The 102,453-nt window shown below is 59.6% G+C and overlaps 7 protein-coding genes and 2 non-coding genes across 23 annotated transcripts; 3 read left to right on the top strand and 6 right to left on the bottom strand.

Annotated features, from left to right (window-relative positions):
* Positions 1-7,792: 7,792 nt before the first annotated feature.
* Positions 7,793-10,422, top strand: C12H19orf25 (chromosome 12 C19orf25 homolog). 3 transcript variants are annotated; one of them, XM_036889871.2, is made up of 4 exons: positions 7,793-7,930; positions 8,087-8,218; positions 9,304-9,453; positions 10,166-10,422. In XM_036889871.2, exons 2-4 carry the CDS (start codon positions 8,089-8,091, stop codon positions 10,273-10,275), a joined length of 390 nt encoding a protein of 129 aa, XP_036745766.2. In that variant the 5' UTR covers positions 7,793-7,930; positions 8,087-8,088; the 3' UTR covers positions 10,276-10,422. The 3 variants fall into 3 exon arrangements, with proteins under 3 accessions (XP_036745766.2, XP_036745767.2, XP_036745768.2); XM_036889872.2 differs by having other exon boundaries at positions 7,849-8,218; positions 10,188-10,422; XM_036889873.2 differs by having other exon boundaries at positions 7,859-8,218; positions 9,304-10,422.
* A 101-nt stretch (positions 10,423-10,523) lies between these two features.
* Positions 10,524-30,935, bottom strand: APC2 (APC regulator of WNT signaling pathway 2). Of its 3 annotated transcripts, none has more exons than XM_036889865.2 (15): positions 30,798-30,935; positions 25,165-25,323; positions 24,913-25,003; positions 24,610-24,790; positions 23,691-23,799; positions 23,466-23,582; positions 22,796-22,873; positions 22,498-22,596; positions 21,610-21,991; positions 20,924-21,019; positions 19,858-19,997; positions 19,335-19,412; positions 19,065-19,181; positions 18,522-18,736; positions 10,524-17,697 (listed from the first exon to the last, which is right to left on the bottom strand). In XM_036889865.2, the coding sequence occupies exons 1-15, from the start codon at positions 30,849-30,851 to the stop codon at positions 12,744-12,746; spliced, it is 6,870 nt and encodes a 2,289-aa protein (XP_036745760.2). In that variant the 5' UTR covers positions 30,852-30,935; the 3' UTR covers positions 10,524-12,743. The 3 variants fall into 3 exon arrangements, with proteins under 3 accessions (XP_036745760.2, XP_036745761.2, XP_036745762.2); XM_036889866.2 differs by having other exon boundaries at positions 23,466-23,579; XM_036889867.2 differs by lacking the exon at positions 30,798-30,935 and adding an exon at positions 25,863-25,951.
* A 3,647-nt stretch (positions 30,936-34,582) lies between these two features.
* Positions 34,583-36,252, bottom strand: RPS15 (ribosomal protein S15). The gene is made up of 4 exons (XM_036889922.2): positions 36,196-36,252; positions 35,753-35,838; positions 34,813-35,047; positions 34,583-34,729 (listed from the first exon to the last, which is right to left on the bottom strand). The coding sequence occupies exons 1-4, from the start codon at positions 36,196-36,198 to the stop codon at positions 34,616-34,618; spliced, it is 438 nt and encodes a 145-aa protein (XP_036745817.1). The 5' UTR covers positions 36,199-36,252; the 3' UTR covers positions 34,583-34,615.
* A 3,558-nt stretch (positions 36,253-39,810) lies between these two features.
* DAZAP1 (DAZ associated protein 1) lies at positions 39,811-60,183 on the bottom strand. 6 transcript variants are annotated; one of them, XM_036890012.2, is made up of 13 exons: positions 59,948-60,183; positions 53,034-53,074; positions 52,421-52,587; positions 52,141-52,206; positions 50,926-51,036; positions 49,878-49,926; positions 46,957-47,039; positions 44,391-44,544; positions 43,241-43,270; positions 43,030-43,170; positions 42,231-42,407; positions 41,557-41,629; positions 40,612-40,736 (listed from the first exon to the last, which is right to left on the bottom strand). In XM_036890012.2, the coding sequence occupies exons 1-12, from the start codon at positions 59,974-59,976 to the stop codon at positions 41,571-41,573; spliced, it is 1,107 nt and encodes a 368-aa protein (XP_036745907.2). In that variant the 5' UTR covers positions 59,977-60,183; the 3' UTR covers positions 40,612-40,736; positions 41,557-41,570. The 6 variants fall into 6 exon arrangements, with proteins under 6 accessions (XP_036745906.2, XP_036745905.2, XP_036745908.2 ...); XM_036890011.2 differs by lacking the exon at positions 41,557-41,629 and having other exon boundaries at positions 39,811-40,736; positions 50,926-51,033; positions 59,948-60,179; XM_036890010.2 differs by lacking the exon at positions 41,557-41,629 and having other exon boundaries at positions 39,811-40,736; positions 59,948-60,178.
* Positions 60,184-68,627: 8,444 nt separating this feature from the next.
* Positions 68,628-71,269, top strand: GAMT (guanidinoacetate N-methyltransferase). Its single transcript, XM_036889920.2, has 6 exons — positions 68,628-68,882; positions 69,640-69,785; positions 69,990-70,053; positions 70,306-70,373; positions 70,477-70,587; positions 71,112-71,269. The coding sequence occupies exons 1-6, from the start codon at positions 68,702-68,704 to the stop codon at positions 71,250-71,252; spliced, it is 711 nt and encodes a 236-aa protein (XP_036745815.1). The 5' UTR covers positions 68,628-68,701; the 3' UTR covers positions 71,253-71,269.
* A 464-nt stretch (positions 71,270-71,733) lies between these two features.
* Positions 71,734-77,054, bottom strand: NDUFS7 (NADH:ubiquinone oxidoreductase core subunit S7). Of its 4 annotated transcripts, XM_057489610.1 has the most exons (9): positions 76,834-77,054; positions 76,084-76,104; positions 75,916-75,949; positions 75,029-75,097; positions 74,483-74,600; positions 73,161-73,340; positions 73,033-73,079; positions 72,275-72,363; positions 71,734-71,887 (listed from the first exon to the last, which is right to left on the bottom strand). In XM_057489610.1, exons 1-9 carry the CDS (start codon positions 76,847-76,849, stop codon positions 71,790-71,792), a joined length of 672 nt encoding a protein of 223 aa, XP_057345593.1. In that variant the 5' UTR covers positions 76,850-77,054; the 3' UTR covers positions 71,734-71,789. The 4 variants fall into 4 exon arrangements, with proteins under 4 accessions (XP_057345593.1, XP_036745813.1, XP_036745814.1 ...); XM_036889918.2 differs by lacking the exon at positions 76,084-76,104 and having other exon boundaries at positions 76,762-77,054; XM_036889919.2 differs by lacking the exon at positions 76,084-76,104.
* Positions 77,055-77,116: 62 nt separating this feature from the next.
* TRNAN-GUU (transfer RNA asparagine (anticodon GUU)) lies at positions 77,117-77,190 on the bottom strand. Its single transcript has one exon. It is a non-coding gene; the product is annotated as a tRNA-Asn (tRNA).
* A 129-nt stretch (positions 77,191-77,319) lies between these two features.
* TRNAF-GAA (transfer RNA phenylalanine (anticodon GAA)) lies at positions 77,320-77,392 on the top strand. The gene has a single exon. It is a non-coding gene; the product is annotated as a tRNA-Phe (tRNA).
* A 2,529-nt stretch (positions 77,393-79,921) lies between these two features.
* On the bottom strand, positions 79,922-95,422 carry PWWP3A (PWWP domain containing 3A, DNA repair factor). 3 transcript variants are annotated; one of them, XM_036889904.2, is made up of 14 exons: positions 95,388-95,422; positions 94,104-94,225; positions 93,460-93,545; positions 92,249-92,337; positions 89,961-90,791; positions 88,812-88,913; positions 86,940-87,010; positions 85,803-85,879; positions 85,435-85,495; positions 83,816-83,891; positions 83,563-83,613; positions 82,616-83,052; positions 81,971-82,034; positions 79,922-80,243 (listed from the first exon to the last, which is right to left on the bottom strand). In XM_036889904.2, exons 2-14 carry the CDS (start codon positions 94,158-94,160, stop codon positions 80,152-80,154), a joined length of 2,094 nt encoding a protein of 697 aa, XP_036745799.2. In that variant the 5' UTR covers positions 94,161-94,225; positions 95,388-95,422; the 3' UTR covers positions 79,922-80,151. The 3 variants fall into 3 exon arrangements, with proteins under 3 accessions (XP_036745799.2, XP_057345590.1, XP_057345591.1); XM_057489607.1 differs by having other exon boundaries at positions 88,812-88,916; positions 92,249-92,319; positions 95,388-95,421; XM_057489608.1 differs by having other exon boundaries at positions 81,971-82,059; positions 88,812-88,916; positions 92,249-92,319; positions 95,388-95,419.
* Between the last annotated feature and the right edge of the window lie 7,031 nt (positions 95,423-102,453).

Genomic DNA, 102,453 nt, shown 5'->3' with positions numbered 1-102,453 from the left:
CTCCCCTGCGACCCCCGCCACGTACAAGTATGAAACGTCAAAAGAACCTCGTTCAAAGCAAACTCTCAACACCAGACAAAGGATCGAGTGAGACTGAATTAATAAATCTTCCTGAAAGAGATTTCAAAATAAAAATCATAAACATGTTCATGGAGGTACAGAAGAATGTTCAAGAACTCAGCAACGAATTTAGGACACAGACCCAATCGTTGAAGAGCACAATAGAGGGTATTAAAAGCCTGTTAGATACGGTGGAGAAGATGATAAAGAGAAATCAGGGAAGAGGAATACAAAGAAGCTGAGGAACAGAGAGAAAAAAGGATCTCTAGGAATGAAAGAATACTGCGAGAAATGTGTGACCCATCCAAACGGAGCAATATTCGTATTATAGGGGTAGCAGAAGAAGAAGAAGAGAGAAAAATGGGAGGAAAGTGTCTTTCAGGAGGTAATTGCTGAAAACTTCCCCAATCTCGGGAAGGACATAGTCTCTGAGGCCATGGTAGTGCTCAGATCGCCCAACACAAGGGACCCAAGGAGGATAACACCAAGACATATAATAATTAAAATGGCAAACATCAAGGATAACAACAGACTATTAAAAGCAGCCAGAGAGAGAAATTAGATCACATACAAAGGAAGACCCATCAGGCTATCATCAGACTTCTCAGCAGAAACCTCACAGGCCAGAAGGGTGTGGCATGGTATATTTAACGCAATGAAGCAGAAGGGCCTCGAACCAAGAATACTTTATCCGGCAAGATTATCATGTAAACTTGAAGGAGGGATTAAACAATTTTCGGATAAGCAAAAGCTGAGAGAATTTAGCTCCCACAAACCATCCCTACAGTGTATTTTCGAGGGACTGCTGTAGGTGGAAGTGTTCCCAGGGTTAAATAACTGTCACCAGAGGTAATAAAAATGGATAGACAGAGAGTCCAGAATATGATCCCTAACATATAAAGAATGGAGAAGGAAAGAGGGGGAGGGGGAAAAAAGCCTTTAGATTGTGTTTGTGATAGCATACTAAGTGAGTTAAGTTAGGCTCTTAGGAAGGAAGTTACCCTTGAACCTTTGGTAACCACAAACCTAAAGCCTGCAATGGTAATAAGGACATACCTACGGATAACCACCCTAAATGTAAATGGTCTGAATGCACCAATCAAAAGACACAGAGTCACTGAATGGATAAAAAAACAAGACCCAACTATATGCTGCCTACAAGAGACTCACTTCAAACCCAAAGACATACAAAGACTAAAAGTGAAGGGATGGAAAAAGATATTTCAAGCAACTAACAGGGAGAAAAAAGCAGGGGTTGCAGTACTTTTATCAGACAAAACAGACTTCAAAACAAAGTCACAAGAGACAAAGAAGGACATTACATGATGATAAAGGGGTCAATCCAACAAGAGGATATAACCATTATAAATATCTATGCACCCAACACAGTATCACTTACATATGTGAAACAAATACTAACAGAATTCAAAGGGGAACTAGAATGCAATGCATTCATTATAGGACACTTCAACACTCCACTCACTCCAAAGGACAGATCAACCAGACAGAACATAAGGAGACAGAGCCATTGAACAACACATCAGAACAGATGGACCTACTGGACGTCTACAGAAGTCTCCACCCAGAAGCAACAGGATACACATTCTTCTCAAGTGCACATGGAACATTCTCAAGAAGAGATCATATACTAGGCCACAAAAAGAGCCCCAGTAAATTCAAAAAGATTGAAATTGTCCGAACCAGCTTCTCACACAACAAGGGTATGAAACTAGAAATAAATTACGCAAAGAAAATGAAAAAGCCTACAAACACATGGAGACTTAACAACATGCTTCTAAACAACCAACGGATCAATGACCAAATAAAAACAGAGATCAAGCAATATATGGAGACAAACGACAACAATAATTCAACAACACAAAACCTGTGGGACACAGACAAGGCGGTGTAAGAGGGAAGTACATGGCAATACAGGCCTACCTCGGGAAAAAAGAACAATCCAATATGAACAGTCGAAACTCACAATTAACCAAACTAGAAAAAGAACAACAAATGAGGCCCAAAGTCAGTAGAAGGAGGGACATAATAAAGATTAGAGCAGAAATAAATAAAATCGAGAAGAATAAAACAATAGGAAGAATCAATGAAAGCAGGAGCTGGTTCTTGGAGAACAGAAACAAAATAGATAAACCCCTAGCCAGACTTATCAAGAAAAAAAGAGTCGACATGATGCATAAACAGAATCAAAAATGAGAAAGGAAGAATTACTACGGACACCATAGAGATACAGAGAAGTATTAGAGAATACTATGAAAAATTATATGCTAACAAACTGGATAACCTAGGAGAAATGGACAACTTTCTACAAAAATACAACCTTCCAAGGCTGACCCAGAAAGAAACAGAAGATCTGAACAGACCAATTACTAGCAACAAAATTGAATTTGTAATAATAAAAGTACCTAAGAACAAAACCCCTGGAATAGAGGGCTTCACCACTGAATTTTATCAAACATTTAGTGAAGACCTAATGACTATCCTCCTTAAAGTTTTCCAAAATGTAGAAAAGGAAGGAATACTTCCAAACTCATTCTATGAGGCCAGCATCATCCTCATACCAAAGACCAGGCAAGCACACCACAAATATAGAAAATTACAGACCAACATCCCTGATGAACATAGATGCAAAAATACTCAACGAAATATTAGCAAACCGAATTCAAAAATACATCAAAAAGATCATCCATCATGATCAAGTAGGATTTATTGCGGAGAAGCAAGGATTGGTACAATATTAGAAAATCCATCATCATCATCCAGATCAACAGAAAGAAGGACAAAAACCAGATGAGCATCTCCATGGATGCCAAAAAAGCATTCGACAAAATTCAACATCTATTCATGATAAAAACTCTCAACAAAATGGGCACAGAGGGCAAGCGCCTCAACATAATAAAGGCCATAGATGACAGGCCCACAGCCAACATCATAGTGACAGCGAGAAGCTGAAAGCCTTTCCTCTGAGATCCGAAACAAGACAAGGATGCCCACGCTCCCCACTTTTCATCAACATAGTACTGCAGGTCCTTGCCGCAGCAATCCGAAAGCGCAAAGAAATAAAAGGCATCCAGATCGGTAAGGGAGTCAAACTGTCCCTGTCTGCAGATTACATGATATTGTACATAAAAAACCCTAAAGAATGCACTCCAACACTACGAGAACTAATACCTGAATTCAGCAAAGTTGCAGGATACAAAACTTGGCAGCACGGGCGGAGGGCTGCTCTGGGCCCAGGCACGGGGCTCTGGGGACTGCCCGTCATCGGACCCCACAGAGAAGCCATGTGGCCGAGGCTGCCAGCAGCATCGATGCCCGCAGCTGCGGCTCCAGGGGCCGGGACGTCAGGAGCCTGTCCCATCCTCCGCTGCAGCGGGCAGATCCTCTGGGTGCCAAGTGTACGGACACAGCCCCGGCCCCTCCCTTCAGGGGAGGCCTGCTGGCCAGAGGGGCAGCTGGCCACCGGAGGAGGGGAGGCCCTGGCCCTTGCTGCCCCCCACTGTTTTTTCAGAAAATATGTTTTACCTTAATAATAAAAAAAAAAAGAAATAGCCTCCCTGAGGGCAGTGTGATGTGGATGTTGTCCCTGGGGGTCACCCCTGTGCAGGTGGGATGCACTCAGGGAGAGGACTGCCCCCACACTGCTCTTTCTTCTCAAAGCTCTGCCCCACAGGCAGACATCGTGTGCCCCCCGACCCACCCCGGCCCTCAAACTCTCTGACCCAGGGTGGTCCCGACCTGTGTATGCCAGGTTGCCCTCCATCCTCCGTCCTCGCCCATAAGGTGCTCAGGAAGAGCGGGGTGCTCTAAGCCCCAGGCGGGCACACCTTGGCAGCACTGGGGAGGGCTGCTCAAAAAGAACCTGGGCCTTTCTGCCTGTCACCTATAGATTATGATCAGACATGAAAATCTACTGATTAGAAGCCCCGGGGTGTCTCCTCACGGCTGGGACACCAATGCACATGTACTCCAAGTAGATCCCAGGGCTGCACGCCACCAGTCTAGCACTGTCCCATTTGATGAGACACAGCTGTCCCACACATTTCAGAAATTCCGTTGCAAAAAATGTGGAACTTGGTCTCTCAAAGCACCTCCAAGAGGTGCATGCCTTCCATTGGGGGGCTTTCTCTGAGCCCAATTTCTCCACACTTCACACCTCACAGCACCCCTCAAAGCTCCCAGGACCCCAGTCCTTCCCCATGGTGCCCCTCAGCCGCCCACCCCCAGGCCAGGCTGGTGTGAGGCCCCTGGTGTCCCGCTCCTGGGTCCTGGCTGAGTGGCCTGAAATCTGTGACAAAAGGCTGGGGAGGCTGAGCGGAGGCACTTGGCTCTGATTCTCCCCACACTGCTCCCCCAGGGCTCTCAGGACGTGTTCACCCTCCCAGGAGGGGAGGCCTGGCCTGGAGGGGAGTTCCAGGATCAGCACAAACACCCCCTTTGGGGGCTCCAGGCTGGAGACAGTCTCCAGGCCTTACGCTGCAGGTGGAGCCCCAGACTGGGGACTGGGGAAGCGGACGTGGGCCCACCTGACAGCCTCAGGTGACCACGTGACAGGAGGTAAAATCGGGACACCCAGGCCACCCTCCTTTCCTTTCCCTGGCCCTGCCCACAGCACCCTCAGAGCCATCTGCCTGCACGGTGGTCCCAGGGATGACCTCAGGCTCCCCGGCCACATAGGGAGGTAGGTTTGGGCAGGAGGAGGGCACACGGGCCCCTGGCAGGGCAGGGGCCCAGGTCAGACCTGTCATCCTGCACGGCCCACCAGCCTCAACCTGACACAGGAGAGCTCTGGGCCCAGAAACAAAGCAGCAGCCCTGGGCCTGCTGGGTGGTCACTGGGCCAGCGGTCCGTCCTGCCCCGGGTCTGTGCAGGGGCCCCAAGCGCGCTACGGCCTAGACCGCTGGTGCTGGGACACCAGGCTCACACGGCGGCGTGGCCACCCTGACTGTGGGCTGCAGCGCACCCTCTCCACCCGGCGTGTGCTGGGGAGGTGGCAGGGCCCTCCGGCCGCTGGTGCGCTCCTCTGCACCCAGGCACCGGCTCTGGGGGCTCCCCGTCTTCGGGCTCTTCAGAGAAGCTGATGCTGGTGTTCTTGTTCGCAGGCTCAGAGAATGAACTTTGCAAACACTCAAGGTAGGAGAGCATGTGCGAGGCTTTTATTTAGACATAAAGCAGAGGACAGAGCTCCTGGCTTGCCCCTGCCCGGAGGGGACAAGACAGCCCCGGGGTGATGCACTGTCTAGGGGATTTAGAGGCAGGTGAGGGACAAAGGGCCAGGGATGCACACCTGCTAAACGGTCCCCAAATGCTTACCTTCGAAGAGACACTAAGTTTCTTACCAGTCTTCCAGATTATTTTGCTTACTTGCCAGTATTACTTGCCTACGTTGCACATCATTTGATTAGGGCTAGAGGAAGAAAAGCAGCATCTGGGTAGTTGAAGAAAATAAGCCGGGCCTTTGAGCAGGCGACGGTACATTTTACAATAGCCTCATTTAATGGACACAGTGAAGACATGGGCTATGCTGCGGTCTTTTCTTATGTGGGGGATATTCAAACATTTCAGGACAAGTCACTCCTGGCTTTTTAGTTATAATTAATCTCACACAAGAACGCTTATATTACTTTAGAGAATGAATGTGACTGACTTTGCTTAATTGTTTAATATGGAGTTTCAGTAGGGGTTTTATTCCGGAGGCCCTCACCCTGCTCTGCCTGCACCCACGGTCCCTGCCTCACCAGCACTGAGGCTCCGTGGCTTCCCTCCCCAGCTGCCATTCCCTCCTAGTTCCCCCTCCAGGCTTCCCTTCCACACTCCCCAAGCTCTCTGTTCCCATGCTCGCACCCCTCTCCCCTCCACCGCCCTCCCAGCCTTCTCCTTCCCCCACCCCTCCCCTGGGCTGGGACTCCTGTTAGGAGGGCGTTGTGTATATAAATAACCACTCTTACTTTACAAATGGGGAAATTAAGGAACGGACAGATTGAGTTCATGCCCAATGGTACACAACACAGTTTCTCTACTCCAGGAGCTATGGTCCTAAGCCATTATGCAGCATGAGATTTTATGGTGACTTTTTGCTACAACAGACCTTCAAGATTGGAATTATTGCCTTGCCAGTGGGCACGGCTGGCACTCACTTCCAGGTTGCCTGACTCCTAATTCCACGCTATTTACATCTGTACATTAAAATGTATGGACAATACAAGGAGCAAACAATCAATTAGATGACACTCTTTGTGGATGTGAGAACCCGCTAAAATTATTCATAAGCCAACTTTTGTTTTGATATGTAGGAGCTTTATTATTAATGATTTCTCTTAATATTCAGTTACATTCTTATTTAGAATATTTGTAAGGTGAACACTGGAAGTGAAAATCTTTAGTGTAGAGAAATATCAGATATAAAAAGGACATTTAGAGATGGGGCAATTTATTAGTAGATACCTTATTGGGGATTTTGTGCATAGTGGAATAATGCAGCAAAAACACCTCTCAACTGCTTTAGTCTTAGGAAAAGCAACAAGGTGAAGAATACGAAAGAACAGTAAGTCACGTTTGGAGGTGTCCACACAACGTCACTGTCAGCTCCCCGCTGTTCCCTAGAACTCATCTTGGTGGGCTATGTGATCACGGGTGATTATACACAGCATTGAAGCCCCAGTCGGCTTCTGCCTTAAAAAGACCTTCAGGAATAAGACATCCTAAGCGATGCAACAACCACAGCGAAACCATAAGTTACTGGTTTGAGCACTGAAAAAATTTAGGGATATTGTTGCAGTGTCCTGGGTACTGGAGCAGCTCCTACCTGCCCTCCCCTCACCCAGCGCTCCCAGCAACCCTGCCTCGCTTCAGTCTTTCTCGGAAGCATTTACTGCATCACTCAGAGGGTCTGTTGGTGGTCCATGTCCTCCTACCAGAATGCAAGGTCCTTCAAGGAAGCTGCCCGGCTTAGAAGAGCGCCCTGCAGGGAGTGGGTAAGCGGGGAAGTGAAGGCACGGGCGAGGGCATGTCAATCAGCGGCCCCGGAGTGCGGATGCGGAGGAAACAGCTTCTCTCGTCGGAGGCGCCTTCGCCCCGGCTCCGCGTGCGGCAGGCCTGCAGCCGATCTCGGAGCTCTTGCTCAGGACCTTGACCTCCTCCGCCGCTCTCCCCTCCTGCCAGCACCCCGAACCCCACCACGGCTCAGCCCCGGCCCCGTACTTGGGGCAGAGAGGAGCCGGGCCCCGGCAGGGCCACACTGTCCCGAGCCCCTGGCCTCCGTCCTGGAGCCGCGGCGGCCTCCCCCGCACAGCAGGGCCTAATCCAGCCCCTGCTCCCCGAACACGCTGCCCGGGCCGGAAGGGGGGAGCGCTCCCGCCGGGCACACAGCACCCCAGCGTGCCAGCGCGGGCGGCCGCTTTGGGAACAGGCCGGTTCCCACACGACGGACCCCAGGCTCCGCTCCCAAGGCGACTGAAAACGCGGCCACACGGAACCCACCTTGCGGAGAGTAACTGCGCTCCCACAGCAGCCACGTGGGCTGGAGGCCGCGTCCCGGTTTGGTGGAGTCGGGGCCTCGGACGCTTTGTCACGCGGAGAAGGCGCCGGCACCGGACCCCGTGCCCACACCTGCGCTCCCAGGCCCAGCCCTCGGGCGTCTCTAGCCCGAACCCTCGCGGGCGCGGTTCCTTTAATAGGGGGCGTAGCTTCGCCGGCGGCGGAGGCCGGAAGTGAGCTTCTGGGGCCTGGAGGGCGGGGCCGCTCCGCGACCAGAAGCGGAAGTGGCTGCTCGGAGCCCCTGGCACGGTCGGGGCACGCGGCCCGGTGAGGTGGCGGCAGCGCTCAAGGCTTCAACGGGGAAGCGGAGGCCGAGGTGGTGCCCGGCGCTGGGAGGGCCCGAGGCGGGTTGAGAGCGGAGGGCAGGGCGGGCTGCCCCGGGAGTGGGGCTGCGGCGGGTGCGCGGGAGGAACGGCCCAGGCAAAGGCCGAGAGGTGGACGCCCTGGTCAGCTCCCCCGTCGGCACCTTCAGGGATGGGCTCCAAGGCCAAGAAGCGCGTGGTGCTGCCCACCCGCCCGGCGCCCCCCACGGTGGAGCAGTTCCTGGCGGACGTGCGAGGGGCGCCCGCCGACGACCCGGTCTTCACCTCCCTGGCGCCGGCAGGTAGGCGGAGCCAAGGCCGACCCGAGAGCCCAGCACCGAGGGCGTGGGGGAAGCACGCCGCCGCTGCCCGGGGAAACCCTGGCATCGAGAGCGCAGACTGGCACCTTCCGAAGGTCGTCTGGAACAGGGGTCGGCAACCTAGGGAGGGGCCTCGGCTAAATCCTGCACCCCGTTCCTGTCAAGCCCGAGAGCTAAGAATGGGTTTTGCGTGTTTTAATTGCTGGGAGAGAATGTTCCATGAAAAGTGGAAACGATAGGAAATTCAGATTTCAGTGCCTGTGGAGTCGTATGGGCACATAACCACGCTCATCCATTTATGCGTGGACCTGGCCCCGCCATGCCGGAAATATTTGGGTCCAGTCTTTTGCTGAAAACCTGTTCACCCCTTGTTTATTCCCAGCCTGCAGCTGGGTCATCCGGAGGCGGCTTGAGCCCTGGTTTAAGAATCACGGACCCAGGCCTGCTGAGCACGGGCGGTGCCAGGGCCCACCGAATGGAGAGGGGGCTCCCCCTGCTGGCCTGTGTTGTCCGCTGCCAAACCTGGTCTCCACGTGCATTAATCTGGCCTTGTCCACCTTATTGCTAAAGCGGGTGCTGAAACAATTTTAATCAGAACCAGAGTTTCTCGGCGTGCTTATAGACAAGGGGAGCAGGAGAGTGGAAAGGACCAGGCATGTCCCTGAGTGACCCTGAAGCCTGCAGTTTTTCTGCTTTGCCCCTGGGCCCTCGTATTTTAAAAAGTGGGTCAACGGGGAAATGCATGTCAATACCCTCTTTGCCTCCTCCACCTCCTGACTCTGTGAGTATTGATTTCATACAGTTACACGGCCACGGGGAGATTTCTGGGAGGTGGACGTTGCACATTAGGCCGCCAGAGCAGGCATGAGAGCCAGCCTGCTCATTGATTCCATCATGGGGTCAATGCCTCTCACAGGAGCAGAAGTGACCCCCAGGCAGGGCAGTGGGATGCAGGTATTAGGCCTTTTCCATGACCCAAGCCTGCCAGTCACATGCTTTGCTCGGGGGCAGACTGAGTCCTCTGCCTGCCTCCTCCATGACCAACAGGCTGTGTGTCCTGTCCCCAGAATTCCCAGGCCCCTCTGGGAGGGCCCAGGACACTAAGGCCCAGCAGGAGCAGCTCTACCAGCAGAGCCGGGCCTATGTGGCCATGAACCAGCAGCTACAGCGGGTGGGCAACCAGCTGAAGCAGAAGTGTGAGGACCTGCAGCGGGCCGGTGAGCGGCTGGAGCGGGACGTAGGCCAGTTGAAGCAGGTGGCACTGCCGGGGACTGTGGCTGCCTCCTCAGGCTGACCTGGCTGGCAGCTTACACGAGCCCGCACCCTGGGCAGCGTGTCCAGGGCTCACGGGATCCTTGGTCCTCCCCGTGACACCTGACCTGGCTCACCCTGGAGCTGGGCCTCTGGGTCCCAGAAGCAGGTTCCGGGTTCCGAGTGTTCTGTGGTCTAGGCACAATTGGATACTGGAGACCCAGGGGACAGAGCCTGCCCCGGGGCGTGTGGTTGTACCAGGCATCGCTCGTGGTCTGACAGATGCGCCTCCCCCAGCCGGGCATGCGCCTCCCGTGAGGGTCAGGTCTGGGACAGCATGGATGCCACCAGCCCCAGGGCTCCTGTGCTGGGGCCTAATCACCATGGGGCTCAGACTGGGCCTCTGCAGGGTTCCCAGCACCCAAGGGCCGGCATGTGCATCCTCCCCCCGGGCAACCCTGCTTCACTGCCTCCTCCCGTAAGACTGAGCTGGAGAAACCCACCCGCTGGCCCTGCCCATCTCTGCGTGAGCTGTGGGTCCCCAGAGGTTCCTACAGAGGATGGGGGTTCTGTCCCCTGTGGTAGCGGCGACCGTGTGAGGAGCCATCGCCCAGGAGGGCTGGATCTGAGTTGGGACCTCAGGTGGGGACCCTGACCTAAGGTGTGGGCGCACCCCAGGGCTGGCACTTGTGTGGTGCAGGACCCACCCACCAGCTGTGGGATTCGATCACACTGGGCCACCCAGCCCAGCTCCTGTCGTCTCTGGTCTTAACTCCTTGAGGGAGTGAGACTCCCATCAGCATGTGGACCCAGGCAGCCAGGACAGAAGGCCCAAAACATCATCCTCCCGACCCCCACCCCCATGCTTGCCCGCGTGAAACGGGAGCAGCAAGTGAGCGTGATTCAACAGCTGTTTATTAAAGGTGTACGTGAGACGCCCGGCTCCACAGCTTCCTTTCGCCAGGCGGCAGTGCATTCAAGGGGCGGGCAGGACTGAGTATTTACATGTGTCCTGCAGTGTGGCCAAGACCCGGGCTGGCTACACGGGGTGTGGAGTGGGATGGGCCGAGATGACCAGGCGTGGGATGTGGAGCGGGCTGGCGGCCAGCTAACAGGCGGGGTCAGGGGGCTGAGGTAACGCTGTGCTGGCCAGCCTGTCCCTGAATTCCTCACCCAGCTGCCAGCAGTGCCCATCTGCCCAGACCAAGGTCACAGGCCCTTGAGCTGGATCTGGAGGCAGAGGGGGTTGCTGTGTGTCCCCTGGGCTGGCTCCTGTCTCAGGCTGATTGTCCACTGGCTGCTGCCGCCTCCAGGAAACCGGCCCACCCAGGGCGGATAGCCGCCCGCCTGGGCTAAGTCACGAGGTGCAGCTGTGCCCCCTGCACAGGGATGGAGGAGGCACCAGTGGCCACCGGATGTGGATGCGCACAGCCTCCCAGCATGCTGGCCGGGGCGGGGCCGTCCGGCTCTCTGGCAGTGCCAGGCCTCTCCCCTGAGAGGCAGCTCTGGGAGTTCTCCCCATGGCCCACGTGGGGAAACTGAGGCAGAGAGCATGGCACTGCCCGGGGTCTCACGGTGCACGGGAGCCTGCACTGCCGGGCCTGTCCCCTCCCACAGGCCATTTCTGGGGGAGGCTGGCCTGTGGCCAGTGCGACTGGACAACATCTGGCAGTCCGAATCGGACAGGGGCCCACGGTTTCCGAGGTTCATCCGAGAGCCGCCCGGGTGTCTGCGGGGTCAGCTGCAGGTACCTGGTCCTGCTCAGCTCTCACTGCCGCCGCTCCTCCCGCTGTGGGCCCTCAGGTGAGGCATCTGGGGGTGCGTGACGCAGCAGGACAGTTCGTCGGAGGCAACAGTGTGATGGGGGCTCAAGCCAGGGTGCTGTGGCCGGGCCTCGGCCCTGCATCCCCCCCAGCAGGGAAGGGCCCTCGGCTCATAGTGCTGCAGGTCTCCTCGGAGGCATCGCTCCCCTGCCCTCGGACCGGCTCTGTGTGCAGCTGGGACAGTAGATCCAAGAAGCTACTTTCCAGGGCAGTGGTCCCCAGGAGAGGGGACTGGATCCTCCCGCAGGAGGGCATGTCCGGGGCAGGGCCTGAGCACCCACCCGCGGTCCCCGGCAGCCTGGTGTGCACTCTAGCACCTGGTGGCTAGCATCTTGGCGCCGGCCTGGCGTCAGCCCCACAGCTGCGTCCCAGGGTGCAGCCTGCACTTCCTTCCAAAGGCCAGGTGCCAGCTCTACCCCCGTACCCAGCTGTGCTGTCCTGAAGGGGAGGAGGCCCTGCCAGCTGAGCCCATGGCCCCAGTGTGTTGTCACTCAAAGGAGGTGACATTGAGAGGGAGCAACCCTCAGCAGGGCAGCATGCCAGGGGCGTCACCACACCTCAGCGTGTTCCAGGCCCTGGAGTTCCCAGAGGGGCACTTCCCTGCCATCCTCGGCCTCCTTCCTGCCGCACCTCGCCCACCACAGCCACCTCCATGGGGCCCCAACTGCAGCTGGCGGCCAGCACCTCCCACAGCCAGCAGTGGGGACATGGACACAGGCCTGCATCAGCCCACACGCTGCATCCTTGGTGTCTCCATCAGATGCTGGTCATCCGCACTGCCTCTGTTTACTCCAGTCTATTCTGAAAGCTTCCCGTCCACAAGCCGCGGGTGCCCCAGGCTCCTGAAATGTTGCTGTCTGGGGTCAGGGCTGTCTTCCTGCCGGGCTGTGCCACACCCTCTCCCGCGCTTCCCTAGCTAGGTTGAGAGTCTGAGAAGGCAGACCCAGCAAGCAAGCCGTCGTCAACAAGTTACTCAGCCGCCGTGGTTATAGGCTTGGTCCCAGCCCCGCAGATGCCTGGGCCCCCAGGGGCAGGCCCTCCACGACACCACCCTGCCAGCCCTGTCCCCCAGCCCGGGCCGGTGCTTTCACCTCCCTGCGGCTCCTGATATGGGAAGGTTGTGCCGAGGCCCCGGCCCTGTTGGGCACAGCTGGGGTGGCAGAGCCAGGAGGGTGGTCTCTGCGCATGGGCCACGCTGGGACCTGGCACCCTTGCGTACACTCCCTGGCCAGACTTGAGGTCCAGCCTGCAGCCCCATTTCCTTCCGGGCTCCCCAAAGCACAGAAGCAAGCATCTACGCATGAGATGTGAGGCCGATGCAGGCTGGGTGGGGGCTCCGAGGGCTTGGGTTCCGGTGGGCCGGTGGCCCTGGTACCACCCTCGGGGCAGCCGGACTGGCCAGTGGGGAGAGAATGCAGGAGGAGGCTGGGCCACTATTCCAGGAGGCTGGCAGGGGTCGGAGCAGTGGCCTTCTCCATGGCCGAGGCAGTGGCTGCTGCCACCATGGGGCTGGGCACATAGTTGAAGGGGGGGACGCGCGCTGAGCGGCTGGGGGAGCCGTGCCGGCTCGTGGGGAAGCCCCCAGCAGCCACCCCTGGGCCCTCGTGGGCAGACATGGCAGACGAGGGTGCCTTGGCAGGCCCAGGCCCATCCACATCGCTGCCAAGGAGGGGTGTGTGGCCACCGGCTGGAGCCTGGGGGGGCTCTCTGCTCTCTAGGCTGGGGGATGTGCTGGAATTGGTCTTGGTGGCCGTGAAGTCCTCCGTCTGGACTACAGCATCACTGGTCTTGCGCTGAGGGGAGTTTCCAGTGACCCCCTCCGGCGAAGCGCCCATCAGTGGCAGGGCAGTGGGGGGCAGCGTGCTCCGCAGAATGTGGGGAACATCCTCATCCCGGATGCGGCGCCACGTGGTGCCCAGTGCGGCCACCCTGGGCAGTGGGCGGGCCTCCCCATCGCTGCCTCGGCGGGTGCTGTCAGCTGTAGGTCTTGGGGTGGCACCGTCGGGCCTGCGGGCCATGCTGATGTGAGGCAGGGAGGCATAACGCTTGACCGTCTCAGGCTGGCCAGCTGGCGTGCGGACAGGCAGGCGGGACGGGCTCTCAGAGCTGGTGCGCCGGGGCAGCCGCTCGCTGGGGCTGGGGCTGGACACGGGGGACCGCTGGGGGACTGGGGCCTTCTGGGGGTCTGCCCGCAGCTCATCACAGCGCGAGGAGCAGAGGAAGACGGCAGGCAGCGTGGGCCGGCCTCGGCGGGGCGACCCACCCTGGGAGGCGGAGCTCGTGGCCTCCACAACTGACAGCTCTGAGCGCCGGCACAGCAGGCCATGGGACTCCTTGATAAAGGTCAGCTGCCGCCGGAAACCTGAGCGGTCAGAGGACTCGCTACCACTGGAGCGGGCAGAGGCCATGCGCACCAGGCCCAGGCGGCCTCTCCGGGCGCCTGGACACCCCTCAGCCCCTGCCCGGCCCCTGGGGCCTGGCTCCGGGACTGCCCTGGCCAGGGCTGGTGGGCCCCGCTGAGCGGGCCTCTGCATGAACGGGATCCGAACCGGCGACTTCTGTGTCTTGTGCTGCTTGGCCAGCAGGGCCCGCGCAGGGGCCCTGGGCACCTGAGAAGCCCCAGGGCCAGGCAGGGGCCCTGAAGCCTGGGCGGCAGGGGGTGACCTCCCGGGCAGGGACTGAGAGGCAGGGGAGGTCTGGGAGGAGCTGGACGAGGGAGTCTTGGCGAGGCGGGCGGGTGGCGTGGCACTCCTCTGGGGCGGGCTGGGCGCTGTGAGCTCTGAGGTCTTGCCTGGCCGGTGTAGGCTTCGGGACCGCTGCTGTCCGGGGCCTGGCACTTTGGAGGGGGCTGCTGGCTGTGGGGGGCTCAGGGGTCCCATCTTCCTCGGTGCTGCACGGGGACTGGGGGTGCCTCTGGGCTGAGCCCGGGTGGCTGGGCTTGGCATGTAGATCACTGTCCGCCCCCGGAGCACAGCTGGCATTCCAGACGTGGTCTTTGGAGCTCTACGCGGTTTCTCAGAGCCACCGGGAGAGCGGGGCCGGCTGCTGCCGCCACGTTGAGCCAGGACAGGGCCCCGTCTCTCCGGCCGCATGGCGCTGCCTGCCTGGCCCTCTGGCCTTGGCCGTCTCCCCTTCCTGAGTGGGGCAGGCTGCTGGGGGGAGCCTGCCAAGGGCCCCGACATGGATGGGATGGAATCCGACTCGGATGAGGCCTCGCGTGTGGCTGCTGCCGCCTGGTGCAGCCACGTGACGATGGAGTTGGCGCCCTCCTGGATGGCACGCCACTCCACACTGTCCAGGTCCGACGCGTGGTCTGAGCCTGCAGCCTCGTCGCTGTGCTCCCGGGGCCCCTCCGTGGGCCTTTTGTCTGGCTGGGCAGCTGGGAGCTTGCGGTGCCGCAGGGCTGACGCCTGGGGCCGGAGCCTGGGCACAGCTGAGGTGATGCGGTGCCGCAGCAGCTCGGCCTTTGCCCGCGGGCCTGGGGAGCTGTCATGCCCACTGCCCAGGTCCTTGGGGACCGCTGGCTCGCGGGCTCGAGGCCGGGCCGCCGCAGAATTGGGGGGCTCGGGCTCGCTGAGAGAGCTGGCTGAGGAGCTGAGGGAAAAGCACGGTGGCATCTCGTCGGCGATCAGGCTGGGCTGGGCCCTGGTGGGCCGCGCGGCCTTGGGTGCGGCCTGCACCTCCTTCCTGCTGGCCGCGGCTGGGCACTCCCTCTTCACTGCACGGGGGATCCCGGACACCCGCCGGGGAGCCGCCACCACCGCCTCGGGGGGCTCTTCTTCAGAGTCGTTGTCATAGAAGCAGTACACGGCCTCCTCTGTGGGCGTCGTGAGGCACAGTGACTGCAGCGCCCCATCCCCTCGTGCCCGGCCCATGTAGGCGCTGTCCCTGTCCACGCGGGTGCTGGGGGACCGGCGGAGAGGCAGTTCCAGCGCTGCCTGGCCCCTGCCTGCCCCCCGGGCCTGCCCTGTGCTCCGGCCTGTGCCTCCTGCCCTCTGCCCGTGCCCAGTGGCCTGCCTGGCAGGGGCGGCGTGGCCTGTGGGCTTGTGCCTGTCTGCATGCCCTCTGGGCGCGTCCTGGGGCGGTCCCTGCAGTGTCTCGTCACTGAGCGAGGTGGTGCTGGAGAAGTCAACCGGCATGTCCTCAACCGAGTCAGCGCTGGGGTCACCCTCCCGGGCTGCAGGCACCAGCATGTACACGGGCAGTGTGCCACGGCCGGGCGCCAGTGCTGAGGCCACCTTGCGGAGCCGGGTGGGCATGGCCACACCCAGGCACTCACGCAGCAGCTCCAACTCCTGGTTGGCAGCCGGCAGCCCCTCGGGGCGACCCCCAGCCTCGTCCCACCGGCGGTGCCCGGCCACATGCTGGCTGGGGCCTTGGCTGCGCACCAGGCAGGTGGGGGGCAGCAGCCGCAGCTCCACGTCCTTCTGCACGTAGTGCTCGTGCAGGGCCAGCGCGCTGAGGCTTGAGGCACACGAGAAGTTCTCGTCGGGCTTCTCCACTGTGAAGCGCACGCTGCCTGCATCCAGCTCAGATGGCAGCCGGCAGCGCTCCCGGCAGTCGGCGATGTCCAGGAAGCGCTTCACGTAGCTCTCCCACTGCAGACTGAACTGCGTGGTGTCATGCTCGCAGGACGGCACTGGGGCCAGTGGCGGTGTCTTGCTGCGGCTTGGTGGCATGGTCTGTCCAGGGCTGTCGGGCAGCTCGCTGGGGCTCACTGTGCCGCTGCCCAGCCCGCTGCAGGGCTCGCTGGGGATGGAGCTGGCAATGGAGGGGCTCTCGAAGCTGCCCAGGGAGCTCACCGAGCTGCAGCGGCTCAGCACCAGCGGGGTTTCCTGCACACAGTTCTCTGACGAGCTGGACGGCGTGGCGTCCTCCACCCCCAGGCCCCGGCCTCGCCGGGGCGCCGGAATGGCCACAGGCAGGGAGGCGGCCCCAGGCCTGTGCCAGGCCCCATCCAGCTCTGCCTCACCGGGGCCTGCCTCCTCCAACCCCTCCAGGGAAGTGTCACTGTCATCCAGGTCCCCAGCTTCACTGGGGCCCGGGCGGCCAGCCGAGGACAGGGAGGACAGGGAGCTGCAGTGGGACATGCAGAGGGGTGGCGCCCCCACCACCAGCTTCTCGGGAACCTTGCTCAGGCCCTCTGCAGGCAGCCAGGCCTGCTTCCGTGTCCCAGGGCCCAGTGGCCCTGCGCCCACCCTGGCATTGCCCTCGAGCAGTGGCACATGTTGGTAGCTGGGTGACAGTTTGATGGTGCACACGTGGGCGTTGGCCACCGCGTCTCTGGCCGCCGGATCAGCCTGGACACTTGGCAGGTTGAGGTCAAGCAGGTGGGGCCGCGCCTGGCCGCTCAGAGGCCCTTCATGGTGCTCGGCAAGCACAGCCAGTGGGCGGGGCCTTGTAGGGTCCTGGGAGCAGCGCCCGTCACTGGCGCTGCCGCTGTTGAGACTGTCGTTGGAGAGGCTGGCGTGGGCTGCCTTGAGCCGCAGCAGCGGGTGGGCACAGCTGCCCGCCTCCCGCCGCCCACCCTCGGGCCCCCGGCAGGGCGAGCAGGACTGAGCACGGCCCTCCCGCGGCACCTCCTGCCCTGGGTCCCCTGAACTGAGGCTGAAGCTGTCATCGGATGATGTGTGCAGGGCCGAGATGTCCTCCACCAGCCGGTCTATTCGCGCCACTGCCAGCGCTAGCTTGGCCTTGGCCCTGGCCGCCACGGCTGCCTCTCCGCTGGGCTCCTTCTCCACCTCTGGGCCACCAAGGCGGGTGGGTGGGGTGTGGCCCAGCGCCTGCCCCTGCAGGAAGGAGCTGCCCAGGAAGAGGGACAGCACGGCTGGGCTGGCAGGCTCGGCAGCAGAAGCTGCGGCGGCCAGGGAGGGTGCGTCGTCATCATCAAAGCAGCCTGAGTCCGAGGCATAGTCCTGTGCCAGCCCGTCCAGGAGCCGCAGCGGGGGCAGTGGCTTCTTGGAGGCAGCCTCGGCCTCGGACTCGGCCTCAGCCTCAGGAGGGCCCTGCTTCCCCAGGCGGTCAAGCGCCTGGACCAGGTGCCGCGTGTCCAGCTCGGCCTCCAGCGCGCGCTGCTTCCGCACATACAGGCTGGGTGCGCAGGCGCCAGGGGAGACAGCGGTGGCTGCCGCCTGGTACTTGGTGGGCCGGTGGGCCAGCAGGTTGCGCAGGGCAGCAGCACTGCCCATGGCAATCATCTTGTGGCGGGAGTGCACCAGGTTGCGGAGCATGCCCACTGCGCCCAGGTCCCAGAGCAGCTCCTGGTCTCGCGTGCTGCGGGCAGACAGGTTCCAGAGAGTGCCGCAGGCGTTGCTCACGATGGTCAGGCTGTGGGACGTCAGGTGCTGCAGCAGCGTCTGCAGGCAGTTATGGTCGCGCAGCACCTGCCTGGGGCGTGGGCAGATAGGGGGAGGAGCATCAGGCTGTGGGCCCCGTGCCCTGGCACCCCCGCCTCCCACTCCAGGAGCAGGGCTGGTGGCTCCAAAGCAATAAGGAGACAGAAAAAGGACTCGACATTCATAGGAGCACATCCCAAATACCGAAAGAGGTGCACCTATGCCAAAGCTGTCCTTTATGAAGGTAAGACTTGTACTAAGTAATACTAATGATGAGTTAACAGGACTTTTTCAAACTAAAGCTTCCTTCCAGTAGATTTCATTTTAAGCACATCTTGTGATGTTTGGGGCATACTTGTACTGAAGACAGACTTTGTTTTTAAAAACACTGTGTTAATGGTTTATTACTAGCCTTGTTTAACCAATCAATGTTCTATTTACCTTAAAATCTTTCACACAAGTACATTCCAAACAACATCTGGGATGTGCTTTTACCAAAAGCAAATGTTATGTATTTTCATGCATTAGAAGCATTATTTACTATTAATGTTACTTAAATTAAAAAGTATTTTATTTTAATAAAGTATTAGTTATTAGTTTTGTTTAGTATCTTATTAATAAAGAACAAGGATGTATTATTAATATTACTTAAAAAACAATATACATCTTTATTTTAATAAATTCATTCAAAATTTAGTATAAGCACATCCCACACAATATTTGAGATATACCGGAAGAAACTCAGGCCCCGCAGAGCAAGTCAGGGACAGCCGTTTGCCGGCTTGCCGAGCAGAGCAGGACCAGCCCCCAGCCCCAGCCCCAGCCCGCCTGCCCCGTGCCCTCTGCCCACCGCGACCAGGGGGTGTTGGGGCCAACCTGTAGTCCTCGCGGGTGGCGATGAGGCTGGACACATTACGCAGGATGCCGCCCCCACTCTCAATGATGGCCAGCGAGTTGCTCTGACACTTGTAGGTCAGCGTGCTCACCAGGAAGCCCAGCGCACCATCCACCTGGCAGATGGCAGCCTTGTTCTCTGTGCTGTGCGCCGAGAGGTTCCACAGGGCGCTGAGCACGCTCTTCAGCGTGGACTCCTGGGCGGGGGGGGGGGGCAGGTCAGCGGTGGGGTCACCCATGTGGCCCCCGCAAGTGACTACTGTTAACATCACCGAGTCACACACTTGGTCCCCGAGTGACAGTGAAAAGGAACAAAAAACTGGCCGTCACAGAGTCAGCGGCCCTGGCCTGGGCTACCTGCCAAGGGGTGGGTTGTCTGGTCTTGTTCCCTGAGACGGAGAACTCCCCACCTGTTGCCAGGGTCTCCCTGCCCCATGGCTTGTGCCAAACAGCCCTGGAGACCCCTTCCTGCCACAGCCGTGGGCGTTCCCGCTCCCCCAGCCCCGCCGCCCCGGCTGTGCCCACCTTGGAGGCCCGCAGGACACACTGCATCAGGGCAGCCATGCTGCCCACCTCCCTGAGCACCTTCTTGCTGTGGATGTCGGCCCTCCAGGACAGGTTACGTAAAATGCTGGACACCACCTGGGGCGGGGCAGGCAAGGTGGGCCTGGGGCTGGCTCCCAAGGTGCCCCCACATGCCGCCCTCAGCCAGGGTCGCCCACAGCACCCACTGGGGGGGCTCCGCCAGCAGGGGCCTCAGGCAGCGGGACACCCTGCCCCGCCCCGCCTGGGTACCTGGTGGAGCTCCTCGCTCTCAGAAGCCAGTTGGGCCACCATGGCCTCCATGCAGCCCCGGTGGGCACACAGTGTGGCCTGTTGTTACAGAGGAAAGTCATGCCTCTGCCGGCAGGGGGCCCGCTCCCACCCACAGGCCCCCTGTCTCAGCCAGCGGGCACTGTTTGTGTACTAGGGCTTGAGCCCCAGGCCTCATCCTCACTGCCACGGGGGAGGGAGGCAGTCACCCCATTGCTCAGATGAGGAAACTGAGGCTCAGACTGACGCAAGACAACTAGCCTCCCTGGCCCAGAGGGCCCATTCTCCCCGGAGATGGTGGCATGTGCCAACCTGGCCAATCTCATCCAGACACTGCCCCACCCCTCCCCAGCCCTCTCTTGGCCTTCGTCCACCTGCCCATAAATTGTAAATTGGGGACAATTGTCCCCACCCCTCAGGGCTGTTTCAAGGCTCAGATGAGGTCGAGGGAGGCTCAGGCCAGGGGAGTGCTGCTGACCCCACCGCCCCAGGTCAGCCCCAGGACCTTGTTGGCGACGTCCCCGAAGGTGAGGTTGGTGAGGGTCATGCCAGCGTATCGGCGCAGAGCAAGGTTGAGTGGGTCCTGGGTCATCTTGTGCATCTCATAGTCAACCTGCAGCAGCTCTGCCACGGCCTGCAGCCCGCCTGCAGGGATGGGGAAGGCGTGGCAAGGCTGGGGACAGGCAGGGCGAGCCGGGTCCTCTGCCTGGCGCCCTGCACATGCCCGCCTGCTTTCCAGCCTCTGTCCGCGAGGCCCCCTCACCTCAGAGCCCTTCCTCCGTCTCACCCCCAGATGTGCTTAGAAGCCCAACGCCCAGGGCACTGTCTTCCTGGGTTTACTGTATTCTCAGGCACACGCAAGCAGGTATAGCACACCATGCATGGCTCTCCCCAGAGACACACTGTGGACCTGAATGGTCGTATGACGTGCCAGGGCATCCGACCCATCCCGTACTGTTGGGCACACATTGCTTCTGGATCTGAGGTTTTATTTGGGCTGCTACCTGCCTGCCTGCCCTTGTCAGTAAATCCAGCCAGAGGATCAATCCCCTGCTGGTGCCAGGAAAGCAGGAGGGCAGGAATGACACAGACGGTGTGCCCTCTCCTGAAGTGTCCGCACCACCACGCTCCCTCACCAGGGCTGCCAGCTCCCCTTGCCACACAGCCAGGCCAAGCCAGATCCCATAAAACCTTTGGGTGTTTCGACCGTCTGCTGGGTGGGTACGAAGAACCCCACTTTGTAATAAAGTGAGCATGTTGATGAGTTTAGGCCCTTATTGTTCCTTTTTCCATGTTTCCATTACTGTTTATGGAAAAGGAGAATGTATTATATGCTCCCAAACCTAAAACTCTGCCCCCCAATCCCCCACCCCCAAACCACCCAACAGCTCCAATTCTGGGTATTACTAAGTTGGGTCTCTTACCTTTGCTTTTGGCTTCCTGGCCACTTCCCTGTTCTCTGAGCCCCAAGACCACTGTGGCTGAAAGCCTGCCCTAGACTGAGCAAGGCCCAGCAGCCTTGGGCCAAATCGGGGGCTGCAGTGTGCGTGGGGAGGCGAGGGGGCACTCACCCAGCTCGTTCATGGCACGGCGGTATTCCTCGTCAAAGGACAGCTTCATCACAGCACAAGTGGCTTGGCAGATCTGTGGCTCGATGGGGACCGGGGCTGTGAGCCAAGGGACTGAGTCAGGGCCCTCCCTCTCTGGGAAACGTCTTCCCTGGACTTGTCCCCACCCCTCCCTCCCTGCCTATTCCACCCTGCAGGCCTGCTAAGACCCCAGAGCTTCTCAGACTCCATGCTTGTCCCCAAGGGGTCACTGCCAGGGCAGTGGGCCTCCTTTACTTAACCTAAGATGAATAAAGAGGGTGCCTGCCTCGCCCAGCACTGCAAAGCTGCGGTAAAGCCTGGTGCTCCGAGCCTCAGGCATGCTTTGTCTCACATTAACTTTGCAATCAGCAGCAGAAACTAGGAATCCCAAACTGTGCACCCAGGTTCCAGAGTGACCCACACCCAGCTGTACCCTCAGGGACTGCTTCCTGAGCATCCACCCGGCACCAGGCACAACCAGGCTGTTGGTGACAATCTCTGAGAATCCGTCATGAGGAGGTTCCCAAAAGGCGTCAGTGAGGGCATAGCACAGAGTGCTGTGCACAGCAAAGGCGGGTGGCCACTGTTCCCCTAACGACGTGGCCCCGTCACCGGGGAGCCCAAGCCACAGGCCCATTGCAGGGAGGTCCCATGAGGCTGTCACTCACCGCCGCCCCCCTCTGGCCTGCCGTCCTGCGCCTGCAGCCAGTCCCAGCAGGTCTCGCAGTAGGCGCGGATCTGCTCCAGCACATGCAGGACCCGCATCTCCTTGCGCGCCAGGCCCTGGTCCGGCTGCGAGAAGACGATGTTGTGCAGTGCCGCGTTGGCGCGCATGCGCGCGTCCTTGGCCCCAGGCGCCCCGGGAGTCCCGCTGCGACCCCCAGCGCCCGCCTCCGCGCCGTGCAGGATCTGCAAGAGCAGCGGCAGACATCCCGAGCGGCGCATGGCCACGCAGCTCTCCGGCGAGCTGGACATGGCGAGCAGCGTGCGCGCAGTGTCCTCCTGGTCGCGCGTCGCCAGCATGGACAGCAACCAGAAGACCACCTCCACCTGCAAGAGGCAGGGAATGGGGTCAGGGTGGGGACCCCGCCCGGTTCACCTGGCCCAGCCTGACGGCTCTCTCGCGACACAGCGGAGTCCTGAGACCCCAGCCCAGGAGGACCGCCTGCTCCCCGGACCACCACCGTCACCGTGCATCCTCCTGAGACCCCCGCACACACACCTGGGGAGACAGACGGAGGGTGGCATCAGTCACTGCCAAGATGCCCCCAGCCCGTGAGAGCCAAGTGCCCACCTTATCTGCCTCAATGGGTACTCCAGGGGGGCATCTTACATCTAAGTCTAAAGTGCACCCCCAAACACACAGAACCGGTATCCCCGCCCATCTCACCAGGCTCCAGACCGTATGCTGGTCCCAGCAGCGTCACGCACCCCAACCCAGGGCAGCCTCCCACACCTGGAACGCCTTACCAAGGCCTGGGGAGATAGGAGCCCCACATCCCTAACCCAGCTTGTTGCCCCGCCCCGGCTCTCACGCCCCTTGCACTCCCCCTCACCTTGCTGTTGCCTGGCTGCGGGGCGCCGTCCTCAGGGTGCGTGGGGACCTCAGTCTCGGGGTCTTCCTCCACCGGCACCGACTTCACCGCCAGCAGGGCCTGTGGAAATGCCAGGCTTTTAGGAGTTCGGCCAGGAAGCACCCCACAAGGCACCAGGCTGCTGAGGCCGGCTACACCCCTGTGATGACATGGGTGGGGTCTGCAGAACGAGTCCTGCACCCGGGGCAGGGCCCTGCGGTCCCCTCACTGCCCGGAGCCATCAGCAGACCCAGGGCCCAAGCCCCGCCCCTCCCAGTACCTGTGGTTCCGTCTGCTGCACCCGGTCCTGCGCTGACAGCAGCTCCTTGTCGATCTGCTCCAGGCGCGAGGCGCGGATCTGCACCCAGAACACTTGAAAGCTAGGGCTTACCCCACCCACTCCAATTGGCCACGTCCACTACCCACCCCCTGTCCCGCAAGACTCCCACCTCTGCCTGATATGGCCCCACCCACCCCCAAAAGCCTCCCTGGCTGACTCCGCCCACCCCGTGGTTTGGCCCCACCCTCCTAGGCGAACCCACTCCGAGTGGGCCCCGCCCCTATCCAGGCCCCATCTAGACCCACCTACTCCTTGTTTGCCCCTACCCCTATTTAGACCCCACCCCATCCATCTAGACCCGCCCACCCCCTGGTCTGGTCGAGTCCATTGACCAAGTCAACGCCCGAGGCTTGCTCAGACTCGGGTCCGTCCACTGGCCCGCCCCGTCTTATTATTCCGGGACTCCGCCTTCTGCGTCCCGCTCTGCCCTTCGGCTCCAACCACAGGCGGCCCCAGCTTCTGGCTTCGCCTCCTGGCCCAGGCCCCGCCCACAGCAGTCTCTCCCGTCGGATTCACCCAGGGCCCGTCTCCCGCCGCTGACCAGGCAACCTCTGCGCTCCGGTTCGCCCTCGGGCGCGCCCGCCCCGCCCGCGCCCCGCCCGCGCCGCACCTGCGCGCGCTGCACCATCTCGTCCGACGTGCCGAAGCGCTCCTCCATCAGCGAGCGGATGTGCTGGGCCTCGAACTCCAGCTGCTGCCGGATCAGGTCCATCTGCATCGAGAACTGCTGGGAGGGGCGGGGGGGGTGCCGCGGTGAGGGGCGCCCGGGCGGGGCTGCCGCCGCCCCGCTCGCCGGGTCCCGGACGCGCAAACGCCCGTCCTCCCGCGCGCTCACCGTCTCCACGTGGGGAAGCTCGTCCAGGCGCTTGGACAGGCCCTGGAGCTGCGAGTAGTACCAGAGCTTCTCTTTCTCCTCCTTCTCGATCTCGTTCAACAGGAAGCACCTGGGGGCGGGCGGGCGGGCGCTATTTATTTTGATTTTTGCCGTCACTGTGGGCGCTTACTGTGCGCCAGGTTTAACAGGGGGCGTGGCGACGCCCCGTCCCTGTTGCTCCCGCCCCTGGAGTGGGGGATGGGGCTGGCTGATTGGGTGGGGCGCAGGGAATCGACCCCGGGGGAGGCTGCGGGGCGCGGCCTGGCTCCGATCCCTCGCCCAAACTCGCTTATCTCCTTCGAGCCTCTGCAGGGTCAGCTTCAGGCTCCGACTGCCCCAGCGTCAGGTCGCTCTCTGAACAACTCCGGGGGAGACACCGCACCCCATTTTACAGAGCAGAAGTCTGAGTCTGGGACAGTGAGGGGACTTGCCTGCGGTCACATAGCAGAGCACGAACTGGACTCCATGCCGATCTGGAGCCGCCCCATCTGACCCCACACGGCCCAGCAGAGCTGAGCCAAGGGCCCAGCCCCTACCTCCCTCTGCTGGCCCTGGGCCCAGGTTTCTTGGGCTGCAGCCCTCCCTCCACAAAGGCGGCCTTGAAGCCCCTCTGGCTGCAGGCCTGACTCAGCCCTGGAGCTGGACACAGCCCTGTCCTTGGCGACGCCTGCGTGTCGGGGACCCCTGGGGATGTCTCCCAGGAGCTCTTCCCCTCTGCCAGGAACGTCCCCCATCCTCCGATGGAGGTCAGCGGCGCCAGGAGAGGGGGCGGCCTCTACCGGGGAGCAGGGCCTGCCCATGCCCATGGGCCAACCAAGGCAGAGACTGCCGGGGTAAAACCATGTCACCCTGCCCCTGCACAGGTTCCCTGCGGGCTCACCGTTCCCGGTCCAGCTCCTCCAGCAGCCGGATGGTGGCCCGGCTCAGCTCCCCAAAGCTATCCTTGGAGGGCCCAGAACTGTGTACTGGGCTCTCCTCAGGGGTCCGGGCAGCGGGCTCGGGTTCCAGGGCGGGCGGCTGGAACTTAAGGTTGTACAGGCTGGCGATGTCCATCTGAAGGGCTGGGGGCGCGGAGGGGCAGGGCGAGGTCAGCACCCTTCCCTGTCTCCCTCTTCCCGACTCCCTGTGGGGGTATACCGGCATCACCCCAGGGTGCAAGGTGGCCCCCAGGCTGGCCCGTCACCTTTCAGCTGCTCCAGCACCTCGGTCTGCCCCGAGGACCCCAGCACTCGGGCCTCCTGCTCCAGCTTGCTCTGTAGGCGCTTGAGGACTTCCTGAGGGTAGGGGTGAGCAGAGCACCTGTGGTCACAGGCCTGCTGCCCCATCCATCCCTGCGACACACCTGGGGCCCTGAACGCCCACCTCTGGGTCCAGCGCCCTGGGCTCTGTCCCTGTAACTATGGTCCCTGCACCCCCCACCCAGAGCCCCCCCAACCTTCATGCCAGATGTCTCTGTCTCCAGTTTGGACAGGTGGCTCGAGTTGTCCCGCAGCTCCCGCCTCAGGTGATTGTTCTCGGCCTTCAAGGCCTCCACCTGCCGCACCAGCTGCTTGTAGGGCGCCACGGAACTCATCATCTTCAGCTCCTGCAGTGCCTGGGGCCACGGAGCAGAGGGCTTACTGCAGGGCCTGGGAAGGGGGTGGCACCTGACCTAACCCCAGCCCTCCCACCCAGTCCTGGTGGTGGGGTCTGGCACAGACCACTGCAGGCAAGGAGTCCAGGGACAGATCCCGAACACAGGGACAGTATGTCTGTCATCCCGACACACAGCCCAAACACCCAACTGACTGACAGACACAGATAGATGTCCACCCTCAGTGCCAGGCTCCCAGACATACTGACAGCTAGACATATAGATGGGCAGCCAAGACCCTGAAAGTACCACTCGGCAGATGGGACTGGCCAGCCCTGTACCTCCAAGCTCACAGAAACACTCACAGCCAGAGAGACAGACAGATGGACAGAGCAAAGGCCCTTTGCCGCAGAATGGCAGCTGCTCAGCTGGTGGACAATAAAAATGCCACGAAGGCCAACACAAGCACCTAAGAAAGCAATGGAGGGCTTTCCCAGAAGGGTCAGGCTGACGGTGGCGCCCCCACAGCTGGACAGTGGGACAGATGGACCCAAACCTACCACGGTTACTCTGGGGCACCAGAAACTGGACATTCTGAAGTCCCCACACCCTGTCCAAAAGCAGCTGGGCCTGGAGTAGCACCTGGGTGGCCCCGCCTCCCTCCAGTGCTCCACGAGCCTCTGCGGCTGGCAGTGCCCAGGCCCCAGGCCCCATCCCCTGGGCTCTGCTACCAGTGCCTGCTTCCTTGTGTGTCTGGCTGGCCTCTCGCTCTGGCTCAGCCCCCTCCCTCGTCCAGCTGGCCAGCACCCCCTCCGGCCTGGTCCTGCAGGAGCTGTGCTGCCTCCAGCCCCCTTCCCTCTTTGTTCCCTTCCCACCAGCGCTCCTCCTCCCTCTGCCTTTGTCTGAGGCGCACCAATGGCAGCCCGACCCCTCCACCGCCTCCTCTCGGCGCTACCTCCCCGCCTCCCGCCTGCTTGAGCCCACTCCCCAAATCGGCCAGCCCTCCCCTGCCCACGGCGGCGGGGACAGGGGCACCACTTCACTCATTCAACAATCTCTCCTCCCTGAGGTCACTGAGGGTGCAAGCAGAACCTGGAGCAGGAGTGGGGGGCCCAGCCCCAGTTGGGGAGGTGAACTCAGGCTATCCCAAACTGCTCGGAAGACCTACTGTACGCCACACCCTGTCATCCGTCTTCCTGTCACAGTGCTCAGGGACCACCGCTGGGCCAGCCAGGAGAGCGGACACGGAGCAAACAGCACATCACAGTGCAGACGGGACAGAACGGGAGGCAGTGTGTCAGTGTGGGAGGCCAGCTGCCTCACGGCCACACCTCTGCCTCCCACCCCTTTACTGATCCTGCCCAAGGCTCAGTCGGGGAGGCCTGGCTGAGGGCCAGGCCCAGGGGCTCAGCAAGACCCCTGGGGTCTGGCTGGGGCAAGCACTGGGTGAAGCAAAAGGCTCCCTCCCACTCTCCAAACCCAGACCCTCTCACGCTCCCCGTCTGGCAGCCACTCCTACATCCCCGTCAGACTGAGCCTGGCAGCAGCTCCCCCCAACATGGCACCGCCTCATTCCAGCCTGCGTGCCCAACTCTGCACTCCCACCAGTCCCTCAAGCTCTGCCCCACGGGACCCGCTCCACGGCTGCCCCCTCCCTCCCCACGGAGGCCTCCACCATCCATCGGCTCCTGCACAGCCGGAGGGAACCTCTGAAAGTCACTGGTTGGACTCCACCCCTCCCCTGCTCCGACGCCTGCCTCTCACCACCACCACAGCCCTCTCCCCAGGCCTTCGCACATGCAGGTATCCGCTGGGAGCACCTTTCCTAACTCCTGCCATCCCTCCAGGCACATCTTCCTCCAGGAAGCCCTCCTGCCCGCCCTTCACCCCCAGGTTCCCTGAGAACTCTGCATCAGCAAAGCAAAAGCACCAACACTGGGGGTTCATCTGAACGGTGTGTGGCTGAATTTCAGGGGAGGACGGCACAGGGGGGGCCCAAAGGGGCCCTTCTCTCCCTCTGCCCAAACCCCCACTTTACAGAGAAGGACGCTGCTTGCTGCCTGGGGAGGTGTGGCACAGCCCCTCAAGGCAGACAGCAGGCCTGCCCGTGAGGCCGGGAGATCGGGGCTCTGCAGCCGGCGGGTGGGTGTGTGTCTAGGACCTGCGGCAGCGACGTAGCGCCCACCTCCCTGGGACTCAGTTTCCCCTCCAGCTCCACAGTGTGTGCCGGCGGGTGGAGGTGACAGAGACCCCCGACAAAGGCGGAGGCCGCACCCCCAACCCTCCATCCAGAAAAGAGCGCCGCTTTATCTTACTTGGGCTGGACTGGCGCGGGCGCCGGCTCCAGGGTCCGGGATCTTGGCGGCTCGGGCAGCGGCTCCGGGGCGGACAAAGCCCAGTCCAGGCCTAGCCAGGCGGCGCCGCCACTCGCGGCGCTGGGCGAGACCACCGCGAGCAGTGGAGGATGCGAGGTGCAGGATGCGGGGTGCAGGAGCGGCAGCCAATGGCGGCGCGGGAAGATGGTTGGTGCCATGGCAACAGCCAATGGCAGGCTGGGGTGGGGAGGGGCTGCGGCCTCGGGACTTCTGGCCTTCGCGCGGGTTCAGGGGCGGGGGGTGCGGAGGAAGGTTGAACCCCCCTAAGGGATGGGACTACGCGGCACCCACCCCATCCCGGGGTGAAACGGCCATTTAGCGCTTCCCGGAGCTGGATCCGCATAATTTAAGAGTAAAACATCTGGTCTTGGACGTTACATCAGAATCTTAGCAGGGGCAGGGGCCAGAACAGGTCCCCCCAATGGATCCGGCCCTGCCTGTCGGATGGGTCGGGGTGGACAGGGCTGGGGGTCCATGCTGTACCCTCTTCCCCAGGGTCCAGGCTGGCGGGGGTGGGGGATGGGCAGGCTCGCCTGGGACCGTGCATTTCTCCTCGTGTTCCCCGAAGAGCATCAGCAACTCCGTGGGCACTCGCCTCAACTCCATGCCTCCCCCTCCCCGCTGCAGACAGTTCTTTCCGTTGCTAGCCTGGGCACACTTCAAGGCCAGAGAAGGGGGCACTGGCCCCAGGAGACACTGGTTTGGGGCCTGCCTCTGTCTCTTCCCTGCTGAGGATCCAGGGCAAAATCGTCCACCTCAAGGCCCTGTTTTCCTCTCTGTGAAAAGGGGAGGCGGCTGCAGCCTTCGTGAGGATGGGCCCGAGGACAACAGGACGGGTAGCCAAGGGCACAGAGGCCAGGTGGTTCCCTCTGGGTCTGCGGGAGGCCCCCTGTGTCCTGTGCGGGCCCCAGGAGGACTCAGCCGGGGCTGCCCCAGAGCCTCTGGAGACGAGATACAGCCGTCCCCAGCCCACGCGGCTCATGGAGGGTGTGCAGTGGTCAGAGGGGCCCTCTGTGGATGCTGGGAAGGCTGCCCTGAGAGGGGGACACTGGAGCCAGGCCTCTTCAGGATGAATAAGGGCTGACTACGGGGTCAAGAAGACATTCCAGGCTGAAGGAACAGCATGAGCAATGCCAGGGGCTCGGAGACATCAGCTCAGTGGGTATGGGCTTCCAGTGGGGCCATGGGTGGTGAGGCCAGCCCGGGGCGGTTATGAAGGGTTTAGAGCAGGGGCAGTACCCCCGGAGGAATCCTGCGGCTGAGCTGAGCTGGGAGAGCAGGGTACACCTGGCAAAGCTGGAAAGGAGGCAGGGAGACGACAGAGCCCAGGCCCTGGCTTTGGCGGTCATTTCCCTGCATGTCCTTGGGCATGTCTCTCTCTGGTCTCAGTTTCCTGTTTTGCTCACTGGGAGGTGGGCTGGAGAACCCCGGTCCCCCCCACCTGCACCCCACAGAACTAAGACCTCCTCACATCCACCTTCCAGTCTCAGAGATCACTGCTCCCAGGCCCCACTTAGCCAGAACCTGACAGCTGTCAGGGGCTGGGGGCGGGGGTGTGGTAGGAGTGGAGGCGGATGGAGGGTTGTCCAGTGTCCACTCCTGTCCTTGTACACGTGAGGCAACTGAGGCTCAGACCAGGGAGCACGGTGCATGAGTTCACAAATGATCCTCATGGGGACTGAAATCCCAAGGCAAGATACACTTGTCCCCAAGCCTCCAGGACATCACACCTCTGACACCCCCAGAATCCTTTACCCTGTGTATTCTTGAGCCACAACAATATTCAACATCACTGCAAGTTCTAGAACAAGAGCCTTGGGAATTCCCACAGCCCCCCAGGACCCCAGGCGCAATCTTGGGGAGCTGAGCGCTTCCCAGCTGCACAGTGCCCAGCTGTAAGGTGGCCCCTTCCCAGGCTTTCTCCCTGGTATCCTCTATGCCCCCCACCGCTGCTAGGTCCTCCAGGAGAAAGCTGGACCACAGGGCTCGGTTCTCCTCCTGCCTCCCCACCCCACCCCACCCCAACCCCCCAGCACGTGGCCTGGCACACAACAGAGTCGCTCACGGCCCACTGAGCGTCTTCGGCGTTCTGAGCCTCCCCTCCGGCGGCTCTGCCCCCTGGATGCCCCGCCCTTCCCCACTGAGCCTCTGCGGTGCCAGGGGCTGGGGGCAGAACCAGGGGCGTCCCCACCGCAGAGCCGAGGGGAAGCAGGAAGGCACCAGGTCATCATGCGACCACAGGGATGTGGCGAGGGCTGGGTGACGGGAGGGCCCTGCCCCGGGAGGAGGGACTGCCACGGAGGTGGGGGAGGGGTGGAGTGGGGCGGTCCTGGCCGCTCCCCCGACAGGCGACCCGTGGTGGCTTGCAGGCCTGCCCGGGGCTCTGAGCCTGTTTCCCGGATCGGGAGGGGCACGCGGCCCGTCAGCACCGCGGACAGCTCCCCTCGGCCTCCGACCGCGTCCTCTGCGGCCGCCCCAGCCCGGTGCTCAGGTTCCCGCCCTGCTCGAGGCGTGACCTTGGGCTCCCCACCACACCCCAAGCCTCAGTTTCCTCTTAACTAGGGGATGTTAGGGCCCCAGGATTTATAAAGATGACGGAGCCGGCAGAGAGCTTGGGGGGGTGGGATGGATCTTACGAACATTAGCCTCGGCGAACGTCGGAGGCGGCCCAACCCTAGCAGCCCAGAGGAGGGAAACTGAGGTCCAGAGAGGTGCAGGGCGTGGCCGCCTAGAGGGAGGAGCCGCGCCCCGCCGCAGCCCCCACAGTCCCTGCGAGTTCCCAAGTCCGCGCAATGAGGAGAGGGCTGGGGGTCCCTATGAGGCCAAGGGCTGGGCCCCGCGAGGCCACGCTTGCGCAGACTGGGGTGTTGGGGGGTGTCCTCTGCGTCGCGGGGGAGGGGCTCCCAGCCCGGCTAGCAGGCCGAGGAGGTTTCCCTGGCAACGGTCTCCACGGCGACTGCGCGGGACCCCAGACCCTTCAAGTCCCCGTGCACGTGCTTGTGCGCCCCCAGCCGCCCGGACCTCCGTTCCCGCGGTCCTCAACCCATCCCCGGCTGCGTCTTTCCCTCCCCGGCCGCGCCCTGGGCCGACCTCCCGGCAGTCGGGACTCCCGCGCCCTACCTGGTCCCCGAAGAAGGCAGAGTGCAGCAGGCTCAGCAGCCCCAGGAGCCCCATGGAGCCGCGGAGTCCGGACCAGCCCGCGCCCCGCCCTCAGCCGCTAGCCTGGGGGCGACAGCCGGGACGCGCTGCGCCTGCGCGGAGGCTGAGGTGGGGCGGGGACTCAGGGAGGGGGGCGAATGAGTGGACCCCGGGGGCTTCACAGAGGCGGGGGTAGCCTCGGGGAGGTAAGGCTCGGGAGGGACGGGTGAGGAGGTCGGGAGGGAGAGATGGGCGGGGGTTCGCGTGAACAGAAGGGTAAGGGGCGGGGTTCTGGCGGGGTTGGGGGGCCCTGGAGCGGTGCAGGGGGGCCCGTGGGAGTGGCAGAGGGGCGGGAGGGGCCCCGCAAAGGATGGCGAGAAGGCGCGTCCCGCGGCGGTGGTGGGCTTCCCGCCTGGACTGTGCCGTGCTGCGGCCCGGCTCCTCCTCTAAGCCCGCACGGTTCATTAGTCATTCAGCAAACGTTTGCTGCACGCCCGCTGTTTGCCGGGGTCTGAGCTGGGCACTGAGGGAGGACCCCGATGGGGCGACAGCACACGGAAGCAGACATTCATTCAGTCATTTAACATTTACTAAGCACTTACTGTGCTGGGCCACGTGCGATGAACGGAACAGCCAAAAACCCTGACCGTGGGAAAGTGTCATTATAGGGAGAGCTACCGCCCGCCAGCAGGACGGCATGTTGGCCTCGGTTAGCGCTGAGGAGGAAACAGCAGGGCGGTGGGGGACTGCTGGGAAGGGCACTTAGAGACCCGAGTGGCGACTAAGTGGGAAGCGCACCCGCTGGTAGGAACAGCCAGTGCAAAGGAGGTGACGGGGCGAGGACGCAGGTCCTGGGCCTTTACCCCCGGGACGCTGGGCCGGGGGCCGTGGGCGCAGCAGGGACTTGGGCCCGGGGCTCACACGCGCCCTCTGGCGGCCGCGGGGAGGACGGACCGTGAGCAGTGCCGGCAAACGCGGAGGGGCCGCAGGGTGCAGTCAGTGTGGGGTGGAGGCGGATGGCGAGTGGGGGAGGGCGGTGAGGAGCTGCAGGGGAGTCCGGTTAGGTGGTGAGGACCCTGGCCCAGGAGGATGGAGGAGGGGGGTAGGGATGGGGTAAGGAGTAGAGAGATGGTGCAGGCACGGAGGGCCTCATTTGGAGTCCTGCTAAATCCTGGGAAGACAAACACGTGGCTAGAGAAGACTGGGGGCGCCACTTCGGCCTGGGTGGTGAAGGGCAGCCTCTGACAGCAGGTGCGGTGACTCGGCGGAAGGACATGGGGCAGAGGGCACAGCCCAGGCAGAGACTGGGCAGTAATAACAGAAGGGCAAGCAGGGAGGTGGGCGGCAGGGCTTCCTGGGCAATGAAGGGACTCCAGCATTCATCTGGGGCCTGCTATCAGGGCAAATCCATGCCCAGGCAGGAGAGGGCAGAGGCCTGGCCAGGTTGGTAGCAGTACCAGGAGGATGTGGTAAGTGGACAGATCCAGGACAGAGCTCTTGAGTCATCTGACTGGGGGCGAGTGACACAGGGAGGCAGGGGGTAGAGAGCCTGGAGCCCAGTGAGATGGTGGTGATGGGGCAGGTTTGGGAGGGATGGGGCACAGGCTGGGAGGGTCTGAAGATAGAACCTCGGGACAGGAAAGGGGGAGTCATATGCAGCTTGCGTCCAGCCCCAACTCCGCAAGGGCTCCTGGACAGGAAGCCACGGCTGCTGCACCTGCCTTGACCAGGACTCTGGGTTTCACTGGAACACTAATATGCATTGTCCCCTAACCATGTCATTGGCCATACAGATTCAGACTGCAGAAAATTAGTGACCACCACGCTGGAAGCTTCCTGTGAAGATGCAAAAGGCAACCCACACTGTGGGGAGCCTGGCGAGGGTCGACCCCCCTCAGTATTGAACACAAGGAGCTGTTCAGGGGCCAGCTGGTAATTTTGGCTGTGCAGGCCAGGGCCGGCCTGTTGTGGTATAAATTCACCATAACCCATGAGTGGGCATGGCCACGTGCCAAGTTTTATTCACAAAAACAGGCTGCAGCACTATGTACAATAGCCGAGAAATGGAAGCATCCTAAGTGTCCATCAGTAGATGAATGGATAAAGATGTGGTATATATACACAATGGAATATTATTCAGCCATAAGAAGAAAACAAATCCTACCATTTGCAACATGGATGGAACTAGAGGTTATTATGCTCAGTGAAATAAGCCAGGCAGAGAAAAAGACAAATACCAAATGATTTCACTCATATGTGGAGTTTAAGAACAAAGAAAAAACTGAACGAACAAAAAAAGAGCAGCAGAATCACAGAACCCAAGAATGGACTAAGTTACCAAAGGGAAAGGGACTGGGGAGGACGGGTGGGAAGGGAGGGATAAGGGGGGGGAGAAAGGGGACATTGATTAGCATGTATAATGTGGGGGGGGCACGGGGAGGGCTGTGCAACACAGAGAAGATGAGTAGTGATTCTACAGCATCTTACTATGCTTATGGACAGCTACTGTAATGGGGTTTGTCGGGGGGGGGTTGATGGGGGGAGCCTAGTAAACATAATGTTCCTCATGTAATTGTAGATTAATGATACCAAAAAAAAAAACCCAGCTGCAGGACATTGGAGGGCTGTGGTCTGCCCACCCTGACGGCACAGGGGTGGGGCAGGAACATCCGTACCTGTGCTTGGCTCTTGCCTGGTGGGCCTGGGGGCTTGCCCTATGACTTTCTGTGCTCAGGGTCAAAGACCCTGTTCCACAAAGGGGCTATCTGCATGGGCACCCTTGATTCTTTTTCCTGTTTTGGCAATTCAACCGTAAATTACAGCAATTCCAGAAATGGACCAAAGACCAGAATGAACGCTAGGCCTACAAAAGCTGCGGCTGCCCCCACGAGTCCTACAGGCCAGACCTGTGGCCAGCAATGCTGACCCAGGAGCTAACTACAGACAGGAGCTGCTGTGGCTCTCACCTCACCCCCCACCACGGGGCTTCCCGCTGGTCTGTTTGAAGCCCAGTGGGGCTCAGCGGTGCCCACAGAACTGCGACGTGCTCGTACATGTAAAGCACCGGGGCTGCCGCCCACATCCCTACTCCTCACTGGCCAGGTCCCCCACATCACCGGACAGCGACTCCAACCACCTTCCATCTGCTCAGGCAGAACCAGGCTGCCGCCTCCACCCTCTCCCATATACCACCCATCTGTGAGTTGTGGGGGCCTGGCAGGCCTCACCACTGCCTGGACACACCCAGCCCATCCACAGAGGCACCGGCCACCAGTTCCCATGTCTGAACTGAGACCCTTCTGCACCAAGCCCAATGGGGGTGGTGACCCCACCTATGGGCACAAGACCAGGGCAGGCTCAACCCAGGGCAAGGAACCTGCGGTCACCACAGGAGGCTCTGGAAGCTGGTCGGAACAGAGGCCTCCAGAAAGAGCAGCAGACACAGGCGTGATGAGGGCGCAGAACCACGAGGGCCCTGGGCAGGTGTGCGGAGGCGGCGGGGGAGGCTCAGGGCTTTGGAGGTTCCAGCATGAGGACCACCCACCGCTGACTGCAGAGCACAGGAGGCGGGCGGAGGGGAGCAGGGGGCACTCACTCCACCCAGTCCTTGGCCCATCCACAGTGGAAACCCCTGGACACGTGCTGGCCAGCACCGCCCTCGGCCCACCGTGCCTCCAGCCTTGTAGCCGGGCCAGCGCCCTTCTCTGGGTGTTGAGGGGATCCCGCCAGGAACCCCGCGCATTTGGAAGTGCCGGTCAGACTCGGGGCGAGGTACGTCTGTGCCTTTATTGGCCAAGGGGCTACTTGAGGGGGATGAAGCGCGAGGAGTGGGTGGCCCCGATGCCAGGCCGGCCGTGCTTCACAGGCTTGTAGGTGATGGAGAACTCGCCCAGGTAGTGGCCGATCATCTCCGGCTGCGGAGGTGGAGCGGGGCCGGCGTTAGGTGGTGAGCGTGGGCAGGCCCGGCCCCCCCAGCCCCGGGGGTCCCCTAACGCACCTTGATCTCCACCTGGTTGAAGGTCTTGCCGTTGTAGACGCCCACCATGCTGCCCACCATCTCCGGCAGGATGATCATGTCCCGCAGGTGCGTCTTCACCACTTCGGGCTTCTCCATGGGCGGTGCCTCCTTCTTGGCCTTGCGCAGGCGCTTCAGAAGCGAATGCTGCTTCCGCCGCAGGCCCCGGTTCAGCCGGCGCCGCTGCCGCGCGCTGTACAGCTGCATGAGCTGCTCGCTGAGGAACGCCGGACACAGCATGGGTGGCCCGGGACACCGGCAGAGCCCCCACCCCCGACGTCTCCCGTCCCTGCAGCGCCCCCCGCCCCCAACCCAATGCAACGCTGGGCCGGGCCAGGTAACCCGTGCCAAATACTCGGGGTGACGCCCGCTGATTCAGAACCTCCCCATCGCCGTCTAGAGACAGGGACACCGAGGCGGAAGGGCAAGTGGCTCAGGTGCGATGGCCAAGCAGTTGGCACCTCGTGGGCAACTCCTAATTCCAAGGCCTCAAGGACCTAGGAGCAGAAGCCCCGGGCCAATTGGGAGCCTGCTGTCCCGGGTCCCGAGGCAGCCGGCCCCGCCACACCCTCGGGAGACCAGGGTGAGGGCAGTGTCCCCGGCTGTCAGCAGGCCTCCCTCTCCATCAGGGGCCCTGGCCCCCCACACCCACCTTGCGCCGGGAGCGGGATGTTAAAGTGCACAAATCTGAGCACTACCGCCCTGCCCTGCGGCTTCCACCTCTAAGCACATCTTAGACCAGGGGTCGCCAAACTCCCGCCCACGAGCCCACTCCCGGCCCTCTGCCCGTTTTGGGAAGGCCCTGGAGCTAAAAGTAGGTCCACCTTTTTTACAGAAACGGGAAAATATCCAAAGGGGACACGTGGCATCTCTACTCCGGCAGCTGACCCGGCCCGCAGCCCCCGCCCAGGCCGCCCCTTACTAGGACATGTCCAGCAGCTGGTCTAGGTCCACGCCGCGGTAGGTGAACTTGCGGAAGGTGCGCTTCTTTTTCTGTTCCACTTCCGCCTGCGCGAGGACGGGCGGGTGAGCGGGAGCTGGGGACCGCCTCCCACCCCAGCGGCGGCGCCCTCACCGGGCGCTGGGCTCCCAGCTACGGCACCCCGCGGAGATACACCGCCTCGGGCTAGTCCCGGGGAGGCACGCGCGCCTCCGGGGGACTCGCCGAGGACATGCCGGCCCGCAGAGGCCTTCCCCACCTCGGGTCGTCCCGACACCCGCCAGGCCCGCCCCGCATCCCCGTATCCCGCGGTTCCCGAGGCCTGGAGGCTGCGTGTGCGGCCTGTCCCCGACCCCCACTGTGCGGCCAGAGCGCTGATGGCACCGGATGGCTCCGGCGCAAACGCAGGGAAGCGAGAGACTCACCATCTTGTCGGTTCTTCGGAAAGGACCGCCCCTCTGCGCCTGCGCAGTTATCGCAGGGCCGCCCGCTTGCCCCGCCTCTCACAAGCTCTCTCGCTTGCCCCCGCGGAGGGCGCCCTCTGCTGTTCGGAGGGCAAAGCGCAGGCGGCGTGGCCCAAAGGGGCCGAGGCCTTTCCTGGGGCATGGTACCGTTGGGCGGGGGGCTGGCCGCCTAGTGTTTGAGAGCCCCGTTCTCAACTGGGGGACGCCCCTGCCCCTTGTGGAGCCTCATATTCGTGTTCTGTAACAGCCATTCCGAAACCCACTTAATAAACATTTATGGAGCACCTACTGATTACAGTGGTACCCCCCCTGACACTTCAGCCCAGTACTCCAAGAGGGAGCCTGCGTTCCAGTGGTGGACGGGACGCATAAGGAACAAGGTCATCACAGCGATCAGAGCCAAGAGGAAAAGCCAGGAGGGTGGGACACTGGCTTTGCACAGATGGTCAGAAAGGCATCCCTGATAAGGACCAGCAGGTCTTCAATAGATAAACTCATAGAAAGGGTTTGTAACATACACAGATGTAACATGTATAATAATAATGGCAAAAGAGGGGAGAAGGACTAGAGCTACATAGGAGTTTTCTTCTACGTTCACTGGAGGGACGGTCGTGTCCTTAGGAAGGTGATTCTGTACTTAAGATGTGCGCGGTACCTGCGTACTCCCAGCAGCCCCGCTCCTGGGTGTGGACCAGAAGAAGTGAACCAGCCTCAAACAGACTTGCACACCTTGTGCATGGCAGCTGTGGCCAAAAGGTGGAAACAACCCGGGTGTCCATCAATGGATGAACCGATACAACCAACGGGGTCCATCCACGTGCTTGAATGTTACCCAGCCTTAAAAAGGAAGGACACCCTGATGCCTGCACAGTGTGGGTGGACCTGAGGACATGGTGCTCAGCGAAATGATCCAGACCCAAAGGGCAGACCCTGTCTGATCCCCCTCCCAGGAGGTCCCCAGAGGAGCCCCATCCACAGAGACAGGAAGTGAATAGTGGGGCTGGAGGCTGAGGGAGGGGATGGGGAGTGTTTCATGGGGACAGAGCTCCAGTTTGGAAAGATGGAAAGTTCTACAGATGGAGGATGGCTGCAGGACAATGTGAATGTGCTGAATACACTGAATTGTACGTTTATAAGATGGTGAAAAATGGCAAATATTATGTATATTTTGCCATAGTAAAAACAACCAAACAGATGAACACAGCTTCTTAGAGCAAGCTCTAAGAAAATCACTCAAAAATAGGATGAAAAAAGTCATTAAAAGAATTAAAATGCTATGCTAGAAAAAACTCATTTCGTGCAAAAAAGTAAGGCTTAACAGAGGCATAAAAGAACCAAACAGAAGAACAAAGAGAAATGGAACAGGAAAACCTATCCGCCAGAACATGAACCAACCATTCGTGGATTGAGGAGGCAACCAGCCTTGCTGAAAGGTGGTTTCTGGAAGAGGGAGTAGACATGCAAAGGTCCTGAGGCAGGAAGAGCTGGATGCTCTGAGAACAGAAGCCTAGGTGCTCAGGCCATGGGACTCCAATGTGCCTCAGTTTCCCACAGGGCAGGCAGCGACTGGCCACTCCCAGCCTCTCGGCTGGCCTGGAGAGAACAGAGCCCTTCTCAGCCTTTTCCACAATCCCAGGAGACAGCCAGTAAACGCCAAAGGACTGGATGCCTCTCCCTGCCACCACCTGAGTATGGTCACCCTGTTTGGAACCGCAAGATGCATCCTTCAGGGTGTGACTCGGGATTGCCCAGGTCCAGGGAGCCAGCGGGGTCCTGTGTGCTCCTGGCTGCTGTCACAATGCCCTTTTGCCAGGGGACCTTCGTTTTGCCCAGAACTAGCTTTGCTAAGGAGCGGAGCTGACATTAACGCTGTGCTGACACGTGGTATGCACGGGAGGGTGCAGTGTGAGGTCCGCTCGCCTGCTCCTACCCCTTCCGCAAACAGCAGCAGCCCTGGAGAGCTGGGTGGAGGGCCAGGGTGAACAGCGGTGCCCTCTTGGGGTGCGGTGGGGTGGGGCTGTCTGGCTGTGTGGTCACCACTTTCCCCTCAAGCCTGGCTCACTGGAGGCATCAGGACATTTGGACACATCAGTTATTTCTACATTTTTTGGGAGGACTCTTATAAAAGTTTTAAAAAGCTCAATATGAAAACAAGCACCCCCTGATTTTCACACTGCAGTGAAAATGTGCCGTGGATTGGGGAAGCAGCCAATTTCTCCGAACTCAGCAGTTTGTCCCCGTTCCAAGGCTCTAACATGGCGCTGTTTCCTGGCATTACCACCCTTCCAGCATCGTCCGTCTCCACACATTCATCGACCCCAAGATTCATAAAGGAATCAGATCCCTTCCATATTCCTTGGACATATCTGCTGCATTTAATTTCAGTGATAACCTCTTGTCCATAATTTTTTCCAATTTGGGAGGTGAGGGTTGCTCACGTCTACTCCACAAGCTCAAAGATGCCTACAAATTCATGGCCTCCCCCAGTTCTTTTTTAGATTTTAAAATATTGAATGTGGTCTTTAGGACCACAGAACAGCGGCCCCCAGAGGCTTCCGCATCCTGGTCAGGGACCCGAGGTTGTCCCCTCACGTGGCAGAGGGACTCACAGAGGGGGTTAGATCAAGGCCTCTGAGATGGGGGTGGCCCTGGGGTCCCGGGGCCCAGGGTCCTCACAAAGGTCCCCATAAGAGGGGACAGGAGGTCAGGGTCAGCAAAACAGAAAGGTACGGCCCTGCCAGCGGTGCAGATGGAGGAGGGGGCCCCAAGCCGAGGCCACGGCACTTCCAGAAGCTGGAAGAGGGGGACACGGTTCTCCCAGGGTCCCCGGAGGAGCCGGCCCTGCCCGCCGGGATTTAGGGGAACAAGGCCTGTGTGGATACCCACCCCTGGAACCTGCGAGAGTAAACGTGTGTCATTTTAAGTCATCAAGTTTTGGTGATTTGTCACAGCGGCCCATGGAGACCACACACACTAGGAAGGGGGGATTCACCCCCATTCACAGCCTGGGCCCCAGAAGCTCCCTTTCTCAGGGCTGCATGTAGGGGTTTCACAGACTGTCACAGCCCCTTCCACCTGGGGAGCGGACAGGCGTCATGCGGTTCAAGACCACACTGTTGGCGGCTCGAAGGACTTGGCTTCTCACCACACACACAGGACAGGCCACAGAGGGCGGCTGGAGCTCCCCGGCCCCAGTGCCTTCCTCCCCTGTCCTCATCTGCGGGATGAAGCAGGTCCCAGCGGCAGCCCCTGGCTGCAGCACTGGCCGCCATGCGACGCTACATTGACAGCTAGGGGCCCCGAGGGCCACACTGCCAATGGCCGTTTGTGGGAAGGGAAGCCACAGCCCACATGTCCCTCCTGGCCAATCCCTGCCCGCATCTGTCCAGACGCCTTCTCCTCAGCAGCCGGCAAGTGGCCTTCAAACTGCAGAGCCCCAATGCAGGGGTCACGGTCCCCACCCATGGCCTGACACCCGCTCTGCTGACCTGAGGGACCCCACTCGGGGGGCGGCTCCAGGCATGGAGGGGGGCGAGGCCAGGGCGGGGCGGGAACAAACGGACACAACCCACTGTCTAATCCAAACGCACTTCTCTTTATTCAAACCAGGGTCAAACTGGTCAGTGGGCGCCCGGGAGCCCCGAGCATGGAGGGTGGCTGACAAGGCCTCTTTGTCCTGGACGCAGGCCCAGACACGGGGTGGACGCCGTGAGGCCGGCTGGGCACAGCCCCCTTGGTGCACCCGCAGATCCCGCCAGGCAGGTCAGTCGACAAAACCAAGTAATAAACAAAAAACAAAACACACTCAGTAGATTCTTAAGCTCCCAGAGTTTCTGGACCGAGTCCCAACCCTCAAAGCCAAGAGCGAGGGAAGAGAAGCACCTCGTTCCCACCAGTGCCGACCGAAACCCTATTTTAAATTAAAAAATAAGCCAGCATACATCGTAGAAAATTTCTCTTAAAAATCTCACAATTTGTAAATGTATATTTTTTTCTTTAACATAAAAGTTTACAACATACGGTAAAACAAAAGGCTCAGGAAAAAAATTTCAAAAAAAGGAAGAAAAAGAAACCTGAAGTTCAGAATTAAAGCTGAAAGATGTTTTTAACCCTGTTGTTGAACCAGTGACTTCTTTTTATTGTGCTGATGGGTTAGAGAAAGAAATATATTTAAAAACTTCAGTCCAGACACCCACAGCCGCTTCCAAAAGCTTCTCACCCACCCCCTGAGGTGGAGTTGCTCTTTTCCCGCCAAGTCTGTGATTGTCACGAGTTCACAAGTCTCGAATCCTGGGTCTCGGTGACCTGCCGTGCACGGGCGCCAGCTGGCTAGCGTCGGTAGGGGTGGAATCCTTGCACGTTGTGGTTCTGACCTCGTCCAAAGCCACTTCCGCCGGCGGGGGGCCCGCCCGAACCTGGAACTGCAGGACCCCCGTAGGAGGGGGGCTGCTGGCTGGGGTCTGAGAAGCTCTGTCCGAAGCCAGCCAAGTCTTGTCCGTAACCTGCCAGGGGAGAGTCCAGTGAGCCGGGCAGCAGGGGGCCCTACTTCCAATGAGGCAGGGCGGGCGGAGGCCTAGGGGTGGCTGGTCGGCAAGCTTGGCCTGGGCCAGGCTGACCCCATGGCAGCTACCACATGAAAGAGAAGCAGCCCTGGGACCTCCCAGTCCATCCTGTCCCCTCTGCCTGTTCCCCACTCATTCCCCAAAGGCTGGGGCTCAGGGCCCAGCGCAACTCTGCGCCCCCGGTGGCCTCACAGCTTGGAGACAGATGGACTGCCCGCCTCGAGGATGCTGGCTGCTAGGAATGTAGGCATGGCTTTCAGTACCTGAGGAAACACCGGCCGGCCCCGGGCTCCCTGCAGACGCCCCATGGCCCCAGCACAGAACTGGGGCTTATTACAACCAACTGGCACTGACCCTGGGCTTCAATGACATGCACAGCCTGCCCCACTCACCTTGCAGGCTGGGGCCCATCTGCAAGGGGGGGCCACACTTGGAAGGCCAGCCCCTGGCCCTGGGTTCCTGGGGGAGCGGGGGGAGGGGGGGCGGTGCACGAAGGCAGGGCCCCATCCCAGAGGGCACAGTCAGGCCCACCCCTGCTGGGATGGCAGAGGCAGTGATGCCCGATGCCCAGGTGCAGGCAGGGTGGAGAGGGTGCCACCTACGTAGGCTACATCACTGCACAACCTGACCGTGAGGGTGTAAGCAGTGCGCGCCCAAAGCTGGGCGAGTCTCGAGAACAGATACCCAGGCCTGGAGAGACGAGGCCAGATGACCACCCAGGGCAGCCCTGGCAGAGGCCTGTGGCGGGGGGCATGCTCACCCCACTGGGCCAGCTTACGGCCTGCTCCGGATGGGGTGTGGGACCCATGACTCTGCCTGGGGCCCCCGAAGCCCTGAAGGGGAGGAAAGGGCACGGTGTCCCCGTGCAGTCGTTGGGTCAGCCACCAACGGCGGCATTTGTGGGCAAGAGCGGCTTCTACTTGGAGACACTGCACTCTTAGTTGACACAGTCAGAGCCCCAGGTGGGGCAGGCCCCGCAAGACCTGACCCCTGGGCACAGGCTGCTCCCTGGGCTCCCCCGGCCTCCCACAAGCCCCGCCCACCCGGCTGCAAACCACCTTCCTGCAGACCTGAGCTCGGAGGCCCTGCCTCCACAACCAGGCCCCTCCAGTGAAGCACGACACCAAGGCCCCCACCAGCAGCTGCCCCAGACCAGGGCCGCAGGCCCACAGAGCCTGCCCCGCACTCAGAAAACCCAGACAAGTGAGGGGCGGGCCTGCTGGTGCGCACACAGCCTCAGAGTCCCAAACCCAGAGGCCCTGGGACCCCCAGTGCCCAGTCCACACTTTTCTGTGATGACCACCCTAGCAAAAAACAAGAATGCCGCTCCGTGCTGTTAGGCCCCAGATCACGTGCCCTCCCGACAGCCCACCCAGGAATCCACCTGCGAGGGAGGCAGGTCCCGGAGGGCAGGGCAGGGCAGGGGGCACCCACCATACTGGCTATAGGGGAAGTCTGGCTGGGCAGTCGGGGCTTTGCTCATGTCTGGGGCGGCCTGAGACGGAGGCGGGGGGAAGGCCAGAGGTGCAGCCCCTGGAGTGGCCGGTGGAGGAGGGACCCCCGGAGGGGCAAACTGATCCGGTGGGGGAGGCGGAGGCCCATAGCCAAAACCTGCAAACAAACAGAAGAGAACACAGACAGGGCACCTGCCCCCGGCCCACACGCACCTGAGACCCCGGGGCAGCCAGGGGGACCGCAGGGGCAGCGCAGGCAAGGAGCTGCCCACAGCGCCAGTGAGTGCCAGACACTGAGTGCAGACGACTGTGGGACCCGACGAGGACAGGAGCCGGCCGCAGCCCAGCCCGCTGCTCTGGGGGACAGGAGTCCCGGAGCCACCCTGCAAGACCGGGCTCACGCCCACCCTTGCCCGGACCTTGGACCGAGACACTGTTTCTATCCACCTCTGGTGTCCTTACAATTCAATCAGATGTGGTCCAGACCAGAGCCTGAAAATATGCTGGGTCCAAACCATGGCCTGCCTGAGAGGAACCCACACCCAGGCCCAAGAGCTCAGCAGGAAAGGGGACGGGGACGTACCTGGTGCTAACGCCCCGCCAGCTCTGGCACCGGCTTCTCTTTACTGCTGCTGGCAGGGTGGGGGCGGGGTGCCAGGCCTGCCACTGGGGGCACCGCTCTCAGCGAGTGCATGGGCCCTGGCGCACCTCACAGCTCCGTGCTGAGGGCGCCTGGCAGGTAGGGACACTGTGTGATGAGGGGGCTGTGATAGACTTACTGAATTGTGGGGGGGCGCCGTAGCCCTGGGGGAAGCCCTGTGGCGGCGGGAACCCTCCAGGAGGAGTGGACACGATGTAGGAAGCGAACGGTGGGGGCGGCGGGGGAGCTCCTCTTCCCGCAGGGGGTGGTCCGTAGCCTCCTGGAACAGGCGCGGTGAGGAGGGTGACCTCTGACCCCCTCCCCCTGCCCCCCCACAAACAAGGACTTACCGATTGCCTGTCCTGCTGGCACCCACATTCCTATACAGGAAGACAAAGAAGGGGTCGGCGCTGTGCCACTCCATGGCGCAGACCGGGGCACAGCCACCCTGCGGCCCCTCAAGTCTGGCATCGGTGTTGGCCGGGCATGGGGAGGGAGTTCCAGCCCCAAGTGAGACTCCTGGGCAATGGGGGCTGCCGCTTGGGCCCTGCTCCTGCAGGACGCTCAGAAGCCCGTCCCCCGGGATGCACACAAAGGACCTCAGCCTGCAGCCCTGGGCCCGGCAGCTCACCGGCACCAGCCCCAAGGGCTCAGTGCCGTTTCCTGCAGGTGTGTTTTATTTTGTCATAAAATATATGTTTTTAAAAAGGCAGCCCTGGGTGCAGAAAGTTACCCCTGGCCTCCTCTCTGCCCTCCCTGGACGCTGCCCCCTACTTGGGCTTCTAAAGTGGGTGGAGGGTCCCAAATCAGGGCGCTGGGCCCCCAATCCCCACACCAACTGTCCCTGACCCCCATTCCCTCCCACACAGGAGACCCAGGCCAGCCGGGACAGCCGCAGCCGGGGAGCTGGAGCAGAGCACAGGGCCTGGGACAGGAGGGACCCAGGCCTCCCCAGCACCTCACTGGGGTCCCGACAGGCAGGCCAAGTCCACCCCCTCTCCTGCTGCAGGCTTTCTGCCATAGGCTCCAAACACCCCCCCACCACGCCCCAGAGGCAGAGGCCACAGGGACAGCCGGGGAACCCTGGCGACCATGCGGCCCCTCTGCGAAGCCCTGCACTGGGGCAGATGCTCACAGCTCTGCTGGCCACGGTGAAGCCCAACTGCCCAAACCACATGCGGGGACCTTGGCATGGCCCGAGCACGCAGCCCAGGATCACACAGGCCTCAAGGCGACTAGGACCCCAGTGCATGGGCATGGCCTTGCTGCGACCCCTCGCCTGCTGAGCACCGCTCCTATAGTGCGGCCCACGCCGCAGGGGGCCCAGACCAACCTGCCGGGCCGATGCCTGGGACAGGATGCTCCCCCACCCGCCTTCACCTACTCCGGCAGGGCCCACCACGGCCCCAAGTCAGAGGGATGGGTGCCTGCGGTTGCAGGAAGCTGCCACCCCTCCGGCTGGGAACCTCACCCATCCCAAGCCTGCCCGGCGTGCCTCACCTTGTGGGCCGTAACCCTGCTGCCAGGTGGGAGGGGGCTGGCCTGCCCAGCCGTTGGCAGCGCTGGGCACGACCCGGCTGCCCCACTGGCTGGCACCTGGCTGTCCTGGTGCTTGGCTTTTGCTGTCCCGAGGTTCAGCCCGTTTAACTTCCACCTGGACAAATGGAGTTCTGGTTTAGGGAGGCGCCGAGGGTCATGGACCCCCTGCCCTCAGACACACCCTCAATTACTTATGACTACACTTAGCATCTTATTACAACTTAAAACTAAGTACTTAACTATAATCCTTATTTAGGCCAGTAGCAGTAGCTTTTTCTCTTAAAAAGTACTTTTCTGGTTGTTTAATTTTTTTACTTAAAAAGTGTTTCTCAGGTACAACAGATGCAACCATAAGACACGCCGCGCCCCATCTGCTGCAGGGCAGGGGGCAAGAGCCGAGAGCCCTTGCTTTCGGGTGTGACACGGGATCTCTCAGTCGAGGCAGAATGGCAGTGCCTGCCGCCCACGGCCTGTAGGCCCAGGGACACAGAGACCACCACCACGCCTGCACAGCCACCCTCGCGGGTGCCGTGGAAGAGGACCTCCGCTGGGAGCGGCCAGGCCAACGGACACGAGGACCCTCCGAGCCCACCCCGCCTGCGCTTTCAGCTCATACCTGAGAAACAGTTGGTTTACTTAGGTTTATTTTAAGTGTCTAATGGAAGATAAAGACTTACCTTCCCCAGGCTAACGCTTAAAGAATCTCAATTAACTCAAAATGTCGGAGGGAATGGATGTGGTAAAGAGAATCTTACAATTACATCTAACAAAAAAGTAAACGAACATGCAATAAAATGGACATTTGAATCAGTAAGCAATCTTCATACTGTGTTAGGTCAGCAGCCCAGGACCCCTCCTCTTTGAACGTGGGGCTGGGGCAGTGGGGACCAGCGGGCGTGCCCTGCTTCTACGCGGGGGCTGCCGCAAAGCTCCCTCCCCCACATAGCCTGTCAAACACAGGCAGACCGACAGCAGCAAGGCCCCCAATTCTAGGGCTGCCTCAGCATTTGGGAATCCTCAGTTTTTCTCGTTTTTAATGATAGATTTTAACGAGAAGAGACTTGGAGTCATCTGGGGTCTCAGTCTGGTGAGCTAAGCCTTGGTTTTGGAATCTGCCTTGAGGCCCTTTCTAGTAGGGGAGGAGCAGGAAATGGGGCCAAGACTGAGGCCCTCACCTCCCAGAGCCTGGTGGAGGGGCAGAGTCCCCATCAGTACAAGGCAGGGTGAGAGCAGGACGAAGGGGGCATTCCTGAGAACTCAGATCAATGGATGTATACACGCTCTCCTCCAGGGAACTGGGTCTCTGCTTATAAAGCAAGGCAGGCCTTGGAATTTGAGACAGATGTCCTTCCTGTTGGAACAGGGGTGCAGTCCCTGGCACTCGGCTCTAATTACGAGTGGGACCCAAGCCCTGTACGGTGGAAGCGCTCACTGAAGGGTGGCGGGGATGTCGCATCTGGCCCAGTGAAGGTCAGGGGTGGGGCTGGGGTCTGGCCCCTCACACATCTTACTTTTGTAAGTGACACCCACACCGAGAAGCCCCTCGGTCACCTCCTTGTCCTGCAAAACCAGGGGCTGCCCAGGGACAGGGGCAGATGGTACGATCAGCACACCTGTTTGCCCCCAAAGCAGGACCACGCCTCTTCCAAATTCTAAACGTCACAGTACCTTAAAACACTGAAGGTGGTGGACTCCCATGAACTTGTGCTCTTAACTGGCATGCATCCTTGAATCCGCATGCTGATTTTAAACTAAGAGATTCAACGAATGTCAGAGGGAGACTTGCGCCCAGTTTAGTCAGGTTCGAGTGGAGTTGATTAAGCTGCCACAGAACCTCAGCCACCTGCATATAGAGAACAGCCACGCACGCTGCAGCGTTTACCAGCTTCCAGGGGGCGGCCAGCAGGCGGGGAGCGGGCAGTGAGGACCAGACAGGAATCCTGCCAACACGCTGGCCATGCGCTGACCAGGCCCCCTCCAAGGCAACACAGTATGAAGATGAACCGGAGGTCACTTGACTGCATGGAGTTAAGTACTACCGAGAGCATGTGGCTGGGGCCGGGTGACACAGTAAGTGACCCAATTAAAAAACCAATCCTTCAGGATGTTTACGTCTCGTTCGGTTTTACAAGGAACTGTTGTCAAAGGTTCGCGATTGGTTCGCTGCCATCGCATTAGGAGACAATCGGAATGCGGACAGACATCTGAAGGAGTGGCCACTGGAACCAAGCCTGAGGCAACCCGCGGTTTCACTGGAGGCTGCCCGGCAGGCCACCCACCGCTGCCACCCCACCCGCCTGGCCACCCTCCTTCCAGCGCAGGGCCGAGGGCACAGCCCGGAGCCACGTACAGAGCCGCTCGGCAGGACGGGCCTTGCTTCTGCAGAACCAGGTCTGCCCACAGCAGAGGGTCCCAGGGCGGCTCACCCGGCCTTTTTTCTGCTAGAGATTTTTTGTTTCCAGTGAAATCCTGAAGTTGCCTAAGACTTGGTTTGGTCTTAAGGTAAAATAAAACTACAACTACACACTTTTTTGCCCATGATGTCGTGAAAATGCATGTTGACAGCCTGGTCCACTGATTGTTCGTCCTCGAAAGTAATAAATCCAAAACCTAGCCAACGACGAAGAGTGAATCAGGTAGCAGGGTGTTGTGACACAAAACAGGATGATGAACAGTATTAGGGACAGGCCGAGGGATCGACCCTGGGTTCCAGAGAAGCCCATGTGAGCGGCCGCGGGGGGCTCCCAGCAGGGAGCGCTCTGGGCGCAGGTGGCCTGGGACAGCCAGCGCTGTAGCTCGGGAAGCGAGGGCCAGCCCGGAGCAGGCCCCGGGGCAGACCGGCAGGAGGAGTGGGCCACCCGCGGCCCTTTGCGGCCCTCCGAGGGCAGCCGGCGGCTCCTGCGGGCAGGGCGGGTGAGGGCGCCTCAGTCGGCTGTGTGGGTGCATGTCTGCTTTTCTGGAACCCAGGATTCTCCCCCTTGGCTTCATCTGCTTTGCACTAGTGCTGACAGCAGCCATACATCGTTCTAGCGCGTTAACCAGTACATCTCTACCACAGTTAGTGCCTCGCTAAGCTTACCCAACACGTTGGGTAAGCCCAAGGAGTCCCATCAAGGTAACATTCGTGTGCATACAGGTATCTATCTGTACGTATCTACGTGAGTAAAATACACAAAGATACAGGCCACAGCGGGTTCCAGCAGGTCAAACTGCTGTCGGCAGCAGAGAGAGAGGTGCCATGTCATCAAAGAGAATTTAAGGGGAAAATTTAGCATCTCCCAAACAAGCAAGTGGCAGTATAAACGAAGTTTGGTTGGTCTGCGTGAGCATGCCCACCTGCTAACAGGCGTTTCGGGCCCTGTCCGCTGCACTAGCTCCCGGGGCCCACCCGCTCTATGCCAAGAGGAAGCGTGCGGCAGCCAGCTGCCCGGAGACTCCACAGAACACAAGGTGGGCAAGGGGCTGGGCTGAGGGTCAAGATGGCTCAAGGGGCGTGGGGGATGTAGGAGCCAGGGGCAGGGGACAGCCTGGGGCAGCTGCAGGGCGGGGTAGGCCATGCAGGGAGGGCCCTGTGGAAGGAGAGCCACCCAGGGGCTCTCACGCTGGCTGCAGTCGCCAGGACTATGGGCAAGAATGTCAGCAGAACCGCCAGGGGAGGGGTAGTAGGGGAGGCACCTCGGACAGGTGCACTGACACTGGCAGGAAAGGCCACCTGGGGTCCCTGGACATGTTCTCTGTGCACATGCGTGTGCCTGAGGCCTGATCACGCACGCACATGCACAGAGAATGCGCGCGCGGTGAGAATGGAATTGCAGCCGCAGAATTGAAGGCACAGGGAAGGCAAAGGCTGGAGCAGGGCTGTGGGGCCTGTGGGCTGGAGGTCAGGGCTTGCTGCCCGGCAGCCAGACACATGCGGAGCCCTGGGACGGGCACTGGGGAGGACGGGGACAGTCTGAGACGCAGCACGGACAGGGCTGGGCGGGTGGGGGAGGCAGAAGGTTGAGAAAGTGGGCACAAGCTCGCCCAGGAGCCCCGCTAACCTGCTACCTGCTGCTCCTAGCGCCACTCCCACCCCGCCTGCCTAGCTCGAGGGCTGGGTGACTGAGGTGGCCCATGGCCCAGCCCCAAGCGCGCATCCTGCCTCGGGCTGACCAAGGGAGCTAAGAGCTGCCCTCAGGAGTCCCGGGTCCTGAGGCTCCAGGGCCGGAGGCCAATGGTGGAACACAGCCTGGGTGATGACAGCAAGTTAAAAGTCAACATTCTCTCAAAGTGCAGGAGTGTCTGGAACCACAGGGCTGAGTGGTCCGTTACAGCGCGAGAGGCGGTGAGTCGAGGGGAAGGAGCCCGGGGGCAGACATCTAGGGATGCGTCTGTCTCTCAAGAGGCGACATCACCACTGAGGAAGTGGACAGAAACACACTGAAACTTCGTTTACACCCCACTGGAGCAAAGCCTGTCCCCTCCTCTGGCTGCGGGACTGGCCTGTACCTGTGTGATATAATTTAGCACCTGGAGAAAAGAAATCTAAAGAGATATCGTTAATCACAAACAATTCACAGAGAGAAAGAAAACAACTTACTTAGCGTTACTGTACTGTGAACACTTAATTATGTCACTAAGCGCGTATGTCTACGTTAAGATAAGACTAAGACTTAACAGCCTAATCGACATGAAGTGAGGAAACGTTACTTAATCAATCATGGAGCAAGAGAAGGATGAGATTCAAATGGCAAACTATTCTCCAGCATGGCGGGCGCATGCTGTGGGCAGCGCGGCCCAGTGCGCTGGGGATCTCGCCCGGCCTGGGCTGTGGCTGCAGAGCCCAGGGTGGCAGGTCGGTTCACAGCTGGGCCAAAAGCCGTCGCTGAACCAAAATGTGCAGGCGGGAACAGGCAGCAGCAGCCACAAAAAAAGGGCATGGGAACTAGGCGCCCACTGCCCCTGCCCCCAGACCAATTTGGACGTGGTGTGGGCGGCCCGGGGACCAGGCGGACATGGGCTGAGAGGGCCTCCCTGGCCTGGTCCCCCTGACTCGGGAGAAGAAACAAGAAAAACAAGAAAGCCTGGGATGGAAACAGGGAGCCCGCGTCCGAGCTGGGATGGGCAGACCGTGCCCAACACTGCAATGCCCTGACTGGGGGACTGAAAACAGGAGCGTCGTGAGGGGAGGTCACGACTTAAAAGAAGGCAGATCTGTCAGTACACATGTAAAAACAGAAACTGGGTTGAAATTCATGTCAGGTTGTAAAAACTTCAAAAGAATGAGCCAAAAAAAAAGACAGTGGCGTCTGACCTTGGTTGGCATGGCAGCGGCTGCTCGGAGCCTACATTTTGATCGGGGGCCTCCAAATGGTCCTGTTCTGAGGCAATGCTCACTACAACCACCACCTAATTGTGAAATAGTTTGCCATCTGAGGGGAAGGTCAAGGACAAATCCATCTCTTTTACCTCGAGGCCTCTGCTTCTCCGCATCGTAGATCATGACCACTTCTGTGACCTGGAAGAGAGACGGCATTCCGGGATCTGGGTGTCATGGGTGGTCACAAGCACACTGCCTGCCGCAAGTCCCGGGGTAAATGGCGGCCTTGTGGGGTCAGAGGTCAGGGATTCCCAGGCTGGAAGCAGGCCAAGGAGGGCATGCACGGCCTGGCCTGCATGTCCACAGTGGAAAGCTGGGAGGCCGTGCCCCACAGGGCCCACAGGAGGGCCGGGGCAGGTGCCGGGACGGAACGGGCCAGACTCAGTGCTCAGACGCCCACGCCAGCCTGCCTCGGTCAGCAGCCTCCCTGCCCCTTGTCCGCCCAGCCAACAGGGTCCGTGACCTGCAGCAGCCCAGGGTGACATGCCCAGGGTGTGACAGGATGCCCTGCTCATGCCATAGCCCACACTCTGCCTGCCCCATGAGAGCAGAGCTGTGTGTGACCCCAGGGAACTCTGAACACCCTACAACTATAAGGGACTTGAGTCTTATCCAGAAGACAAACCCGGCCTGGAAGCAGATCCACGTCACTGAGGAAGTCTCCCGAGATGCCCAGCCAGGCACCGGTGCTCCCCAAGACAGTGGGGTCCCCTGGGCGAGAACCCCCGCCCCTCCCCTCCTGCCCTGGCCCAGGCCTGCCCTCGGATGCAGCCACAGCTGCCACTGCTGGTCCTGGGGTTGGATTTGACCCAAGGATCCAGATGGACCGTGTCTAGAACCCAGGCACAGCAGGCCAGCTCCCGTGGCCAAGCTGAGCCCTGCACCCCCGAGCAGTGTGCACATGCTGTGCATGGCCAGCCCAAAGGGCCTTCCAGGAGGTTGGCCTGGGGCTAAGATTTGCCTGGAAAAGCCGTAAATCCTCTCCCGGTGGCCAACAGCCATGAAGAGCATGGACGGGGCACGGGTCCGGTTTGTTTGGGGCGGCTCAGGGGCTAGAGAAAGCCACTAGGCCTGACCTGCTGTGGACGTGGCTCCAGCACCCGCCTGTGTGACCGAGCAGAGGTCGGGGGAACTCACCACTCCGAATTTCTTGAAGTACTCCCTGAGCTCCGTCTCACCGCAGTTGTGAGGGATCCCACCGACAAATATCTTATTTGATTTACTGTTGTCACTCCTGGGTCCTTTCTGCTGTTTTAAGAAGGAAAAGGAAGTCAGTTCATGCTGGACCCCACCGCCGTGCTTGCCCTGGTCCTGCAGGACGAGGCCCCGGCAGCGGTTTTAGGAGCAGCTAGAAGCCAGACCAAAGCAGAAACCCAGGGAACCTGAGAACCCAGCCGGCGGTGAGCGGCTGCTCCTCCTCCTGAGAGGCCTAGGGCAGCGCCACACTCGTCACCTAGGGGCAGAGGTGGGGGGGCCCAAACTCAGCTCCCGCTCCTGATGCCCCTTATCCTCTCCACCCAAGGGTCTCATGGGTTAAGCTGACCCAACTGGTCTGGATTAACGAGGACCAAACTGGAAGGTGGGCGAGGGGCTCTGGGACTCAGGGTGTGGGCCCTGGTCGTGCCTGTTCTGAGTGAGCGGCTCAGGGGCTGTGGTGCAGCAGGGCCTGCGCGTGGATCTGCCTGCCTGTGGCATGAGGCCCGTGGCAGCCCTGGGGTTGCACCTGGGCTGACAGGTGGTTGCTGGGACAGTGATGCCCTGGCGGGGCCAACAGGTGCTCAGGCCGCCTAGCCTGCTGATCAGACCTGTGCCGAGAGCCTGCACTGTGCCCAGGAGGACTTTCCTCGAGGACAGGCACATCCAGTGATGGCCTTCTCTGAGAAGTGCTGGGTAGGGAAGGGGTGTGGGCAGTGGGTGACGGCCAGGAGCCTGCCAGCCGGCAAGCACCAGGGCCACACATGATGGGCGCAGAGTCGGGGGGAGGGGATGCCCCTGCACCAGCCCCAGCAGATCTGGAGGGTGGAGCCTCAGACCAAGGATGATGAGGGCGCAGTGCAGAGCGAAGGGTGGCGGGAGCAGAGGGCACCCTGGCTGCCGGCCCACAGGGGCAGGTTCCCGACAGGCCAGCAAGAGCTGTCCTTTTCTTTAAGGCAGACTATAAGAACACTCTTGGCTGTGAGACAAAAAACTTATAGCACTGGATACACCTGAGTAGTTCTAGCCGCTCAAACAACAACCTAGACCTCCTGTTGCCCTCGATCTTTGCGGGCAAAGTCAGCAGATGAGAGGCACAGGTTTCCCCCCTGCTGTGGCTGCGGGGCAGGGAGGGAGGCCGCCTGCCTAGCCCCTTACCCATCCTTCCTTGGGCCGCGTCCTCTCTGGCTGCATCCCCCGAGGCGTGCACGGCTTTGGGTCGATCTGTAGGAATCGCAGATGAGCCAGTGCTGAGTGTAGGGCCACACCCAGAAAAGGTGTCTGTACGGCCAGCTCCTGCCCCAGCCGCACCCCGGATCCTCATGCTGCTTCACTGGGCAGAGGCCGGCCCCTGGCTGAACCCCCCCAGGTCAGGGACAGAGGGAGCTGGGGTTGTTGCACACGGATACGGAGGTGTGGCTCCGGGAAGGACACTCACGTTTCGGCCGTCCAGTGTGTGTGGCCTACTGGCCAGCACCGTCCCCACACAGTTTGGGTCTTTAAATTTGACAAACCCAAAGCCTCGAGACTGGTTGGTGGTTTTATCTTTCATGATCACACAGTCCACAACTTCTCCATATTGGGAAAAGTAGCTGCGGAGAGTCTCTGCTCAGGGATTGGGAGAGAAAGACAAACATGCATGCCAGTTACGCGCAGACGTGTGCGCACACGTGCTGCTTCACCAGCCTGACCCAGAGACTTCTAACCTGACTAGTCGACTCACCTGGGGGGTAGTAGGGAGGGTGAAGTACAGGGAGGGACAGGTGCCCAAGGGCGCCCAGGAAAGTGCCAACCCGGCCCAAACTTCCCGCTCCACTGAGCTGGGCCACCGATCGCCACGGAGCCGGCTCGGCTAACCAGCTCTGCGGTGCGCAGCAGGACGAAAGCTGCAGTTTTAAAACAAGATGGGTCCTCTGTGCCCAGCCAGTGCCCGATCAACTGCCTCTCCTCCCCGGAGAGCAGGACAACACCCGCCAAGAATCAAAGAGCCACCCGGGGGTAGCAGGAGAGAGGCCCAGCTGAGGGCAGGGCAGCGCCACGCCCGTGCCTACCTTGGGTGGTGCTCCAGTCCAGGCCGCCCACGAAGAGCTTCCTGCAACCCAACAGACCGCCGTCAGGCCCAGGCAGCTCACATCAGGGGGCCGCCTGCCTGCCCGCCCACCCTCCCCAAGGTGGTGCCCCCAGATTGGGGTCATGCCATCCCTGGCCTCATGGGCCACGGACCTGCTGCGCCGGAGGGGGCTGGTGGGGAGCCGGAGCTCTGACAGGCTGGCCGCCGGTCCAGAACTGCACGGGCACAGGCGCCGCCCCGCCGCTCCTGCCACCACAGCTGACCCTGGAACCGCAGGGGCTGCCCTGCTTGGGTCCACCTACACAGGTTTTTGGAGGTTTGCAACGATCTAGAAAATCTCTTTCCTCTCTTACCAACTCTAAGAATAGAATCCACGGAACACATGAAACGTGTGCCCATCAGCTGTTTATGTCACCGTACGTTCTGGTCATAGGTTCTGGTCAATGGCAGGCTACAAGTGGCTAAGTTTTTGGGGAGTCAAATGTTGTATGTTGTATGCAGATTTATGACCGCACACGGGAGGGGGCAGCACCCCTAACCCCCACACTGTTCAAGGGTCAAGTTGTACTTGTAGAGTTAGATGACATGAGATTACAGATAAACCAGAACGACGCTGAGATGAAGACCAAAGGGCAGAGCCCCAGATGCCCACCCGTGGCCAAGGGTGGGGCCCACCATCACTGGCCAGGTCCCCGCAGCTCCAGAAGGCACCCCCAGGGCCTGGGCTGTCCTTCTGGGCGGGTGCAGCAGGACTTGGGGAAGACTGCCGCGGGCCTGCACACCCTGGGACGGGCGCAGAGCCCAACTGAGCCCCTTCCGGCCTCTCAAGCACGGCTGGGAGAGTGCCCTCCCGCTCGCACCGTGCCGGGGGACAAGTTCCCTGCTGTGTCTCTTGACAGGATGTCCAGCCTCCTCAACCCACACGGGTGTGACAGGAGGGCCTGGTGGCAGTGACCCTCCACCCTGCCTGCTTCACCAGGAAAAGCTGCACCCAGCACTAACTGGTGGGCCTGCAGATGCCAGTGCGTGGACCAGGCTCGGTCCCCACCCGGGACATGGGGCCCCACAGCCCCCAGCAGATCACGGCCTACGCAGCCTGAGGTGGGCGGCTCTCCCTCCGCCAGAGGACACACCACCCCTGCCCAGTGCTGCCAGGGTGCCAGCCCCCCGCACAATGCCGGCGACTGAATGGCTTTGGGGCTCCTTCCCACTCCGGCTTCCTCGCCGAGGAAGGAAGGTCTCGATTCAGCATCTGAGAAACAAGCCCCCCGCCACCCTCAGAGCACCAGCAAACAGGCTGCCGTGGCGTCCACAGCTCAGGCGCGCACCGACCAGGCCGCACCCCCCTCCCTGAGGCCCTGCAGGCTGGCACTTCCCGCGGGCCTGGCCCCAGCAGGGGCGCAGGGCAGACATGACAAGGCCACCCTTAGGCACAGGAACACACAAGGGTTCACTGTGGGAGAGCAGCTTCACTCAGGAAGAAAGACCTCAAATGTTCTCGAAAACCAAAACCAAAACCAAATACTTCCCGTGGAAATGTGGCCTCTGTTTGGCACTGAACCCAACCCAAAAAGCAGAGTAACAAGCAGGTGCCCCCAGGCAACCGCTGGCCACCCCCAGCCCCCAGAGGAGGGACTTGTGAACCAGTCACAGTTCCAGCCCTCCTTTAAGTTTCATATTTGGGAACCAAGGAGAAAAGACCAGAAAACCACCGTCCACACAACCAGCACGATTGGGATCTGCCCGGGGACTGGATGGCGACACGGCACAGACCCTGCCCTGATTTCACTGTTTGCTATGTTCTAATATGACGCGCTTTTGTTTTTGGAGAACAGGACGCACGGAGCTGTCCACACAGGGGCACAGGCGTCCCTACATGCCCAACAACTTCCTGAAAGACACCCAGCATGAGGGGCACGCCTGCCCACTGGCAAGGCTCGACAGGTGGCTGGCCACTATGCCTGCAATCGCTCTGTAAGCCTGAAGTTCTGTGGAAGTTTCATTCTTGAGGAAATGACAGGACGACAGGAAACAGGCCCATCCCGGAGGGCACCTCACACAGAAAGGGACAGCTTAGAACACAGTTTGTTTACTCAGGAGGGAAAAACCCCAGGGCCCCCATGCCAGTGCCGCACTGGGCCCCTCACATGGTCCTCTTTCCTCTCCTCCTGCCCCAGAGGCAAACTTTCCCAGGTCTGCAGATAGGAGGGCCCCACAGGTCCCAGCAGACCCCACTGGCCACCTCCAGAACAAAGCCCAAACCTCTGAGCCTCAGACTTCCAACCAATAGTCAGAAGGGTCCTGGGTGCCAGCCTCCCAAGTAAGCACCCCAGAAGACAAAGGGGTCCTTGCAGCAAAGCCATCACCTAACAATGTGGGCGTGCATGCCTGGCGCAGGGGCACAGCAAGCACAGACACACAACACCCAGGACTCAGATTCAAGGCTAGCTACCCGCTGGGTTCTGGGAGCGTTACTTGGCTGAAGCTGGAAGTCAAGGCCCCCCAGACCTCGTACCCTGTAAGCCCTCAAGGAGCCTGAGAGGCTGTCCATGGCCAGCACGCCTGTTCCCAGGGCCTGAGGCTCCACCTGCCTCTGTTTCCTCTGTTTACCCAGCGTCCCCAGAGCTCTGTCTCAACGATGGATGCCAGGGACATCGTCCTAGAAGCGGCTCTGCAGAAGTGACCTGGCGCGCTGACCTCAGTTAATATTCACCCTCTTCTGCCTGCGGAAACCGAAACCTGCTCCTGGGCAGCTATCCTGCCCTTGCTGTGTACTTTAGGGCGTCCACGTAATACTTAGGCCAGAAGTACATCTTCAGTGGCTTCCTGGGGCAGCACGCTGGTGGCTTTGGGAAGGTGCCATCCCACCTGGCAAGTGGTCCGCAGAAGGGGAGCAGAGAGGGAGAGAGCTGTGCTCAGGCGGGCAAGAACCAGAGGGCCCGGACCATCATGGTTATTTGGCAAAAGGCCCCTGTTCTCAGCGTGTACGGCCAGAGTCCAGGCCCACGCTTCCTGCCTCTCCAGTGGGTGGGGCCTCAGCTCCCTGTGCCTTCATTTCCCTGAAGGAAGGGACGCAGCCCCTGGAGAGACACACAGCCCAGGAGCCAGGAGGCCACCCCACCTCTGGGCCCTTCTGCCACAACAGACACGAAGGCCCAGAGGCAGCTGCTGGGGCGTAGGCCTCACCCCAGAGCTCGCCCATCGCACCTCTAGCCTCTCTCTTGCCACCTGGGTAGTACCGCCCCCTCCCAGGTTGCTGCAGGGGCTGTGTGATACCAGGGAAGCCCCAGGATCTGCCCTGTGCTGACGACCTGGGAGGGGCCCACTGAACGCCTGGTGCCTGGCATCACCTCCCAGACAGGACTTGTGTCCTCCTCAACACCACCCTGCCACCCAGCAAGAGCTGTCTTCTGCCAAAGCATGGCTCACCACTAAGGGCCTGGTGCTGGGACACGGCATAGCACCCTGGAGTGGGCCCGACCATGCCCCTCGATTCGCCAGGACTGCAGGACTCCCAGCTCCCATCTGTCCACCCCTGGGTGACTGTGGGCCAGTCCCCGGTCCCGAAGCCTCGGTCTGCCCTGAAGAGGGAAGGGTCTGCGCACGTGGCAGCTGTCCAGTTGCTGAAGGCCTGCTGCGCCACAGTATGCGCTCTGGGAGAGCCTCTGCATGCAGGAGGGCATGCCACCTGGTGCTAGGTCTGCTGCAGCCACTGGAGGCAGGAGGAAGCCAACCGGAGCGCCTCTGGACAGTGCAGCCGACATTGCAGGCGCCACGCTAGCCCTGCATAGGATGTGTCCTCAGCCACAACAGCGGGTGCCACGGACTCCTTGAGAACAAGGTTGGAGACAGCATTCCCACACAGGGGCTCATTTGGAGAGATCCTGCCTGGGGATGTCTGTGCTCATCACGACTCGGGGAGCTCCTGGCATCACAGGGCTGGGGGCCAATGAGGCTGCTGAGTTCCAGTGCCCATGATGGCCCAGTGTCTCAGTGCCAAGGGGGGGAGCCCCAGCCCAAATAGCTCCAGAACGCAGAGGTGGTGGCCAGAGAGGAGCACCTCCACTGACCACACAAAATAGCCTCTTCCCCAAAACACATGGCCCTCCCACCTCCTGGGCGCTCCACACAAACAGGCATGTGACAAGCTGACCCTCTCCGTCCCTGGTCCCCACCAGCCCAGGCACAGCCAGAGCTCAACTCAAGGCGTCTGCTTTCTAAGCCTCAGCAGCAAGCCTCCAGAAAGCCGTGGCTGCGAAGGACCCCAGCACCCTGCCGTCAGGACTGTGGGCTTAAAGCGGCTGCAGACTCCCGTCTGTTCGGCTTCGCCTTCCCCCCCAGAGCCCCGCCTCTCTGACTGTCCCTCTGCGATGTTCAGGTGTCCTGTCTCACCAGTCTCCGGCTCCCTGACACAAGTCGGCTGCCCCACACCTGTGGGCACCTGACCACCTGACTGGGAATGAGCTGTTCCCCAGTGCCGAGAGGCCAACAAGACGCCAGGCAGAACCTGCATCAAGCGGCCTTTAAGTGGACTTTCAAAGGTCAAGGCAAGGGAAGGGGACTCGGCCAGTCCGCTCAGCAGCGCCCACCCTACCGGGCCTGGCTCCAAAGGGTGGCCATCTGCTCGGCACACGTTAGGCACATGAGCCACCCACCCCTCTGTGCTGGCTGTGACAACCAGGACACCAGGAACACTAAAATCAGGATCTCATCCAGCTCTGTGCTCCCACCAGACTTCCGCACTGACTTCTGAGCCGCTCAGGCTGAGGAGAGGCTTAGTGAAACTCTTCCTTCCAAGACTCAAGACAAGACTCCACAGCACAGATGCCTGATGGGGTGGTGCCCCGGGCACCGCACACTCCAAGGGCTGGACCCCACAACCCCCACACACAGGGCCCTGTCAGAGGACTGCTCAGGAACCGCTCAAGTGGGGCTGACCAGAGACCAAAGCAACAGGGGCTGCAAGTGAAGGTTGGGTCATCAGAGACCACTCGGACTGGCACATCCGGGGAACTCTGCCATCACTATGATGGGCATGGCACACAAGCCCACATGGTAACGACCCAGAGCCACAGCTGTGGTGTCCAGCCAGTAAACTGCAAGAGGACCCCTTGTCGGCGAGCCCACTGGGGCGGAAGCACTGTACTGGCGTAACTGCACAGAGCGGGGGGTCAGAGTGGACCCCAGACTCCACATCCAACAGGAACAAGGCTCCTGCATGAAATAAAAACTAGTCAATATTTTTTGGCAACAGATTTTTTTACTTCCAAAGCAATAAAAAGCTATGAGACATTTGTGGTTTACAAGTTTAAGATTTGGTGACCCGGGTAGATCTGCCAGGGCGGGGAGGGAAAGCGGCCCATCAGGGACCCCAATCCCAATTCCTGGTTCTGCTACCTGCGAGGCAGCCTCCCTGAGCTGCCTGCAGATCCGGATCCTCGCCTTCCCGCCTCCCTTCCTCCCAGGCTGCCTGTGCTCTCCTCCTGGCTGCAGAAGGCTGAGCCTGGGGGGGACACCCACTAACTGGCCTGTGGGACTCACTGGTTTCAGCTGTGCCCCCACTAGAGGTGCGGCAGCTCTTCACCCACCTCACACAACGCTGTCTCCTAGCGCCAGGACCATCTTAGACACAAACAAGGCCTCCATGGTGGGGGACTTTTGGAGAGGGGAACACACAAATAATCATTTTAGGTCCACAGGTGAAACCTGCAGCTGGAGCCCGTTGGGGGGAGGCCAGCCACCTCCCCCACCAAATCAAGCGCTTTGTAAACACTGCGTCTGTTCAAAGCCACGGACACAAGAAACGTGCACAAGGGCACAGAAGCCCTGCCACCACCGTTCTGCTGCTTCAAGAAAGGATTTAACTGTAAAATCACGCTACTCCTTAAGGAGCGGGTCTCTGCAAAGAAAACTAGACCAAACCCCTCGACTAGGACAGAAATGGATTTTCTGGCTCCTTCGGGATCACTTCTCTGGGAACTCCAGCTCATTTAGCATCAGGCAAGGCTATAATTAAAGGGGAAAGCTGAGCTACAACAAACCTCCTCTAGCTAATAGCTGTGTGGAGCAGAAAGGCCTGCATAGCAAGCCTGTTCCGTCCTTCGGCCCGAGGTTCCCTTTTTCTTTATTCTCAATACGCTCACGAGGGCTATAGGGGCTGCGCGGAAGGAGCGCCAACGACATGAAAACAGTTGCAGACGCCCCATCGGGGCCGGGTGCTGCATGGTGGACACCGCGGGGCCCGCCGGACGGGACCCGGGACCGCTCCCCTCGACCTTGGCCCCGCGGGGCCCTCGGTGTGCGCACCTTCCTTGGCGGGGGCAGTGGAAAGGGCGGGAGCAGCAACCATGAGCCGCAAGTGGAAGAAGTTAGGCTGCAGAAGCGGAACCCCCGGGCTGGGCCCGCCACGTGCGCCGACCCGCCAAGTCGGTGCGCGTGCCGGGGCCGCCCCGGCCCCTCCAGGTCCCCATCCGGTGAGCCCTAGCGGGAAATCCAGGCGCGCGAGCCAAGCGGCGACCCCAGACCCCAAGACCCCCAGGTTCCCGTCCAAGGTTTCTCCCCCGGCAGGAAGCGGCGGGGACCCTCAGGACCCCCCCACCCAAGTTTCCCACTGGATGTCTCTCCACAGCCAAGAACAAACGAAGACACCCCCAAATTCCCTTTCGAGGCCCCCTGCCCGGCCAGGAAGTCCCAGGAACCCCCCAGGTTCGCATTCGAGGGTCCTCTCCGGCCAGGCAGCGGCGCGGCCTACCGGGACCCCAAAATCCTCGCTCCGATCCCAGCCCCGTCGGGCCTCCGGCCCCCAGGCCGCCGGCGCGGCCCCGCGGCGTGACCTTGACTGGGCCTGGCCGTCTGGGCGGGGGCCGGGCGGCGGCGCGGGCCCGGTGTCCTCACCCGATCTCGTCCGCGCCTGAGTTGTTCATGGCGACGGCGGCGGCCCTCAGCGTCCCGGGCCCCTGGTTCGCTCCCGCCTCCGGAAGGTCACCGGCCCCGACGCCCTCCCCACTGCCGCGGCCCGGATCTGCGCAACGGCGGCGGGTGCGCTGCCTCCTCCCCTCGGCGCCAACGGTGACCGCGCGCCTCCGCGCCCGCGCCGCCGCCCTGCGCACTCCCGGGCGCGCTCCCGCACGGGGCCTCCGGAGGCGGGGCCAGGGGCGCGCCCGCGTGCGTGCCTGCGTGCGACGACGCACGTCGGCCTTCTTCCTCGAAGTTGGCCGGCGCCGCCGCGAGGCGCGCTGGGAAGTGGAGTCCCTGAGGAAGAGAGCTGGCAGACAGAACCGCGTGCAAGCGCGTGGCGTGCGTGCGTGCACGTGACGGGCGTGCGTGCTCGCTCGCGCGCTCGCGCGCTGGGGCGCACCGGGCTAGGCACCGCGGGGGCGCAGGCGCGGCTGCGGCTTCCTTGTTCAGCCTCAAGTCGGAAACGGCAGGGCCGCGTGGGGTCAGCGGCGCGCGGAGGCCACGCCCCCAAGCGGGGTTACGCACGGCGACGGCGCCTCGTTGTGCTCCACTGCTGCTCGCATGGTGAGGGGGCAACACAGAAAACGATATTGACGGTCTGAGAGGGTCACACACTCGGGTAGAACTGCAATCAAATCCTGAAAATTAAGTGGTTATGCACAGGCAAAAATCTTTTGAGTATAAACATGAGCAACTCTTTCCTGAACACATCTCCGTGGGCAAGCGAAACAAAAACACAAATGAACAAATGGGACTATCAAACTAAAAAGCTTCTGTACAGCAAAGGACACCATCAGCAGAACAAAAAAGCATACTACAGTACGGGAGAATATATTTGTAAACAACTTATCTAGTAAGAGGTTAACATCCAAAATAGATGAACAGCTCACACGCCTCAACACCCAAAATACAAATAACCCTATTAAAAAATGGGCGGAGGATGTGAACAGACACTTCTCCAAAGAAGAAATTCAGGTGGCCAACAGGCACATGAAAAGATGCTCCACATCGTTAATTATCAGGGAAATGCAAATTAAAACCACAGTGAGATATCACCTCACACCAGTAAGGATGGCCAACATCCAAACGACAGACAACAACTGATGTTGGCGAGGATGTGGAGGGAGGGGAACCCTCCTACATTGTTGGGAATGTAAATTAATTCAACTATTGTGGAAAGCAATATGGAGATTCCTCAAAAAACTAAAAATAGAAACACCATTTGACCCGGGAATCCCACTCCTAGGAATTTACCCAAAGAAAACAAGATCCCTGATTCAAAAAGACATATGCACCCCTATGTTTATCGCAGCATTATTTACAATAGCCAAGATATGGAAGCAACCTAAATGTTGCTTAGAGGTTACCAAAGGGAAGGGGTTGGGGAGGGTGAGTGGGGAGGAAGGCAGAAGGGGATTAAGGGCCATTATAATTAGCACTCATAGGTAGGTCACCGGGAAGGCAGCACAGCATGGAGAAGACAAGCAGAGACTCTGTAGCATCTCACTGCACTGATGGACAGTGACTGCAGTGGGGTGGGGGGGGACTTAATAATATGTGTGAATGTTGGAACCGCAATGTTGCTCATGTGAAACCTTCATAAAACTGTATTTCAGTGATATCTTAATTTAAAAAAAATTAAGTGGTTATGGAAACAGAGTCCCTACTGTATGCCAAAGATTGTGGGATTGTGCCTGCCCTTGGTTGGTCACACCGGTGTTTCTCCCTCATGCTTGTCCCAACCCCCAGGGGACATGGCCCTGTCCGGAGATGTAGTGGGGGTGTCACCACTGGGGGTGGTCCTGACATCTACTGGGTGGACGCCAGGGCTGCTGCTGAGGGTCCTGCAGTGCCCAAGATGGTCCCCACAACAGAAGAATCCACCCAACATGTCAATGCATCAGGTCTGCACCGACCATGATGAGGAGCTGAGTGAGCTGTGTGCTGTTGTCAGATGGCAGTACTTGCTGCCTGGTGACTTTCCACTCTCTCAGGGACTTTATTCTGTCATCAGTGCCATGTTAGAAAGTGTCATTTACTTCTCTAGCCCTCTGGTAGTCTGTGAGCTCTAGGGAAGGTAGGGGCTTGGATTTGCCAATGTAAGGTACTCCATATACGTTTGATGAATGAATGAATTTCACTCCCTATGACTCACTGCTCTATAATAGGGCTGGCAAAGTTTTCCTGTAAAGGGCCAGAGAGCCTGATCATTTAATTTAGTCGTCATCATCATAAAGTTAAATGAATGTATGGACTGAAGGGCCTAAATTGCAGGCAAACAGTACAAAACATTTAAAATATACTCCACCTTGCCCACGTTACAGTTTGTAAAGCAGGCTGGCCTCCAGCTCACCCGACAGAGTAGCCACCAGATGGGAGTACCCCATTAGTCCCCATTTGCAGGTAGGAAGGGGAGGCTCAATGGAGGAGGGGCCCCAGGAGGCACCAGGCAGGTGTTCTGTTCCCCCCCTCCCCCGGGGACTGTCCTCACACACCTGTCTATAAAGTTTTGCAGGTCAAAATAAATCCGTAACACTTGGGGGGGCTGGCTTCCCACTGTGGGGGCGCAGGGAGCTGGAAGGACATGTCTGAGACACCTGGACATAGAGCGTTGGGAACAGGCTGAGGTAGCTGTCGGTGATGGTCTGAGCAAATATCAAAGGGAGGCAGCATTGCCCTTCCAGTGGTGGAAGTGTAAGGACTCTACCTTGAGGTGTTTACCCCCAAAACAGCGGCTGAGTTGTGCACCCGTGCCCCAGGATACTCACAGCCCACCATCAGAAAAGCAGACAATTTTAAACAACACACGTCCATCCCCTGGTGACTGGATAAACAAGCCAGGAATGGTGTGAATAAATGCACAGGATATGGTCCAGTGAAGAAAGCCAGACATAAATTGTTCAAAATAATATAATTTTTTAAAGTACAGACATCTGCCGGGGTAAAGGAACAAACAGCCACATACCTGCCACAGAAATGAACACCTGTTAGGATTTTGTTACACTTACTGCAGATCTTTTTAAAAAGATTAATAGCTGGATTTCCCCCCGACCATCCATTTCCTTCCCCTCCCACCTTAGGGCAAATGCTGTGTCAAAAATGTGGACACTTTTCTGAACTTATTCCTAACATAAATATATGCACACCCAATACACAAAATACAGTTTTGGTCCCTTTCTTTTACTGTTGTACAATAAACAACAAAATTTACCATCTTCATCATTTCTCAGAGCACAGCTCAGGGCATGAAGCTCATTTGCATGTCGTGCAGCCGTCCCCACCCCCCATCTCCAGAACTTTCCATCTTCCCAAGCGGAAGCTCTGTCCCCATGAAACACTCCCCATCCCCTCCCCCAGCCCCTGGGCCCACCGTCCACTTTCTGTCTCTGTGGATGGGGCTCCTCTGGGGACCTCCTGGGAGGGGGTCAGACAGGGTCTGTCCTGTGTCTGGCTTATGTCACTGAGCACCGTGTCCTCGAGGTCCATCCACATTGCAGCTGGTGTCAGGATGTCCTTCCCCCTTTTTTTTCTGACAAGTGTATTTTTTAATTACTATGAATTTACACATCCTAGAGTCCGCTTTTCCATGTTTTCTTATTTATTTATTTATTTGTTTGTTTGTTTTGGTATGGTTGATGTACAATTATTTGAACATTATAGTTACTAGACTCCCCTTGTTATCAAGACCCCCCACATATCCCATTATTCATGTTTTCTTTTAAATCTTATGCATTTACACATATGATTTTTACAGCATAGTCATTACAGGGTATAATTGGCATCCCTTTTTTTAATTTAAAATTATATCATAATTAACCCAAACATATATGGTCAAATAATATTCGATAAAGGAGCCATGGACATACAATGGGGAAATGACAGTCTCTTCAACAGGTGGTGCTGGCAAAACTGGACAGCTACATGTAGGAGAATGAAACTGGACCATTGTCTAACCCCATACACAAAAGTAAATTCAAAATGGATCAAAGACCTGAATATAAGTCATGAAACCATAAAACTCTTAGAAAAAAACATAGGCAAAAATCTCATGGACATAAACATGAGTGACTTCTTCATGAACATACCTCCCCGGGCAAGGGAAACAAAGGCAAAAATGAGCAAGCTGGACTATATCAAGCTACAAAGCTTCTGTACAGCAAAGGAGACCATCAATAGAACAAAAAGGTATCCTACAGTATGGGAGAACATATTCATAAATGACAGATCCGATAAAGGCTTGACATCCAAAATATATAAAGAGCTCACGCACCTCAACAAACAAAAAGCAAATAATCCAATTAAAAAATGGGCAGAGGAGCTGAACAGACAGTTCTCCAAAGAAGAAATTCAGATGGCCAACAGACACATGAAAAGATGCTCCACATCGCTAGTTATCAGAGAAATGCAAATTAAAACTACAATGAGATATCACCTCACACCAGTAAGGATCACCACCATCCAAAAGACAAACAACAACAATGTTGGCGAGGCTGTGGAGAAAGGGGAACCCTCCTACACTGCTGGTGGGAATGTAAGTTAGTTCAACCATTGTGGAAAGCAGTATGGAGGTTCCTCAAAATGCTCAAAATAGAAATACCATTTGACCCAGGAATTCCACTCCTAGGGATTTACCCTAAGGATGCAGCAGCCCAGTTTGAAAAAGACAGATGCACCCCTATGTTTATCGCAGCGCTATTTACAATAGCCAAGAAGTGGAAGCAACCTAAGTGTCCCTCAGTAGATGAATGGATAAAGAAGAGGTGGTACATACACACAATGGAATATTACTCAGCCATAAGAAGAAAACAAATCCTACCATTTGCAACAACATGGATGGAGCTAGAGGGTGTTATGCTCAGTGAAATAAGCCAAGAGGAGAAAGAGAAATACCAAATGATTTCACTCATCTGTGGAGTACAAGAACAAAGGAAAACTGAAGGGACAAAACAGCAGCAGAATCACAGAACCCAAGAATGGACTGACAGTTACCAAAGGGAAAGGGACTGGGGAGAATGGGAGGGTAGGGAGGGATAAGGGCAGGGAAGAAGAAAGGGGGTATTATGATTAGCATGTATCATGTGGGGTGGGGGAAAGGGGAGGGCTTTGCAACACAGAGAAGACAAGTGGTGATTCTACAACATCTTACTATGCTGATGGACAGTGACTGTAATGGGGTTTGGGGTTTGTGGGGGGGACTTGGGGTATGGGAGAGCCTAGTAAACATAATGTTCTTCATGTAATTGTAGATTAATGATAACAAAATTTTTTAAAAAGTCAAAAAAAATTATATCATAAACATTTTTCCTGTTGCTACATAATGTGCATGATTATCATGTTAACATAATATTCTATGTAGTTGGTAAGCCATAATTCATTTAAACATTCCTCTATTGCTGTATGTTCAGGTTGTTTCTGAGATCACAAATAACGCTGCAATAATCATCTCTGTGATTATTACATTATATTACTTTTGGAGACAGATTCATAGGAATGAAATTACTGAGTCAGGTCTATAAGCATTTTAGTAAATGATGAAATGTGTTGCCAAATTGCTTTCCAAAGGGATTTACACTGCCAGCAGAAATACATGCTCGTATCAGTTAAATTCCATCCTTTTCCAGAACTGGGCATTTTAATTTTTTTCTATGTTTTATAATTTAATAGTTATAAAATTCACTTTGCATCTTCTGTTGTTGATACTAATGATCTAGGGTGTTGGGAGAAAGAAAAAACATTTCTTGAGATCCTACATTTGATATGTACGATGTCCTTCCTTTTAAAGGCTAATTAGTATTCCACATGTGGACAGACCACGTTTGAGTACCTGTTTATCCATGATGGGCACTTGAGTTTTTGCCATATTTTGGCTGTTGTGAACATGGGTGTGCAAATATCTGTTCTATCCCTTTTAACTTAAAAATTATATAAAAATTATATACACAGAAAAAAATATGGCAACATGGACATTGTCTGGTAAAGCGGATACCTGGACATGGGGCAGGAGTCACAGGGACTTTATTCTGTCATCAGTGCCATGTCAGAAAGTGTCATTTACTTCTCTATCCCCCCAGTAGACTGTGAGCTCTTGGGGAGGTTGGGGCTGAGATCACCAATGTAAGGCACTCCATGTACATTTGAAGAATGAATTTCATTCCCTGTGACCCACTGCTCTATAATGGGGCTGGCAAAGTTTTTCTGTAAAGGGCCAGAAAGTAAATATTTTTTGTTTTGACGGCAACAACTCACCTGTGCTGTTTTAGCCAGAAAGCATCAGAGTCCATATATTAACAAGTGGTTGTAGCCAAATGCCAACAAAACTTTACCCACATGCAGACATGAGTATCATATAGTTTCAGGTGTTATGAAATAATCTTACTTTGATTTTTTTTTTCAACCACTTAAAAACTTAAAAACCATTCTAGGTCACAAGTTGCACCAAAACGGCAGAAGAAGGGGCTGTGCAGGCTGATGTTTGCTGACTCTATAAATTTCAAATTTTGATCAAATGTGTCACCTTTCTGATCATAAAATAATATATATAGACATGTATATATAGTAAATATATATGTCAGAAATAAGTAAACATATATACAAATGTCTTTTAAGACGGTAGCCTGGAGTCAGGCAGCCCCTGTCCACCACTCCTGGCTGACTGCTCCCCTCCTGGATTCCTCTTAGGGGCTGTGTAGGCAGCAGCCTCTAACGAGCCCCAGTCACCCCTACTTTTTGGTACTCACAGTTTTGTGGGCTCCCTCCCCATGTGTATGTGGCTTCTAATGGACAGAATATGGCTAGGCTAAGGAACGCCCCTTCCATGATCAGACTGCAAGCGATTCTGACATCTGTCTGCTAACAGACTCTTATCTTGCTGGCTCTGTCTAGCAAGCTGTCATGTTGGGGGGTGGCGCCCATGTGGCCAGGAGCTGAGACCTTCCAACCAACAGCCCAAAGGAACTGGGTGCTGCCAACAACCGGCGAGTGAGCGTTGAATCAGACCCTTCCCCAGCTGAGCCTTCAGATGAGACCCCAGCACTGGCTGGCACCTTGACTGCAACATTGTGAGACGCTGTGAAGCCGAGGACCCAGCTAAGTTGGATTCCTGACCCACAGAAATGGAGATACTTAACACATAACAAATGTGTGGTTTCCAGTGGCCACATTTGTGGAAAGTACAGCCTGCCTTCTCCTGCCTCAGGCAGGGCATTCCAGGGCATCACCTCAGTTGGATGACATTGAGTAGATACCACCTGTTTACATGGGCAGCCCAACGGTGCTTGGATCCAGGCGTGCAAAATGCCCACCACAGTGCCCAGGATGGCAGTTGGTGGTGGGGAAGCCAGACAGGACCGATTCAGATGAGGGGAAAAGCAGTGTTAACCCAGCCCAGGTGTCTGATGACATCTACTTGTCCTGATGTCATGACACATCGGTGGTACCCAGTCCCAGCAGTTTCCTGTTTCTCATGCTCAGAAAGTCAGGCATGCTTCACCTCTGCTGCCCTGGGGGGAAACAGGCCTCACTGCAGCCAGGGTAGCCCCTCAAGGTCATCAGGCAGCATGAATTGATGACATGAGACCTACCTGGAAGGTCTTATGAAATCAGTGCTGTCACACCCAGGCCTCATCAGACCCCAGGGTGCACTCCGAATTTATCAAGCATTTTCTATGGGCCAGTCTTGTCAGATGGACCGGAGAGCCTCGAAGAAATACATTTGGTTAGTGAACTACCAAAGAGAGGTGCTTAGAGATAGAACAGCTTCTAACCGGGCCACACCAAGCCTGGGGGAATTCTGGGGTCCTCCCAGAGAAGGCGTGGGCTCAAACATGAAGCAGAAAGAGAAGGCAACCAGGCCAGGAAAGAGGAGGTGTCCAGGCACAGGGGGCGCATGGGTACACGGGAGCTCTGCAGGAGTGGGGTGGGGGCTGCAGGGAAGAGGCTGGAGCCTGGTCAGGGGTGTGAGCAGATGTCCAGAGATGGTCATAAGAGGTGCAGGGCAGGAAACACACTCAAGGGCTGCTGGAAGGCTGCTGGGTTCAAATCCAGTGCCTTCAGCCTCTCTGGGCCTCAGTGTCCCCATGAGTTCCATGGGATGTGCAATCACGTCAGAGAGTTCAGGACTCACGACTGGTGTCCCTCCATGTGATTAGGGGAAAGGGGAATCCCGTTTCAGAGCCTGGGAACCAAGACCCGGCTTGACTCGGGTCACTCAGTCCCAGGAAGGCGGGCGAAGATGCAGCTGACCTTGACGGGCTACCCTGCCTGCAGCGAGGCCTCATGCGGTATGGGCAGATGGGGAACCTGGGGGCTCCTCGGGGAAACCCCTGAGGGCTCGCTGCTGCCGCCCGTGCCCACTGCCCGCTGCGCAGACCAGGCGCTGGACTCCGCGAGGAGGGGGCGGCGGCCGGGTTCCGGGACACCGTTCGGGCCACCTTTCGCGCAGCGGCCGCTAGAGGCCGCTCGGAACGCCGCGCAGTCCGCAGGCGGGTCCGCCGCGCCTTCCCCCGTCCAGGCCCCGCCCCGGAGCGACCACGCCCCGCCAAGGGCCCCACCCCGCTGTCGGCACGACCACGCCCCTCCGCCCCCACCCCGCACGGCCCCGCCCCCTGCCCCCGCCCCCGTCCCCGCCCCACAAGGCCCCGCAGGCTCTGCAGGCCGCGCCGCCCGAGGACCCACGCGCCGTCCACCAGCAGCATGAGCGCTCCCGCCCCGACCCCTATCTTTGCGCCAGGCGAGAACTGTAGTACCGGGTGGCGTGCGGCACCCGCGGCCTACGACGCAGCGGACACGCACCTGCAGATCCTGGGCAAGCCGGTCATGGAGCGCTGGGAGACCCCCTACATGCACGCGCTGGCAGCCGCCGCCGCCTCCAGAGGTAGCCCCCCGGCCGGTGCGCGCCGGCGCCGCTCTGTGCCCCCGTTTCCCCGCCTGGAAAAGGGGGCTGCCTGTGCGGGGAGCAACGGGGAGCCCACGGGGATGCTGCAGGCACGGGGCTTGTGCACCGCAGAAGCCCGCCGGTACCGGGACCTCCTCTCCAGCGGTGATGAGGCCCCCGCCGCCCCTGCCCGAGGGTAGCTTACTGGACGCCAGGGAGGGCTGTCCCCGCCCCCTGGATAAGAATAGCCGGGGATCGCGGGAGGCCGGAGACAGCTGGGGCGGGGGCGGGGCGGGCTCGCGCCGCGGGTACCCGAGCCGAGCCCGAGGGGTGCTCAGGCCCCAGGCTCCCGGTATAACGGCAGGACACCCAGTGTTCCTTCGTGCATAGGGCGTCTCTCCGCCTGGGGTACACTCGGGCCTCCCAGTGGTTCCTGGCCTGGCCCTCCCTGACCCTTCTCTGTGAACTCCAGGGTGGGAGGGCGGCAGGGGAGGGGACAGATAAGCCGCCGCGCCAACAGCGTGGGCCGGGGCTCAAAGTCCAGGGTCCGCTGTCCGCTGCCTCCCTGCCACTGGCCAGGGCCCGCGCTCTTCCCCACCAGGGCTGCTGTGTTGTGCCCACCCTCAGCTCTGCCCCAATTGCCCTCGCCTCCTTGTGGCAAAAGTCTGTGTGTGCCAAGGGCCGCCCCTGCCCTCCCTCTGGGCAGCCTCCCCAGTCCGGGCCTGGTGAGTGCTGCCCAGGCGCTCTGTCTGCTCAGGGGGCCGGGTCCTGGAGGTGGGCTTTGGCATGGCCATCGCAGCCTCCAAGCTGCAGGAGGCCCCCATCGATGAACACTGGATCATCGAGTGCAATGACGGCGTCTTCCAGCGGCTCCAGGACTGGGCCCAGCGGCAGCCGCACAAGGTGCCCACCTCTGCCCGTGGGTCTCCATCAGCCCACTGCTTGGGGTGAAGGCCCTGCCCCCAGAGAGTACTGAGCACCGAGGTGTCTGCAGAGATGGGAGAGGCGGCCTTCTCCCTGGGGAGTCCCTGGCCTCTCCTGAGCAGGTGGGAAGTCCTGGGACCCCTCTGATCCTCAGCCTTCTTTTTTTTTCTTCCCTGCCCCCAGGTGGTTCCCTTGAAAGGCCTGTGGGAAGAGGTGGCACCCGCCCTGCCGGACGGTCACTTTGATGGTGAGGAGGCTCTGCTCGAGGGACCTTGTGAAGGACATACTCTGTCATCTGGGGTGACAGAGCCTGGGGGGATACCAGGACATGGACAGGGCCTGGCACTTGGGGAGTCTGGGTGGGTGCCTAAAGGGGCATCCGAACGGGAGGTGTGCAGAGGTGGAGGCAGCATGGCGGCCTCTGGGCACAGCCCTTGGGGTTCCTGGCTGCATGCGGGTCCCGCTGCCCTGACCCTGTGGCTCCCACCCTCCCATGCAGGTATCCTGTACGACACATACCCACTGTCCGAGGAGACCTGGCACACACACCAGTTCAACTTCATCAGGGTAGGGCCGGGTGCCATGCTGACTTGCCGGGACACAGGGGGTCTGCTGGTGACCGCCTCGGCCCAGCCCTGCACGTCCCCCCTGAACGCTCTCCCCCTCCCAGGGCCATGCCTTCCGCCTGTTGAAGCCAGGGGGCGTCCTCACCTACTGCAACCTCACCTCCTGGGGGGAACTGATGAAGTCCAAGTACTCCGACCTCACCACCATGTTCCAGGTGTGGCAGCTGCAGGGGGGCACCCTGGGGTTCCCCTCCCCACCCAGCCTGGGAGCATCCTTGGGCCTGGAGGCAGCTGGCATGGCCTCCCCCGACCTCGGGGTCATCCGGGTTTATTACGAGCCTCTACTTAAAATACTGAACAAGGTGCCTCCCCAGCTCCTGGATCTTCCATGGCTCCTAAGTGCCCTTGGGATATGGGGGTGCAGCCCAAGCTCCCACCCTGGCTGACAGGCCCACCTCTACCCAGTACATCGTTATTAGCTTAGCCATGCCAGTCTTGGCCCCTATGGGACGTGTAGTGGGCAGCCTGGTGATGTGACAGCCAGGGAGCCGTGGCCATATTTACACACCCGGAGTCCCGTCAAACTCAGGCTTCCTCGTTCTGCGGCCAACGGGCCACGGGAGGGGACCGCTCGGCCCCTGCCCTGGCTGGCCCCAGGGTTCTGGGCGTTTCTAGACGCTGTCCCAGGAAGCGGGGGCACCAGGGCCCTGCAGGTGACCTGGCACCTCCTTCCCACCAGGAGACGCAGGTGCTGGCCCTGCTGGAGGCAGGCTTCAGGCGAGAGAACATCCACACGCAGGAGATGGAGCTGGTCCCCCCGGCCGACTGCCGCTATTATGCCTTCCCTCGCGTGATCACACCGCTGGTCACCAAGCACTGAGCCCTCCCCACTGCCAGCTCGGGACCAGGGCTGCTTCAGGACCACCCCTCACTGCCACCCAGTGCCTCTGCGGCCAGCTGCGCGCTCAGGCCCCACCACAGCGACACGGGGAGGGGCGGGCTTCCCAGAGCCCCGGTGGACACAGCTACCCGATCCCGCGGCCCTGGGGATGAAATAAAGCTGCCGCAGGGCCGGCCGGTAGTGCCATCCAACTGTTTGTTCAGCCGCTCCCCCACCCCCGAGAAAGAAAAATAATCTATCAAATGTTCTCGGGGAAGATGGCAGGTGCTGGTTTCTGAGCCTGCCCACGGCCACGCCCCCACCCCCCCACAGTCCTTCCGCAAAGGCGGGTTCTCGGGGCTGGCCGACTACCTCCGCAGCCAGCACGTCCATGCGCAGGTGCAGGACAGAGAGGCTGGACCTGCCAGGACAGCACCCTCCCACCTCCCCGGGCCCTCTGTGCGCAACAGGGGGCGGGTGGTGGTGGGGCGGGTATAAAGGTTTATTGACCGGCTCCCAGAGGTCAGGCAGCCCGCACTACCTGCGGTACCAGATCTGGAGCCTCTTCTCGCGCTTGATCTTTCTCTGCAGCTGCAGGATGCCGTACAGCAGGGCCTCGGCCGTGGGCGGGCAGCCTGCGGGGCGGGGGGGGGGGTTGTTGTGTGCCTCAGTCTCCCTGTCCACAGGGATGGTGGTCTGGGCCTCCCCCATGGGCGCTGGACTCTGTGTCTCTGGCTCTTCTGTTTTAACCACACTTCTGCTTTGGTTTTGTCCCTACCAGGTGGAGGCCCATGAAACTAGTTTCGAGGTGACAGCCCCCCCACAGCTCAGTGTAACCCCGACACAGGCCTGGTCCAATGTCTGGTTGAATCCAAGGCCCTTCGGTTGGGGAGATGCTCGAGGGGCGGTGGAGGGACCGGCTGGGTGTTGGTCCCCCCGTGGACCCCGCCGGCTTATCCTCAGGGGAGGGAGCCACTTCCTCCTCGGGGCGGGGTGGGCACAGGCTCCTCACGGGGGCCCACCTGGCACGTAGATGTCCACAGGCACGATGCGGTCACAGCCCCGCACGACCGAGTAGGAGTAGTGGTAGTAGCCCCCTCCGTTGGCGCAACTGGCGGGGAGGGGTGCTGTCAGGGCCACACTGCCTGCACCGCCCTCTCCCACCTTCCAGACACAGGAAAAGACGGGGCCCGAGGCCTATGTGGGTGCAGGTGGGGCAGAAGTGGACAGATGGGCCCTGAACATGGTGCTCAGGTGGACACCAGACACCGAAGGCCCCACAAAGCATGAACCCTCTTCTGTGGAACGTCCACAGCAGGCAAACCCAGACAGAACGTGGGCTTGTGGGTGTTGGGGAGGGGCTGCCCCCCGGGGGCAGGGCTGCTCTCCGGGACAATGGGATGTTTGGGAATTAGCGGTGCTGGTGTCCCAGCACTGAACACCCTGAAACCAGGAACCGTACACCTCAGGAGGGTGGACCTCACGGCACCTGAATTCTACCTTAACAAAAACGTTAAGTGGCTGGACAGCTTAGAACGCTACGGGGAAAGGCCTGTGTGACAGTGGCAGTGAGAAAGGAGGCGGCACATATGTTCCCAGAGCAGGGACATGGAAATCAGATGGGCTGCTGGGGGCGGGCAGCGGGAATGGGGCAGATGCGTCTCACTGTCCTCTGTGCACGGGGCGACCTCACTGAACATGCAGAGAGGCACAGATTAGGAAGAAGTGGGCCAGCGTGTCGCAGGTGTGTCTGTCACAGCACCAGCCGCCTGGTACTCACCTCCCCATGGACACAACATAGCGAGGCTCTGGCATCTGGTCATAGACCTGGAAGAGACAGCAGGGCGGGTCTGTGTGTGGCTCAAGCCAGTGCAGGGGGGCGTGTGGCAGGGCCAGGGCCAGGCCTACCTTGCGGAGTGCGGGGGCCATCTTGTTTGTCAGCGTCCCAGCCACGATCATCACGTCCGCCTGGCGCGGGCTGGCCCGGAAGACCACGCCGAAGCGGTCCATGTCGTAGCGGGGTGCCGCCATGTGCATCATCTCCACGGCACAGCAGGCCAGGCCAAAAGTCATGGGCCACAGGGAGCTCTGCGGGGGCCAAGGTGGTCAGCCCGTGGGTGACTGGCCCACCATGCTTAAGGAAACGGGGTGATTCACATGGAAAAACCTGATTTCTAGCCTTTCTTAACAATACATCAGCCACGTCCCCCAGAGCAATCATGTGGCCCCCAGGCCCCAAAAGGCTACCAGAAAGGAAGGTGAAGTGTGTGAGGCCTACAGGTCAACACCTGCCTGCAGTCAGGCTACCAAAAAAGGAAGAAAAGCTAAAATACCAGGTGAAATTAGTTGTAACAACAGTTCACGTGACCTGGTAAATTTTAAGCCCCATCCTCCTGTGCACGTCCCACTGGCAGCCACATGTGGCACACTCAGCCCTCACTAGGGTCCTGTCCCCAGTGCCTCCTTGTGTCCAAGGACTTCAAGTGCCAATTCCCGCAGGAAGCCCTCCTAGACGCCCACAGCCACCCTCTGATGCCTGATTTCCCCACAGCTGTGCTCCTCTTCCAGAGCTTTCTCTGCTATGTCTAGTCTGGGACCCAGAAGTGGCCCCCACCATCCCACTGTGGTGCCGATGCGGGTACAGTGGGTAAGGGCTGCCCAGCACGCAGGGCCGCCTGACCACTGCCATGCTGGCCGACGCTGCCAGCGTCTCTGGGTCGTGTATGCACGTCAGACACCCCCGTCCGGAGCTGCCAGCCCTGGCGGGCCTTTGCTGTAGTATGTTTGGCAGAAGGCAGACACAGCAGCACACGTCCGTGCGAGACAGCGGACTGCAGCCGGGCCCGGCCCAGCACCCCGCGGGCACTGAAAGAAGCCACTGTGCCACGACAAAGGACGCATATCCAGTGGGATACACAGACACGCACATGGTCAGAGATGACACAACGTGCCAACTGTCGCTGGGTGACGCTGGGGACGAGGATGGTTTTGGATTTTTGCTGTAAGGGGCTGTTACCAGTACATTGCTTTTCAAGTTAAGAAAAATTATGTTAAAAGACGAAAAAGAGAACGGGAAAAGCTGAGGGGACATTAGGGCCAGGAGCAGACAGGGTGGGACATGCACCCTGAGACAGTCTCAAGCCCTGGCCGACGTGCATATGTGTGTGTGCACATCACCCATGTGGGCATGCAGGGGAAGGCCCCAGGGACGGGAGGGGTGGGGGGCTCACCCGGCGGGCCCAGTTGATGAGGTCGTCCAGTTTGGCCACCACATACTCGCCCCGACTGCTGGGAAGTGCGCTGGGTTTGGAGACCACAGCTCCGGCTATGGACACAGCAGGCTTGGTGCTGGGCACAGGACATGGGGCACGGGAGGCGTTAGCCGGGTGTGGGCTCCCCCCCGAGCCCACCCCGGGGTCTGGCCACAGTGGCCTCTCAGAGGACAGGACAAAGCTGCGGTCACAGCCTGGGCCTGGGCGGGACCTGCCTGCTGCACGAAGGAACGGAAGGTGGCCTGCCTGGCAGTGGCCCCACCAGGCCCATCCTCTCGGGGACTCGGTTCCCTGTCTGGAGCATGGGTGGGCTGACTCATGCTATGGCGGGAGCCCCTCTCGCTTGGGGACGTGCAGCCATTAGCCGGACACCAGGGGGGTACTGGGCAGGCCTCTGAGAGCCACTCCATCCTGCCAGGTGCCGGGAGGGCCTGGAGTCACCCTGGGCCTCTGCGGGGACAAGGGGGCTCTGGGGTGTGCTGGCTCCCAGCAGGGCGGCCTCACCTGCTAGGACCGTCAGTGGCCACGCTCAGATGGACACCTCTGACCTGCACAGCCGCAACCACGCCAGAGCTGTGGGGACAGAGTGCATGTGAAGAGGAGCCTCGAGGGGCCGTGATGGGGCTGCCCTGGGGCAGGGAGGGTGGGACTATGGCCGAACCCGGCCCTCTGCCTGGTCTGGGCACCTATTTCACTGACACACCATCCACTTCTGTGCTGCCTGCTGCTGGCCTCCAAAGGCAGAGGTGCAGGGTCTGGACACACTGAAGACATGCCTCCCGTCCCTCCACAGGGTCTGTGACCCCCGTCCAGAGGGTGCCTGGTTCTCTCATTTCTCCCGTATTTCCTTTCATCCGCAATGAACGTGTAGTTCATTTCTAGGAAGAAGCCCTCATCAACCCCAGGCAAAGTCAGCCCAGGCCTGTGGCCTCCTCGAAGCCCCCCAACTCCCCTCCATCCGGAAGACTCTCCCCTTAGATCTGCCATGTCCCTGGTCCCACAGTGCTGGGGGCTTGGTTCCCGCTCTGTCCTCGCAGAGGGTCTGGCGGCCACATGCCTTCCTGTCCCTGTGCGGGACTGCCCTCTGAGCCAGGGCACCAAGCGCCTTCCTGTGGCAGGTAATGCGGGAGCTCTGAGGGCACGAGGGCAGGTGCATGTAGGCGCCGCCACCACGGACTGTCCCCACCAAGGGCCCCAGCGTCACCGGCTGGAGTGTAGACTGCTGTTCCAGGTGTGGCCTCTGACTCGCGCTGGGACTCTGAGCAGGCCGCCCCCTGTCTGATGCTGCTGAGGGCCCCTCCCAGCACAGAGACACTCTGAAACCTCCCGTCTGAGCCCTCCAACCCCCCCAGCCAGGGCAGGTGGTCAGGGTCAGAGAGGCAGGTACTCACCGCAGGGCAAGGACCGGGCGGAGCAGGCCAGGAGCTGCAGGGGGAAGCGCAGGGTGGGGGCAGTGAGTTGCGGGCACCCTCACAGGCCACGCGTGCACTCAGGCCTCTGCGTCCGACCGCAGGGTCCGGCCTCCACCTGTTTGCCCATCATGACCACACCAGGCTCACCTTCCCTCCTCCACTCAGTCTCTGTCAAGGTCACGTAATAAAAGGCTGGCAAAGAGGGCTCTTTCAGAACACAAACCAAACTGTCCCTTCCCTGCCTCGAATCCCTCGGCCCAGGGACAAAAAGCCAAACTCCCTGCAGGGCACCTTCCCCTTCTTCCTGCGCGTCGGTGCCGCTCCTGCCTCAGGGCCTTTGCACTAGAGCCCCTTGCCCGCTTGTGCAGGACCTTCTCACGGGGCAGGTGTCAGCTCAGACGCCCCGGGACATGCGGGCCCCAGGCCCCCTCGCCCCGTCTCCTGCCCTACCTCCATGCCCACACTTGTGTGGTGCCCGCCTCCCCCCCAGGGTGTGTCCTCAGCCTGGGCAGTGCCTGACAGGTGTGCGTCGGATCACGGGCGCCAGCGAGGCTCCAGGCCCTGGGGGCTCTGGGGTTTCGGACGCTGGGCCGGGAAGACGGGCTGACTGCTTGCTCGGCCCACCTTCGGTGCAAACCGCTCCTCTCGGAGCCTCGGTCCCCCCACCTGAGAATGCGGGGCTCTGGGTCCAGCTCCGAGCGCAGTGCATGCGCTTCTGGACCCACCGCTCTCGCCCTGAGGCCGCTGTACGGCGACGAGCTAAGAGACCCGCGACCCAGCACGGGAAGGAAACCGCCTCGTTGCTGCCACCGACCATTTTCTTACTGCAGAACGGCTTTCCCTGCAATTCCGAGCGTAGCCAACAACGCCCCGACCCCGCCGCCCCGGCCCGCTCACCAGCCAGCGCCGCCATCTTGCCCTCGGCCTTCAGACAACCTCCGGGGTCCTTCCGCTTTGGCGCTCCGGGTGCCCGGGGGCCTTCGACCAAAGCGGCTCGGCTGCTGCGCGGAAACCGGAACCCGGTCTTGGGACGTTCCGCAGCCGTGGCCACGTCCCCGCCGCGCGTCCCCGGACGCCCCACACGGAACAGAGGGACAAGGGGGTGCGCGGGGGCCGGCTCGCAAAAGCAGGGATCAGGCGTTCACTTTCTCCCCACCCAGGAGGGCAAAAGTCTAAAGCCCGTCCCTGGGTGGGCTCGAACCACCAACCTTTCGGTTAACAGCCGAACGCGCTAACCGATTGCGCCACAGAGACGATGCTGCGACCAGCTTTCGGCGTGACCCTACGAGGCATGCGCGACCAGTGAGTGCGGGGTGAGCTGCGCCTGCGCGCGGTCTGCGCGACGCGGGGCGGAGTCGGGATGAGAGCGGCCTTTGCCGCGCGGCCGAAATAGCTCAGTTGGGAGAGCGTTAGACTGAAGATCTAAAGGTCCCTGGTTCGATCCCGGGTTTCGGCACGTGTTTTGGCACCCCGGCAAGCTTCTGACTGTTCTCAGTAACTCCTTCCCTAAACACGTCGCCTTGTTCAGTTTTGACAATCAGCTGGGTATCGCTTCTGTTCTTCCACAGGTGGGGAAACTGAGCCTCGTCACCCAATGCACGTGATCGCCAGCGCTGGCTCCCGGTGCGTATCAGTCCCTGCTCTGCGCTGGGGTCCGCGCTCTGCCCAGGGGTCCCCGTTCTCCGGGAGCACGAGATCCCTGGGGAAGGAGGGCCGGGGCCGGGCTGTGGACGTGTCACTCAGGCCGTGCCACCGCCCAGGAAGAAGGAGCGGCGGCGGGAAAGGACGTGCCTGTCTGCAGGGAATGGGAAACTGGCAGCAGCACGGACCCTGGAACTGGATTTTTCTTATTTTTTAAATAAGCTTTTTTAGAATAGTTTGGTTCACAGAAAAGTTGCAAACGTAGTACAGAGGGTCCGTGTCTAGCCGACATCGAGTCCCCCTACTGCTGATATCTTACCCTGGTGGAACACATACGTCTTGATTAGTGAACAATGTGGATACTACAACCAAAGTCCAGCTTCATTGCTTCCCCGTCTTCCTCTAAGGTCCCTGCCCTGTGAGTTGAGGCCCTAGCCCCAGCTGGGCCTTTAGCTGATGCAGCCCCAGCTGACCTCTGTCCGCGACCTCATGAGAGCCCAGAGCAACCCAGCTGAGCTGCCCTTGAATTCCAGATCCACAGAAATCAGGAGACAATGCTGTTTCCAAATGCTAGGTGGTGGGTGATTTGTTAAGCAGCAGTAACTATTACAAGAAGCGCCCTCAGCATGTGGGGGGCTGATAGGAAGGGGAGGTGGGGTGGGCAGGGAGGGAAGAGCCTGGCCCAGGAGCTGGGGCCTCAGGGGACAGAACTGGGTGAGCTGAGGGTCAGTGAGAGAGCAGAGGGTGGATGAGGGGAGGGGAGGGGGCACAGGTTCCTAGGCACTGTGGCTGGGAATTAGGCGGGAGGGGTTCTGCACCCCTGTGCTTTTGAGACGCTTGCCCTGGGTGTGGGCCACCCTTCAGTTGTTTGAGGTGCCCCCGCAGAGGTGCAAACTGCCCACCCCAGAACTGGGGGGTGTCCACATGTGCTACTCCGATAGGGTCCTGGCACCCCTGGAACAGCGTCAGGGTCTGGGCCTGGATGGGATGGTGTGCTGGGAGGGTGGGAGCCCATGGAGAGGCCAGGGGAAGGGGCAGGCAGGGGTCACCGCCCCATGGTATGCGGACTTGGGAGGTGCCAGCCTCAAGTGGGTGGGTCCAGGGGGGCGGAACAGCCCCCAGTGCCCAGATGGCCCCCCAGAAGGTGACCTGTTAGTGCAGCAGGGGTAACGCCGGTGTAGGGCTCCCAGGCTCAGAGGCCAGGGGTAAGGTGGGCCAAGGGGTGTGGTGGCTATAGAGAATGGCGGGGTGCAGGAGGGCAGGGGCGGGCCGGTGGGTGGGGCAGCCAGTCGTGCCCTAACCTGCGCTCCTGCCCTGGAGTCAGCAGATCCCCACCCCACGCATGGCCTGAGCATGAAGTGTAAAGACAAACGCCCTCTGACCCACAAGCCTCAGGGAGCAGGGAGGGTGGCACACGGTCAGGCGGGCACACAGGTGGGCAGCCAGTGTGACTGGCAGGCATCTGCTCAGCTGGGGCTGATGTGGACTCCGCCCTGCATCAGACCAGGCAGCAGGCGGGCAACATGTGAGGCCTGCGGAGCAAGGGCTGCTCCCAGACGGCATTTCATTCATGTCTGAACAGTTCATTAAGGGTCGGAGCCCGGGACCCGGGGAAGAGCAGCCGAGGGCATGTGAGTCGGCAGTCGGAGGTGCTCTTGAAGGGAACCCCCACTGGTGGGCTGCACACATTTCCCTGGAAGGGGGTGGGGACCGCTTTGTGCCCGGGGTCTGTCCTCCTTGGGCCGGCCCATCGGGAAGCATGACCTGCCGGCGCAGGGCCAGGCAGCCAGCATCACGAGCCCTCCCGGCCGACGACGACCCGTTTCCCTCCTGAGAGGGTGGAGGCGGATCGGCAGGGCCACGTCTGTATGTCCCACTCGGCCAAGACAGGGGTGGCTGGCTGCCCCGGAGCACACACCCTCCTGCTCGCCCTGCAGGCTGCTGCGAGGACGGGACACCAGGGGACAGGGCAGTCATTCTGGCGGGGGGCGCCCATCCAGCCAGGGTCTTGGGTCACTGCCAGCATTTACTCCCGTATTCAACCTCCTTCAGCTCAGAGTGAGTAACTTGCTGGCCCAGGGCTTCAGCCTGTGATGGACTCTCGCGTTCCCCACACTGCGACCTCAGCCGCGCACATGGGCCTGGCTGTGCCAGGGCAGGAGTGTCACACCCAGGATAGTCCCAGCCACTGGTAGGCTGGCAGTGACGGCGCTCAGCTCAGGGACAGACACAGCCGCTGTGTACGGAGCCTCCCCTCCCCCCTCAACCGCAATCCCGGAGCCACCCGGGGCAGCCCACGCAGAGGAGGGCAGGCAAAGGACACAGAGGTTTCTGGAGCCCCGTGTGCAGGTCACACTCGCTTTAAAACTCCTGTTTAATACTGGATACAATGCTTTTTAACATAAAAAACAAACATGTACCTTTTGTTAAATCAGTCGCTGTAATGATAGAAAGCAAAATACTATTCATCTTTATCCTTTCTAAAACCTCCCAGCAGCAACTGTAGCTTCCAGGAAGAACCGGGAAAGAGAACCCACAGGCGGCTCGGAGGTAAGCCCACCTCCCAGGCGGCACTCACTGGCTCGCCGTCTGCCGGGTGCCTCCGCTGGCCTCAGCAGTGCTGACCCCTTTCTTCCAGGAGCTGGTTGTCAAATATTTCTTTTTCCCTTTGGAAAACAAAAGGAGACATTGCCGTTTTAGTAACTGACCATGCTTTAAAGGGCACGGAACACAGACGTTGCCGTTTCACGGGGACAGAGCTACCACTTGGGCAGACGGGAAGTTCTGGGGTGATGGTGGGGGCACTGCACAGCCGCTGAGCCGTGTACTTGAGATGGCAAGTTTTAAAGGAATACGATGTAGCAAACTGTCCGTTAAAGGGACCCAGGTAAGAAAAACTGCATTAACCCTTGCTTGGCTGGCCACTGCTCGTAGGACGGAGAGAACAAGCAACAGCGGTTCTGCTCAGCAGAACGCTGGAGGCAGGCCAGGCCAGGGCGCACCGATTCCAGGGGAGATGCAGGAGTCCCCTTCAGAAGGCCTGGGGAAATGGCTCACTGGCACCACGAGATGCCCAGGTCGCATAAAGCCAGGGTTGTGCCAACTACTTAAACGTAAGGACAAGACGAGGATCAGCAGGCAGCATGAACAAAGGACACCCAACATCAGGGAGGGCGGATCCTGGGAGGGGACAACCATGCAACAGCAACTGGGGCCCAAGGCGAGCGACCTCCGCTCCCGGGTCCTGCTGCTCGGGCCAGGTCCCTGAGGTGGTGGAACAGTGGCCCGTGCATGCACCTAATTCAGCACAGTGGCTGGAGATGTTTACAGCAGGCAGAGGCTAAAGAACTTGGTGCACCCTGACCCCAGGCACCCTGACAGCAGTCTCACAGAAGGAAGAACAGGGAGGCAGACAGACAGACACTACGGCAGAGTGGCAGCTCCTCAGCCGAGAGGCAAGAAAACACGGGCCACGGTGGGTATGTGCCAGCACCAACCACTCTCCCAGGAGGAGGCTGTTTGTGCATGAGGGGCAACAGGCGAGACAGACAGTGGAGATCCAGCAACAGGGATAACAAGTTTCTGTCTCCAAGGGCCCTATCAATTCAGCTGAGTCGGAATGCTGCAAATGGAGCTGCGTCTCTTCTTCTATGGACAGTCCTGCAGGCCTCCCCATGCACGGAGGCCTGACCACCAGCGGCCCACCCGCCCTGGAGCACAAGGGGCCCTGCCCAGGAGGGCGTGGGGCCTCTGCGGGCCCTGAGTCTTCACCGAGCGTCCCATGACGGGTCTGGCTGGCTCTGGGCAGAGAGCCCGGCCTGAGACGCTAGTTGAGTCCTCCGCCTGTCACAGCCACGCGGCCTGCCTGCCCCAGAGGCTGGCAGCCAGCCCAGAGACAGGATTAGGGGCTCTGGGGGCCAAAAATCCAAGGGTGGCTACCCACACCAGTGGAGACAAACATCCTGATCACAGCATGCTTCTCACCAGCCAGGGACGGCTGGGGCGGCAGCTTAATCTTACTGCATTTTCTCCAACAGCTATGGCATCGGAGCAAGGGGAGGAGGTTCGGGAGGCAAACATCAGCCCCCTGCAAAGGGAGAGCAGACCCGGCAGGCCACAGCACGCATCCACGGGCCGTGCTGGTCCATCTCCTGCAGGTCTTGAGGCAGGCCCTGTGCCTGCCGCCCACACGCAGCCTCCGCTGGCCTCACTCGGTCCATCTGGCCATTCCCTGGCCAAGTGCCAACATGTATTTCCAACTTTACGTGATTCATTTACCCACCAGGCATCTGGTTAATGTGTCAGGAAGAGCGGCCTTGAGTGATGCATGGTCGGAAACATGCCTTTGAAGACAAGGTGGGAAACGGGTGGGAACTGAGTTCTGGGCGCCTACCGGTAGCCGAGCGAAGGTCCTCGGATGTACTTCTCCTCAGCAGTCTTATAATCCACTGCATCAACTGCAGAAATAGCACAGATGATAGCCTGCAAGAGGGCAGCGGGGGCCAGCGCACCGTCAGCTGGCACACTCCCAGGTCAGGGGTCACCAAGCACTACAGAATCCCTCCTATCTCTGCCTGTAATGAAGTTTCTGGATTCAATCAGTAACATTTTCTCTTGGACTAAAGACACGAGTGTCGGTCACTAAAGGCAGAGATGGAATGGCAGGACCCAAACCAACAGGTGTGTTTTTGAAAATGTGCGTTTGATTCAAAAGAAGTGTCGATGAAAGGGAATGGGACTGGTAGATCGAGGGCCTGACAGGTGTACACCTGCAACTTCCACAGTTGCAGAGGGGAGAATTTCTGAGTTTGGGCCTTTTCCACAGGCGCACACATGCCCCCGACAGCGCCCTCTCTGAGCCTGCAGATAACTGGAGGGGCCACGTCTAGTACACCCCCTGCTCGGCTCCAGGCCGCCAGGCCAACCCACCTCGACGGAGTTTTGGAGAATGACACCCTGGCACCTGCCCTGGGCCAGTGCAGCCCCCATACTACAGACCCCCTAACTCGCACAACGGCCCCTGCTGAAGTCCACTCACTTCAGGCAGAAGGACGTCGAGGATGAACCGGATCCGGTCGCTGCTGACGCCCACCGGGGCCCTGCTGCCCGCCTCCTGGTAGACCCTTTGCAAGTACTCCACCACCAGGTCCAGCTGCTCCTCGTCCTCCAGGTACGTCTCCACGCAGGTCACGTACTGGCCTGAATTCAGGAACATCTTCAGCCACCTCGACGGCTTCCTGTTCTTCAAGATGGCCTGCAGGTGGCGCTCCGCGCCCCGGGCCTTCACGATGTACTCCACCAGCTTCTGGTTGGCCCGGTCCCGGGCGGCCCGGGACCGGTCGGGGAGGACTTTCCTGGGGGGATGTCTCCTGCCCTGGGGAACCCCCGCCACAGGCTCCCGAAGGCCCCCTGCGCTCAGCTGAGGGAACCTGGTCCCTAGGACGTCCTGCTGGATGGACTTGCGGACGGGATAGCCTGCAGAAAGGTGCGTCTGTGAGAAGGCCGCTGGCGGGTCCCTGCCGCCTCCCTTCATGAACCGGGCAGCCCTGGGCAACCGCGCAGACTGGTGACTGTGGGGAGAGGCCCGACGCAAGACCCCAAGCGGAGACCCATGTTCCCCAAGGGCTCCTCATCTGTCAGGATCCCTCACCCCTCGGCCTGGCCCTGCCCTCCTGAGGACGCCTGGCCATCCGCCGCATCGTATCAACCAGAAAGTCTGGGGCTTGGCGTGACTGCCAGTTATCTGAGGGCGGCAAGCGACGGGGAGGGCGGACATAAAGTGCCACCTCCACACGCCCCAGAGACCTGGGCGCCCTCCCCATGGGCACCCGGACGACCTGTGTGGTCCTGGACTACTCTTGGCATGCAGGACTGGGCTCAGGACGTGGCAGGGCCTCCTCCTGGACACCAGCCCTCCAGAGCGCCCCCCACAGAACATCGCTGTTGTGGAACAGCACACCTTCACAGAGGAGCTGGGGGACTTACTTATATCAGCCGCGTAGTATTCCAGGAAGGAGCCGGAGAAAGAACCACAGCCTGTGGAGGAGGGGAAAGCCCGACGTGTGTCAGAGACCCTCTAGAAACCCGCCGGGGCCACGGAGTCTGGATGGCCTGACCTTGCATCTTGGCCCCAGTGGGCCCCTCCCATAAACCCTCACCACCCAGGTAGTCCTCCCAGGAGGCCTGCACTGCCGCCCCCTCTGACCCCACTGTCCGAAGGTGCACGGGCCCCACGTACCAAGCCGGACCCTGTAGTCAGTGATCAGGGAGACGCACCAGCCGATGGCCTGGTCAAAGCCCTCCTTGGCTTCCTTCTGCAACAAGACCCAGAGGCAGGCATTTGCAGGAGGCACAGAGCTCCTCTGACCTCATCTCTGCGACCTCAGGTCTCCTGTCCATGAGGGACCCAGCAGCCACCCCCGTGCAGGGCTCCCAAGGCCAGACAGGAAGGACACGTCATGCCAGATCTGGGGCTGGGGCTGCCCAGAACTGCAGAACCTAAGCAGAGCAGGTGGAAAACGCCACCGTTGGGCCACCACTGCAGGTGGAGACTTCAGAGCGGCTGCAGCAAACCCTACTGAGACGTCCTTGTGCCCGTCACTGAGGCGGCCGGGCAGCCGAGAGGAAGCGCTGCCCCCGCAGGGAGGGACACTGGGCCACAGCTGCAGGACCCACCCAGGCCTGGCGGTCCTCAAACTGAGGGGAATGCCACAGAGCGACCCTGGCTGGCTGATGAACCACTCCTGGCCTCCTGCCCTCGGTCAGGCCTCCTCCCGGAAAGCAGGGGTGGCAGGCACAGGACAGCCCCTGGGCATCCCCACGCACCACCCCCTTGTAAGCCAGGTTCCCTATGATGGGGCATCTTCTCGTGCTCGAGGCACTTGGGTCTCAAAGCAAGACTCGCGCCCTCCCCTCTGCCCACCCCCCGGCGTTTTGGGAAAGCGATCCAATCCCCAAAAGTGGGAACAGGGTCAGACGATCAGCCGCATTGCTCGCAGGCTGCTCCCCAGGGAGCACGGAAGCACGTCAGGCAGCTGGCCCTCTTCCCGGCCGCGATGACAGGCAGCCTCACAGGGGCCGATGCAGCAGGGGACAGGCAGGGCGCCAGGCTCATGCCGGGGTTGGATACGTTGGGGAAAGGCAGGCAGAGCCTAAGGGTCCGGCATGGGAGCCCACCTTCCAAACACCCACCCGCACCTGAAGCCGGCCTGCAGGCAGGAGGTTCCCGAGGCCTCCCACTCCTGATGCCACAGCTATGGAATCAGCTCTGAGACAAACTGCTTCCCAGCGAGCAGATGCCGCTGCACTGTGACCCCGGCTGTGGAAGGCATGGACCCGACCCACCCAGCCCAGGTCTGCTCCCTGGAAGGTGGCACAGCGCCCGCCCTACTTCAGAGCAGAATGAACAGCCCCCCACAGTGCTGAAGTAAAGAGATGGTGACAGGACCGCAGGGACCCAGCTACTGCTAAGCAGGGGAGTCAGGACTTGGGTCCACGACCACAGCTGTGCCAGGCTCTGGCTCACAACACACGTGGCAGCACTCCGAGGGGCCTGGGGTCTGCAGTGCCCGTTCCACGGGAAGCCTGAGAACAACGGCCCTGGAAGGAGCGAGCCTCGCACCCAGGCAAGCTGCACCCCCATGCTCGGCCTCGTTTCCTCATCCCTGCGATGGAGACACGTCCGGCCACCTTGCAGGGCAGCTGTGAGATCGGACCAATGGTGGAGCCGGGCTGCAGAGGCCCGGCCTCTCCCCCACCATCGCCCGCACACAAGCCGGGATTCTGGGCCGTGCGGAGGAGGAGCCTGAGGGAGAACCCCCCGCCACATCCCCGGGACAGCACCAGCGACCCACCTACCAGGAGCGCCTGCTTCTCCTTACAGTCGAAGTGCTTCAGCCTCCGGAGAGGCACGGTGATGCTTGAGGCAGAGAGGCAGGCGTCAGGGCAGCGCGGGCCCGGGGCGCCCCCCTCGGGGAGTGCTCGGGGGGATCTGCCATTTGTTTGCGCAGCAGCTGCCCTCCCCAGCTGTCTGAGGAAGGCCCCCACGAGGGGGTCCCACACCCACGTGACAAGGGTCAGGCGTTCGCCTCCCGTTCTGCGGCTGGCACGTCCCGGCGCGTGCGCATCCTGGCAGCGTGTCCTTGGTTTGCACCCTGACCCCGCCCTCCCGGGCCCCCAGCCCCGCAGGAGGCGTTCCCCAGGGCAGACGCAGTGAGCAGGCTCACCCCCGGCCCTTCGGGTCCATGTGTCCCTCGATGAACAAAACGCTTGCTTTCCTGTCCCGGCGCCTGACACTCTTGACCTGCCGGCAAACCCAGGAAAACACCCTGTGGAGAGCCCAGGGGCAGCCGCACGCCAACACACCTTCCTGACGCCGTCCTGCTGCACGGGACCGCAAATGCCTGCGTGGGTGACGCCGAGTGCCACCGACTCAGGGCGACCCAGGTGAAGCGGACGCCATCTGATGCTCAGAGACCACCCGGGTGGAGTCGCCGCCGGGCAGACCCAGGTGGGGTTCCTCCCGTCTGGGCCGGCCGCCTCTGCGCAGTCTGTCATCGTGACCCATTAACCCGGGGAAGGGGAGAAGGGGGCTGGGACAAGGGGCCAGGGGGTGTGGGCGCCGAATGGGAGGCCGTGCCAAGGGGAGCTGAGGGGACTGGACAAACAGCCCCGACAGCTGAGCCAGATCCTGTCCCTGGGCCTCTGTCCCTGCCTCGTGCCCCCCAGGGAAGTGCTGCATGGAGGGCTACCCCAGAGCCACTGGGACGGTCAGTCCCACACACGGAGGCCCTGCCGACTCTACGGGCAGACCCGTGAGGGCAACAGCGTCACTGCCCCAGTGCAGGCCCCCTCGCACCACTGTCTCTGACTAGCAGAGCACCAGGTCCCAGAACCCCACCTGCTGGAGAATAAGGGGACGTGAAGGGGCCTCTGCCCAGAAAGCACACCGGCCAGCTACCCGTCCAGGAGAGAAGCCGAGCCCAGGGTTTAGCTGCACCGGAGCTCACGCACCACGTAGGAGGCGTGGACAGGACTCAAACACCGGCCTTTACATGCACAGCTGAGCCCTACCCACCCTAAACGCTGACACTTAAGGAGCTCCAGCAGGTGGGCAGGCCTGACGCCCACGATGTTCAAGACGAGCAAACTGCAGGCGGTTTCCTGGGCGGTTCTCTGCACCTGCTGGGCGACCAGCTGCCCGGGAACCCTTCTCACGGGGCCAAAAGGACTGGACTCCCCGACTGGGCGAATGTGTCCCCACAGGACACCCTGCTCCTGGGCCATCCTCCTCCGCCGCCCGGAAGGGGAGGGTAGAAGGCGCGGCTGCCGGCTGCCCTGGGTGGGAGGGCTGCTACTCTTACCACGGCTGGCCAGAAGGGGTATTTCTGGTGCTTGAGCCAGACCAGCATTCCGACCTCAAAGGAACGTGGTTCTAGAATTAGAGAAACAGAGCAGACAGGTCAGGTCCATTATCAGGTGCCAAATGCAGGCAGCCTGAGCAGACATGGCTCTTGGGACGCTGTTGAAACCTGGCGTCAGGAACATCAGGATAGGGAAGGTGGGTTCGTAATGCCCGCAGAAGCCTAAGAGCTGGCCGTGGGCACGTGAAACGGTCACAAGCAGGGCGTGGGGCCAGCTTCCGGGGCAGCATGCCACGGTCACATCAGGGGTGAAAACAAGGCCGAGCTGGTGTGGGGGGGGATCCTGTATCATCTCTGCAACTTATCTGTAAATCTCAAATCACTCCAGAATAAATCATTTTTAAGGAAGCATGTGGCACAAAAACAGGAGGGAGACGGGCACATGACAGAGATACCAACATGAGAACCGGTTTTCTACGTGGCTCACCATCTGAGAAGCTGCAGTCTTAAAAGGGAAACAAAGAACTGAGTAACTGTCAGGTAGCTGGAGAATTATCTGTGAACACAACTATGTTTTCAACCAGAACACAGAAGAAAAAGCCTGCAGAATGAGTAAATAAATGACAAAAAAGCCAGCTACAAACTTGCAGAGGCTGTTCTGGGCCCAGGCTAAGCCACCCTGTGTGTGGGAAGCTGCCATGTCCAACCACCTGACAATTTAAAGGTCTAAAGATGAAACCTCAGGGCCGAGTGGGGAGGCCTCCTGGAGAAGGGCCTGCAGCCGACACATGGGGGGTCATCACCCACCCAGCAGACCATGCGCAAGAGGGACATCAGAGCCCCATAAGCACAAATGGGCCGCAGCCGAGTCAAGGGCCAGCCAGGGGGAGCCACCAGGCAGAAGTCAGGCCGCCAGGAGACAAGACCAAAGGGGAAGGACAAACGCAACACCGTGCGGTGACCGGACCCCCGGCTGGTGGCGAAGGAGGCACCCACCTGGAAGAAGGTGTGCGGCCCCATTTGGGGCCTGGTGAGCCCTGAGCAGGGGGGCTGATGCGCCAGTATTTCCCATAAGCACACACACGGGCACTGTAGCCCCAGGGGTGGGACAGGCCAGGGCAGGGCTCTGCAAGGGGTCACCCGCCAGTCCCGTAAGCAGTGAGTAGGTGCCACTGACTTTGACACCATGTAACAGTGTCAAAACTGCCTGACTCATCATAGGTTAAGAACAGGGGAGGACAGGCCTGTGCAAATGTGCCAATGTGGTGGCATGTGGGCCGGGGAGCAAAGAACCGTGGGAGCGGGTGTGCCTGCAGAGTGGGCCCCACAGAGCCCGGGCACACGGTCGGCTTCCTGGCCCCTAGACTTCCCTGTGCTATGTCTGCAACGTCTTGGGAATCCATAACTATTTCAAAATAAAAAAAACTAAAATAAAACCCAACTAGACTATGGTGAGATAGTTAACGATGACTCCATGCTGAAGGTGGTCCTGAATGAGCTGGGGAGGTGCGTGACCCCTCCTAGGCAGGCTCGGGGCACCCACGTAGCCCTGGGGGCGCCGGGGTGCTGCTCCCTCAGCCGGAGCTCGCGCCTGGACAGACACCACGCCCACCCAGAGGCCCCCAAGGCCACAGCACCCCTCTAGAACCAGGGCTGTGCTGACCCACAAGGGGCCGGGGTGCTGACGAAGGAAACGGAGTGCTCACAGGCCGGGCCAGCCCTCTCCCTGGGGGTCCTTCCCTTTGTGTCCCCGTCCTTGAGATGAGGACCAAACACCTGGCACTCAAGGTCTTGGCTCGGCCTCGCAGGAGCGCTGGCGACACACCCCAGACCCACCACCAGACACGGCTGGGGCTACTCCTCCCGTCTCACCAGGGTACAGGAGGATTCTGGGCGGCTCCTCGTCTTCCTCATCTTCCTCCAGGGTAGAATCAATGGACCCGAACTCCATGGACTCTTCAGAACGCGGACAGCCTGCTGAAGATGTCAGGTCAGACCCTCACCGTCGTTATCTTGGTGACTCACCCCCGAGAAACATTTCCTGATACACGAGCATCGCTGCAAAAAGCTCCCGTGTTACGCATACTTGCATGGCAGGATTCGGGAGGGGGCACGCCGCCCAGAGCACACGTAAAAGGAGAGAGATCGCAGGAGAGCGCCAGAGGGGGGACCGGCTTTCGAGGCATGAACTAGGGCAGGCGGGAGTGCGGCTCTCAGCTGCGGGGAGGTGCCTGGGCCCTGCGGCAGCTTCCTTTGTGGAGCCGATCCCGCGTGGAAGTGCTCAGCAGCATGCGAGCAGCGGGCAGGGCAGCAGGCAAGGCAGCTGCGGCCACTTTCTGCTGAGGAAGTGGCCGGGAAGGCGGGTCGGTTCTCTGCGGCCTTCCAGCACACTGGGACGTGGCCTCACAATAAAGGCCGAAGCCTATATAGCAAGCGTGGTCAGACCTCCGGGCTCCTCGCCGGGCAGAAACGAGCATTTCTGAATTAGCATTTTGGAAACAAGTGGGACGCTATGATGCTAAGATGGACACACCACCACGGTGCCTGACTGCAGGCCTCTCAGAAACACACCCGTGCAGGCATTCCTAAAGAGCAGGGCCTCGGCGGCTCCCTCCCTTTGGAGATTCCTGCCAATTTGATGGCAGTACTTACTGCTCTGGCAGCAGCTTAAGAATAAAGGAGCTAATCCCCAGGGCGCAGACGCAGCATGACCACAGCCACGATCTCCAGTCCTGCCTCTCCAACCGCGCCCCACCATCCCCTGCCACAGGCTCCCTGCCCCCTTCCCTCTCTCCAGTGCAAAGCACAAAGACACAAATATTTGGGAACAGTGAGAGTCATTACAGCCCAGCTGGGAGACAACAAAAAGGAATTAGGGAATCTCTGCTCTGCATCTATTCTGGTAATGATCTCATTAAAATGTGGCTGCAAACACACAAGGGCTGGCCCCAGACCTGGCCTGGGAACCAGACGACCACCCTCTCCCGGCACCACACCAACCCTCAGCCAGCAGTCCTTTACCTTCCTCCTGGGCACGATAGCTTGTTTCCTCTGCGGGCACATGCAGAGTGGGCAGGCCAAGTTTCAGAGTTGTGAGTCGCCTGGGCCCCCGCTTGGGGGATGGTGCTGTCCCTGGCTCCAGCTCAACAGGAGGCCTCTGGCTGCCGTCTGGGCACCGCCGCTTGGCAGGGCGGCCTTGGGTGTCGGGGCAGGCCAGGTGCCTGGAGGCCGGGAGCACAGTGGGGCTACCCGCAGGCTGGCCTGGGTCTGGCCCTCTGGCCCACACGCCCCCCTCCCTGACTTTGGAAGGTGAGCTGGGGGAGGCCGGACCGCCAGCCTCCTCCTCGTTCGCTCCCCTGCGGCCTCCCTCTGAAGATGAAGGTGCATTCTGGCACGCATGCGGCTCCTGGGCCGAAACTCTTCCCCCTTTGCTAGGGGTTGTCCGACTTTTGCGGTGTGTCTTTGATCCACTGCCCTCTTGAGGACCCCCAGCAGATGAGACCACCAGGCCTCGCGGACTTTCACTCTTCCCGAGCCCCTGCTGTTGATCTGCTTTGCACTTGGGGTCTTTTTCACAGATGAGTGAACCCAACAGCCTTTGGTGCACACGTGCCTTCCCCTCGGCTCCATCAGACACATCTTGGGGGGAAGGAGGTGAAGCGCTGGGGTCACAGGGGCCAGAAGAGGCCCGCTCCATGGGCTTCTCTCGTGGAGACAGGGCAGTTCTTCCTTCCCGCGACGAGCTTTCTTGACATGGCCCGGTGCTGTTGTTCAGAACATCCAGACCCACGCGAAGCGACCGTCTGTAGACCAGCTCCTCCAGGGGTTCAGTGGGAACCTGGTTCGGTGAGCCTGCACGGCCAGGAAACAAACAAAGCCTGGTGACACCCAGACTCCTGGGCCCTGCTGCGGAGCCTCCCTCCATGCGCGGAGCTCACTGGTCTAATTTTGATCGCTAGCTTTCGTACCTGCGGGGAGGACTAACACCTCTCACCTACATCCTCCCCACAGGGGACAAGGCTGCAGAACAGCTGCTCCTTCTGGGCTGAGGAGCTCCAGTTTTTTTAAAAGCAAACTGGCTGACCCCTAACACGACTGGGTTACAGAGATGAATTCTCCCAGCTTACGAAACAATACCGCCAACAGGACACATTCAGACGTTTGGCAAATCCTCTCTCGGCATTACAATTTCAAATTCGATCAGGGTCAGTAAAAACTCATGCCCACAAATAAAGAACTCCGCTGGCAACGTGTTCAGGGTGGGGCGGGGTGGGGGCAGCAGACAGAAAGCAGCCTCCATGGGCCAGTGTTTTCCACACTTCTTTGCAAGGGCCTTTCAAACTCCGGAGACAGCATCACGGGCTTGGGAGTCCAGCCCAGGTCCCCCTCCGGGCCCCGCAATAGTTGCATTCGTTCATTCAATTCAGACACACAGACAGGGCACCATTTATCCCAACAAGATGATGAGTGCGGTGTCACAACTCAGTGGGTGTAATGCCTCATCAGCACAGCATTTCCCCGCTTAGTATCACTGGCACCCCCAACAGGACCTGAACAACCACGGTTGTCTGAGAGGTGACAGGTGACCCCACCTGAGGGTCTCACTTTCAGCAATGGCTGTTTTTCCAAAGATGTAGGAAAACAGACCCTTGCTTGTAAACACCTTTGGATAGGATTCTGAACAATCTTTTCAAGAGACAGGCAGAATTTTTTTTGGCATACGGCACACGCACTTCCACTTTGCAGAGAGAAAAAACACCTTCACATGTCGGTTTGCAGAACAGAGACGAGGTCAGTATGTAGTCCCTGTTTCCTAGGGGGATGCGTGCAGCATGTGCCCCCAGCTCAGCTGTCACCTGCGAAAGGCACAGATTCCCCATTGGGCCGAGCAGGCACACCCTTCTGCTCCGGACTCGGCCGTGGACTTTACATACGCAGCCCACTGCTGCTCACACCTTAGGCAGACACCAGACCAGCAACAGAACTGTTTTAGTCTTAATAGAGGATTAAAAAAAAAAAGGCAGGGTCCTCCCCTCTCCTCACAGAAGCAGACCCCCTCTGCGCCCTGCATGCTTGCTGCTGGCCACCCTGGAAGTCAACAACAGGATAGGTCCTGGGGCAAATTCTGGAAAGGTTTGGAAAGCAGACCTGTTTTCCTCTCCTTCAGCTCAGGGACTGCGCGTTCCCTTGCGTGCAGGGAAGAGTTGGTGCACAGGGTCGGTTCCGACGCGGGGAGCCGAGCCCCTCCATTTGCCCACGCCACCTCCTACTTGTTAGGACTTAATGCTCACCCAGTGCCCTGCTCTTACCTAAGGACGAGGCAATGTCTTCGATGTGAGACTGCTCCAGAGTCTGGGCTTCTGCACTTTTCACCTTGATTCTGCAGGGACAGAAACGGCTGTTATCCACCAGCAGCCAAGGCAGCGAAGACATTTTCAAACGTGTTTTTCTTTAGATGACAAAAGCTTTAGATTCATTTTCTTCCTTCTCAGCCTTCCACTTAAAACTGAAAGTCACAGCCAACTAGGAATTCATTTGCCTGAGGTTACAGGCAGCAAGGACCCTGGTGGCTGCGGTGGGTTTTTTTTTTTTTTTCCTTCCCTCTTTTAAGACAGAAAAGGTTGGCTGGATGTAAGAGTAAAAATGAATTCAATTGTGACTTTTAAGAGGCAAACCTTGCTTTCAATTGCACAAATAACCCTTTGTTAGATTTTCAGAGTAGCTGATAATGTCAGTAAAAGCTGTTTACAGCCCAGCAGGTGTGTTTTGGTTTAAAAGGATGTGCTTTCCTTTTAAATCTCCAGTATTCAATTATCTTCCCAGCCGCAGGGAAACTGTGAGCTTGGGGCCCAGCAAGCTGAGGCGGCAGCTCTGAAGGCAGAGGGATGGGGACCTGGGGAACCTGTCACAGGAGCTGGTCTGGGTTTATTCTCCATTTAGAGCTGGGAATTCTTCCATTAGACGTAATGACACCACAGTCGTATGCCATCTGGGCATTTTAGTCTTGCTACGAGAGCTTATGGCTGCCCATCACTGGGCGACTCGGGGCAGGACAGCCATGTGCCGCCCCACAATTCCGTGTGTGCCTCTGAACGCTCTATGACGGTTTATTATTAGAAGGACAGGTTCGGACACCGAATATTTCACAACTGATGGGGCTGTCACCCAAATTTCTGAAAACAAACACAAACAAATCCATGGGAAGGAACTTTCCCTGCCCAGACCCCAACGGGAGTACACCCTGTGTGTAAATTATATTCAGCGTTGGTACCGATCTCCCTGCAGATCGGCACAGAATGCCTTGTGCTCGTCAACTCCCAAACTGAACGTAACTAAAATCCGTTGTTTTTCCCTCTTAAGGTTACTGTGGGCACTAATCAGTTCAAATAACTAAAGACTTAATAATACCTTTTAACAGCAGACTTCACTTTTTGTGTGTGTGCCAGGGGGTGGGAGGGAGATACAGCATCAGAAATCCCATTTGGAAAATAAGAGCATTAAAAAAGACACAACACTTAACTTTTTGTCTAGGGAGAGTATTTGAACAGTTAGAAGGAATTCCTTTTTCCTCTTATTTTTTGTTGACATCTCAGTTCTGGCCAAAACCTACATTTAAAAGAAAAAAACCCTTATTAAGACACAACAGTTGACAGAAAGCAGCAACATACACATGCAAATGGCACAGGTGTTTACAGTATGCAGCCGCCTGCCTTCAGGGAGGCCGCGTCCAAGCCCTGCGGTCTTACAGTTGGGGACACTGAGGCACAGGTCAGCCGCAGACCTGGTCAAGGAACAAAGGATCTGGCCTTGTCACTCAGCGTTCTCCTGATGGCGCTGCTGGAGTCTCCGGGAAAACTCCCGTTATTTACTATCCTGGGGCTCCCTGCCAGATATTCCCCTGGGTTATGGCCCCACATGCCTTTTTACAGCTGACTTTTCTTTTTTTAGCGAGGAAAGAAAGATACTCCCACAAGTACAACCTTGTAAGCACTCGACCAAAACCCCATTAAACGGGGAAAAACAATCCTTGCCAACAGATAGTGGAACCAAATCTCAAGCTCAGCTATTTCTCTGAAGCAGCTCCTAGGTATCTCCTGATAAAGACTTTACTTGTCACCCGAAAGTCACTTGTAATCCCTGAAACTACGGGATAATGGCTGTCACCTTTGCAGGCCATAACCGGCTTTCCCATCGGCAGAGGACATACTCGGCATCCGTCATGATCTAGACTCATGTGGCAAGCGGCAATGATTTGGCACAGAGCTCTTGGTCTGCCTCGATGTGCCCTGAAACAACATGTGCACACTGGTTCACAAAATTGCTTGCATGCAATGCTCAAGGGCAAAGGTGAGTGGAGCTTATCCTCAGGTAGGCGGTTCAATTCCAAAATCTCACATCCAGATGCTCAGGACCAGAAGGAAACGGCTGGCCTCAGCTCTGAGGGAGGCGCCTGACAGTTTTCCATAAATAAAATACAGCCAGAAGCCCTCCCCGGCTTGTGTCTACGTTATTTTTAAAAGGGCCCTGAATACATCATCTCTGAGCTGAAGGCCTGCTCCAACCTCGGCAGGAGAGGCGTTTTAAACCAAAGCTGAAAACCCTCTCCCGTTGGGGCGTTCACAGCCGACCGCAGCAGCAAAACAGCCGAGGGAGACCAGAGTCCCTGGGCTGCGTGTCCCTGAAATGGCAGGACGGCTGCACGCCTTCATTCCGTCCATGGGACAGACTATGCTGCTGCTGACAGAGGAGACGAAGGTGGGGGTCTGTCTGTGCAGGGGGCGTCAGGCAGCAGAGTAGGGGGTTCACAGGGCAGAGGAGGGGGTTCGGGCAGCAGAGTAGGGGTTTCACAGGGCAGAGGAGGGGGTTCGGGCAGCAGAGTACGGGGTTCACAGGGCAGAGGAGGGGGTTCACAGGGCAGAGGAGGGGTTCGGGCAGCAGAGGAGGGGGTTCACAGGACAGAGGAGGGGGTTCGGGCAGCAGAGTAGGGGGTTCACAGGGCAGAGGAGGGGGTTCGGGCAGCAGAGGAAGTTCGGCGGACAGGCTGCCCCCCACAGCAGAGGTGGGGTCGGCCGGCAGGGGGTTCCCGCAGCGGAGGAGGAAGGGCTTCAGGAGGCAGAGGTGGAAGTTCGGAGCACGCAGGCGGGCTGCACACAGCGCAGTGGGGTCGCGCGGCCGAGGCGGCGAGGGCCACGGGGGTCGGGGCGGGGCGGCAGGGGGCTCGCGCCGCGGAAGGCGGGCCAACGCCCCCGGGGCCTTTCCGGGCGCGCCCCTCCCCCCAGGCCCGGCGCGGCCCCGCCGCCTCAGACCCCGGCCGGGCCAACGCGAGCGGCGCAGCCCGCAGGGCTCACCGGGCGACCGGCCTCACCGGCGCAGGGCCCTGCGGCCAGCGAGAAGGCCCCGGCGGCCCAACGGTCGAGCAACCCGCTCGCCCACCCAGATCGCGCTCACCACCTCCGCCGCCGCCGCCTCCGCCGCCGCCGCTCCCGCGGGCCAGGGGCGGACCAATCCGCGCCGCCGCCAAGCCCCGCCCCTCCGCCTACCAATGGGCGAGCGCGCCCCCGCGGAGGCTCCGCCCCTTCCGCCAGGGTGAGCTCAGACTGACGGGAGGACTGGAGGACGCGATTGTGACTGACAGGCAGCCGTGGAGCGGGCGGGCGCAGACTGACTGACTGACTGATTGACTTCGGGGCGCGCGGGCGGGCGTAGATTGACATAGTGACTGATCAACGCGCGGGCGGACAGGCACTGACTGACCGCCGGGCGCCGAGTGGCGGACTGGCTCCCTCTGCACTGCTCCTTGCACGCAGGTCCGTGACCAGCTTTGGCCTCGCACCGTGATTTCTGTGCTTTAATACCACGTGTGCACACTCGTGTGCCTACCGCTGATCAGGATGCAGGGCATCTCCATCAGCAGAGAGCTGCCTCCCGCTGCACCGTGGACCCTGCCCACCCCACCGTCACCCTCAGCGCTGCTGCGGGCGCCTGCCGCCTCGCGCCGCAACTTACAGTTGAACCACGCGGCCCTGAGCGAGCCTTCCAGAACCTTCCAACAGCTCCGAGTCCCTGAAATGCGCGCGCCACAGCGGGTGGCGACGGGGTCATGCGGCCGAGCCCCAAGCTGAGCTCGGGGGGCCCCCATTCTGAAGGCCCCCGGGGCAGGTGGGCCACACGGGCGGCGCCCATGGGATTAAGAGGCCCAGGCGGCCAGTTTCCAGCGCGGACCCCTTCTCTTCACCTGGGGACTCAAATGGCTCGAGGCCCTGGTGGGTCTCAGTTCAGAGGCTGTTTGGCTGTGACGGTTCATTCAATTCAGGAAGTTCGGGTTCGGTTCTGACCCAGGCCGGCTCCCTGGCTGTGTTCAAGTGCGAAAGGCTCAATCTTTGCCTTCGTTTGTGGTTTGGTAACAAAGTTACCCGGTTTTCACCAGTCCCCAGGTTAGCCAAGAGGAAAGCCACAATGCTTTCTCCACCATGATTTCTCCTGGAAAAAAAATCCGGCTCCCCAAGTGTCCCACCGTGGGGGCACAGTTAGCAGACAGGGGGAAGAAACCAAGACGGAAACGTGCGTGATTATTTCCAGAAGGGAGAGTTTTTAATTAAAGCCATGATGCTTTCTGAGAAGGATGGGTCCTGGCAACTCCGTCAGTCCCCTTTGACCCTTTCATGCACCCGTGAGCCTTGATGATTTGGGACCTGTGACTATGCTTTCCGCAGATGCTTGAGTGCCACTGGGTGATGGTGACGGCGTGGAATGTGGGTGAAACAGCACGCAGGGAACCACAGCCCATCCAGGAGACACTCGGTGGAAGAGGAGTAGCTCGCAGGAGGCCTGGTTGAGGCCAGGACCAGGTTAGGGACTAGGGGGGTGGAGGGAAAGCAGAGTGAGTTTCTCAGGGCTTGCACATGTCCTGGGAAGGGGTTGTTTTTCCTAATTTGTTATTTGGATGTAATTATGGATTCACAGAAATTTGCACAAATGGTACAGAGAGGTCCCTTGTCCTTCTCATGCAGCAGCTCAGCCCCATGGTTACAGCTTATGTGACTACAGTGTAATTTCAAAACTGGGACACTGACGTGGGTACGGCATGCATGTAGATTTCTGTGCTGTTGTACCACTTGTAGATTCATGTACCTACCGATTCAGGGAATCTCCATCTCACAGAGAGCTGCCTCCAGCCACTCCATGAATCCTGCCTACCCCACCGCCACCCTCAGCCCCAGGCACCGCGATGCTGTAACCTGCCTGCCCTCATGAGAACATTCTGCAGCTGTACCGCACACACCCCAGGATGTGTTTCTCCCACTCAGCACAACTCCCCAGAGATGCGCCCAAGTTCTTGCACGGATCAAGAGTTGTTTTTCATTCCCGCAACGTCCTTTCTGCCCTATTATTTAATATACAGTTGCCAGGGATGAGGATGTGGACATCTTTGAGGCCCATCTGCTCCCTACAGGGGATCAAGGGGGAGTAGAAGGCAGAATCAAGATGCTGGATAACGCCCGTGTACCCCACGCCACACAGGGCACACCCACACCACTGTGCCTGGCTGATTGTGGACTGGGGAGGCAACACCAGGCGCCACTCCCAGATCCCACCACCTCTTCCCTGTAGAGAGGGTTCGGTGGCATGTCTGCCCCCCCGCCCAGCCTGAAGGGGGAAGCTGGGCCTCCCCCCTGTGAGGGAACGACAGTGAGTGATTGAGTGCACAGTTGTTGCCTTGTGGGGCTGATGCACAGAAGCCCTTTGTAGACCTGAGCAGAGCTTCTGTCACTCAGGAACCTTACCCGAAGCAGGTAAGATGTGGGGGAGGCTGGTGCTGTGACCCAGGGGTCTGAGAACAAACCTCAAAGAGAAACGCACCCACGTATCCTGAATTGCTCCTGTTGAGACCAGCTGCCTGCAGCCACTGGCCACACCTGTAGCCCTCATCCCTCCAGCCTCCTGTCAGCCACCCCTGGCCCAGTCTCCCACCTGCTCTCAGTGTCTCTGTGTGGCAGGTGGCATCCTAAGAGGGTCTTTGGCGACTCACGCCCTTGTGTGATCCCCTCCCCTTGAACCTGCAGAGTGATGGGTGGCATGCCCCTGATTATGGGATATTATACAGCAAAGGTGAGGGGATTTTCTGGATAGAATTAAGGTCCCTAATCAGTTGGCCTTTAGTTAATCAAAAGGAAACATCCTGGGTGGACCTGACCTAATCAGGGGACCCCTTTAGAAGCAAGAACAGGGTCCTTCTGAGGTCGTAGAGGCTGTCCTGTGCCCACCAAGAAGCAGGATGTCGTGAGGTATGCAACTTCCAGGAAAGGACTTCTGCCAGCAACCTTGTGAGCTTGGAAGAGAGGCTACCGAGATGCTTACACTGCCATGGAGTCCCTGAGCCGGACATCCAGCCGTGTGTGCCTGCCCCTGACCCACAGAAACCTTCAGATGGGCTTGTGCTAAGCCACCGAGTTTGTGGCAACTTGCTAAGTCACAGAAGGACACAAACACCTGGTGCCACTCCACTCCGACCACTGGGGAGGAGCTTCCACGCACCCCCACGTGCTGCCCTCAGGGTCCATTTTTGTGCTCTCCCTGAGCACCTTGCTCTCAAATGGCCCAGTTCCAGTCTCAGGTCCTTCCCGAAACCCTCCCCAGGAGCCCATGGTGGGTCTGCATCTAAAGCACGGTGGCCGCGGGCGCTGGTCTCCTCTCCTTGGTCGCCTCCCCTCCACGGGGCGCCTGGTGGCTTGCACTTCCGGCCACACTCGACGACGTGTCCGTGGCACATGCTTTGGCCAGTGAATGTGAGCAGAGCGCTGTGGCCAGCATGCGTTTCTCCCGGTTCCCTTGCCGTCCGCCCCAGGGACTGGCTCTGCCCTGGAAGCTGGCTGCCCCGTCGGCTGCGCCCAAGAATCAGGAGGACGTGACACACAGCTGAGCCCTGCCACACGGCTGGTGTGTGAGCTCCTGTGGCTGCCGTGACAGAACACCACGAGCTGGTGTCTTAGAACAACACGCGTATGAGCTTGCGCTTCTGGAGGAGTCTGAGAGCAGAGCGCGGGCAGCACTGATTTCTTCTGGGGGCTGCAGAGAATCCACCCCAAACCTCTCTGCCGGCTTCTGGCTGGCGCTGGCTTGTAGACATGTCCCCACCACCACCAGCCTCCATCCTCACATGAACTTCCTTCCCCCTGGGTCCCCTCTTCTTATAAGGACACCAGTCTTTGGATTTAGGGCCACCTGAATCCAGCGGCATCTCCCCTTAACTAATTAGGTCGGCAAACATGCTATTTCCAAATAAGGTCACATTCTGAGGTTCCATGGGAGGATGTGAATTTGGGGGGACTCCACTCAGCGTGGTCCAGCCAGTGTGCATGGGCTGGTCGAAGCTGAGCTGCAGCACTACCTTGCCCAGCCTTGCTGGTTCACACCGCAGTGTAATTACTTACATGGTCTTCTTCCCCCAGATGCTGACCTCCTGCCGATGAGAGACGGTGTGCCGTTCATCACTGTATCATAGAGGGTAGGGGAAAAATTAATTTTACCAGCTGGCACGAGAACTCATTTTAGAGATGCGACTGGGCCTGTTCAGGAAAAGACCCTAATTAGTACCAGGGGACAGTCAGAGGCCCTGAGGACAGGAGATAAAAGGGCTCCCAGAGCGGCCGCTAAACTACTCTGTGTGAGTAAAGAGCTGCAGTTTGGGAGGAGAGGGACAGGAGTCCTAAGGGGTGGGGACCCATGAGATCAAGAGACAGGGAGGCAGCAGGGAGATGGGTGGAGCGGAGGGAAGGCCAGGCGGCCTCCCGCGTCCCGCTCCAGGCCCTGTACTGGGAAACGGAATCGGCCAGACTCGCCCAGGCTGGACCTGCTCAGCCAAAGCAGAGAACAGGCCCACTGGCCAGTCGGATGGGTCACCCAGGGGCGCCCAGCCAGCCCCCGAGGTGTGCAGTACGACAGGGTCCGGCCTAAGGATACGTACGGAGATGATTGTCAGAACATGCCTGCAGTTCACAAGAAACCCAAAGAGTCTATCGACAAATCAGGGAGAAACGTGCCCAGGCCCACACAGATCCGAGGCCCAGGGATGTGGCCCGGCCAGGACACCACGCTGTCAGCGGGCACCAGGCCATGCTGGGCAAGGAGGCACGTGGGCTTCGTTCCACCTTGTGCCTTTGCTCTGTCCGGTTACCTTGGGCCCGCATTACTTCTGTAATTGCTTAAAAAAAAACAACAAGAAAGTAAAATATTTTAAACCATCTGTGTAATGCGCACCCTTTCCTGATCTGGGACCGGCCACCTCCAGGCCCCAGGAACTGATGCATGATGCAGTGCGGCTGCCCCCTGCCTGCAGCTGCCCCACACCAGCTATCTCGGGGACCCAGGCCCCCCACAGGGGCTTCGGGACTCATGGTGGCTTTGCCGATACCGTGAGGGAGCGTGTGCCCTCTTCTCTGCACTGACCCTCTTTAAAGCCTCAGAGCACAGTGTCCCCCTCAGCTGCCACCCATTCGGGGCCTTCCTGGGCACTGTGAGCAGCACCCCAGCCCCCACCCACTCCATGCTGGAAGCACCCCCAGCTGTGACAACCACACACATCCCCAGAGGTGACCCAGTGTCCCCAGGGGCAGGATCCCCCCGGGTGAGGCCCACAGCCAAGGACTAATTGCATCACCCTCATCGTTGCTGGAAGTAACTGCCTCTGGGTCAGCCTGCCCCCTGAGGGGGCCTCAGGACTAGCAGGGGCCCCCACACCCCTTGTGACCTGGTGTGCGAGTAAACGGGAGCGAGGACGGCCCTTGCAGCCGACAGCTCTCTCTTCGGGAACTTCCATTTGTCGGGCTGGACTTCCCTCGGGTGGCAGGTCACAGCGGAGGTGGGGAGCCCTGCTTTCTCCTGTCACCACCTCCCAGCATTCCAAACTGATTTAGGCAAACGGAGCTTAATTTTCCATTCCTCCCAAAACACTCCTTCCTGAGCACCAAGGCCTGTCCACCCCAGCGGCCAGCCGTTTGCACTTGGCGTGAATGAGGTTATTGCTCCTGGGGCAACCGATGTGCAGCCACCCACAGGGGCTCCCTCACCACCGGATGAGCGCGTCTCGGGCAGAATGCTAACGGGTGCCGGCAGGTGTCTGCCCAGCATGCAGACCACATCGGTTATTACTTTCCCAGGGCTGCCTAACAAAGGGCCCCGAATGGAAATTCATCGTGTCCCCGTTCTAGAAGCCAGAAATCCAAGCTGAAGGGGCGGCGGGGCCAGGGAGGCTCCCTCCAGCCTCTTCCAGCTTTCAGGGTCTCCAGCGTCCCTTGGTGCCCTTTGGCTGTAGAGGACAACCTGTCTTCTCCCTGTGCGTTTGTGTCCAAATTTCCCTCCCCACAAGGGCACCGTCTTTGGGTTTAGGGCCACCCTGAATCTGAATCGGGGATGTCACGTCGGCCTCACTACCCCAGGCCCCAGTAGCAGTTGCGTCTTGGCCGACAGGAAAGTTTTCGGGACTCACGTACACATGAGCTTCCAGAAGCAGGAAAGTTAACTTATGTTTTTAAAAAATAGACGTCGGCTGCCCTTTTCTTTTAAATCAAACATTTAAAACTGGTTTTATTGAAATTTGAACGAACGTTAAGTAGGTTTAGGCTGATAAAACCCACATACTACGCAACTCAGACATTTAAAGTGTACAATTCGGTGGCATTCACGGTGTTGTGCAGCCACCACCTCTGCCCAGTTTCGGGACATTCCATCCTCCCAAAAGCCCCGTCCCCATGAGCAGTCACCCCACCCCTCCCCAGCCCCTTGGCACACGCTCTGCCTGTGGATCTGCCTGTTGTGGACATTCCACAGAAATGAGGTCACACGCCGTGTGGCCCTGTGTGTCTGGTGTCTCACAGAGCCCCGTGTGTTTGGGGTCCATCCACATGAAGCGTGTGTCAGGGCTCCGTCATTTTTTTATGGCTGCATGATGCTGTGCGTCTGGTGTGTTAGGTAAATGGCCACGGAAAGATGTCCACGTCCTAACACCAGGAACCTGTGTGTGTCTTTCAGCAACAAAGAAATTTTCAGATGTGATCACGTTAAGGATCTTGAGATGGTAGATGATCTGGGTTTTCCAGGTGGGCCCTACAGGCCATCACCAGTGTGCTTGTAAGAGGGAGGCCAGGGGGTGGGGCTGATGCCCTCAGAAGGGGAGAGGCCGCGTGGAGATGGGGAGTTGGAGGGTGCTGCCGGGAGCCCAGGGACGCAGGGGGGCCTCGAGAGGCTAGACAGGCGGCAAGGACCCTCCCCTGGTGCCTCCAGAGGGCACGCGGCCTGTGATTTTCCCCCAGTGAAAACGATGGGGGAACCTCTGGCCCCCAGAACTGGGAGAGAATGCATTTGTGTTGTTTTAACCACTGAGTTTGTGGTGATTTGTTTCAGCAGCGGTAAGGGGCTGAATTGTGTCCCCTCCCAACCCATACACTGAGGGCGTGACTGCATCTGGACACGGGGTCTTTAAGGAGTTGTCCAAGTCACCATGAGGTCTTCGGTGGGG

Source organism: Manis pentadactyla, chromosome 12, assembly GCF_030020395.1.
Source record: "Manis pentadactyla isolate mManPen7 chromosome 12, mManPen7.hap1, whole genome shotgun sequence".
Taxonomy (NCBI): Eukaryota; Metazoa; Chordata; class Mammalia; order Pholidota; family Manidae; genus Manis; species Manis pentadactyla.
This window is presented reverse-complemented; position numbering and strand designations above follow the sequence as displayed.

Bases quoted from the DNA above. Each gene is read 5' to 3' on its own strand.
- C12H19orf25 (XM_036889871.2), top strand. From the start codon at position 8,089: ATGGGCTCCAAGGCCAAGAAGCGCGTGGTGCTGCCCACCCGCCCGGCG. The intron at 8,219-9,303 runs GTAGGCGGAGCC...TCCTGTCCCCAG, and splicing joins CACCTCCCTGGCGCCGGCAG to AATTCCCAGGCCCCTCTGGG. The intron at 9,454-10,165 runs GTGAGCGGCTGG...GGCGCACCCCAG, and splicing joins TGAGGACCTGCAGCGGGCCG to GGCTGGCACTTGTGTGGTGC.
- APC2 (XM_036889865.2), bottom strand. From the start codon at position 30,851: ATGGGGCTCCTGGGGCTGCTGAGCCTGCTGCACTCTGCCTTCTTCGGG. The intron at 23,583-23,690 runs GTGAGCGCGCGG...CGCCCCTCCCAG, and splicing joins AGCTTCCCCACGTGGAGACG to CAGTTCTCGATGCAGATGGA. The intron at 22,874-23,465 runs GTGCGGCGCGGG...TTCTGGGTGCAG, and splicing joins AGATGGTGCAGCGCGCGCAG to ATCCGCGCCTCGCGCCTGGA.
- RPS15 (XM_036889922.2), bottom strand. The intron at 35,048-35,752 runs GTAAGGGGCGGC...GGCGTTCCTCAG, and splicing joins CAGCTGCTGGACATGTCCTA to CGAGCAGCTCATGCAGCTGT. The intron at 34,730-34,812 runs GTGCGTTAGGGG...CCACCTCCGCAG, and splicing joins TCAACCAGGTGGAGATCAAG to CCGGAGATGATCGGCCACTA.
- DAZAP1 (XM_036890010.2), bottom strand. From the start codon at position 59,976: ATGAACAACTCAGGCGCGGACGAGATCGG. The intron at 47,040-49,877 runs GTAAAAGAGATG...GTCGTTGGCTAG, and splicing joins GGAGAAGCAGAGGCCTCGAG to GTTTTGGATTTATTACTTTC. The intron at 42,408-43,029 runs GTAAGTCTATCA...GTTTGTTTGCAG, and splicing joins CGGCGCCCCCCCACAATTCA to GTTTTGGCTATGGGCCTCCG.
- GAMT (XM_036889920.2), top strand. From the start codon at position 68,702: ATGAGCGCTCCCGCCCCGACCCCTATCTTTGCGCCAGGCGAGAACTGT. The intron at 68,883-69,639 runs GTAGCCCCCCGG...CTGTCTGCTCAG, and splicing joins AGCCGCCGCCGCCTCCAGAG to GGGGCCGGGTCCTGGAGGTG. The intron at 70,054-70,305 runs GTGAGGAGGCTC...CCTCCCATGCAG, and splicing joins GCCGGACGGTCACTTTGATG to GTATCCTGTACGACACATAC.
- NDUFS7 (XM_036889917.2), bottom strand. From the start codon at position 76,753: ATGGTCGGTGGCAGCAACGAGGCGGTTTCCTTCCCGTGCTGGGTCGCG. The intron at 75,098-75,915 runs GTGAGTACCTGC...CTGTCCCCACAG, and splicing joins CGCCCGGTCCTTGCCCTGCG to CTCTGGCGTGGTTGCGGCTG. The intron at 73,341-74,482 runs GTGAGCCCCCCA...TGGCCCCCGCAG, and splicing joins TCATCAACTGGGCCCGCCGG to AGCTCCCTGTGGCCCATGAC.
- PWWP3A (XM_036889904.2), bottom strand. From the start codon at position 94,160: ATGACGGATGCCGAGTATGTCCTCTGCCGATGGGAAAGCCGGTTATGG. The intron at 85,880-86,939 runs GTAAGAGTAGCA...GTTTGCCGGCAG, and splicing joins ACCCCTTCTGGCCAGCCGTG to GTCAAGAGTGTCAGGCGCCG. The intron at 83,053-83,562 runs GTAAGTCCCCCA...ACCTTTCTGCAG, and splicing joins ATACTACGCGGCTGATATAA to GCTATCCCGTCCGCAAGTCC.